The following is a 144,179-nucleotide window of genomic DNA, read 5'->3' on the forward strand; positions in this document are numbered from 1 at the left end:
ACGTCACTGACATCCTGGCAGGATTTCTGGAAGCCAAGACATCTCCTTACATAATAGGCAAGTTAAGTTTTAAAAGAACAAGGGAGGGACGTGAAACATCAGTTACCAAAATGTGGTCCTCAGACCACACCAGCCATCACTGGCTCCCTAGGTTAAGTTAGGCAAGCACAGTTAAGTTTGAGGAGCCCCACCCAGTCTGTTTCCTCCTTTTAGTGATGATCTGTCCACTGATAGGCAAACAGATAGACGGACTCTCAAATTCTCTCAACTAGTAAGTATTACTTAAAATCTGAAAAGTACTCCCATGGAACACTGCTCACTGGCTGCCTCTGACTCACCATTTTGAAATGCATCTCATCCCACCCCAAAAATGTGGATGGCACCCAGGGCTTAGTATGTGCTAGGCAAGCATGTCACCCGGCCACCCCGGCACCTCACCCCCTGTTCCAAAGGCAGCATTTCAAGACACTGGATTGTGTTTCAACACCTCTCTCTCTCTCTCTCTTTCTCTCTCTCTCTCTCTCTCTCTCTCACACACACCCCCCCACCACCACCAGTTGCCAGAGGCTGTCATGGGAAACTGGATACAGCTAGCGTTTGCTGAATAGATCCTTAGTGAGCTTGCTTAAGATACGTAAACATCCACACTATTTGAACATCTTTTGTACATCAAAGGATTTTCAAGTACTTTCGTCTGGCTACAGCTTACAATTGCAAACGTGGAGCAGCAGCAAAGGCACAGACCAGTAAACTCTGAGGGAAGCATTAGTCATTTGGGAAATGAGAGGCCAAGGCAAAGGCAGAACACATGAGTCACTGGTGGCTTCTGGTCTGGTTCCAGTGGAACCATCAACCGAATTTTGCATATAGGCATATCTATTTTTCTGGGAATATAATATATAGCTTTTCTAAGATTTTCAAAAGGGCCAGATCTCCCAGAGGGTTCTGAGGTTATTAGTAACTGGTCTGGCAACATATACCCATGGGTATGGTAGTGGCAAAAAATGTTACAGTGGTAACTGCTGCTTTCTGACTGGACTTTAGACCTTCTCACAGGAGACAATTCCATGAAAGGTACTGTAAATCTGGCCAAGAACCCATGGCTGGGAGGTCTAGGCCCTAGGGGTGAACTGACTGTTGTTTTGCTAAGAGGACATAGTGATCAACCTGCTCTCTAAACACGTATCCTTATACGTGTTTAGATGTGATTAGTGAAGCAGCTTGCAGCCCTTCCCAAAGAAGCTTCTTTGCATGGGGGTCAGTGCTAGCACAGAAAACTCCCAACTGGTCAAAGCAGACGATAACGCCAGGTGGGACATCTGTATCACACCTTCTCCCAAGGCTCAGGGGACATCAGAGAAGAGGAGGAAAGATTCTAAGAGCCATAAGTTAGGGAGGATGGGGACATGACAGGACCAATGCGCTCACACTCACACTAGCTGGGGCTGCCTGCACGGGATCAAGCCATTCAACATTCCAGCAGGGGCTCGCAAGCCACGCCCCTAGCTGAGTGGTTAATGACAGATGGTGGCTGCTAGAGAGGGAGCGGCAGTCTTCCTTATGGGTGTGGATTCTGACAGGTAGACCCTGCTCATGTGTACGTGGACAGCATGAACCAGAACCAATGGGTTGTTTTTAAAAAAGGAAAAAGATGGGGTGGGATGCACCCAGGAGTAGCTGGGAGGGGGGGGAGAATGGTGGGATAAATATGAAAAGATGCTATATGCGTATATGAAGTCCTCAATGAATAAAAATATATTACAAGTTATTAAAGAATAGATTCTTGGGAACTCCCCCTTCCCCCTAGCTCTATGCTTCACAAGAAAGCCAGTGCCTACTTTGTTGTGAGTTCTCACCTGGATGCCTCCGTTGAATCTTTCGGTTTTTCAAACAGACAATTAAATGCTCCTTCTATCACCCACTCCCCTCCCTAATAAAACAAGCCCGGATTGTACAGCATTCGTTGTTTTTGTAGAGAAGACTGTTGCCGAGGACAGCATGAGTTAACTTGTTTTAATGTGGTCTGCTATAAAAATGAAGGTTTCTGCACGGCACAGGTGGCCTTACAAATGTTAATGATAGTTAATGCTGGCGCTATACCTTGTCCGTCATTAGGTTCTGCTGACCAACAGCAGCTTTTCTGAGGCGGATTAATACCCAAATTGTGAATCATGGAACTTTTTTTTTTACTTAGCACACACAGTCACAATCTATTGCAAACTTAAATACTAATCGATAATACCTAGCTGAATTATTGGATCCATTTCAGGGTTGTGCTTATTACTCAGAAGATAGGCAACTAGCAAAAATACACATTTCTTTTACATATCCCCACCCCCCGTATTACACTGTAAAAGAAATATTGTTCAGTGCACCTCCTAAGAAATAAACTTCCTTATAGCATTTCTCTCTTTATATATATGTATATATATCTATCTATCTATATCTATCTCCAAACAGAGGAAGAGCACAATGCAACTTTTAAGATTACCATTTAAAGCAAGAGCGGTAAGAACACTCTGGCACCGGAGTCTCTCCTGATTAGAAGGTTCCGCCTTTGAGCACCACTGTTCCATCTTGGCTCCGCAACAGGAATAAATTCAATGCAGGATGGCTTTGGACAATTTGGTCGACGCCCTACAGCATCCGCCACACTTTCATGTCACGCATTTAGTCATCCAAACTACAAGCTGTAGAGTCAACAGTGTGCTCTGCTGTTGACTTGCCCATCGAGATTTTTACTACCTGCCTCTTGGCCACTGACTCAATAGGTTAATAAATATGTAATTAAAAAGTTACTAACAACTAAGTTATTGGGAAGACTTATTTTTTTTCTTTCTTCCAGCTCTATGGTTCTTAAGAAAACCAATGTCTAATTCTTTGTGAGTTATTTAACCTGGATGGGTCCACTGATTCCTTTGGTTTTTCAAAAACATGATCAAGTGTTTACTACATCATCCATTCCCTGTGCCGATAAAATGGTAACACAGGCCAGAAACAGGCCTGGCTAGAACAATGCATGAGGACACCAAGGCCACCCTCTCTCTCTGGATACAAAATTGAGTAACCACAGCTGGTCTGTCTGGAGTCCTGCTTGCCAAGAGAGAGACTCTTCTGTGGACCTGGTCAGATGTAGCTGACACAGTGGAGAAGCCTGGAAACATCTGTCTCTACAAACTCACTATGAGGGAAACAGCAGAATTCCTAGGATGGACGAGGTTGCAGCTCGGTTGCTCCCAAGCTGAAGTCAGCTGCAACCACGTTTGTCTAATCAGTAGTGTTTAAAAACATTTTGAATCAGTTCCTGGCATTTAAAAAGTGGAAATATTTTGAATGAGATTTTTCTTGTGGGAATCTGAGTTCCATGAAAATCCGGCCTGGATTTTTTTTTTTTTCATGGCAGCAGCTGGGTCTCAAAGGGGGTGGCCCTAGTACTCGGGCTGGGACATTATGGTTTGCTACGGCTTCTCTACTCCAGACTAGTGGGCAGTGCTTGAGGGAGCGAGCTGCCTTACTCCTATGGTGTGCTGAGTTCTGTGGCACTAGGACTGGTTAGTGGCGCCTTTCTACGGTGCTGATGAGTTGGGCTTCCCTTGGGGTTGGCTCACTTCCTTGTGAAATAGCCCTCTGTTGACTGAGGGCTCTGAGCCATATCGAGTTGCTTGGGTAGGGAATCTTAACATGCGACTCTACTTGTCCTTTATGCTGTACTGCAAACGCCAAAGATACAATCACACGAATGTTTATGTGCTTAAGTGTGTGAGTGTTGAACATGTAAAAGGGGCATGTATCCATACAGACACAGGCAAACCTCCACTTGGGCAGAAGTTAATTTGGTTCCACAGATACAAGTGCTGGCAGCATGGAGAATAAATGTAACAATTTGGTAAAAATCTGTATAATTCTGTCTTACGATGTCACAGCGAGTGACTTTTAAGTTATTGCTTTTTGACTGCGGAATAAAGAGTTCGTTCTGTCATTTCCCATTCAAGGAAAAGCAACCAGAATCAGAGGTTCCCACGGCCGATGCTTGAAGCCGGTTCTGAATGGAGATGCCATTTCACTCTGTTCAAGAACTGAGGCAGCAAGTTGAGAATGACTGAATTTGTCAAAAGTACAAAAGAAAATCAGCACCCCAACTGCTAAGTGCTCGGAAGGGCTTCTTAAGGGCTTTCTAGAGCCCAGCCTGACCAGAGTTCATGCCCCCCTTAGAAGGATTGCAACTCTACTTATGCAAACCTCAGTTCCGAACATGGAGCTGGCATTAAACACAGTCAAGGAGGATTCGAAGCAGTGCTGGTGTCTGACATTCAGAGTCACAGAGGATCTCATTTTCTGCAATAAATGTCTTTCGTGGATTCTGCTGCAGAATCACGTTTACGTGGCAGTCTGATTTCAGGCACTTTTAAAAACATGTTCATCTGGAATGAAAATCTGCACGCACCACTTCTGCATACTTTGAAATGAGTGCTGAGTAATTCTAGCTCCCAAACTGACAGCAGACCCCTGCCTGGCTCTCAGCTTGCTCCATCAAACACGCTGGTGACTGCTGGGTTTGAGGTGTATGTCTGAGGTCCCCTTCTAGCTTAGTACAAAGAGGTGAGTCATACAAATCCAAAGTACTCAGTTTCTACTTTAAAAAAAAAAATACAAAAAGGTAACTACACTCAAGGTATTATACAGATGGCTGTAGCTACTATCGAAATAAATAACATGTCTGGCTCCAAGGTTTCACTCTGAGCTCTTGGACGAGATCTGATGGAACGTCAAGTGTGGAGACGCACTCCTGGGCACTAGCTGCTGGAAGGCAAAAGTATCTCAGCATCCTTGCCGTTGGCCACCACGGCACTGGGAGAGCAGCTGCTGGCAAGGTCTTCCGTGGTGGTCACGGAGGATGCCTGGGGATGAGTCTTGGCCCCTGGAGCGGCAGCAGATTGGGAAGGGGTGAGGCCTGGTTTCTTGGGTGGGATTGGGGGCGGGTTTCCTCTCTCGGCTCTGGGGATGGTTGGGGACTTGATTCCCGGAGACAGGGGGCTCAGAGGGCTGGACACTTTCCCTGGAGTAGGTGAATGGCTGGTGTCACCTCTTGGGTTGGCAGTGTTGGCCAGATTTCGATAGTCTGTCCCGAAGGGGGAGCTGTTGGGAGAGACCGGCTTGATTGGCCCTTGGTTAGTGAATCTGGAGAGCACCTGTGTGACTGTGTTTCGGGCCAGCTGCTTGGCAGCAGAGTTGTCTAGCAGGGTAGGGGACAGGTCCCTGGACGGAGGGCTCTGGAGACCACTGGCTTGCTGATCTTGATCAGCTTGGGACTGAAATTTGTGCCGAGCTGCGTGGAACCGCTGGTTGATCCCTACTTGGTAGGAAGACTGGTAGCCAGGGCTGCTGACTGAAGACCCCAAGAGGCGCTTGGTTAGAACCGGGGAAGAGCAGGGAGATGACGTCAGAGAGGAAGAGGCCGTGCTGCTGGGAGACAGTGAGCTGCCACTGGAAGGGAGGTGACTGGGCATTGGGACTGGAGCATCAGGCCCTACAGGACACCCACCGTTCTCCATTGGTTTCTCCTGGGCTGATACCACAGATTTCTCTCGTGGAGGCCCTTGGCTTTCTGTGCTGCTGCCTGATGTCAACTCCCTGGTAGTATGTATTTCTGGGTCACAGTGGCCATTAGCTTTTGCATACGAGTAAGCAGGGGTGGTGGGACCCGGAAGTCCAGGGTCTGTCAGCTTGGCTAGGATGCTCCCGTGGCTTCTTTCTGTCTGAACACCTTCCGTTTGGCAAAGCACAGACACCTGCAAAGGAGGCTCGGTGGCTGTGCCTCTGGACGTGGTCACTGGCTGCTTGCACTGCTCGCTGGTGGCCCTGTGCCGCTGTGCCGCCTCGAGGTCTTTCACACGCTTCTTCAAGCTTTCCATCTCCTCCTTTAGGGCTCTCGTCCGGTTCTCTTCTCGGTTGAGTTTGGCTCTCAGCTGCTCCCTCTCAATGTCGAACTCAGACAACTGCTTCTCCACCTGGGCCTCCGTCTGCAGGCCTCGCTTCCGCTCAGCTGCCAGCTCCTCCTCCAGCTTACTGGCCCGGCTCTTCTCTTTCTCCAGTTTCAGGCTCAGCTCCCCCGCCTTCTGCCCTTCCTCAGCGGCCTTGCTGGTGGCCTTCTTGCACTCGAGCACCAGCATGGACGAGAGCTGCTTGTGCCGGGAGCGCTCCTCTTCCAACTGACTGCACAGCTTCTTTTGTTCTTTCTCGAACTTTTTCACTTGTGACTTTTCAAATTCCAACTAGGGAAAGAAAGAAAGAAAGAAAGACAGACAGACACCACCACACATCTTGATTAGTGCAGGAAAACAAATGGATGTACTGAAAATGACAATCCTACAGAGTGCCCTCGCTGCCTGCTCTCTGGTGCGTGGCTTTAGCACGTATGCCGTGGTGCTGAGGTTAACTAGTGGTTTGGAAGTATGAGAACATCCCACAAACTATGGTTTCATCTTTTCTTGATGATTTGGGAGGCATCTGAGTTCCTAACTGCCTCAGGGTGAACAGTGGGAATGTGACGCACCACTGTGTTTTAGGTATGTGGAAAGGACGTAGAATCAGCCAAAACAAATGACAGAACACCACATATGCTAGATCTGGGCATGGATGCTGTTGAAAATCAAACTTAAAAGTTCCTTAGTCATTTTCTCTCATCTTAAAAAAAATAAACGAACATAAACAGTTGCACTTAAATCCTACTTTTGTTGTTGTTTGCACTAGACAAGATCTTACTCTGAGACTTGCTTTGAACTTGAACTCCTTCTGACTGCTAGGATGACAGGCATGTGCCACCCTCCTAACAGTTGAATGTCTGAATGTCTAGCCTTACCACACAGACTCTGAATGAGAGGGAGCAGGATGAGTGAACCCTTCGAATCAGGAAATTTCCAAAAGGAGATACATTAATAGATAAGGAAACCAACTCAGTGAGCCATGATAATATTAATAAATAAATAAATAAATAAATAAATAAATAAATAAAGAGTGTGAGTTCAAGGCTACCCCTATCTATATAAGCGAGAATGAAAACACATTTTATACTACAGGAATAAAGGGTTGTTTTATGTCCTGTGATCTTTGCTTCAGGCATACTGGATTGTGACTAGCCATGCTATTACTGTAGGTCAGGCAACAATGAAACAGTTGAAAATCAGAGCCCTCTAAACTACATGCTATGAGTGATCTATGCTTGCTTTATTTTAAAGCTATATGTTCTTGGGGGGGGGCATGTGTACGCCAGTGTGCGTGTTACTGTAGACAGGGCATCAGAGTCTCCTGAGTTTGAGTTATAGACAGGTGTGAGCCACTTGATGTTGATGTGAGGAACCAAATGTGGGCCCCGGACCATCTCTAATCTATGTTTAAAAAAGGAAGACTTTTTGGAAAAAGATGTGATAAACATGGAGCATTCTATCTTATTTTTAAAGACATATAATGTAATTCTGCACACTAAAAATGACCCTAAGAAACCCAGGGCAAACGTCATCACGGCCCTTCTCCCCAGGTACCTGCTGCGTCAGCCGTTCCCTCTCCTTCTCCAGCATGTAGGTGACGTCATCTCCTTCAGCGGTGTCCTGCGCATGCCTCTGCCTTTCTTCTTCGAGGTCAAGGATTACCTGCAAAGGATTTAAAAACATTTACTTCCAAATATCAAGTAATCACACTTAGACCACTCAACACTTGAGGGTTCCAGATTAAACACACAAATGGAAGCCCAGCCAGGGCTGTCAAGGAGCATGCCGTCTGGCAGGTGAAAGACATGCAGGCTATGCGCTAGAAACAAGATATTTACTTTGCTGAAGTGTGCGCAGAAGAATGCAAACAGAGACAAGGGAGAAACTAATTAGCCGTGGGGGTTGAGAACGGCTGAGAACTAGCAATCTGGGAAGTCACATGCAGTCTGCGCTGGGCGTGAGCGTGGGGTGCGGGACTGGTATCCCACAGGATGAGGTGTCCTTCTCTATGCTGGCACTGGAGTCACCAAATGGAAGCTTGAAATTAAACATCAAAATCAAAGGGGACATCCTGTGCCCTGCTTAGCCAATACAAAGTGTTGTACATCTACTTCGTCCTATGTAGAAAAGGCTCAATTATTGTGATCCTAACTGGTGATTTTTCACAAGACTCTTTCTTAGTGACATGCCTGTTTATCCTATTCCGTTTATCCTGGTGCTAAGGAGCCAACCCAGTTTGGGAAAGTATTATTTGGTGGCTTCTATTTCAGAGGTTCTGACCCCGACCTCCAGGGCATGGCACTGTCAGCTACCTTGATGGCCATTTCTCCTGATTTTGTCTCATAAAAATGTCTTTAAAAATTTTTTTCTTTTACTTTTTACCTTTACATATACATTTATATTATTACACATAAATACAATAAACTACTTACAACAAGAAGAACCACGAAACAATCAGGAATTATATAAATGTTACATTCATAGTGTTTTGGCTATTTGTATTTGGCAGCCTTGAAGAAAACATCTTTCCTATCTTGGTGAATCTACAACTTTGAGTGTAAATCAGTATCTATCATATCTCATCCCTATCAACCTAAAAACATCTATCTAGACCTAAAAGCATCTTAACCCCTAAACTAAGCTTAATTGTAAAACTAAACTATCTGGTCTTCAGCCCCATCAGAGACTTGAGAAGGAATAAAATTAATTATCTGAATAAACAGGAAGTGCAAGTTAGCAGCTTCTAAAATGAAAAAATGACAGAGACAGTTTGCTGCCTGAACAGTCACCCAAAACTCTCTATAACACTGGAGCATCATCTTCAGCCTTCTGGCCCAGTATATCTGACAGACATATTTGTGAGGCAGGAACTATTGAGGACTTGTTTTCCCTGTCTTGGCAGTTTGTCAACTCTGCCTGCATACAAGGTTGCCCACTTTTAGGCAGAATTCTGTCTGTAGCAGAAACGAGGACATTTTACTCAGTAGCTGGTGTGCCACATTTGAAGCCATCTCCGTAATATAGAAGAACATCTTTTTCTATGACACGGAACCCCACTTTAAAATTTACAATGAAAAAACTAAGCATGGTGACACACGCCTATAATCTCAGTATTCAGAAGGCAGAGGCAGGAGGATCTCTCTGACTGTTAGGTCAGCGTGGTCTACACAGTGAGTTCTAAGCCAGGCAGAACTACACAGGGAGATCTAGCCTCAAAACAAACAAACCAACCAACCATTCCAAGAAAATGAAAATGTAGAAGTGTACTTCCTTTGAGCTTAAAAGATCTAGTTTTAGATTAAATGTGGCGGCTGTGTTTTACCTATCCTCCCCTTTGAGAGCCCCTTACAATTACAGAAAGGAGCGGAAAAACTATAACGTCTCAGAGACAAGAGACGTTAGTACGGGAGAAAGGTTTTTGCTTCTGTCTCTCTCTCTCTCTCAATCAATCTCTCTCTCTCAATCTCTCTCTCTCTCTCTCTCTCTCTCTCTCTCTCTCTCTCTCGTGAGAGTGTGTGTGCACCACATAAATGTGGCTGCCCACGGAGGCCAGAGGCATGGGACTCTGTGGAGCTGCAGTTACTGGTGGCTGTGAGCTGCCCGAGGTGGGTGTGTTAGCCACTGAGCTCGGGCTCTTTGGAAGGAGCAACTAGCCACTTTGCTGCTCAGGTGTCTCTCCATGCCCCAGAAGTTTAAGAACATTGGCAAGTGGGAGAAGAGCCTGAGGCGAGGCAGCGCTTCCAGTAGACGACCATCTCACCGCCAGGCCCCCGAGGCGGAGCTGGAACCTCGAGGCAGCAGGGGCTTCGGGAGTGTGGCTCAGAGCCGGAAGTTTCAGATTAGATAAAGACTTTCCTTAAGCTGGGTATGGGGAGCGGGTATCTGTAATCCCAGTGCTTGGGAGGTAGAGTGAAAAGGGCATCTTCAGCTACATAGCGAGTTCAAGCCTCGTGGGGGTCACACGAATGCATGTTTCAAAACAACGAAGATGAAGCTATCTGTGGGTGCTGGGGGGCATGGGCAAGGGGAGACGGGACTGAGCCATGGCCATAAGTGATGGGTTCGTGTGCTGTGCGGGCTCTCATCCTTCTGAGAGGTGAAGGGTTACAGTTAACAGGCACACCACACTCCACTTATACACCTCTAAGGACTAACTGACAACTGGCAAACTTAGTGCTCTGCTTGGGAACACACCCAAGAGCAGATGGGTACTTTGTAGGGCACGGTTGTGCACATCTTCCCAGGTAGCCTAGGTCATCATATTTGGTTATAAAGTGAAAGTCTATGGTCAGCCTGAACTACATGAGACCCTGTCCCAGGAAACCAGCCAACTAGATGAAACAGGAGAATTACTTGGTTTCAAAAATTTACTACTACTTAAAATATTTTACATTGAAACAAGAGTATATTAAGAAATTCTCAGTTATTTTTAACTTTCTCCTCTCTCCAGTCACTTAGACCTGCAAACTATACTACACCTTCTATCACACACTGTGCACGACACCTTCCTCATCACTTCCTGTGTGAAGCGGGAAGATGGCCTGTCCACCCACCAACAGAGGAGCGGGGAAGATTTTCTTAGTTCACGTGAAGGCCCTGACTTAGGTCACATTTCAATACACTGCCACTAATGTTCTAGAAGACACATTCTGGGCTAGACTCTTTCAGGTCTTAAGCAATTTTTGGAACTTGACTGAAAGTAGAAAATTTACACTTTTCATGAAAATGCAAACACTTCTGATATTCTCCATATTTCAGGGGCCTTGTGGGACATCTGTGACCTACCCATGGTTAAGGACTCATCCTCTAGACTCGATGAAGAGAAATAAAGACTGACAGGCAAGAAGACTCAGCTGGGGCAACTTAGCAGAGAGCGCCCGTGGAGGTAACCCTGAGAATAAACTAATGTCTACTAAGTTAGCTGACCTCACTTTTCTGATGAAAATGTCTCCTACTCATCCTTGTTGATGCCTATCTCATAGGTCCAAATCTAAACTGATAGTTTTCTTAAAATGCTGAAAGCTGGGAACGAATGCGCATATGCTGGAATTCTGAAACAGGAGACTGCAGGAGTACAGGCTTGCCCTTCCTACCCGGGAGCTATCAGACAGAGCCAGAGTGCCTGCCCTGAGCCCCAATCCGGCATAGAAAATCGTAAAAACAAGCCAACCCAGGAGATGCTTATGGCCTCACAAGCATGTAAGGAAACGCAACACCAGAATGAATGGAGCCATCTCTATGCTGCCTGGCTATAGTAGGCAGGCTTCTACCCTCTCTCCCTCTTCCCTAAATACCTGTTAATCTTTTTATTTATCACTTAAATAAGCCGAACAGAACGCTCTGTTCAGCTCCAAGCTTGGCTAAACACTGGCTTGTTGCCAAAGTTTGGGAGACTGAGATCTGAGAAAAATGCACCAAGTGTTCTGAGCGGCACACCAGGAAGGAATGCCGCCTTCAGTCATGGCCACCTTAGTCTCTAAACTGAACCTGTGCATACCCTGGAACCCCTTCGTACTCTCCTGACTCCTGTGTAACTCACGGGCCTTTCTGATACCCATGAGCTCCCTGGAGCCCTCTGATTGCCATGATCACTGGCGGCTGGCAGGACAGGAGGAGGCGTGATTTCCGGCGTTTCCCCCCCCCCCCCCCCCCCCGACTGCCCGAGCCTACCTTGCGGTGGCGGCTCTCAGCAGCGGCCAGCTGGGACAGCATGCGCTCCTGCATGTTCTTGCATTGCTTCATCACCACCTTGAGGATGGAGAGGGGGTTCGTGCACACCGGCTGCTGCTCGCTGTCATTCTTCTCCTTCAGGGTTTCACAGTCTCTCTGAAGGGCCATTAGAGGGTCGCTGATGTTGTATTTCCCATAGCGTTCTTCAATGAAAGTATCTCTGTGTTGCGCCTGAGAAGAAGAAGAAGAAGAAGGAGAAGGAGAAGAAGAAGAAGAAGAAGAAGAAGAAGAAGAAGAAGAAGAAGAAGAAGAAGAAGAAGAAGAAAAGCAAAAAGCAAAATGGAACATTAAAATGAGGAGCTGCTGACACAGCAGTTACATACCAAAGGTGGGAGCATTGCCATAAACCTGACTACAAATCAAGCACAGCCACACAAAGACGGGCAACATCAGGAAGAGCAACAGTGTGATAACGGAAACAAGCAAAGGATTACAGGGAGCGGACCAGCGTTAAGACACTGTCCAAAGCAGGAATGGCCATATTAACTTAGTTATTTTTTCCTCCTCCTCCTCTTTCCTCTTCCTCCTCTTCTTCCTCCCGCCCCCCCCCCCCCCCCGACAGGATCTCTCTGTGTAGTTCTGGCTGTCCTGGACTGATTTTGTAGACCAGGCTGACCTTGAACTCACAGTGATCCACCTGCCTCTGCCTCTCTGAGTGCTGGGATTACAGGCATGCATCACCACGCCCGGCAACTTGAGTACTTTTATAGGCCCAAAAAGTAGTGCTAATCGTCTTCAATTTGCAGATGAGAAAACTATTAAAAAGGGGCTAGTTACTCAGCCAGCCAACCGTCAGAACTGGGACTGAAACCTAGGTAGCCCGGCTCCCAGGTCCTGGTCTCGAAGCAGCAGGCGCACTGCCTCCGAATGTCTGCCTGTGCTACCCTCAGCTGTGTCATAGGTCTCTTCTGTTCTGGCATTTGCGTTTCTGAAGTGTTAAGACACGATGACTTTATCAGTTTATATACTTAGAGACAAACAAGGAGCCAGCAGGTATGCAAAAGATGCGAGTGTGGACAAGGGAGAGCCCAGGACTCCTTGTGATGCTGTGCAGAGAGAATGTGATTCCACTATTGATGGTCAAGACGGGGGAGGCACACACAACCAGCCTCAGACTAAAGTCCCTTCCTACCTGCTGCCAGATTCTAACCTCCCCCCCCCCCCCCGCCCGCCCTGTTTTCAAGACAGGGCTTCTTTATGTAGCCCCCTGGCTGTCCTGAAACTTACTCTATAGACCAGGTTGTCCTTGAATTCACAGAGATCTGTCTGCCTCAGCGTCCTGAGGGCTGGGATTAAAGGCGTGCGCCACCAAGCCCAGCTTTACCCCTTTTTCTTTTCTAATTTATTTATTCTTATTTTACACGTATTGGGGTTTTGCCTTGCATGTATGTCTGTGTGGGAGTGCTGATCCCCTGAAACTGTAGTTAAAGACAGTTGTGAGCTTTCATGGGGGTGCTGGGAATTGAACTCTGGTCCTCTGACTGAGTCATCCCTTCAGCCTTCTACCCTTTTTTTTTTTCAGTCTCCAATCAGCCTCTACCTTCCTTAGTCTTTTCCACTCCCCTTGACAACCAGACATCTAAGGATCAACAAATGTTTGCAAAGATACTTCAAAGCTTCCTTCTTGTCTTTAAGAGACCTTTAGGAATTACATGGTTTGTACAACAAGTACTACACGTAGGCAAACAGAGTGGCATTAGCAGTTTCTACACAGGCTGGGCATGGTGGCACATGCTTTTAGCCCCAGTACTCAGGAGGCCAAGGCAGGTCTCTATGAGCTTGAGGCCAGGCTGAGCAACATTCTGAGACCTTGTCTCAAAACAACTAACAAACAAAGCAACAACCACCAAGCTATTGAGAAAACCCTGACACTGGAGATGGTGGCACAAGGCCACAATCCCTGCACCTGAGATGCTGACACGGGAAGATTCTTAACTTGAGGTCAGTGAGACCCTGTCTCAAAACAGACAAGCTTTCTATTTCACTTCTGGTTTGAATATAGTCATCCTGTCAACATGTGATTGGAGTAGTTTGATATTTACACACTAGAAACCCATTGGTTTAAACTGCAAATATTCTTTCTTTTTTAAAAATCCCTGTGTGCAATGGTGTATGCAGGTCCTTGGTGGCACAGGAGGCTGGGCTTGAATTTTGGCTGGATTTACAGGCATGAGCCATCACACCTGGCCTAAAAGTAAAGTCCTCTCTACTTTCTTTCCTTTTCTTTATTCTTTCTCTTTCCTGGAGCCTCCTACAGCTCCTGGTCTCGTCACACTTCTTATAAAACCATGTCTGGATCCTTGGTGTGGTAAATGGGCACTGCTGTCACTGAGACTGGTTTTGTAGCACAAAAGAAACAGTTGGCTCGAGCCTTCTTTAATTTTAATGTCTTTTCTTTTCAAAATGCCATGGAAACGGTGGGGGAGCAGCAGCTGGGACTTGACTCTGGCCATGGTGACCCTGCTCAGCTCTGTCAAGTTTGAGTTCATAGTTAACGAATCCTAAAAGTGCAACTTTAAAAAACGCGCATGAGCTGGGTGGTGGCGCACGCCTTTAATCCCAGCACTCAGGAGGCAGATCTCTGAGTTTGAGGCCAGCCTGGTCTACAAAGGGAGGCCAAGACAGCCAGGGATGTTATACAGAGAAACTCTGTCTTTAAAAAGAAAAAAACAAAAACAAAAACAACCAAAACCCCCAAACAAACAAACAAACAAACAAAACTGTGCATGGTGGAGCTGGAGAGATGGCTCTGCCAGAGGACCTTGGTTCAATTCTCAGTACCCACATGACAGCTTACAACTGTCTGTAACTCCAGATCCAGGGGACCTGACTAAACACCAATGCACATAAAATAAAAATAAATACATTAAAAATAAATAAATTAAAATGAGCCCAGTGATCAGCCTGTGCGTTCAGTAAGCATCAGAGTCATAAGAAGTAGGAGCTTCTCTGCTGAGCCTCAGCTTGAGAACAGCTGTTCGGCCAGCCGTCTGCTTGCTCTGAGCACTTCATAGCCACCTGCACAGTCATTACAATCCGCACCAACAGCCGGCTTCACCGGCAAAGCAGCAGGAGCTGTGGACGGACTTCTCAAAGGCTGGAGCCATAAGCTATCCTACCGCAGGGCCAGACACAGAAAAGGTCAGCTCGACGGCTGTGTTAAGATGCTAACCACGTGGAAAATGGGAGAAGTACAGTTTTCAACTAATTTATTGGCTACACATTTAGCTATAAATAGCAGTAACAAGCAACACTAAATGCTAAATCTTAATAAAAGTAACTTTTATGGGAGTATGTGATGAATAACAAGCAGCCCCCGACACCAGCAGCTTAAATAACACCCATTTCATCTTACCAGGAGTCTAGGGGGAGGGGCTAACTGGGTAGCTCTAGATCAGGATCTCATGAGGGTCTAAGCCACGGCTTAACAGGCAGCTTCCCACAGTGTACAGCATGCAGGTGCTCAAGATTGACATCTGAGGTGTGCAGCCCAACCTTGGAACATTCCAGACAGGCCCGCATGGGGTATGAATACCATACGCTCCCTGGGGAGCCTTCAGAGGCTGGCCACAGACAAGGGATGAGATAGGCTGCCACTAACATTACATTTCAGGCTAAAATTTGAAGGCCAAAACTGTCACTGGCCAGTTGTAATATGTATGTATGTATATATGTATGTATGTATGTATGTATATATATTTGTTATTATTATTTATTTTTTTTTAAGGTTTTTCAAGACAGGGTTTCTCTGTGTAGCCTTGGCTGTCCAAGACTAACTTTGTAGACCAGGCTGGCCTCGAACTCACAGCAATCCACCTGCCTCTGCCTCCCAAGTGCTGGGATTAAAGGCGTGAACCACCACCGCCCGGCCAGTTGTAATATTTTAATGATTTTTGCAGGAAAAAAATGTATATGAGGGGCCAGGTGTGATCTTGGGTTTGAGCTTTACAGAAATTTAGTAATAAAGATGAAAATCCATCAATTTCCGATTTCGGCATTTTTGCTTTAGTGACAGTATAAACTTTAGCTGAACAGAAGTTCCTATAGTGTCAGAAAACATGCTGGCCTTTAATTTCAGAGAAAAGGAAAATAATTGGTTTGCTGACAGACTTGATGACAGAGGTGTTATCAACAGACAGAACACACTAGCCACCACTCATTTATTTTAACCTCACAGGCCTCAGGGAACACATCACCCGGGGAAAGCTTAAAATAACATCACAGAATAGCCCTGCAGCCTGCCGTCCTTAAGTCTCCAGAGTCCCAGCTGTGTTATCACTGACTTCAAAGAGAAGGAGCCAGACACTCCGACCAAGCAGTAGAGTGGAAAGCTTCAAGCTAGCCTGGGCCACAAAGGAAGACTTTGTTTTGAATAGTCATCCCCGACCTCAAAGAAATAAAAGTAGTTTTCTTTTCTACCTTCCTAGTATAACGTGTACAATGACACAGGAGTGTGGAGATAAATACGAGTCTCGGGCAGGGCGGCAGCCACTATATTCTTTAGGTAAGATGTGGTTCCAAATCTAAAGCTAAAGAATTAGCGTGGGGACGGGCAGTGGTGGCACACGCCTTTAATCCCAGCGCTTGGGAGGCAGAGGCAGGCGGATCACTGTGAGTTCGAGGCCAACCTGGTCTACAAAGTGAGTCCAGGACAGCCAAGGCTACACAGAGAAACCTTGTCTCAAAAAACCATAAAAGAATTAGCGTGGGATAGCTCAGCTGGCAGAGTGCTTGCCTAGCTAGCAGGAAGCCGCAGGCTCCACCCAGCACAGCATAGAACTGGGTGTGGTAGTGCAGGCCTGCAGTGCCAGTACTGGGCAGGTGAAGGTTGTGGATCATAAATTCAAGGTCATTTCCAGCTAAATGTAAGTTTGTAGTTAGCCTGGGCTACGAGAGTCTGTCTCAAAACAAAGCAAAACCAACTAACAACTTGGCAGGCAAGATGACTTAATTGGTAAAGGTACTTGGTGCCAAGCTTAATGATCTCAATTTGATGCTTGGAATCTATATGGCAGGAGAGTTGACTCCTGTAAGCTGTCCTCTGACCTCAATGAGAGTGCTGTGTGTCAAGTGCCCCCTCGCCCAATAGAAGATGTATTTCAAGGGCTTTTGAAGTAGGATGAACTTCAAACATTCCCTCAGAGTAATCCTTAGGCACAGATAGTCATAAAAGCAATTATTTACATAAGGATAGACTATTATTTAGTATTATTTGATATAAGCGTTCTAAATTCTATTCAGGACTGAGAGTGGATTTAATCCAAGTAGCTGTAAGTGTGGCTGGAAGGAGTGGGCGTCAACACCCAAATTCCAAAGTCTGTGAAAGATTTTGATAAAAGCCGAAGGAAACGGGGGTCTGTCTGTCCTGTTGTGGGGTCCTTCCCTCCAGGAACAAGACTGCTGTGAGGTGTGAGTGCTCTCTGGCCTGGATCTACATGTTCAGCTTTTTGATGTAGGGAAGAAAATGTGTATGGGAATTCAACAGAAGAGAAAGGGCAGATAAAGGGCAAATAGTTCTGAACATAAATTAAGGACTTCAAGGTACACCAAAAAAAAAACCAGAACAACTTTACCCTTCCCAGAAGTTTTAGATTCACAACAAAACTGAGCAAGTGAGAGATTTCACATCCACTCCCGCTGGCACATGTGCAGGGCTCTCTCTTCTGACCACACCCTCTCATTAGAATGGGTCAGGGAACCCAGGACCTCCTAGGCAAGCAGCTAGGTTCTTCATCTTTCTGCCAGGTGATCACACATCTCTTAAGACACAATGAAAGTCAATCACTGCTTAAGAGCACATACTAAAAACAGACACTGAAGCTGGGTGGTGGTGGCGCAAGCATTTAAGTCCAGAACTTGACAGGCAGAAGCTGGAGGCTATCTGTGAGTTCAAGGCCAGCCTGGTATACAGAACAAGTTCCAGGACGGGCAAGGCTACCATGCAGAGAAACTCTCATAAAACCAAAACCAAAACCAAACAACCAAAATAAAACCAAACACTGACCACAGACCAAAAGAGGAAGCTCAAACAGCCAAGAAGCGCCTGTTAGGGCTCAGCTCAGGGCTGGAGAGATGGCTTGGTGTGTTAAAAGTGCAAGAAAGATGACCCGGGCTCAAGTCCCCAACACCCATGCAATGGGAGTGTGACTGGGTGAAGATGGGGGGGTCTCTGGAGCTTGCTGACTGCCAGCTAACCCTAGGTTCAGGGAGCGACCCTGTCCTGGGGAATAAGGTGGGGTACACAGGCTCTCTCTGTCTCTGCAGGTGTGCAGAGGCCACACAAACATACCTCATCACCATATCCCAGAATGTTCTTAATCTCAACACTACGTTATTCCACGCCCCTTTCCGGCCAGAAGTCTCCCTCTTCCCAGGGACAATCCCTGTTCTGGACTCTGGTTTTCACCAGTCTGTTCCAGTGTCACCTACACAGCTACACGGACTACATTCTCTCCTGCCTGGCCCTATCGGGTCAGGGTAATGAAGCTCACGCTCATCGGTGCCATGTCTGGGATCTGTCCTCTCTATTGCGGCACTGCATGCTACCGTGTGAGTGGTCTGCATTTATTCGCTCTCTTGATTGATGTTTGAATCTACCTAGTTGGGTTCTTCTATGAATAAAGCTGTATGGACAATCTTTTGAGTAAGAGCTGTTTGCACATGGAGTGCTTTGCTTCTTTTGTAACTACAGATAGTTATTTGTCTAATTATGAGGATTTTCCACATCAATTTCCAGAGTGGGTCCACAGCATCATCCCCTCATCAGCACCACGGAAGTGTTTAGGTCTCCTTCTTCCCAGCATCCGCTATGGGTCAGGCCATGTTTCAGCAGCAGCTACAATCTCACTGTCCTGACCAGTAGCCATAGGACTTAGCACTCCTGTCCCCTTTGTTATGTGTACATAAGAGCTTGTGCACATGCGCACATGTGAGCGCTCCTCATATGCCACACAGAGCATGTATGGAGGTCAGAGGATAAACTGTGGGAATCATGTGGGTCCCGAGGATTGAACTGAGGTCATCAGGACTGATGACAAGCTCCTCTAGTCACTGAGCCACTTTGCTAGGTCCCCAAAGTAATTTTTAACAGTGGCAGCAGAAACAACAGGGGTGCCAACATCTAAATGCTTATTACCTGAACACAGCGAGCTGAGTTTTCGTATTGTCAACTAAATCCTAACAATCTCTCTCTTTTCTGTTTGCTTGAGACAGGTCTGGCTATGTGGCTCAGGCTGGGCTAGAGCTGAGATCCTCCTGCCCTGGCCTCCCGAGTGCTGGGACTACAGGTGAGTACCACCAACCTCGCCCAGAACGTTCCTCTTCAGTTAGCCATCTCTACTGTCTCCATCTCTTTTAAAAGAAGAACCTAAATAGTCGCGTGCAGCTTTCCCAAAGTCACAAAGCTATTTCATAATGAGAAGAGGAAGGTGTGCTGGCTGATGCTCTCAGAACTCAGTAGGATGAGCTGCCCATGAGGCCCTCACTGGTGGCAGCTGGGAGTCTGAGTAGCACAGAGCTGGGTTCTTCTCAGCTCCTCCTCTCTAAAAACCAGAAGGGAAAGAAAGCACTGCAGAGCACAGTCCTCCTGTGTTAGACAAGAAGTGTGTGTGTCCCCTATGTCACAATGCAAAATTGACTTTGTATTATGTCTCAAAGTGACACCGGAACAGACTCTAAGGAGTCTGATTCCTGACTCTGCTTTTCAACAATTTAAGGTAAAATAAATGTTAATATAAAAAAGCTATCAGCAATTCTATTTTATTTTAAATTAACAAATGTTACAAAAGTCTACAAACTAGAAGGGATTTGGTGGTAGATCAAATATACAATATACAAAAGAAACACAAAAAATAGAAAACCAAGGCTGGGCGTGGTAGCACACACCTTTAATCCCAGCACTTGGGAGGGCAGAGGCAGGCAGCTTGTTGTGAGTTCAAGGCCATCCTGGTCTACAAATCAAGTCCAGGACAGCCAAAGCTACACAGTGAAACCTTGTCTCGAAAAACAAACAAACAAACAAAAAAGAAAACCAAACTACTGGGAAGTCTGGGGACAGCTCCCAGTACATAAGCTTTGCAACCATTTGTTGAGCACTTGATGTTTGCTGGGTGGTACATATACTGTGATGTGGGCGGGCATATACTGTGATGTGGGCGGCGACAGAGGAAGACAGAGTTGGCCACGTGAGACACAGTTCTCAGTTTTCAAGGAGATGACAATCTGTCACATTTTAAGGACAGACTCAACATCAACAGGGGACCCGCAGCCTCTGCTTGTTTAATGTTTTCTAAAAATCAACACTCGTGTTTAGAGGAACGCCAAGTCCGGTTTATTTGACTGGAATTTTCTAAGACACAGACTTTAAACTCATAAGGGGCAGGAAGGAAAAGGCCAACCCTGGAAGTGGGTGGTTCTGGCAGACAAATGGTACAATCAGTGACTTCATGACTTGCAGGAAATACGGTAAGCTGGTGTGATGCTGGGCAGGCGCACGACCCTCAAGTCCTGGAGTGCCGCCCAGTAGGGCTAACCCACAGATGCTGAGGGACGCCGTAAGCTAGTCCTATGAACCTGAAAACCTCCCCACTAGACATGTACTGAGGCTCTTTACTCGCTGTGCACTGAAAAGGCACAGGGCTCAGTGAGTACAGGTACTCGCAGCCAAGACACTGACAACCTCAGTTTGATCCCTGAGGCCGACAAAGTAGAAGAAAAGAACTGATTCCCAAAAGTTGTCCTTTGTCCTCCAACCTCTTCACACCCGTACTGGCCAGGCTGTGTGAGCACAGGCAGGTGTGGTGGCACACACCTTTAATGCCATCACTGAGAGCCAGAGGCAGGTAGGTGGTTTTCAATGAGTTCCAGGCTAGCCAACCCTACATAGTGAGACCCTGCCTCCTCAGAACAGATAGAGAGATAGATAGATAGATAGATAGATAGATAGATAGATAGAGTATTAAATTATAGCCAAGAGCCAATTCACAGCTGCACAGCTTCAATTTTCCCTTCTCAGTCCTTGACGAGCTCCTTTTAGGTATTTAACTCTGAAGCTAGGGTTTTAAAAAAGAATTAATTTTTATTGTGAGTAAGTGTCTTTGTATGTACACATGAGTGTGTGGCCCAGGAGGCATATGAGCTCTTGGAACTGGAGTTACAGGCAGTTGTGAGCAGCCTGATGTGGGCACTGGGAACTTCCTTTGGAAGAGCGGTGTGTGTGTGTGTGTGTGTGTGTGTGTGTGTGTGTGTGTGTGTGTGTGTGTGTGTATACACGTGCACACATGTGTGCGCACACGCACTCTTTACAGCTGACCTATCTCTCCAGCCTAAAGTTAATTTGTACTAACCTTTTGTTTTAGATTTATGTGTGTGTGCATACATAAATTTAAAAAATTAATTTAGTAAAAAAAAATTAGTGTTAGTCTGAAAAATAGAGAATAGGAAGAAGATGAACATTTTCTATAAAGTCACAAAAACCAAAAGCCAAACCCAAACCTAAAATCTTGAAAACCAGACCTCCAGTTGGGTGTGGCGGCGCTTGCCTTTGATCCCAGCCCTGGAAGGCAGAGGCAGAAGAATCTCTGTGAGCTTGTGCTACAAAATGAGTTCCTGGACAGACAGCTACAAAGTGAGAGCCTGTCTCAACTGCCCCACCCCAAAGTTCCCAATAAAAACAAAACCCACAGGAGAAACAGGAGAAGTAAATGCATTCTAAATTGGGAGTATCTGATATTCAGACAGATGCTCATGAAAGCCCTCAGCTGGGCAGTCTGGGAAATGTAGTTTCTGTAGATACCTAGACGCTAAGGACAAGCAACACTGCGCTGTTTCATACTGGACAGCCTGAGTAACCGCACTGGGAGGGCCTTGCCTAGCATTTGTGAGGTCCTGGGTTTGATCTCACCATGGGGTGAGGGGAGGAAGAGGGAAAGGAAGAGGAAGAGAAAGAGGAAGAGGAAGAACTGTAGATTTTCATTTTTCTTCTGATACAAGCTCTCACTGTTACCCAGTTGGGGACTGAAGATGATGCCATCTCACATTGACAAGTCAGGATACCATGACAAAATGTTCACTGAAAATTGAAATGAGCCGGGCGGTGGTAGTGCATGCCTTTAATCCCAGCACTCGGGAGGCAGAGGCAGGCGGATCACTGTGAGTTCAAGGCCAGCCTGGTCTACAAAGTGAGTCTAGGACAGCCAAGGCTACACAGAGAGACCCTGTCTCGAAAAACCAAAAAAAAAAAAAAAAAAAGAAAATTGAAATGAGGTCCAGGCTGGGGAGAAGGCTCAGACACTAAGGGCGCTCGATGATCTTGCAGAAAACCCAGGTTCAAGTCCCAGCATCTACATAACAGCTCACAACTGTTTGCAACTCCAGTTTCAGAGGATCTGACATCTTCTGGCCTCCATGGCAATGCACGAATGTGGTGCATAAAACACCCATACACATAAAGTAAAATAACTTTTTATTTAAAAAACAAAAATATGAAAATGTGTTTCATTCCATGAATACAATCAGTAAACAGTGGCGCACACCAGTCATCTGGTGTCCTTTACACAAATATGAACTCAAACACAAAGCCATGGCTTCCTGTCTGAAGAACAAGCTGTTCCCAGAGATGTAAATAATGTGCTTGGATGGGAATTATCAACAGTGGAAGTTATGAAACTACTTCATTAGAGTTATGCCTCTCTTCTAAAAAGCATTAATAAGTGGCATCCATTTTTGAGAACTGAAAATGCTCGAGTAAGACTTAAAAGGTCAGGCTGGAGAGATGGCTCAGAGGTTAAGAGCACTGGCTGCTCTTCTAGAGGACCCTGGTTCAACTCCCAGCAACCACACGGCAGCTCACAACTGTCTGTAACTCCTGTTCCAGGGGATCTGACTCATTCACACATGGAGACAAAACACCAGTGTACATAAAATAAAAATAAATTAATAATTAAAAAAAAAAACCACTTAAAAGGTCTGAACTCGTTTGTGTGACAAATGCCTGTGAGCACTTCAGAGGTTCTGGATGCTGCCTGGGCTTGCAGAGTTAGAGGAGATTTAGTACCAGCTCCCCACGGACCCGACACTTAATGGAGGAGGGGCTGGGTGCCACACACAAAATAGAAAGGCCCTTGTAATGGGCAATGCTTATTAGAATTAACAGATTTTCACGTTAATACCCAGTGAGGACAGCCAGAAAGAAAAATCACATTAAGTATATTCAGGTCCCGGCACACACACCAGGCAATTTACTGGGAGCTCCAGTTCGGAGATAAACAGATACAAAAAACAAACAAAAGCATGTAATGATGTAAAGTAGACACCCCACCCTCCACCCCCCAAACACAAGCAACCAACAAAACCACTCTAAAGTCTAAAGGGCAAGAGACAACACTATTACAGTATAGTAATGAAATGCTAGGACAGATTCTGAGCATACTCCTTGGGAATCACAGAAAACATACTCCAAACCTCCACAGAAGGCATTCTGTTTAAGAGGCATGTGAAAAAGAGAGAGAGAGAAAAAAAATGTGGGCCTGAGGAGGATTAAGACAAAAGTGTCACCGACACCAAGAAAAGAGAAATTTAAAAAGTAAAACGAGGGGCTGGAGAGATGGCTCATTAGTTAAAAGCACTGGCTGCTCTTCCAAAGGACCCAGGTTCAGTTCCCAGCACCCACATGGTGGCTCACAACTGTACTTCAGTTCTAGGGGAATCCAATGCTCTCTTCTGGCCTACACTGGCACTGAGAATGCATACAAGCAAGTGGTATACAGACATATATGCAGGCAAAACACCCATACACATTAAAAAAAAAAAAAAGGAAGATGACCTACAGCCTTGGCACTTGGGAATCTGAGGTAGGAGATCTGTCTGCCTGATGCCTGTCAGCTACGCAGCAACACTTGATCTCAAGACCCAGCACCCACCACCCCCACAAAAAAAAAAAAAAAAAAAAAAAGAACCATCCCCGCTCAAAAAACAAGGTACTTAGGTAATGTAACTAGACGAGGTCATCAGGGGCTGGAGGTTCAGAGGTAACGGTGCCTTACGCACTGCCACGGTTCTGGTTCTGGGTCCGGTCTCCAGTACGCGGTGGGGTGCAGGCACTATAAGTTACATGTGCTTTCAGCAGGTGGAACTTAAGTGATAGAGGTAGAAAGTAAATGAGAGATGCAAGAAATGGGAGGCAGTACACAAGGACACCGAAATACCAAGCATGCCGGGTATGAAGGACGGCACGGGGCTTCAAATAAACAGAGTTGCAAAGAGCCTTGTTTTCTAAAAACAACAAGGAGATTGGTTCAAGTGGGCCTGGGGCAGGAAGCAGTGTGCAGGAAGAAACTGGAGCACCAGGAGAAGGGACAACTGATGAGTAAGCGAGGAAGAAATGGAAGAGAAGGGCTGGGGAAGATGCTCAGCTGCATGGCGCAGAAGCCCTTAACTCAAGCCCAGCTCCCTATGAACCGGGTGTGGCAGTGCACACCTGTATATCCCGGCACGCAAACATTTTAACTGTTGAGATAAGCCAAAGTCCTTCTTGACTACAACCCAATCTATATTCTCCGAAAGTCTGAGTCCTCCCGGGTTTATCTTTCCTCTCCTGGGCCACTCGAAGCAGTTACAGACACAGCTAGTCTGCAAGCAATCTTTCAAGTCACTGTCTTAGAGATAGCCAGGCTGAGGCGGGGACTGCTGGAGGAGCTTGCAGTCAGCCTGGGGCTACATTCAAGGCCATCTCAGCATGCACAGTGAAAACCCTACACGCAGGACTAGTCCACAGTGAGGTGCCCCGGGTTGTACAGCTTTACTGTACTGATAGGCGGCTCACAGTTTCACGGTGCCGCGTTGACATATGGTGCGATGAACATCCTGGGGTGTACAAGAAAGAACAGGTTTGCAGAAGAGCCATTTCCTTCCTTTCTTTTAGAAATGTTAATGTTTCTATTCATGTGTACATGTGTGTGTCTGCACGAGTATATGCCACTCCTATATGGATGCCTGAGGTATCCAGAGGAGGGTGCTGGATCTCTGGAGCTGGAGTTACAAGTGGTTGTGAGCTACCTACTGTGGGTGCTGGGAACTGACCTCAGGTCCACCAGGAGAACAGCAGGTACTGTGAACCACTGAGCCATCTCTCTAGCCCCTAGGAGAAGTGTTTAGCTTTTCCTTTTAAGAAAATGTATTTATTTATTATTATTACTGTAAGAGAGAGAGAGAGAGAGAGAGAGAGAGAGAGAGAGCGAGCGAGCACGCGCAACCATCCCACACTGTATGTGTGGAGGTCAACAGGACTTTGTTGAGTTGGTTTACTCCTCCTGTCCTGACATGGGGTCTGAGAACTAACTCAGGTCAGCAGACCTGTGTCACTGGGCAGCAAGCGCCGTTAACTATTGAGAGACATCAGCCTCAGTGGCCCAGCTTTTTTCCACTTAATAAAACTCCCAATGCATTCTGTAAGTTTCTCCTTTCCACACAGACTGTCAGCAGGCCCTCAAGATGGCTTCCTCCTGACCTAATTCTTTCTACAACTGGCAGAATCAATATACTACATGACAGACCACAGGCTTTACTTTAAACTAAAACTTTCATAGTTTCCCTTGCTTCCCTCTATAGGAGCAGCTAGAAATAACCTCTGATTAAGCCTAAATCACGAGGCCAACACAGGCGAGGAGACACAATGACAGGAAGTTAAAATAACAGGAATAAGCTACTTCCTTTTTTTTTTTTTTTTAATCTGTCTTAGTTTCAGGCTGAATAGCTGCAATAAAAGTGCTGAGCACCCAGTCCGCTCCCCAACTGGCTGTTCTAGAAGGAAGTGTCACTAGACAGGCAGAGCCCCTCCCTTCCTCCAAGGCACACACACCCCCAGATTCCAGAGTCCACGGGGAGATGGCAGGCAGATGAGGTGCTCACTGGCACCTGTAATTACCCGTCACACAATGCACCCCAGAAATGACATGTCACAGAAAGCTGTCTAGCGAACAGCCGACACCACATAAGTACTTTTAGGAGCTGATATAAATGAGGTTCAGCGTCTTCAGGAATGAAATGCAGACATTTTGTTACTTAAAACCGCAAGTTTCTTGTTTATGAACCATCACCTATATGCACAGCCTTTCCTTTTCTTGTGGTTCTTTTCTGCAGGGCATCATCCCATTGGTAGGCACTTCCCTCCCCTGGTGGGTGGTGTTAGGGGCGCCTGCCATCTTCAGGAAACAAGCCGAGGGGGAGAACAGAGAGGTTTTGGGAGGTTTCTCCAGTTACACCTCAGTATTTTTCTGTTATGGTTTTGTTTCCACATACGGCACTGTGGACAGTGTTCCCTTTGGCACACAGAGACCACTGCCTGACTAGTTTGGAGGTACTCCACTCTGTGATTACATCACACCTTTCCTGACTGGACCCCACCACGCGATGCTAGGCGTTCTCTAGCACTCCGGTTGCCATGAATCCCGCTGCTTAGGAGCAGCCTTTCTTGCAACTTTACTCAGGAGGTTGAGGTGGGGAGGAGGGTAGTTTAGACCAATTTGTGCTGCAGAGTGAGACTATCTCAAAAAACTAAGGAAGGAAGTACATACTGATTACATCTAAACGCCCAATGTTATCAGTCAATAAGAAAGGAAATGAAGATTGAAATGAGAAGCCATGTGGTCGTCTTTAATCCCAGCACCCTGGAGGCAGACGCAGGCAGATCTCTGAGTCCACGGCTAGCCAGCCTAGTTTACAGAGTGAGTTGTGAGTTCCAGGACAGCCAGGGCTACACAGTGAGGCCCTGCCTCAAAATAAAATAAGTAAATAAAGTAAAATAAAAAGAGAAAACTATGAAAAGGAGAAGCCTGGACTGCTGTGGGGCTGGCAGCTGTAGGCACCTGGAGCTGAGGCAGGAGCGCCCTGATTTCTAGGCTAGCCTCGGTTACAGGTTCTCATACAACAGTGAAAGGAAGTGAACTATGGCACACCTGTTTGAGTGGCTAAAATTAAAAAAGGGGGTTGTACCAAATGGGGTTAACTAGGACTCAACACATGGTGGGGAAAATAAACCATCTTATCATACTGGAAAACTCCTTTTTGACAATTTCTTAAAAATTAAACATGATACTCGGCATGGTGGCTAATGTAATCCCAGCACTTACAACATTTCCGCCCCCCCCACCTTGCCCCGCTCAAAAGTAAATATAAACTTATTATTTAGTACAATGATTCCATTTAACCAAAAGAACCAAAACATTATGTCCAGACAAAGCCTCATGCAGTTCACAGTGGCTTTAGCACAGGGCTAGAAATAGTGTGGGTTCTAACATGAATGGATAAAGCAAACATGACGTACGTGTATGACAGTGGAACACCAGTCATAAAAGACATCGACTACCCATACATATAAAGTAATAAACAATTCCGTGAGTTTGAGGCCAGTCTGGTCTACAAAGCGAGTCTAGGACAGCCAAGGCTACACAGAGAGACCCTGTCTCAAAAAACAAAACAAAACAATAAACAACCATATGCATAGTAACAGGCTGCCCATTAACGTCTTATCTTTATACCTATGGATTAGGGCATCTCTCAGCCCCGTCAGAGAAACTGCATTTTGTAGCAGATGGCAGTTAATACAGAGACCTACTTTAGTCAACATGCAGAGACTAAGACGCTATGGACATGCTCAGCTAAATGGGATGTCTATAGCACATTCCTTTGCCCCAGGGCTCAGAAAGCATCGAAAAAGAGGGGTTGGAAAGTCTTTAAGAGCCAGAAGTAGTGGGTGTACAGAGATGTACACTGATGTGTGCAGAGAAACAGCAGTTGCTGGACAGGACAGGGCGCCTGTTACAAACACGAAGCCACAGTGTCAGGGGGTGCATGCTTAAGGCCCCCACATGACTAAGCCTGCCCAAACCCAGGTGTGGATGGGTGCGGGGCTCATGAGGCCCAGCCCTAACTGAGAAGCTATTGGCAGCTGATGGCTGGCAGGGGGTAAGGGCGATGGCTGGGTTTTCCAGGGATGTGACCTGGGCTCCAGTAGATGGTCCTGTGGCCATGCACACACAGTTTGCACTACGTGGACTTAGTGGGTTTTAAAACAAAGCACACCAACTGAGAGAAAAAAGTGGTAGGGGCAGATAGGAGGGGGGCGGAGTTGGGAGGGGAGAGAAACAGGTGGATTTGACTGAAACCTTATTTGCATATATATGCATATATAAAACTCTCAAACAATTAAAAAAAACATGTAGAGCTGAAGATGTCTACCCTCCCACAGCTAAGAGAATAATGTTCAGTATGACTCTGTAAAGCCACACTGTAACATGTCTGGGGACAGAAAGCCGACCAAGACTCAGGAGCAGGGCTGGGAAGGTTAGGCAGGGTGGATTCAAAGGGCACAAAGACCTTAGAGGTGACGGACACCTGTCCTTGTGACTGGAGATGGCGTCATGGGGTACATACATCAAACAGTGCAGAGCACACTTGTGACCCAGCATTCTGCAGAGACAGATGGATCTGGAACTCAAGGCCAGCTTGGGCTGAACGGCAAGACTGTCTCAGAAATGAAAACTATGGAAGGCTTGGGGGGGAGGTGGCTAAAACACTGTTCCAAGTCACAAAGTCAACCTTAACGTTTGTCAGCTGTTTCAAAAGGGTAGGATGGAGTAACTCAGAGCAAGCGCTAGGTAACAACAGAAAAGCAGAAGCTCTCACCTTCCAGGCAAGGGACAGCATTCCACCAGCACTGTTTGCTTTAGGAACACGGTTTTGTCCTAAACCAGTGGACGTTGTAGCTTAGATTGTGATGACAGTAGCACTGTGTCTAGCCGCTCTCTCTAATTTCATCCAGACAAGAGCTGAAACATTTCTATGTGGAAACAGCTAAGGGTGGCTCGGCATCAGAGGAAGACTGTGGGTAAATACAGGACACACCCAGCATGGAAGAGTAAAAGCGACACGCTCTGAAGTTGCTGGTTCTGAATTTTTTTTTAGATGGCTACTGAGTCCAGTCCCTTGTCCTCCTCTGCAGCACGCTCAGCTCACTTTCTAGATCTACATGGAGTTAGTGACCTGGGGCTTTCCTGCGGGATCGGGTTGCTCCACCCGGCTTCTGAGCAATGTGATTTCCCCTTTGCTGTTGAGGGGATGCCTGTAGTGCTCCACTCAGGAAAATACTACTTTATGGGACTTCCACGAAGATTGTTTTTCCCTGACACATGCCTCTAAAGTAGAAAACCAGGTTTATATAAGGTTCAATTAGGGCCAAATACAGTATAAAAATGGTCTCTTTAACAGCTGAAGTTTACATACAGGAAGACTGGATATAACATCATAGAAACATCAAGGTCTTACTGCAGAAATGCTTTGGGCTGCAACAGAGAAGGGCGAGGTGACTTTTCCGTGGCTGGGAGAGCCACACTACCTGGGGACGACAGGAGGCATAGTGAAGTCTGGCATGTGGTAACAATTCGGGAGAATGAATAAAGCCCTTTTACAATCCCAGCTCCATAATTGGATCCACTTTACAAACTGTACGGCGTTTATAATCTTTCCCTAAAGAAACAAAACCTGCTCATGTGACCTGATATTCACCAAGGAGCAACAGGTAGACAAATGGTTTTGCTCAGAGAGCAAACGTAAGTAGAAAAAGACTTTCTTTTCCCCTTTGAAAGCAAACAGAAAAGTCCATTCAAAGTCGTTTAAGACCAAGGCCAAGCTGGACCACAAATTTACTCCCAGCATCTGGGAGGTGGAGGCGGAGGCAGAAAGATCTCTTTGAGGCCTGAGGTCCAGGAAAGACAGTGAGACCCTGTGTCAAAAAGCAGAGGTGGGAGGGAGGAGCCTAGAGGCTCAGTGGTTAACTGGGCACACTGCCCTTACAGAGGACCCACGTTTGGTTCCCAGCATCTACTTCAGACACCTCACAATGACCTGTAACCCCAGCTGGAAGGGATCCAGTGCCTCTGGCCTCCCAGGGAACCTCTGCTCATTTGTATGTGCTTATACACACAAGCACCTAACTAAAAATAAAACAGATCTTAAAAAAACAACAAAGACTAAAGCCTTTCAACTCACTGAGTATGAATTAGGAACTAATAATAAAAAGAAAATCATTAGTCCAAATATTCCAACAGGTATTTGCTGCTAAGCTAATGCGCTTAAGACAAAAACATCTTGGAATTGTTACAAAACTGAAACAAACAAACAAGCAAACAGACAGACAGACAAACACCACCTCACAAATTAAATGAGATTTATTTTTAACGTAAAGAATCTGGCTTGGTGGTTAAGAGCGTGGTGACTCACAGCTGGCTGTAACTCGAGTTTCAGGGAACCTGGTTCTTTCTTCTGGCTTCCCAGGCACCGAGTATGCGCACAGCGCACATACATACATGAAGGTGAAACTCTCATACACACAAAATAAACCCAAAAGAGCAATAACAAGAATCCAGGCGAGGCCTGAGACAACTCTAACCCCAGCTGTGAACAGCTATCCGGGCAGATGTTTAAAGATGCGCACCTCTGACGGAACTATACTGGACGGGGCTGAGCTCATCACCTACTGACCACACACGGGCCCAGTCTACTAGCACTGCTTCTCTGGTCCCTTTCACCTTCTCAGACTATCCCTATAATCAACAGAACTAGACGCATGCAGAAAAACCATCCGGAAACACGTACAACAAGCAGCCAAGGCAGCCTGTGGCGGAGCACAGAGCACAGCATTTTCTCACTCCAAACACTTGCCTTCAAGTACTGTGGCAGCCCCAAGGCAACGCATCACAACGGCTGTCGCTCTATTTGTTCAACAAATATTTGGTGCTAGGGACGTGGCTTAGTGATGGAACATGTATTCAGCGTGGCCACGGCCCTGAGTTAATCTTCAACAACAAAAATTACTACAACAAATATTTACCAAGTATCTGCCTAAGATCGTGCCAGGCTTAGGGGAGAGGGAACAGTGAAGCGACTTCTCGGGCTGGGGAAACTGTCAAAACAAACCTCAGAGCCTGCTCTGACTCTTCCCATGACAGGTGTCTCCTCCCCCACTAGCTCTGGGGGGATGAGGGCAAATGATAACGGGGTGGGGTGGGGTGGGTGAGGGGCTGGGATGATGACGACACCAAGCAGCACCAGGAACAAGGAGGGTTAAGAATGGGCTCAAACCGTCTTCAGTACTTTTCCTGTTCTCAGCATTATCAGATAATGACAAGAAATGGCAAGGTGGGGCTGGAGAGACGGCTCAGAGTTTAGGAGCAGTCTGCTCTTCCAAAGGTCCTGAGTTCAATTCCCAGCAACCACATGGTGGCTCACAACCATCTACGATGAGATCTGCTGCTTTTTTCTGGTGTGTGGGCAGAATACTGCGTAAATAATAAATTTAAAGGGGGGGGGGGGGGAAGGCAAGGTGTCCTGAGGCAAATTAGCTAGCGAAGTTGATCGTCAGCAGTAAGAGAAATAAACTAGCATCACCCTAAACTGAACAGCTGGACAGACAAAGGGCTTAGATGTTTTGTTTTACTTAAGTGTCCTTTGTAGGGATTCCTGTCTCAGCAGGATCAGAGTTCACCTTTTCTGGATCTTGTTCTTTGACTTTTCAGAGAATCACCTGTCTAGATTCAACAGATACTTTGCAAAGAGCTCAAACCTGAAAGGAGCTGCATCTGCTTGGACCTTTTAAAGGCTCTGCAGTGTCTCCTAAGCCACTGTCCCCAGAGCACACCTCTCCCATCCCATTATTTTAACAGATAACAAATTAATTCGCAAAAGAATTTTGTTGCTGTTTTTGAGACAAGGTTTCTCTGTGTAGCCTTGGCTGTCCTGGAACTCAGTCTTAGATCAGGCTGGCCTGGAACTCAGAGATCTGCTTGCCTCTGCCTCTCCACTGCTGGGATTAAAGGTGTGTGCCACCACCGCCTGGCTGAACAACTGAATTTTTAATTGTATGGGTGGTATAGATGGTTTTATGGAAACCTTGATGTCCTGGACATTAGACCCTGAACTGGCATATGAATATATATTTAAATACATATATACACATACTACACACACACACACACACACACACACACACACACACACACACACACACACACACTTCTTACAAAGTAGATCTCAGCAAATTCTCAAAAAAGTCAGCATTTAAAAGCATAGCCAAGGCCAGGCACAGTGGCACACGCCTTTAATCCCAGCACTAAGGAGGTAGAGGCAGGTGGATCACTGTGAATTCGAGGCCAGCCTGGTGTATAAGGCAAGTCCAGGATAGCCAAGGCTACAAAGAAAAACCCTGTCTCAAAAAAAAAAACAAAACAAAACAAAAAAAAAAAACACAAAAAAACCCCACAAGGTTCAAGGCTCAGAAACTAGCAGAGACTAAGGGTGCTATTCTGAGGGCAGAGAAGTTTCATCATTTCTTTTCCTCTTGGTTTGTTTCTTGTGACAGGGTCTATGTAACCTTGGCTGACTTGTAAGTTGTTTTGTAGACCAAGACGGCCTCAAACCCAGTGAGAGCCACCTGCCTCTGCCTCCCAGGTCCTGGAATTAAAGGCCTGCACCACCACATTAGGCCTAAAATTCTTGACACACAGGTGGGTGCCTAGAGTAACTGTCAGTATGTCCCACCGCCGCCTCAATAACTACACCAATACTCTCTGAAAGCAAATAGAGAAATGACTCGCAGCATAGGAGAGCCAGTCAGTCCGTCCGTCATTCCGTCATTCCGCCAGTCCGTCCGTCAGTCCGTCATTCCGTCAGTCCGTCAGTCAGTCAACGTCTCTACATACCTTTAGAGCTTCTATAACAAGGTCTCTTGCTTCAAGTTCTCCTTCAAGAATACTGAACAGTGTAAGGAGTTCAGGCTTGCTGAGTTTTTCCAGATTCATCCTGAAAGTCTTAAACAAAGGAACAATCAGTCTCCAGAAGAGGAACTTGATCAGAGTGAAGGAAAAAGAAAAGACACAGAAACAAAACATACAGAATGATACCCTAAGAGCTGCAATTCAAGACACCACCAAAGCTTTCTGATGTTAATCATAAATTGAGCAGGAAGAGAAAAATAAAAATCCACTGTAAATTATTGATTCCATCACCAAGATCAATTATTCATCACCTCTTCCAGGCTGGTTTGCAACCTGGCTCTCAGAAAGGATCAGGAATGAATTTTGTCTGCTAGAAACTGAAGCAGAATTGTGTTCCACTGGGCACCATTTCACTAAAGAATTTACTGGACCCCACAAAGATCTCCCAGTTTTAGATAACCAAACTTGAAAACTATATACAAAACCTTCTGGCATCTCTCTTCATTTGGTTCAAGTAAAGTTGAAGCAAAGGTAATGCTTATTGAGAGAGCAGGAGTAGCTGAGAGTGTAGGAGTAGCTGAGAGCAAAGGAGAAACTTTAAATTGTTTGACAGAAAGTAGGGATCACAATGTCTACCTGTTCCTCAGTAATACAGACTTAAACATGAGCATATGTAAATATGCATCTATCTTCATATTTTAAAATGTTTTGTTTTGGTTTGGCTTTTCGAGACAGAGTTTCTCTATGTTATCTTGGCTGTCCTGAACTTGCTTTGTGGATCAGTCTGGTCTTGAACTCATAGCGATATGCCTGCCTCTGCCTCCTGAGAGCTGAGAATAAAAGCATGTGCCACCACGCCTGGCAAATTTTTTGTGGGGAGGGATTTCCCCTTCTTTTTTTATTATTAATTCTTTTTACAAATACATCTATATTATTACACCACATAAAACAAACTACATACAGCAAAAGAACCACAGACCATTCAGGAATTATATTCATAGTGTTTTGGCTGTGGGATTTGGCAACCTTGAAGAAAACACTTTCCTATCTCCATGAGTCTAAAATTCTGAATGTAAATCACTATCTATCATATCTCACTTCTATCAACTTAAAACATCTATCCAGACCTAAAGACATCTCACTCCCAAAACAACAAGGCTCACTGGTGACACTCAACTATTAGGTCTTCAACACCATCAGAGACTTAAGGAGTAAAATTAATTGCCTGATTAACAGGAAGTGCAGGTTAGCAGCTTCCTAATTTAATAATAAGAGAGGGGAAAAAATGACAGTTTGCTGCTCTGAAACGTTGGCGCATCTGTATGCAGTCTGTGCATGAGCGCAGGGCCCATGGAGGCCAGCAGAGGGCACTGCATTCCTCGGGAGCTGGAGTTACAAAAGGATGCCAACCTTCTGATGTGAGTGCTTAGAACTGAATTCGGGTCCCCTGCAAAAGCATCAGGTGCTCTTAACCACAGATCCATCTCTCCAGCCCCTTCATTTCCTTCCTTCCTTCTTTCCTTCTCCCTTTCTTTTTTGAGACAGGGTCTCCTATGTGGTACAGGTTGGCCTAAAACTCACTATGTAGTTCAGGCTGACCCTGAGGTCTCAACTCTGCTGTCCCAGCCTCCAGAGTGCCAGGGTTAGAGGCGTGAGTTAGTATGCCCAATTAAATATGCTCTTAAGTGATCTGTGAAACTACACTGTTTAAATGATTGTAAGGATCCTCAGCCTTTACTTCCCAACTGTCCAGGATACAGTCAGGCCATCCTTGTACATAGCGATGGCTTTCAATTCAATTATATAATGACCACAGTCACCTGCTCAAACATTCTCCTTTCTCCCCTACACACCAGTCCCTTCCTCTCCCAATCTAGCTTCTACTTCCAGGTTGTGTGTGTGTGTGTGTGTGTGTGTGTGTGTGTGTATGTGTGAGAGAGGGGGAGAGATATCTTAAAGAAGAAATTTGCAGCTTTTATTTGAGCTATTTTCCCTTGAAATGATGATCTCTAGTTGCCTTCATTTCTCAGCAAATGGAGTAACTTTATTCTGCTCTATGACCAGATAAAACGCCACAGTACAGACACACATCTTCTTTAGGCCTCCAGCTGTCAGAAGAAACATCTCGCCTCATTATTATTTGGCTATTATGATCAGCGCTACCATAAACACGGTTGTGCGGTATCTCAGAGTTCTCCGGGTGCTTCCCCAGGAGTGGTGCAGCAGGGTCCTAGTCTCAGTTGTCTGAGGAACCACAATACCAATTTCCACGGTGACTGGACCACCTGCAGAGGATAACTCAGTGCCTCACCACACCTCAGCATTCCCTTCTCTTTCAGGCTAGCTGTCTCAGCTTTGTCTTTTTTCCTCCCTGCCCACTCTCTCCCGTCGGCGTCTCCATACACAGTTATGGCTGGCCTTGAACTTGCACAATCTTCCTGCGTCTGCTTCCCAAGTCCTGGAACTGCAGGCATGTGCAGTAAGACAGAATCTGAATGTGTTTAATTGCCAGCTAAGGATAGCAACCTTTTTTCCCCGTGTTTCTTGGTCATTTACATTTCTTCTTCTGGAAAGTATCTGTTTCATTAGTTCATTTATTGATGAGGTTGTTTTGGGTTTTGTCATCTTTATTTTACATGCATTTTGTGTGTGTGTTGTGTGTTCACACATGTGCCATGGCATATGTGGAGGTCAGAGGCTAACCCGTGAGGGTTGCCTCTCATTCCACCATGCGGGCTCTGGAGATCCAGCGCAGGCTGCCAGGCTGGGAAGGAGGCTCCTTTTTACCCCCCGAGTTATCCTGCCAGGCCATGTTTTTGTACTGAAACATTACTCTTCTGTCATGTGTAGCTGCTGAAGTTTTCCTCCCACTCTATAGCTGTCTCTTTCCTCAACTGCTTCCTTGTTGTGCAAACTCTCTAATTTCACGCCACCCCATTTGTCAGTTGCTCGTTTTATTTCCTGAGCTGAGTCCTTCTCAGAAATGCCTGTACCTAGTTTCAGGTCTTAGATCCACCACATTCAACTGACTTTCTGCTTTGTTTTTTGAGACACAGTTTGTCTGTGTAGCCTTGGCTGTCCTGGACTCACTTTGTAGACCAGGCTGGCCTCGAACTCACAGAGATCTACCTGCCTCCGCCTCCCTGAGTGCTGGGATTATAGGCGTGCACCACCACTTCACCTGATTCTTGTACAGGGCTATCCAGTTTGCCTTGCACCATTTGTTGAGGAGGATGTCTTTTTTCCAATGTCTGTCTTTGCATTTAGTGGCCAGAGCTGTGCGGGTTTATATCTAGGCCCTCTGTTCTGTTCCTTGAGCCACACATCTTTGAGCTAGTAGCATGCTATTTTCCTTACTGTGGCTCTGTGGTGTGACTTGAGACCTACAGGATAGGTATACAGTGTAGGTATAGCATAATTGGAGGTACTGTGGCACCTCCAGCATTACGCTTTTCTCTCAGGGTTGCTTTGGTTGTCCTTGGTCTTCTGTGATTCCTGTAGTTTTAGGGTCGCACGGGGATTGCAATGACTCTGGATTGCTTTTGATAAGTTGTTTGTGGTATCAATGCTGCTGACCCATGAGCATAGAGCATCTTTCCATCTTCCAGAGACTTCTTCAATTATTCTTCAGTGCTCTAAGGTTTTCACTGTAGAAATCTTTTCCTTCCTGGTTAGGTTTATTCCCAGGCATTTCAGTTTTTCCTTCTTTTTGGACGCTACTGTGAACAGGGCTGCTTCGCTGAGGCCCTCCTCGTGGGGTTTGTTACTGGCACACGGGCAAGGCGCTGAGTTTCCTATGTTGATTTTGTATTCTAGTACTCAGCTCAGTGTGTAGGTTCTCAGAGGTGTTTTAGCCAGTTTGTTTGACAGGCTCATGTTCCTACAAGGACCTGTTAAACAGTGTGGCACTAACTCAACCTACTTTCCCAGAACACATGCAGGCAGACCGACAACGGGTGGCTGGCCAGTGAACACAGCACAGGACCGAGGGAGTTCCATTACTACCTTCCTTCTACTTTTTATTCCCAAACTCCAACTGTCACGGAGTTTTTCTTCAGCACGAAGGCAACATGATGAGTCACTATACTCAGCAGCAATTCCTCACTCTTTGGTGTAAATCTGAGGGGCACGCAGAGAGGCCACCGACTCCTCCAGGGCTGTTGTGCTGAAGTGAAGGAGAACTCAGCTGCACGGGGCACAGGCTTTGATGTGTCATCAGAGCGCGTTCTAGCATGTAACCTGAAAATCTTTTACCACATAGTAAAATGTCCTTAACGTAACCTCAGCTCCAACTGCTAACTTCCCAGGTAGTGAGTTCCAGCCTTTAGTGCGGCTCACGGTAGTATTAAATATCACCTGTCATGAGTTACTGTGAAAACAAATAACAAGGGAAGCTACCAGAATTAGAAACCCCCAACAAATGTAATACAGCTGCTGGTCAGTCACTCCTGCCTCAAAGCCATAGAGGGCACAAGTAACACAGCCTTAGCAGCCACTGCCAGCGCTGAGTCTCCCTATCTGACTGACTGGGAGACTTCCTCTTCTGGAGGCATTTACAGGAAGACGAGCTTTAGAAATCTTAGACAACCAGTGCTGTTTCAAGGACTAGCTTCCTTCCTTCTGTTTTTGAGATAGGGTCTTACTCTGTAGTCCAGACTAGCCTAGCCTAGCCCTCAACTCTGCCTCTCCCGGCTGAGATTTTAAGCATAAGCCACCACAACTGGCTCAACAACTTTAGAAACAATTTTACTTATCTTTTTAACAGTTTTACTTTATTTATGAGCCACTCTAGATGGATGATAGAAACCAAACTCAGGTTCCCTGAAAGAGCAATAAATACACTTTCTTCTTCTTGTTTTATTTATTTATTTACACACACACACACACACACACACACACACACACACACACAGTGTATATATATTTGCGGGGGGGGGGTTCAAGACAGGGTTTCTCTGTATAAGCCCTGGCTGTCCTGGGACTAGCTCTGTAGACCAGGCAGGCTAGCCTTGAACTCACAGATATCCACCTGCCTCTGCCTTTCGAGTGTGAGATTAAATACGTGCACCACCACTGCCTGGCTTCTTTTCCTTTTTTGAGACAGGGTCTCTCTACGTAGTTCTGGCTAACCTTAACTAAACTCACAGAGCTGCACTTGTCTCCGCCTCCTGCGTTGGTGTTAAAGGCGTGTGCCATCATACCAGGCTATGCAGCAAACAGATACCAACAGAGCAGAGTAAGTCACCTGGCCACACTGAACCAAGGCAAAATGGCAGAAACAATGCTAAAAACGACTGCTCATATTACTCTCTTTTCTTCAATATTTTTAGTCTTTAAACATTTTTGTTTAGAGGTCTAAAACTATGACTAAAAGCAGCAGTGCCATTGCAGTAAAACACAGAGGATTACTGAGAAGTGCAGGACGCCAGTCCTGGCTTGGACAGGAGCAACTAGATAGCCCTAGGAACACATACTTAGGCATCTCTTGTCCTTTGTTTCTTAATAGGTAAACAAAATAAATTAGGTGCTCTCCAAAGCCCTTAGCTCCACTCTAGATTAGCTAAGTACTGGAGGTGAGGCCCAGTGCTGGGCCTGGGTTTACCACTGCTATCCAACTGTACCTAAACCCAAGTCTCTAACCTGCTGTGAAAAATATACATCTCCATGAAAGAAGAAATTTGTTATCATCTTCGGAGTCTCTTAAATTATAAAGAGGCTAGCCTACTCATTCTTTATCAATGACACAAAGAAAAATATACATCTTCATGAAACAAGAAAGTTGTTATCATCTTCAGAGTCGATTAAATTATAAAGAGGCTAAAGCCAGGCGGTGGTGGCACACGCCTTTAATCCCAGCACTTGGGAGGCAGAGGCAGGCGGATCACTGTGAGTTTGAGGCCAGCCTGGTCTATAAAGTGAGTCCAGGATAGTCAAGGCTACACAGAGAAATCCTGTCTCGAAAAACAAACAAACAAACAAACAAAAAAAATTGTAAAGAGGTAGCCTACTCAAGGAAAAAAAAGTTCACTCTTCATCAGTGACACAAAGAACAGTACTCTCGGGGATAGAGAGACAACTCACTGAGCAGAGTACAGTATGCAAATATAAGGACTGGAGTTCAGATCCCCAGTACCCATATTTAAAAAACGGGGCATGGCAGCGTGCACCTGTAATGCCAGTCAGTACCGGAGAGGGCAGAGGCCAGCGGATGGATCCCTACAGGCCACTGATGAGCCAATCTCACCAACCAGTGGACACTACGTACAGTGAGACACCAAGGTGAAGAGCAAATAAAGACATCCTCTGGCCTCTCTATACACGCGCACAAGGGCATGTATCACTGCACATATGCACACACATACACACTCACACACACACGCACACGCACACACACACACACACATCTTACTGTGTCTATAAATCACTTCTACAAATTCTAATATCTAGAACATTCCATCAATAATAACAACTGTATCAGCATGGTGTGATGCCTTGTGTTTGATTGTTAACTATGGGTGCTCCCTGAGGTCTGCTTGCGTCTTTTACGAGTAGATACTCATGTACCCCCAAAATACCGTTTATAACCTTGCCTAAGAAGTTATTGATGATTGGTTGATTAAAAGGCTATAGGGCAGGACAGAAATAGGGGGCAAAGCAAAGGCTCAAGGACTCTGGAGAGAGGAGGATGATGGGACAGAGACAGGCAGTGGTGAAGGAAGGGAGAGAGAGGTTTCAGAGGAAAAACAAGGGGCAGAATTGCCGTGGAATGGGAAAGCACCACGCGGGCCAGGAGGAGGGACTCTGAACTTCTGCCTGGAAGAAGGCGGCCCCGATGAGCAGCGTCCGCGAGGGCTCTGGGATTATGGGTGGGAAGTAGCGCAGACAGGCGTGGTGAGAGCAGATGGCCTCGGGTGGGGGCTGGAGATCATGGGAGGTGGTTTGGGGGTTGATATCTGCCTGGCCCCAGGTAAAAGAAGGCTTATTCTAAAATACAACAGGTGCCTGCGTCTTTTATGATTATGATAGCAGGTTAGGTAATACCACTATAATAATAATAATAATAATAATAATAATAATAATAATAATAATAATAATAATAATAACAACAATAATAATAATAATAGGCTAATTTGATAATAAACATTATTAGCCATGTTTTATTTTCTGCAACAAACAACTCACTTGGCTTATTATTTATAATGCAATACAAACAGTGTACACAAGTGGGGAAAAGCCACAGTTGTGTAACTCAAGACCAATCTATCCTAGTGACCGTTCTTCATAAATATTAAATCTTAGTAATTCTTTGCTATTCTATACATATGAATCTACTCTCAGTCCATATTACAAGACTTCTTACGATAAACCCTTGTCTGAATCACAGAGACATTCAAACTGCATTACGATCTAGCAAGGCAGTGGTGTTCCTGTGGGTAGGGTGGAGGTGACACTGACCTGACAATTGGTGGCTGCACTTTCGTCCTCGGGTACAAAGTCTTAGAGGTTTCTGTCCGTTAAAAGTGTAGGAAGTTGACAGATACTTAAAATGTCGTCAGCATGGTGAGAAAGTGTCCAACACTGCAAAACAAGAAGAAATCCATTGTCCATGTGACACACTGTGAGTAACATGGTGAGTCCCCTTAGTGTCAACTAGGACACAGCTGGGAAGGTTCTGAGAGCAGCGAGTTGCTAATGACAAGAGAGAAGCCACCAGCTCCCTAGGCAGAAGCCAAGTAATAAATATATGAAACAGCAGGCTCTGACTCCCCTTTTAGGGAGGGTGGGAGCTACTGAAAAAATTTTTTTCTTTTCCTTTTAAGATAAGGGCTCGCTACAGAGCCATGGGTGGCCTCAAACTCAAAGGGTGATCCTCCTGTCTCAGTCTCCAAGATACCGATATCTCTTCTGACGGCCACTGCCATTTCAAGGAGTAACTCTCAAGGGCAGTAGGCATGGTCTTTCCCTAAAAGGCCAAAAGCCTGTCTACATGAGACAATGTGACCCACATGCGGTGCCACATGCACCTCTGAACATAATCCCAACCGGAAGTCCCACCTGCCAGATCTGTGGAAGGAAATGTCTCCCCCCCCTTCCTCATGACCACAAAGAAACACACCAATCTGTGCCCATTCCCACTGTCTACAGGGATGACCACACAGCGTCAACGTCTATCACATCACAGCTACACATTAAGTGCTGACTAGGAACAAATGCTTTTGCTTATATTTTTCCAATAGTATTAAGCTATAGCTTAAAAAGAAAAGACACACATACACTCACAACATTAAAGAAATGAAACTGACAAGAGAAAAAAAGGGGAGCACCGGGAAACAAAAGGGAGGGTAGCAGGGTTTGGGGGGGGGTTATGGGAGTCATGCTCAAAACGCAAAATATACATGTATGAAAATTTGAAAGAATGGAAAAAAAAAACTAAAGGAAAAAAAGGGAGGGCTTTAGCTTTATTTTAATTTGTTTACTGAGTCAACAGTTAAGCTCTGAACCTCTCAATTTAGGAGAAGGGGTAGGATGGGTCCATCCCACAGTCAGGAGAGGACAACAGCATGCAGGCAGACCTGCAAATAGGTTATTCCAGCCATTTCTGCCAGCATACGGGCAAAATTATGCAGCCTGAGGTTCTCCGAAAAGGGCTGTTCTTCAGCCACACTGGTTTTGGACATGCCGCTCTACACCAGGCTGCGGACTCCTGTTTTCTGAGTGAGCTGTTACTTGTCACTGACACCATCCATTAAGTGACTCTGAAAGACGGGATCATGCTAACCAGACACCCAGCTTACTCTTTCCAGTAGAACCCTCCAAGACCCAGTTTGGTCCAGAGCTATACCTAGAAACTTCTGTCTCCTGAGTGCTGAGATTAAAGGTGTGCACCGCCACCACTTGACCAGAGTTTTCTTAATAAAGATACATATAAACATATACGATAAAAATGTTACACGTATTTCAATGTTCTGAAAAAACAGGGCCACTTAAAGGCTAAGCATTACAGTTATGTGATTTTAAACCAGTCTGCTCAGCATATCAGTTAGTGGGTCACAGGCTCCCCAACTTCCCCAGCTGACTGAAGGGGCTGTGAGTCCCCACTAAACACCCCCAATCCGTTTTGTTTGTCTTTTGAGGCAGTCTCACTATGTAGACGTGGATGGCCTGGAACTCACTATGTAGAGCAAATTCATCCTGAACTCAAACAAATCCACCTGTCTCTGCCTCTGCCTCCCGGGTGCATACAGCCCTCTTTTTTTCTTTTTGAGATAGGGTTTGCTATGTAGCCCAGGCTGGCCTTGAACTTATCCTTTTGTCTCAACCTCTCAAGGACTGAGATGACAGGTGTAATCTACCATGCCATGCCTAATTGTGACAACAATCAGAGGCGTTCTGGGTATCAGGCAAGGATGGGCATGCACTTGTAGCCCCTCCCCCACCCCACCCCCTTGTGCACACACCCACACAGCGCCTCTGTAACTGCCTGAGAAATATGTTACTGTGACTTGCTCACTTTGTTCTCAACTCTGTCTCCAAATAACACCCAAGCTCAGCTCACTCTGGCCCTCACTCACTGTGCTTCTTGATAGGGCCTGTGCCCCATGCCCTGTGCCCGGTGACTGATTCTGTAGGACAACAGGCGCAGAGACAAGGTGGCAGAAAAAGAAACAGTTTCTCTAGCCATGTAAGTAATAGGGCAGGGCAGGGAGGGGTGGGGCGGGGCGGGGCCCAGGTGGCCCAGGTAAAATGTTTGTGTCTAGTATCTGGGTGTGAGTATCTGGGTGCAAGTGAAGGTTTACTTTCCAAGTAGTCAGTAATAAGGTATGTGGAGAAAAATCAACATTGTAGATGAGTCTTAGTTCCTGACAGGGTAACCTCAAAAACAAACAAAACAAAATCCCATTTAAGAAACCAACTTGTTTCCGGGCCAGCCAGGGCGGTTACACAGAGAAAGCCTGTCTCGAACCCTCCCCCTCCTCCCCCACCCACCCAATATTCAGTTATTTTACTATGAGATCATCTTACACACTCAGATATCAAACTTAACTCATGCTTAGGCTAAAATTGGCTCATAGGCTGTTCAGTGAGGTCACAGAATCAGTTATGAGATATAGATTAGATTAGACCAGAAATATACATTGAATTTGTTCCAATCCTAAAACCTCACACAAATTCTATATAAAACCAAAATACGGGTTAATAACTTAAAAGTCAAAGAGATAATACACAAAACAGGTATTCTGAGCACCAAACAGTGCATTATCCTAAGAACCCAGTCACGCCCGGGTGTGGAGGTGCACGCCTGTGACCCCAGCACTTGGGAGGTGAGAAGCAGATGGGGGATAAAAAGTTCAAGGCCAGACAGGACAGAAATGCCCCGTGGGCTCAAGGCCTGCTTGGGTTATATGAGACCTTTTTTCAAAAACAAAAACCAAACCAAACCAGACCAAACCAAATGGAAGAAAACCAGTATACGTGAGACATTAAGAAATGAACAGGAGACACTGTTTAAAGCTATTAAACCTAAATATGGAGGCAAATGCACTGTTACAAAATGAATCCAGAGGCCCCTTAGGAGGTGGAAAATACTAGACTATCTCAAAAGATGAAAAACTCTCCAACCCCTGTCGAGCCTGGGTCAGAGGGGCTAAGTGCCCATCTCAGTAAGACAGGGACAGAGCTAGAAAGGGCCCCACCCTCTGATTTAGGATCAGGCCAGAGAGGAAGACTATGCCAGCCACTTTCTGCTTTAAAGGGGCTTTAGCTAAGTGTGTGGATGCACATCAGGGATCCCGACAATCGGGAGACTGAGGCAGCGGGAGCTCAGGAGAGGCCAGCTGCTCAACACAGGGGAACCTCTTATTAATACTACTATTCCTTAAAAGAATCCTAAAGTTAGCCTGGCGCAGTGGCGCTCACCTGTGATCCCAGCTGAGGCAGGTGGATCGCTGTGAGCTCAAGGCCAGCCTGGTCTACAATGCAACTCCAGGACAGCCAAGGCTGCACAGAGAAAAACCATGTCTCAAAAATAAATAAATAAATAAATAAATAAATAAAAATGTAATAAAATCAATCCCAAAGTCAAAGTACAAAACCCAATTTTGTTTTATGGAATTTTATTATATTAAGCAATATAAACTTAACAATACTACAAAACTTTAAATCAAACTGTTCTTAGCTGAAGATATTACAAGACTATTTATAATGCTATAATATATGTTAATGGGCTGAGCCCTCACCTCAAATTCATGTCGACTCTTGAATTCCTAGCATTTCAGTACGTGACTAACTCTGAAGACATATGGAGCGTGCCATGGAACACACACAGACACACACACATAGACACACACACACATAGAGACAGAGACACACACCTTCTTTTATGGCAGTGTTGGTGACTGACCCAGGGCCCTGAACTTGTTAGGCAAGTGCTCTCTCTACCACTGAGCTAACTCCCAACCTCAGAGACTAGAGAGAGGCAATTACCTTAAAATGAGATCACACACAATGCGCGTAGACTTCTTCAGTTGTAAATGAGATGCCTATCAAACCTCTCCCTGTCAAGACTCAGGGATCAATGTGAAAGAGGAGTGGGAAGGCCCGAGGTGGTGACGGACTCCGAGGACAGAGAATCCTCCAGAGGCAACGACCGTAACAGCACCTTCTAGACCTGACAGGACAAGGTCCCAGCAAGGAGAAGGAAAGTGGACCCAAGGCCCCATCCCCGACCTTTGTACCAATTTGCAACTGCTCCTTGATGGGTAAAGAAAATCACTTTTCTTTAACAAAGTGTCACGGCAGGGCCCATGGCCAGGAGTAGTGACCAGTACAAAATGGACTCCACAGTGTTTGTGTGTGCATGCGCTTTTTTTTTCTTTATTGGGTTTATTTTTGTTTTAATTTTAAGGGTTTTTGTTGCTGCTGTTCTTTTGAGAGAATAGAGAATGAACACGAAGCTGCCTGCTAGGGAGGTGGGGAAGGGAGAAGATAAGATCAAAATACATTGGATAAATAAATCTTAATTAAAAAGTTGCTCAATATAATCATCAATCCAGTAAGACTGGAATCAGAATGCAGATCAGTCAGGGGAAAGTGCAAGGTGAGAAACCACGCTGATCAAAACAATGGTCTAACCTTTTGGCTCACAATATGGGAGAAAATCCATTCTTTGGTGGCAAAATAAAACAATATACTACGCGCTTACTTTTGTTTGTTTGTTTCCTATGTCCTGGTTGGCTTGGAACTTACTATATAGAGTAGGTTGACTTCACACTTGCAACAACTTTCCTGCCTCTGCCTTCCAAGTGCTGGGGTTACAGGGATAAGCCACTAGCCCCTGATCACTTTCTACTCTTTCTTTTTGAGGGGGGGGGTTATTTATTTACTTATGTATTCTATGTACACAGGTGCTTTGTCTGCATAAATGTCTGCGAGCTGGGAATTGAACTTGGGTCCTCTGGAAGAGCACCAGTGCTCTTAACTGCTGAGCCATCTCTCCAGCTCTCACTTTCTACTCTTTAAGTACATGGCAACATCTAGATCTGAGTCTTCCCCCTACCATGTGAGGACGAACCATAACGCATCCTTTCTCGGATAGCTTTACTTTTTTTCCTAGCCATGCAATAAACAGCACTGCAATAAAAAGAATGGTTTGCAAAAATGTTTTAGAGATTGTACATTTCAGGATCCTTTGAATTATCTTGAAAGACAATATGAATCATGCGCTTGGAGAGAAGCTGCTGTGATCCTGAGGGATCTAACACTGAAGGCCTCCCAGGGACCAGCTCTGCAGTTACACCACAACTCTTCAGAGTCAGCATTAAGACACTGGAGTACTCAATTTAAGGCAGACCTCAAGGCTTATGCTTACTATGAGCAATGAAAAGATTAATCACCACCACTTCAGCAGTCTACAGCATAACTTTCTAAGAATTCAAACAAGCAGTAGTGGAAAAAAGATAAGCATTTATTGAGCTAAACATAGAATATGTGCCAGACACTTCCAAGCACCTGACATATGTCACACCCCTCAACAACAGATCACTACAATCTCAGTTAAAAATGGCAAAGCTGAGGCACGGTGGCAACTTGCTCAAAGTCCTGTAGTGAGTATATGAAAGAAACCGAATTCAACCCAGTAAATTTGACTCCAGAGGATCCCTTAGAAACCACTGTTCATGGGTGATGTCATTTTATCCGCCTTAGGTGATGGAACCACCTCAGAAATAATTCAGTTCAGCCCCCCTCATTTTACAAATGAGTACTGAGCATATGAGCACAGTTAACGGGAACCAGGTCTAGCACTCACATACATACACACACACACACACACACACACACACACACACACACACACACACACGGAAATACACAGACACACATGCATGCGTGCGTGCCATGGCTTCTGTGTGGAGTTCAGAAGATGACTTGCCAAAGCTGGTTCTCTGCTTTCATCATGTGAGTCTCAGGACTGAACACAGGCATGACGCTTGGCAGCAAGTCCTTAATCATTGCACCATTTTGCTGGCTCCACTTACTCACTCCTAAAATCTAGTCTAACTTGCTGTTTCGGACACCGGGACCAAGCTTTGGTTTGGTTTGGTTCTTAAGGTCTTCTGTGTATCATCTGTCTCTCTCACAGGTTGTAACATTTACTGACGAACAGTGGAAGCTGCCTTATGCCTACAAACCAGTATCTCTCCCTCTACATAAGGAGACCAAGACAAAGCTATTAAAAAAACAGGTCTGTTAACCAGCATGGTGGTGCATATCTGTAATTCCAGCACTCAGGAGGCAGAGGCAGATGGATTGCCACAAGTTCAAGCCAGGACTACATAATAAGACCCAGTTTCAAAAACATAACAAAGAGGAAACCAGGTCTGTCTACCTGGATCTATCCGTATATACCCTCTCACCAGTCTCACCGACGAAGACCACACAGAACTGCAGAGTTCTAGCTTCCACAATTGCTGTGAATGAAATTGCTTGTTTATTTATTTATTTCAGACAGGGTTTCTCTGTGTATCTTTGGCTTCCTGGACTCCCTTTGTAGACCAGGCTGGATTGGAATTCAGAGAGAACCCCCTGCCTCTGCTCCACAGTGCTGGGATTACAGGCTTGTGCCACCATGCCCAGCTGAAAATTAATAATAGTTTTAACAAAAACATTTCTCGTTAAGATTTTAAAAAAATACATACATCTGTAAACATCACATTATCGGAAGTTTTGAGTTAGTTTAGTACTTGCTAGCTAGTTTAAATGAAATTATAACAAGATCTCATCCTAACATGTCTATCTGACCTATCAAGGTCCCCAAAACTCAGCTTTTTTTTTTTTTTGAGACAGGGTTTCTCTGTGTAGCCTTGGCCAACCTGGACTCGCTCTGTAGATCAGGCTGGTCTCGAACTCACAGCAATCTGCCTGCCTCTGCCTCCCGAGTGCTGGATTAAAGGCATGCGCCACCACGCCTGGCTACTCAGCTTTTTTGAAACAAAGCCAGAGCAAGGGAACAATGGTCTTGCAGGTTGATTTCATTTTTAAGTAAAATGCTTCATGGGTCACAATTCTTGAGGCCCCGGAATGTTTAAACCCTTCCCCTGCTACAGTGAATAAAGCCACTGGTTCCACATGGATTAAGCAGAGACGCGCAGAGAACGCGATCCCAGTCTGGAGCAGTAACCACAACAGTCGAGAGGTGTGTCCTCAACTCTGCTCACAACCTCTCCCGGAACTGTACAAATCTTCACACGAGCCTCTGAGGCCGTGGCTCTCAACCTTCCTAACGCTTCAACATTTTACTACAGTTCCTCGTGTTGTGGCGGTCCCCAACCATAAAGTAACTTCTGTTGCTGCTTCACAGCTGTAATTGTGCTGGTTATGATTTGTAACGTAAAATAGCTGTTGTTTTTTGAAGGTCTTAAGTGACCCCTGTGAAAGTGTCGTTTGACTCCCCACCCCCCACCCCCCACCCCCGCAAGAGCTGAGACTCACAGGTTGAGAAACATTTCTCTTAACCTAAGAATAGTTTTAAAAAGTTGTTGCCAGCTGAATATTCCTAACAAACAGCAATGTTTTCTGCTCTGGGTTCCTTGGGGGGAAATGATCTCCTGGGAGACAGGGTGTCGTAAGTACGTGGACTTTGTAGCCTGACATCTGGGTCCTCAAGCTGCCTCCGGTCCATCTAACACCTGAGCTATGAAGTGGGACGACACAGATTCTAGCAGGCGGCTGTGTGCACTCAGTGAGCTGGAGACTGCTCTAGCTCTGCTTCCGTGAAGAGCATCCATTAGAGTCCACCTATAAGGACAGGACATTTGTTTGTTTGTTTATGTTTTTTCCAATGGAGCGCCACTGTCTTATCATTCACATATCTAATTTACAATGCAAAATAAACTAATTCCTTCTTTACCCCAACCCGGCAGGTTGACCTGATCCAAGGATGAGATGGCGTCTCTAGTTCCCAAAAGTCCGTTTATGGATATGCTCAACACACACCCAAGCCAATGGTGGCTGCGGACTGCCTGCGGACGGAAAAGGACGCTCCTCTGCCTGGACCAGCCCTCTGTGCCTTCTGCAAGGTAAGTGAGAAGCATGTCTTACTTCTAGTGGAAATTTTTTTTTTTACAGTTTTTAATCAAGTTACAACCTTTAACTTGTAGCAGGGTTGCTGACACTAACACAGCTATTTTTGACACTAGACATGAACCCAGCTCTGAACTCCAGAACAGTTACTCCATTCTGTTCTACCAACTCATCCACTTACACGTCTGCTTAGTGTTTCACAAGCTTGCGAACTCTGTGGACCGCTATTGTGTCTGGTAGGACTCGGAGGGGAAGAAGTAGGAGGGATTGGCTCACAGTAACTTGGAGACCGGACTCCATTTAGGAAGGTTAACAGGGGAAATAACCCCAACTCAGCGGAGGTTTGGAGACTCAGTGACGAGTGACAGTGTGGGCAACAGGAACAGGGATGTCAGAACAGGAACTGGCTTTGGTGGGGGGAATGATGACTGTGAGATGAGACAGGCTGTGTAGGAACCAAGCCGACCCAAGAGGAAGCTGTGGGAGGCAGCAGGCGAGCGCGCCGAGGGCCCAGGGCTTAGGAGATGGAATTTTCAGAAGTAATTTATTTTGGTGTCTTCAACCAAGAGGCAAGGTGTAAGGCTGATCAACAGGGCCAGATTTATATCCTCAAATACTAAGGCAGCTAAAAACAGACTGTAGCCCAGCCTGGCAGCCAAGACCCACGATCCCAGCTACCTGAGAGTCTGAGGCAGGAGGAGCTCCATCTCAAGGCCTGTCTGGACAACAGCGTGAGTTCAAGCTCGGGCAATTATTTAGTGAGACCCAGTCTCAGTATCTGAAAAAGGAAGAGAGGAAAAAAGAGGCGGGGACAGAGCTGAGGGGCAGATTGTTCACTGAGCATGTGCAAGGCCCTGGAGGGTAGGGGGAGATTGGCTGTGCTTTCACTCCTGCAGCACCCCTACCCCCACCCCCACCCTGCACTAACACAAAGAAATCTAAGGCAGCACAGCCTCCGTACTCTTCCCTACAACTTCCCTGTGTTTTTTCTATATTCCTTCCTTAGGACCTGTACTCCCTATTGGTTCCCCCCCCCCTTTTCTGGTGTGTGTGTGTGTGTGTGTGTGTGTGTGTGTGTGTGTGTGTGTGTGTTTTGGATGTGTGCTCATGTGTGCGCATGTGGAGGCCAAAGGTCAGCAACAGGTATCTCCCAAATGGCTCTCCACCTTATTTTCCGAGAGAGACAGTCCGTCACTGAATCTGGAACTTCCTGATTGGCTCCCGCTGGCTGGTCTGGGGGGGCGGGGCTCCCCAGTGTTGAGCCCAGAGGCTTGCAGCTGCACTGGCTGTTCCTGAGGGTGATGCAGATCTGAACTCCTGTCTTCAGGCCTGTGCAAGCAATCAAGCACTGAGCCAACTCCCAGCCCCTTAAGCCTCCTTGAAGCGAGTTATCCTCCTCCTCCCCCATCTCCAGGCTCCACAAGAGGTCCCGTGCATTTAAACGCTCGCTAGGCTCAGAGGCAGGAGTCTTATTTTTATTTCTCTATTTTTCTTTTTGTCTGTAAACTCTTTTTTTTTTTTAAGATTTATTTATTTATTGCATATATATATAGTGTTCTGCCTGCAGGTATATCTTCACACCAGAAGAGGGCACCAGATTTCACTATAGATGGTTGTGAGCCACCATGTGGTTGCTGGGAATTGAACTCAGGACCTTTGGAAGAGCAGATAGTGCTCTTAACCTCTGAGCTCTCCAGCCCCTGTCTGTAAACTCTTGCATCTTGTGCTCACTAATTTTCCTTTCTAGTTTCTATTACTTTACTAACAATTATGGGTTATATTCTTTGTGCCTCTAACAGTCAAATTCCTGGAACATTCAGGTGGGAAGCTCTGGCTTAGCATTTGCCACACAGTTTGGATACACTCTGTGAGGAGGGGCCGTACTGCTGCGTTCTTTGCAGTCCTGTCTTCAATTCTCAAGCCCTCGCCTTTGCCATCCTCCATATCCATCCTCAACTCACCTAGCCCTATTTCCTTCCCATCCACTCTTGGTTGTTCTTGGAACTACTCCTCACTTTTGGATTAACAGGGGAGGTAGTCTAAAAACCTGTTTCAAATGAAAACATTTTTTTTCCGAGACAAGGTTTCTCTGTGTACCCTTGGCTGTCCTGGAACTCGATTTGTAGACTAGGCTGTCCTCGAACTCACAAAGATCCACCTATGGCTGCCCCAGTGCTGAAATCAAAGGCGTGTGCTACCACTGCCTGGCTGTTCAAATCAAAATTATCATAGATTTTTAGTTGTTTGTTTGTTTTTTGGCTTTTCGAGACAAAGTTTTTCTGGGTAACAAAGCCCCGTCCTGGACTCACGTGGTACTTGGTAGGCCAGGCTGGCCTTGAACTCATAGAGATCCGCCTGCCTCTGCCTCTTGAGTGCTGGAATTAAAGGTGTGTGCCACCATCGCCCATCGAGAAGCTCTTAAAACTTATAGAAGATACCACCCATACAGTAAACACAGCACCCACAAAACCACTCGTAAAAGATGCAGGAAGGTAGCATTTAAAAGCAGAGCTTGGAGCAAAACACCTAGTAACTTGACTCTCTTGTCCTGCTGCCCACATGCACACCGTGCACAGGGGTGAGGGAAGAATCTGCATGACATAATGACACACCAATGGCTCAGAGGTGTTGCATTATGACCTGTGCATGTCTGTCTTCCTCAATTGGGGAACCTCGGTTACTTGAAATTTATTTTATTTGACTGTGTTGTCTGGGTGTTTTGCCAGCATGTACTAATGTGTGCCCGGAGCCAGTGGAGGTCAGAGGAAGGTGCCGGGTCCTCTGGGACTTGGAGTGAGATGGTTGTGAGCCTCCATGTGGGAGCTGGGACTGAAGTGGTCCTTTGGAAGAATAGTAAGTGCTTTTAACCAATGAGCATCCCTCCAGCCCAAACCATCGCTACTGACAGGCAAATTTAAAACAAATCCAACCAATAGATACTACTTCACGCTTTCATTTGGACGAGGGCAAAGGAGAGCCTCTTGCCTCAGCCTCCAGAGAGCAGAAAGAGGCATGCGTGTTAACTTCCTTAACTCACATACCAAGTGCTAGTGACAAAGACGACAATAATATTATCTCTCAATGACTGTGTCCTATGACAGACTTTGCTTAACAGACCTATACAAACATGCACACAGTAGGTTTACACAATCTTTTAAAACAGAAATGTCATACTCTGGTTTCTCTTCAGATCGTATAAATCTTTCGTCTTTTAAAACAGAATCTTTTGCCTTTTAAAACAAAAATGTCCCAAGAAGAGACTTGATACCCTATGAGCATATACAGGGGGAAGAGGTCCCCCTCAGTCACAGTCATAGGGGAAGGGAGTAAGGGGAAAATGGGAGGGAAGGAGGAATGGGAGGATACAAGGTAGGGGATAAGAACTGAGATGTAATATGAATAAATTAATAAAATATATTTTAAAGAAGCAACAGAAATGTCCTCTGTTTCTAGCTCACAACTAAGGGGCTTTGAACTAGGCATAATCTTTCTTCACCTCAAGCCACTAAACATCAGTCCAACGGTAACAGCTCAAAAAAGCCAAGAATAGCAAACTAACCCGTAGCACCACCAACACGATTCCGACACAAATCTGTAACAGACTAGGGATACGGGGCTCACTGCGAGTCTGAATGCTTACTGTAAGGGACCCCCAATGGCCTGTGCCCTGTTAATACAGTTAATGGTAAATTAAAGCACAAAAATTGGGGGGTTGGAGATATAGCTCAAATGGAAGGTTTGAGGTTCAAGCCAGAGCACAGGGTTAAGAGAAAAGTGCACACGTGCACGAGCTGTACAGACACACACACACACACACACACACACACACACACTCACACACACATACACCAATGAAAAATCCACTAATACAAAACAAAACACATGAAACCTTAAAAGAGAACAAATGTCTTAGTGTGGGTTTCTAATGATAGAAGAAAACACCACAACTAACAGCAACTTGGGGAGGAGAGGGTTTAATTCATCTTACACTTCTCAGGTCACACGCCATCCCTGAGGGAAAGCAGGGCAGGAACCCAGACTGAGGAAGTGAAGCAGGGGCCATAGAGGAATTGCAATGCTGCTTACTGGCTTGCTCAGCCCCAAGCCTTGAAGGGGTGGGGGTGGGGGTGGGGGCGGCACCACCCACACTGAGCTGGGTTCTCTCACACCAATCATCAATCAAGACAATGCTCTACAGGCTTGCCCACAGGCCAATCTGGTTGGGCATTTTCTCAACTGAGGTTCCCTCTTCACAGATGACTGTAGCTTGTGTGAAGAGACATAAAACTAGCCAGCACACCAGTGCCAAACCAAATACTGAGAACTCACTCCATCCCCATTTCGGTCAGAGCCCTGTGTGTCTGTGTGTGTGTCTATGTGTATAATATGTTATATATTATACATATATATTTAAAATTACTACAACTGGCTGGGAGAGGTGGCACATGCCTGTAATAACAGCACTCGGAGAAGTGGAAGCAGGCAGATCTCTGAGTTCAAAGCCAGCCTGGTCTACAAATCAATCCAGGACAACTACACAGAGAAACCCTGTCTCAAAAAATCCAAAAAATAAAAAATAAAAATAGATAAATAACTAACTACAACTGATCATGTCCATAAGTCTGGCTCAAAACTCAAGACAGAATTTACACACACACACACACACACACACACACTAACCAGAGATATTTTCTCATAAGAAAGTCAACATGTTGGTTATTTTAAATAATGCAACTTCCTATCATGTCAGGTAAGGAAAAAATCAAATTACATAAAGACAAGAAGACAGATGGTTTAAACTAACAAGATGTGACATTCTATCAGTTTATTTGTCTAATTTGATCCTTAAGTGAGAGCTTTAAACTAAATTCAGTGCTCACATTACGTACCATGGAAGCTACAAAGACTTTATGACCTCAAAGAATAAAGCAACGAAATGCACTAAACATGCACACACCAACGGTCTGCACACTAAACATGCGCACACCAACTGTCTGCACACTAAGCATGCACATACCAACTGTCTGCACGCTAAGCATGCGCACACCAACTGTCTGCACGCTAAGTATGCGCACACCAACTGTCTGCACACTAAGCATGCACACACCAAGTGTCTGCACACTAAGCATGCACACACCAAGTGTCTGCACACTAAGCATGCACACACCGACTGTCTGCACACTAAGCATGCACACACCGACTGTCTGCACACTAAGCATGCACACACCAAGTGTCTGCACACAACGCTTATCTTCAACTAACATGACCAAAAACGACTTTGAAAAGGCTAAAGGAAAGAGCTGCGCCAGAGCTGAACATCACAGCACAGGCTGTAATCCCAACAGGAAGGCGGTGGGAGCCACCCTGGGCTACGCAGGTTTCAGAAACAAAGTGAGACACGGTGGCCCACTCTCAATTAAAGAACAAAAAACCAAACCCTCACGATCAAAGGTGTATCAAAGAGGTCTATAGTTTGTTGTGATAAAACACCAATGGGCATTATTTTCTCTTTCCTATTCATCAAGGTCCTGGCGATCACTGCTCCTTTGGTTTCCTGAGGTCTCCTACCTTAGCTTATTTTCTGTTCTCCACTCATGTAATAAGATACATGTTTTGGGGATTTCCTGTTCTGCTTCTACTCCCCTCACCCCCACCGCTATTTCTGGGATAATGTATCTGTCCCTCCTATGGCAATAAACTTTGTGTTTGTTGGAGAAACCCTGCATGCACTTTCTTCTTAGTGCTTCCTTTCACTAGGTTTCTGGAAACGATCACGGAGCAGAGCCTGGAGTGGCTCTGAAACCTTGGAACCTGACTATTCAAAAATAATCACCTTCAGGAAGTCTGCTCAGGAAGGTCAGAGACAACAGCCACTACAATCACCCTCTGTGACTGCAACCCTGCATCTTACTTACAGCTAGCAGCTATACACAGCCAGTAAAAGGAACTCGAGATTAAAATGGTAAGGTGCTAAAAATATGGGAGAAGTTACTAGGTGGTACTGCTTGCTAGCCACACATGCTTAGTGGAGAGTCGGTGACATTGACATCAGGACAAAGTCTTTTGTACTTCACAACTGCTGAAATGCTGAAGACATGAGCAAATCTTTATAAGGACTCTATGGAGGACACCTCGGCAGTTTAACATTGAGAACAGAATTTACCAGACCTTTATTTACCCGTCTCTCTGAAAGTGAAAACTACCTTTTATTTTAATGCTTTAAAATTCGGTTGATGCCGCTGCTGTGGCAGACAATCGCATTGCATGTGTATTTGTTTCCTTTGAGGGTAAAACCCCACTATAAAAGAGGGGCGAGACGGTACTCAAAGGCCACAGGACCAGATTAATCATAAACCTGGCCAACTGAACCTGAATTTTGTTAGAATACTTCCTGTCTTTTGTTTCAACCTGCCTTACACCTTCAAGGTTAACTGCAGTCAGTCTCCCTGAGCAACGGACCAGCCCACTCCAAACCGGGAGATGGGAATTCCTAGCGCAAAGACATTTATTGACTCCTCGACACCGGTTTCATTTGAAAATATGTTCTTATTCACTGCCTGTCAAACAATACACACTGCATTCCTACCCACACAAGGCCAACTCCGCTGGTAGCGAACACACCCACCCTGCTACGAAATATGCGCATGCTTCTCTATCAAGTTCTTAGGGAAGAAAACCTTGTGGAAAGCAAAACCGAAAGGCAACTCACACCTCAAAAGCCCCCAAAAGCTGGCTTCTGCCACAAGAAACAGAAAAGATGAGGAAGGTACAAAGGGAGACGGCAAGACGATGTATGATTTCTCCTGACAAGATTCTAAAATTGTTGCGAAGCCGGGGAGCTCTCAACACTCTGCTAGAGAACACAGGATCCGAGGGGCTGTAGGAGCAATCAGAGGCTGGGGGATGGGAAGGGCGAAAGAGGGGGTGAGGCCGCTTTGGCTGTTGGATGTGTCTGTCTGGGTCCCGTCTTTTTTTTTTTTTTTTTTTTTTTTTTTTTTTTTTTTTTTTTTTGCTTCGCCCACCCCTCCGAAGGAAAACGCTGTTTTTAAATCTTACACAGTACCCTAGTTCTGGTCCCAGCCTTGCGAGCAGGGACAGGTGTGGGGAGGGATGCCCGGATTCGCGGGGGGTCCAATAGAGGAGTGGGGGCTGCAGCCTAGAAGACGGCATCCATCAGCCCTTCTCCGAGGCTGGGGCCGGGCACAAGGCGACGTGGAGGGAGCCGGGTCAGAAGGGGGACGCCGGCTGAGGGGCGGAGGCTAGCGAGAGACAATGAACAGCCGCGAGGACCCCCGAGGATGCCCGCGACGCCTCCTCCGGGGATTCCCGGGATCCGGAGGCGGCGGCCCCGCCCCCTAGGGGACCAGCCCTACCGGGACACGGACTGCTGCTGCTGGAAGCCACCCAAGCTCCAGTCCAGGAGTCTCTCTCGGGGACTCGGCCCCCCTGGCACCACCGAGCCCCGAGCCCGCGCTCCGTACCTGGCCTCGGCGATCCGGGATCCTTCCCCGCCGCCGCCTCCGCCGCCCGCTCCCCATCCCCAGCCTCCCTGGACTCGCCCCCTTATCGGCCGGCGGCAGTGACGGGCAGACATCACGGCCAATAACAGTCTTGCCCTCTCGGTCCTGCCTCCAATCCGCGCCGGCGGAAGGCGTGGCTTCTCCAAAATCATCCCGGCTCCTCCCGGGGCCCCAAGATCCCTTTTGTTTGGGAGAGCCAGGCTGGGATTGAACTGGCGTCACTTCCGGGAGGAAGTACCTTCCTCCGGTAGGCTGGATCTTGTCTTAATTCTTGACCCGGCCTGGGTTCTGCAACTTTCTACCTATCTCCTGGGAGCCTGCGAGGCAGGACCCTGGGATCACCTTGTGGTGGCCTAGTTGGGATTTTATCCAAAATGTGAATAAAAGAAGTGAGTTTTAGCGTCTGTTATAGAATTAATTATTAAAAAACTAGTAACTTGAGCGCGAGGATGAAGCACCCGCAGACCATCCACATCACACTAGGTGCACACGAGGATCTAGCTATGGAGCCCCTGGAGTGGAGCAAGCCGGATTGCAGCCGGTGGTGGAGGGCATGAAGCCTGCCGCCAACCTGCCTTTCATTGCAAACTTATGTGTCGTTTCCCCACGCCGTGCTTGCCATGCTCATGTGGGGGACGCTGTTTTGTATGTTTGGGCCCTGTCATACCGTGGGCAATGGCGTTTGTAACGAAGCCAAAACAAAGAACAGTTGGATGAGAGGAAATGGCTGCCCTTGCGAACACTCGGATGTAGATCCTAGTGATAGAAACAAGACCAGACAACCCGGAGGGAAGAGAGTGCACTCTCCCTGAGATCAAAGCTTTTGTTTTCCTTTTGCGTAGCCTGCACTTCAGCTCACCAGTGACTGAGCTGGATTAACAACCACGTTGTTCTAAAGGACATGTAACAAGTGCACATAAGAAGCCAAGTATTTCAATGCACAAGTAATGTATTCGGTGTATTCCTCTGAATACATTATTCCTAATCCTCACAATTACTAGCAAGAGACCATTAGGGAGTTAGGACTCCCTAGGCGGGTGGGTTGCAACCCCTTGACAAATCTTTTATCTCCGCTTTCATTACAGTTCATAACAGTAACAAAATTACAGTTATGAAAAACAACTTTATGGCTGGGGTCACCATGGCATGAGGAACTGTATTGGAGGGCTGAAGATTTGCGAGGGTTGAGAACCACTGCCCTAGGCAAACACAGTCCTTAAGGCAGATGCAGCGTACAGTCTGGTAGAGAGAGAAGGCAGCCTGAGTCATCACGGGTTAGAGGAAGTAAAACAGTCTTTCTTGTCAGCCCTGTGCTCTGCTCATCCATATAATGTTTGTGTGGCTGCTGTGTGAGAAGTCTGGCTTACCTTATAAGGCGGACATCACTGTGACCAGTGAGATGGCAGTCAAAGAAACCAAGAGAACCAGAGGAAGGTTATAGAGTTAGGAAATGGCTAAGAAAAATGACAAGAATAAGTTAGCTCCAAAGCTGTGCCATCTTCTGCTGGGCACCCACCAGGTCTCACCAGGTGGGCATGCCCAGAGGGAAGGGTAGTGATTAGGATCACACCAGATTAAGGCCAACAACTCCGACCCTTCCCGTAGCCATTTGCGGGCTTGGGAAGGTCAGGGAGACAGCGTGTGGAGATGCTCCTATGGTACAGCCCAGGTGCGTTCGGAACAATAGTGTTAGGGAAGAACTTAACAAAGATGCCGTGCTCTGTGTTCAGAAAGCCAGCCTGGTTGGACAGGGTGGTGCACACCTGTAAGCCCATTGTCTGGGAGGTGGAGGCAGAGGAGAATCAGGAGTTCAAGACCCTTCTTGGTGCAGCAGTGAATTGTAGACACCCCCCCCCCCCCCCGTGGGCTACAGGACACCTCTTAGAATACAACACAGTGCCCGAAGTGGTTTAAAAACACCGTATTAGGTACAGGAATAGTACCACAAGCTTGAAAAGAATCCATTTCCTCCTTCCGTTTGCTTTGCCTGTGGGAATGCAGAGAGGAAGTGTCTCACTGCCTGACAATGAGGCAGATGTGGGACAACAGGCTACTTTTCTGCTGGATTCTGACTCACTCTTCAGAGTTGCTCCGGTGAATCAGCTCTCCCAGCCCTCCCTCTCCTTCCCTTCGTAGCTGTGAATCCACCACCACCCAATTCTACTCCAAAGCTGACCTAATGGAAACAGTACCATGTGACCCACATCCTTACAGCCATGAGCCAGTCAGTCCTCTGGCTCTCCGGGTTCCTTTAAGCCCATTCCTGGGCAAGTGTAGAAGGGTTCAGCAAGGATGAGATCATCCTTGCTGTGTGAGATTCGGAGTCCTGAGAAGGTTTAGATAGCTTTCAATTTATCACCCCTGAGGTGGTGAGCGGGCAGGACTCTGAGCTCTTGATGCCCTTCAGCCTTCTACAGTGGCAGTGTGTTCTGGAATCTTGTGATTCAATGTATAAAACTTGTATGTAAGTTTAGGGTCCTCGTACACAGAGGGTAAGATGATAGGCTTGTGATATCTTGAATAGGTAGAACACAATACATCATGTTTTGGTGTATTGTTTTATCAACCTGTCCCATTAATATTTACTAAATGGTTCCTGTGTGCTAGGCAATAACTCTACGTCATTTAAGCACTAAAAGATTGCAGCCTGGGTCAAGATTGTTTCCAAAATGGCAAACTTTGTAGGTAGATGTTCTTTCTAAGTGTTTGCTGCTGGTTTGAAAGGCGACCTTAGAGTAAAAGAGGTTAGACTGGAAATGGAAAAAAAAAACAAAAGCAGAACAAATCCGGGTCTGATCGAGGCTCGGTCGCAAGCTGTTGTAACAGATCACAGAGGAGTGGGTGGCTTACAACAACAGGACATGCCCTCTCTCTGTCTGGAGGTCAGAGGTCGGCAAGCAAGCTGCTGATGGGCTGTGCTCTTCTTGGGGCTGGGAAGACAACCCAGTCCAGGACTGTCTCCTATTTTGTGGCCCCCAGGCACTTCTTGGCCACAGTTGCATCATCCCAGTGTCTGCTCCCATCACCACCTGGCTGCCTTCTCTTTTATCTCAGTGGTTTTACATGTCCTCTTTATGAAAATAAAGACACTAGACATATAGGATTCAGACACTACTGTGACTTTTTTTTTTTTTTGAGACAGAGTCTCTCTCTATAGACTATGCTGTCCTGGAAATCACAAATAGCTGGATTTATAAGTATGTGTCACTGTGCTTGGCTTATCTTCATCTTAACTCATGACATTTACAAAGTCCCTATCCAAACTAGTCCACATTCTGAGATTCTGGGTAGACAGTAATTTTTGGAGGACCAGCTCAGTACAAATCTAGTTGACAATCTCCCCACCTAATTCTAACTCCAATTTGATAAATGGTATGAAATAGACAGATCCCTAAATATCATTGCAGGCTGTGATTGTAAAACTAGTATATGCATACATAGATATAATGTATATATGACATATATATTGCTGGGTGTTATTGTAAAACTGTTATATGTATTATATGTGTATATGTATTGCATCAATTAATTATTAAATTGTGTGACAGACACAGGAGAGTTACTTTACATGAAGCAGCTGTGTCACTACCCTTGGAAGAATACTAATATTCCCATTTTTCAGATTTGGAAATTGAGCACAAAGAGATCCATACTTAAGGAACTGGGTCAAGTCTTTTTCTAAAGCGGCTAACTTTGTAGGCCAAAGTTCTAAGTGCTCGGCTCGGGAGGAGGTGATAGAGTAAAGGAGGTTAGACTGGATAAATACAGGGTGCAGCCTCGTAATTACTACGCTGGATCACCCCGCCACCACGCTCAACGGGTTAGGAAACGAGAGAGCCCAGCAGTATCGTTTTGTTTTATGGGGCCAGCAGGATGGCTCAGTGGGTGAAGGCACCTGCTGCCACGCCCAGGTGACCCGAGTTCTGTTCTTCAAACCCACATGGTGGAAGGCGCTACCACAGAGTGTCCTTTCATTTCTCCACCCAAGTCATGGCAATGCACGCACACACACAAACACACGAACAAGCGTAAGAAAGAGTTTTGATTTATGGGCCTTAACTCACAATGCCAGTTGCAGGATTCCAGTCTCCTCCCCACCCCCCACCCCCCCCACCCCCACCCCCGTTTCTGGCCTCCCAGGACAGTAGTGCACAGACGTACATAAAGGTAAAATATTCATACACATAAAGAAGTAAAATTTTAAAAAATTTAAAAATGATTTATGGAGCCAGTCACGGTGGCGCACACCTATCTCTGTGACTTCTAGGCCAGCCTGGTCTACAATGCATGTCCAGGACAGCCAAGGCTACCCCAGAGAAACCCTCTCTCTGGGAGGGAAAAATGGAGCTGAGTAGTTTTCTTGGAGTTATGTGTGTAGTTTGAACTAATTTTAAAACGGGGGTGGGGTGGGGGTGGGTTTAGAACCCCAGCACCACATAGAAACAAAACCACATAGACCAACAAGCAAGGAGCAAATAGTGCGTGGTGATGAGGCACAGTAGCCAAAGCGTGGGCGGTTACCCGCATCTCAGTTTCCTCACTTTGAAAACGAGGTGACTGCCTCTGCCCCAAACTCCAAGCTGTGAATATCAGTAAGATGTCGTACGTTAAAGTAGCCCATCAGTTCTACATGGGGTTTTGCAAACAACCTGGAGACCTTTCTGAAGATCTTTCTCCTTGTGGCTGAGTTCCCGTTCTCCAGCTAAACACCGGGGACTCTGTGATGTTCTCGCGTTGTCCTTTAGCTGTGACCTGGAGGGCACGTAGGGCGATGCTGGGTGAGCTAGATGGAGAAGCTGTGGTGCACTGCAAAGAGTGTTGTGTCCTACACGCTCTCAAAGACCTGACACCAGAGGCTCCCTAGTCCGGTGCCAGGCCGAAGCCGAAGAGAGGGTGTTTCATGACTGCTCCGTGCGTTTCCTTCGCACCTTTTGTCCTCACCAAGGCAACTCTTAATCCTTCTTGCTTGGACCCGAGAGGTCGGGAACCAGGCGAGGTCTTATATTTTTGGGTGCGGCCCTCACCGCTTTTCCGAGCTTATTGCTCCCCCTAGTGTTCACAGATGAGTCCTGCAACTGTCCGCTTTTCCCCCGCGGTCTCTGTGGATAGCTTTTCCTTTTATGGGTATAGGGGATTCTCAAGCCTAGCAGGCAGTTCAAAAAGCCAACTACCGGAACAGATTGTTTTTTAGCTGAACGTGGGACCAGTGTGGAGCCACAAAACCCTTATCTTATATTTCAGTGGAGGTAGGAAAGAAAACTTCAGAGGAGGAAGGGAAGAAACCTAATGTCGTGTGCCTACTGTCTGTAAGACACAGGGCCAGACACTTGGCACATGCACCTTGTAATCTTCACATGTATAATTCTCATAGCCACCTGACAGGCCGTTATTACTAATTCTAGCTTTTCAAGAGGAGAAGAAGCAAGTTCAGAGAGGCGGCCTGGCTCAAGGTCACGTGACAACGATGCCAACCCTGGCTACCAGTTAACTGTCTACTTCACACCAGGTACTGTGTGTTGGTTATTGTCACAGCAAAGCTTTAAAGCCCGTTTTGCTGATAAGGTAACAGATTCCAATACTTTAAAAAAAAAAAAAGGAATAGCGGCCGGGTGGTGATGGCACACGCCTTTAATCCCAGCACTCGGGAGGCAGGGGCAGGTGGATCCCTGTGAGTTCGAGGCCAGGCTGGTCTACAAAGTGAATCCAGGACAGCCAACGCTACACAGAGAAACCCTGTCTCAAAAAAAAAAAAAAAAAAAAAAAAGGAATAGCTAAGCACTAAGCAGTTTGCCTCGAGTCACAGAAGCTCGGTCTTCTAGTCTTTTACCTTGGCCTCGCAGGCTGGTGGGTGACAGAAGTGAGTCTCTAGGCTAGGCCAATGCGACTTGGGAAGATTTTGCATTACTTTCTAAGGTCCTTTATAAGGGCCAGATACTTAGGATTATGTGTTTCTGTAGACGTCCAGACCTGAGGTAGGATGGCAATGAAAAAGTTGGGCAGAAGTCTACAGGACCCTGAGAATTCTCTGATGTCAGGAGGCTCCACCAGAGTACTCTGATTCCTGGCTCCCTTGAGTCATTCCGTGTGAAGCCCGTGTGTCCCCTGCGGTTGATGTACTAGGGTACAGAACTCAAAGCTCACAGGCCTGAAAGAAATGTTAGATGGGAAATTCCTGGAAATAGATAAATCACAGGGTTCACAAACCATCCAGTGACCATCTCAAGAATCCGAATTATTTTTAACTCTTCCTCTCACTGTCCAAACACTCATTAGTCACAGATCTCTTGAATACTGAATGGTATCTCTGAGTGAGTCACACATTTCACTTTTCACTGTCACCGTTGAGATTGTTAAACAACTATCACCATCACACATGCTGAGCAATGAGCTAGGAAACTGCAATTTCTCTGTTCCGTCTTTTTATTTTTTTAATTTTTGGACAGGTTCTCACTCAAGCCTTGGCTGACCTAGAACCAGGCTGGCCTCAGACTCACAGAGATGACTGCCTCTACCTTCCTAGTACTAAGATGAAAGGTGGGCACCCCACCCCACCCATTTATTATTTCTAAATGTAATTTTTGTCAGATAGGTGGGAGAAGGTATTAGTTGGCTATAATTTGGTTTTGTTTCTTGAGAAGGAGTCTCTCTACAGGGCCCCTGGCTGAAGCAGAACTCCCTATGTAGATCAGGGTGTTCTTGAACTAAACAGACGTCTGCCTCCCTCTGCCTCTTGAGTGCTGGGATTAAAGGCATGTATCACATCTGGTGGCTATACTTTTTAAAATCAATTCTCCTTAGTTATGTGTGTGTGCATGCACATGCATGTGTGGATGTGTGTGTGTGTAGGACAAAGGATAACCTCGAGTAATATCTTCTGGCACGGTTATCTGCCTCCTTTGAGACTGGGTGTCTTGATGACATAGGCTAGACTGGCTGGGTAGTGGGTCCCAGGGAATCCCTCAGCACAGGGATTACAAGCCACAATGCTTGAACACAGATCTTCACACTTGCAAGGCAGGGGCTTTACCAATGATGGTGCCTTCCCAGCCCTCTCTTGCCTTTCTACCTCTGCTTTTCTTCTTCTTCTTCTTCTTCTTCTTCTTCTTCTTCTTCTTCTTCTTCTTCTTCTTCTTCTTCTTCTTCTTCTTTCTCCTCCTCCTCCTCCTCCTCCTCTTCTTCTTCTTCTTCTTCTTCTCATGGCTAGGCTAAATCCTTTTCTGTCCCTGTTCGGCTATGACCTTACCAAGGTCTTAAAGATGGTTCACAGGCTGGTTTTCCCTTTATTTCCTCTTTATTCACCTCTTCTCCACACACTGCCTGACATTAAGCAGAAAATAATTTCCATGCTAGGGCCAGAGACAAAGCTTTGGTTGGCCAGGGCTGCTCCACAGTTCTGACTTGATGAAAGCCTATTAGGCATTTCCCCTGGTCTGTTGTTTCAGCCGGAGCACCACACAGTTGCCTGAATGGGTCCTTGTTGCCCACAAAAGGGGAGGCATAGTTATAGGGAAAGTAACGGCCGCTTACAGGCCGTTGGCTGTACTGTCATTTCTAGGCGATTTCCTGGTAAGTGCCCTTTGGAGCAAATACATCCTGGAAGCATCTATGTCTGCTTCACTGCTGCTGTTGGGCCCTTTGGGGGGGCTCATCTGTCCTGAGCAAAGTGACCAGGATTTCTGTTTCTTTGAAAAGAGTTTGCATATTACATGATCCCTTTTCTTTTGGCCTCTGTGCACTTGATTTTTTCCTCTCTTTAAATCTTAAAGCTATTCTTTGATGCCTGTTCCCATGACAGCAATAACCATCCCCCACCTCCCACCCCTCATCCCCACCCCCACCCCCTAGCCCCCACCCCTCACCCCCCACCCCCATCTCTCACCCCCCCCCCTTCCCCACCCCCGCCCTCCATTTGGGACCTGGAATACCCAGGACTTTGAGCTAGACTTGGGTAACTCGCTGACCCCAAGAAGTCTTGTTTCCTTGCAGTCACACGTTCCAAATAAAATAACTCAAACTACTATCTTGTACCGTAATCGGGACTCATGCTTCCCAAGTAAAATAACTGAAATCACTATCTTACGTCACGATCAGAGCTCCTCCAGACGCAAGGGACAGAGAGCTCCAGACAAACTGGCCGAAAGGGAAAGAGGTTTGTATTGGCTCCTGCTATGGAAAAGCCTGGAATCTGATTTCAGATGTGGCTTGCTCTAGCTTCTCAAAAATTCACCAAGGTCGAGTTTCTCCTCGTGTATCTCACAACTCCTTGTGCTGGTTCTGTTCTCAGTCACACTTTCCTCCTCCACAGATGACAGGCAGGCGCTGCCAACCCCCTTTTAGGACCTGCCACATTCAACAGGATTGCCTATCCTTTCCCAGACTGAGAAAGACCTCACCATGCCTTTGGTGGGCTTATCCTACGCGCTCATTTTTTTCCTTTTTTTTTTTTTTTAAAGATTTTATTTTTTATTTTTATATTTTATTTAATTTTAATTTATGTCTGTTGGTGTGGGAGTGTCAGATCTTGGAGTTACAGACAGTTGTGAGCTGCCATGTAGGTGCTGGGAATTGAACCCGGGTCCTTTGGAAGAGCAGGCAGCGCTCTTAACCACTGAGCCATCTCTCCAGCCCTCATTCTTTTCCTTTTGTTTGTTTCAGCTAGAGTTTCACTCCTGTAGCCCAGGCTGGCACGGAGCTTGTTATGTAGCCCAGGCATATCTTTAACTCACAATCTCCCACTTCCGCTTCCTAAGTGCTGGGGTTACAGGCATGTCTTGTGCCCAGCATCTATCCATTCACGCTTCTACTGCTGTGGCCAGTGGGTGGGCAACTTTCATGGTTTGGTGTACGCCATGGGCTCCACCAGGAGCTGTACCTCCAAGGTGGCAAAAAGCTACAACCTCAAGTGACAGTAGATAGCTGTCCATAATCCTAGCCATCTGTCTATCAGCTCTGTTTCTAGATATCTACCTATTGCCTGCCTACCATCTACCTATCTTTCATCTCTGTATATTTGTCACTAGAAAAATCAAGAATGAATGTTTCTGAAAAGCAGATTGTGTCTGCCACACATCCGAGTCGTGTCAGTTTGAGGTACAGTCTGCTACCCAGGTGTCACCTGACCCCTCGCCTTGGCCTGGGGGTTTTCCTGCTGTTGATTACTGTCATGATGTTTAGCCTTGCTGTCCTTGTCCTTTGTTTCCCAGAGGCCCATTAATAAGACTTGTGTATAGCTGACTTTTATGGGGGATTTGGGGGCCCGAAATGGGATGGAAAGGGGAGACACCGTTTGTTGGGTCTCCTACCCCAGCTCCCCCCACATCTCCTGTGAGAAGCTGTCATTAAAGGACCTGATTATCTAAAAAAATGTTTTAAAGTCTAGAGGCTCTGCAAGCCGAGAGTGTGTATGTTTCTTTTCTCCTACCAGGCAAAAACAACTAAAGGGTGGAAGAGTTTATTTTGGCTCATACTTTGAGGGTGCGCTGCAACGAAGTTGGGAAGCTCTGTTGGCAGAAGCATGGCAGGATGGAAACAGGGAGGATGCTGGTATATGGCAGTGTGCCAGTCTGAACGGAAGCGGCTCCTTAGGCCCCCCAGGCAGGGAGTGGCACTGTTAGTAGGCGTGGCCTTGTTGGGGGTAGGCGTGGCCTTGTTGAAAGGAAGTGTGCTACTGGGGGTGGGCTTTGAGGTCTCAGTAGTGTCACTGTCACTTCCTGCTGCCTGGGCATCCAGATGTAGAACCCTCAGCTCCCTCTCCAGCACCATGTCTGCCTGGATGCAGCCATACTTCCTGCCATGATGATGATGAACTAAACTTCTGAACTGCAAGCCAGCTCCAATTAAATGTTTTTTTTTTTTTATAAGAGTTGCTGTGGTCACAGTGTCTCTTCACAGCAATAGGAACTCTCACTAAGACAAGCCATCTTACACGAGGAGGGTCTTGGTCACTGTGTTTTCAGATGCTGATTTCAGTGCCCTGAGTTCTGGTTACTGCCCTGCCACAGGTATTGTTATGAATGTTGCACCATCTCCTGTATCCATGTGATGTAAGGGATGCTCTCCAATTACCCATGATTGTCACCTCTCTCCAGTAGAGTCTGTGTGATGAAAATAACACAGGTCTGAGACTAAGACCCCCCCCCTTTTAGGCTAAGACCCCCAAAAAGGAGAGAGTCTCCTGGACTGGGGTTGATGATCCCACCAACAGAAACTGCAGTTTCAAAACTCTCTTTGCTGGGAGCGGTTTCCTATTCTCTCTAACTCTAACTGAGTTTCACTCCCAAGGTGGGACTCCTCGAGCATAGCAATGGTTGCTATGAGACCCTGGCCCGGGACTCCAGCCAGGGACTGTCCGTGGCTGAAGTAGTGCTGCTTCACTTCCACTTAGTAAAAGAAACATGATTAGAAATTAAACATTAGTTAATAAGTTATAGTATGGCCTACAAAGAAATGGAGTATTTCAAAAGATTCCAGGCAGCAGGAACAAGAATAATAGAATAGGAAAAAAACGTCCTGACACACAGGTGTTGGACACAAGTTTCGCTAGGAAAAAAAGTTTCGTTAGGAAAAAAAAGTTGGCCCTGGACCAAGAGAGCACATACATATTGATACTAAGCCAATAACTTAGAAATGATGACGTCTTTTCGCTATGTACTCTGTACCTTGTATTGTTTCAATTTAAAGTCGTAATTCAAATTATGACAAAGCTATCTGTACCTGTACAATGTGAGCTTGATTGCTCATTGACTTCCACAAATCTACTCTGTGAAAAAATGCTGTAGAAAACAAAAAAAAACCCCTGCTTTCAAAAAACGTACATAATGCTAGACTGCTTGGCCAAAAAATACACTCAGATGAAAACTCAAACTTAAGTCGCCTCTGTTTGTCACAACGCCTTATCTCCTTTCACCGATGCTCCGAGAACTCTGATCCCAAAGACCCATCCCCAACTGAACTAGTGGTCCATGACACATGATTGGCTAATAAAGATGTTGAAGCCTGTGACTGGGCAGAAGAGAGGTAGGCAGAGTTTAGGTTCCTGGGCGTGGGGTCAAGAGACCATGAAGACAAGAGGGGGCTAGCTGAAGATGTAGCAGGAGGAGAGGAGGAGAAGAGGCAGAGCCCTGTGGGTTAGTGTGAACAAACAGCATGTGGCCGGGAGGAGCCTGCTCTGAGAGAAACAGCCTAGATGACAGATGTGTCCAAGTATATGGAATGTTGGATGGGAAGTAGCCCAGCTATGAATTATTAGAGAAATTGGCATGGGATGTGGGGCTGGGAGGTAAAAGATAGCCTAGGGGGCTAATTTCTACCCAGCCCCAGAGTTAAAGGCATATTAAAAATCTAACAGGTGTCTGTGTCTTTATTGATATGGTGGCAGGTTAAGTAATAATCGCTGTAATAATGATATGTAATTAATAGTAAACCTTAGTAACTGAAGTTTTTCAACAACACCATCTTTCTTCTTTCCCCCTTTATTTAGTTAGTCCAGAGTCCTAGCCTATGGGATGGCCGCATCTGCCTTCAGGATGATGACTCCTTCCTCATTTTAACACCTTTGAAAAGCAGTTTAAAAGCATCACACCTAGAGATAGGTCTCCTAGGTGATTTCAAATCCAGTCAAGTTGACAATGAAGATTGACTATGACAATTCTACCCCAAACACATCACTTTTTTTGTTTTGTTTTGTTTTTTTGAGACAAGGGCTCTCTATGTTAGCCTTGGCTGTTCTGGACTCACTGTGTAGACCAGGCTGGCCTCGAACTCACAGTGATCCTCCTGCCTCTGCCTCCCAAGTGCTGGGATTAAAGGCATGCACCACCACACGTGGCCTCCAAACACATCACTTTTACCCATACCATTCCACCCTAATCCTCAGAGGGTCATAATCATCTTAATGCAAATGGATTTAGTACAATTATAGAGGTCTCCCAAAATCTTTTTTATTTTTGGTTTTCTCGAGACAGGGTTTCTCTGTGTAGCCTTAGCCATCATGGACTCACTTTGTAGACCAGGCTGGCCTCGAACTCACAGCGATCTGCCTGCCTCTGCCTCCCGAGTGCTGGGATTAAAGGCGTGCGCCACCACGCCCAGCTTGTCTCCTAAAATCTTAACAGTTACAACAGTGTTCAGAAAGCCTCCAATTCAGTCTCCTCTGGGGCTGAAGGCAGTCTTCCTACTGTAAGCTCCCGTTAAATAAAACCCAGACCAAACAAATTATATATTTCCAGCATATGATAGCACAGTTTTAAATATTATCATCTCAAAAGGAAAGAGTAGAGACACAGTACAGGAATTATTAAACCAAGACAAGACCAAAACCAGGCAGGACAAACTTCAAATCTTACAGCTTCATGTTTGGCAGCTGGGTCTCCTGATGGAATCGTTTGGGCTTCATTGGCCTTGACTTTCCTTCCCTTCCAGCTCTACCGACTGTAGGACACGAAACTTTTCTCTTAGGTCCGTTCTACTCCATGTCTGAAGCTTTCCTTGTCGCCGCATGGTCCTGCAATCTACAATATCCTGGGGTCTCCATTGCAACTTAGACTTCAGTGTCCAAGTGCCATGCAATGGTCTGTCATCCCTGCTGGGAACCTCATCAGCAACTTTCTGAGACCTTGGTTTTAAGCTTTCGCAATGCCCTAATTATTACATTTTGCGTGCCTGCAAAAACCGCATGGACAATGCTGCTAAGTTCTGCTGCCAGCTCATGACAAAGTCTGGCCCTTTCTGTGGTGCCACTGTTTTTTGTGCCTTGGAGCCTAACCCTGAGAGAACACTTTCTGAGGTGGTTGGTTTTGGAGCAGGGGGGAGGGGAGGGGGGGCCTCTTCCTTGGCATTTTCAGTTGCGGCTCTCTCCTTTGGGATGCATTTGTATTTTCACAAGGGTTGAGGCTTTCTTTTCACACTAGTCTGGTGAACAGGCGATTTCTCTCAACTTTCCCCACAAAAGCCCTGTCTGCAACTTTTTAACTTGCTCATGTGTTTTTCCTCACCAAACTGTTACATTTTCCTTTAAAAAGTTTTATTTATTTTTACGTGTATGGGTGTTTTTGCCTACATGTACGTCTGTGCACACTTTGTGTGTCTGGTGCCATTGGAGGCCAGGAGAGGGTCCCAGAGCCCCAAGACTGGAGTTACAGACAGTTGTGAGCTGCCACGTGGGTGCTGGGAATGGAACCCAGGTCCTTTAGAGGAGCTGCCAGTTCTCGTAACCACTGAGCCATCGTCTCTCCAGCCAGCCCACAATCTGTACACTTTTCATTTATTCCTGCTCCCTCTTATCGTATATCTCACTTAAGAGTTGTAAAGCAATAACCACGCCCCTGCCTGGATGCTTTGCTGTCTGGAAGTTTCCTCCGTCAAACAACTTAGCCCGTTATCTTCCAGTTGAGCAGCCTCACCCAAGTTGTCAGCACGTGGTCTGAAAGCAGCCAGACCCCCTCCCGCCACAGTATATAGCACAGGTGGTCTTTAGCCCAGCTCCTTCTGAAACTTCGGAAGTGCAGTCTTTGCTGTCTGCTTTTCTGTGGGCGTTCTGGTCTCCCAAATCCCTGCCAGAATAGTTCACTAAACCCAGGGCTTTTCTCGACCACAGCACCAAACTCTTCCACATTCCTTTCACGAACCGTCTCTAAAGGCCTATGGACCACACAGCCAGATTCATTACAGCAACAACCCCACTCCATGGTATTAGGTTTTGTTTTGTTTATTTTTGGTTTTTCAAGACAAGGTTTCTCTGAGCAGCCTTGGCTGTCCTGGACTCATTTTGTAGACCAGCCTGGCCTCGAACTCATAGTGATCCACCTGCCTCTGTCTCCGAGGTACTAGTTTTTTATATTGGTTCCTATTTCTCACTGCTGGGACAAAATACCTGACAAAAATAATATAAGAAAGGAAGGATATTTAAGAAAAATTTTATATTTTATGTGTGAGTTTTGCATGTATGTATGTATGTATGTATGTATGATGTGCACCATGGGAACACTTGGTACCAGTAGAGGTCAGAAGAGGGCATCGGAGCCCCTGGAATTGGAATTGTTGGCAGCTGGGAACCTAGCCCAGGTCCTCTGGAAGAGCAGCCAATGCTATTAACCACCGAGCCATCTCTCCAGCTCTCTTCCTCCTTTTCCCGTTTTCATTCAGCATGGGTCCCCAGCCCACAGTATGGCACTGCTCACATGTAGGGTGTGCATTCCCTTCTTAGTTAAGCCCCCAAGAAATACTCTCACAGATACGCCCAGAAGTGATTCTAACCCCAGATGAGTTGACTGTGAAGACTAACCATCAGACCTACCATAGTGCAAGAACACTGAAGCCAGACTGCCTCAGGGCAAGTCCCGGTTCAGACACTGACTGTCTGGGTAGCCTTGGGAAAACCACTACAGATGGCACCATCCCTTGGTTTTGTTATTTTTAGAAATATATCTTAGATCATGGGGTTTCTCTGGGGGATTAAGTAGGTTTGTGCTTATTCTCTTGGAATAAAGAAAATGTTGTATGAATAAAATAACTTATTCTATGGTTTGACCAAATGAATGCTTCTGAGAGTTGAAGGATGCTATTAACAATATGGCAGGAGAACAGGTGTAAGTCAGGGCTGCCCTTGGAAAAGAGGGACATTTGGTCACACACATATAAAGAGTCATTAGGTAAATAAGTGCCTTCATCTGTGTTGGTTTTCATCCCTATATTTCTTGAGTGATTAACAGTAAACTCTTCCATCTGTAAAAGCCAGTGTATTTATCAGTAGGGATAACAGAGGAAGAAAGGAAGAATGGGGCAGGAAGGACCAATGCATCGGACCAGAGCATCATGATAGGACTGGAAGTGAAGATGCTTGCTTAGGCTCTGGGCAGGAGGAAGTGGGAAGCTCTCCCACACCCACAGAAGCCGAGCAGTCTGTGTGTCTGACAATGGAGGGCATATGGCACCTCGTTGCAAGGTTGCATTTCTAGAGGTTCAGGCCTCCCTGAGGCCTCATCGGGAGAGAATTCCTGAGGGATTCTGTGCTGATCCTGTTTGACACGCATTTGCCGTCTGCCTCCCGGCTTTGCTGCTTTCTCTCAAATTGTTCAGAACCATGTGGTTCCATTTGCTCCCCCAACAGGGAGTGGTTTTTCATTACTTTCAAATAGTTGTTTTTACGAACTGGGATAAACACCTGGTGGGCAGAAGTTTTATCACATGGTCATTCCAATTTGAATTCCATTATTTCTCCTGCTTACCTGGAGAGGGGAAAAAAAAATATACCTTCTAAACACAGTTTTCCTTTTTCTGGCTTCCCAGAGAGATGCACCATCAGCTAACAGCACTGCTGTAGCTGGACACATCTGCCTGAAATACCAATTGCCAGCAGGTATGGTGGTAGCCATGCTGCCAGAGGGAAAGGGGTGGGGGAAGAAAGCCTCTTAATGTGCCATTCAGAGATGTGTGTCAACTTCATTCTCACTCTTTCTCCTGGAAGCCACTAGAAGTAGGGGGAGAAACAAGGGAACAAGATGAAAAAAATTTTTTTCAGTCAGAGGATTGAACCTAGAGCCTTGAGTATGCTAAACAGGTACGCTAACATCTAGTCATTGCGGGCTGGAGAGCTGGCTCAGAGGTGAAGGACACTGGCTGCTCCTCCAAAGGTCCTGAGTTCAATTCCCAGCAACCACATGGTGGCTCACAACCATCTGTAATGTGATCTGATGCCTTCTGACCTTCAGGTGTACATGCAGGCAGAGCACTGTATATATAATAATAAACAAATCTTAAAAAAAAAATCTAGTCATTGCTCGGTTTAATAGCACTATGTGCCATGCAGTGGATTTGCCTCCATTACACTTTTAAAAATGTATTACTGAGACTGGAGAGATGGTTCAGTGGTTAAACACAGTAGCTGCTCTTCCAGAGGAGCCAGGCTTTGTTCCCAGTACCCACATGGAAGCTCACAACTGTCCACAACTCCAGCTCTAGAGGACCTGATGCCCTCTTCTTGCCTCTGTGGACTCCAGGCTTGCATGTGGCAAGTATATAAACATACAGGCACATAAAACCAAAACAACCCTCTGTGGTTTCAGTTAACATGTTCAGTTGTTTCTGTTATTTTGCTGCACATATGGAATGTAGTTTTATATCTGTTTTAATATCTTTGTCTACAAAGTCTACCCCTTATATCCAATTTTGTCCAGTTTTCATGGTTCTTTTTTTCTATTATGGACTGATTGTGTGTTTTCCTGTTTATTTGTGTGCGCTATAATTCTTGTGTCTTAGTTACTGTTGTGTGGCTGTGAAGAGGCACCATACCCAGGGCAGCTTATAAAAGAAAGCATTTAACTGGGGGCTTGCTTATAGTTTCCTAGGGTTAGTCCATTATCTTCATGGCGGGGAGCCGGGTGGCACACAGGCAGGCCTGGCTCTGCAGCAGCAGCTGAGAGCTTACGTCCTGATCTTCAGGCAGGAGGCAGAAAAAAGAGACAGTGGGCCTGGTGTGGGCTTTTGAAACTCACCCCAGTGACACACCTCCTCCAACAATTCCATGCCTCCAATCCTTCCAAAACAGTCTACTGACTGGAAAGCAGACATTCAAATATATGAGCCCATGAGGGAGCGCTATCCTGCTTAAAACCCAGAGCCTTGAGTCTTGGTTGAAATCCCAGATACTACATATATATATATTTTCCTTGCTGTGTTGGATATTTTTGTATTTCTATAAATGCTCTTGGGCTTTTGATATGTGATATAATTAGGCTTCTGGAAACGGTTCTATCTTTTGAATTTGCTTTGTTTAGGTATAACTAGAGTAAATTTTTGGTCTCTGGCTATTATTGTTCTACTGCCAAGGTAATGCCCAGTTAAGGAAAAGTGATGATTTATGGATTATGAGGTTTTGCCACTAAGGTCAGTAGGTCAGTAGGTCAGTAGGTCAGTAGGTCAGTAGGTGAACTGTGGGGACTTCTTCCTCTAGTCCTTATAAATATAATTTAATTCTAGCTTTGAGTGCTTTTGAGACAAAGCAAAAGACTCTCCTTTAGGTATTGTTGAAAATGTCATGATAGATCATTTTTTTAAAAAAAAAGATTTATTTATTTGTTATGTATACAGTATTCTGTCTGCATGTGTGCTTGCAGGCCAGAAGAGAGGACAAAATCACATTATAGATGGTTGTGAGCCGCCATGTGGTTGCTGGGAATTGAACTGACAGCCTCTGGAAGGGCAGCCAGTGCTCCTAACCCCTGAGCCATCTCTCCAGCCCCTCATAATAGATCTTTATTGTAAGCCCTCTAATTTTGTTTCAATTAAAATATTGTATTACTTCCCCCTTCCCTTTTCTCCCTTTAACTCTTCCCATGGTTCCCTCTGACTCTTCCTTAATCCCTCCTAACTTTACAGTCTCTCTTTCTTTGTTATTGCTACATGCACACACACAAATTATCTATCTAGATCGACATATTGAGTTGCATCCATTTGTTATCGCCCATGCTATACAATCTCAGGGGTTAGCCACTTGGTGTTGGATAACCGATTAAGGAGCTCCTATCCGGGGAAGCTTATTTCCTGTGCAGTATTGCTTAGTTTCCTGTGGTTCTTCCTCTAGGTATGGGGGCTTGTGAGATTGCCCCCTTCCATGTCTATTGATAGTGTCTTTGTTTAGACTGTCATATTGTTAAAGGTGCCCCTATCATTTCTAGGAGACACAATTTTATAGCAGATTTCCCGGTGCCCTGGCTCCTATAAGTCTTTCCATCCTCATCCCCTCCTCTTATTCAGTTTCCTTGAACCTCAGGTGTGGATGGTGTATTGTAGCTGTAGCTTTTGGGGTTTGGCACCCCATGATCAGTTGTTCTCTGCATTTGGACCAGTTTCAGTGTTTTTGGTAATTGTTGCCTTTGTTTCTTAACAATTAAACTTTATTATGCAACCCAAATAGCTTTCACAAAAGGGAAAAAAAAGGTTAAAGGGAAACAAGAGTGAACCTTCCAGAATCCGTTCTACAGGATGGGTCTCTAGGTGTCTCTGGCCTGCGTGCTGATCCTCTTCCCGATTCATGTGATCCACGTGTGTGCGCTCAAGCCCAGTCTGAACCTGCTGCTCCTCTCTGTCCTCTCTGCCTCTCTCCTCTCATCTCCCGCTCCCATCGAGGGTCGATTAGAAACACAACAGTCCAGGTGGAGTCCCTCGGTCCCCTTCCTGAATTCCAGGCCCAGGATGGCTCCACTCAGTCTATCTCAAGGTTAATCTCAGGGAGTATCCGTGGTGTGTCCAAGGGCAAAGCCCGCCAAGACCGCTTTCCCCTGTGACAAAGCTTACACTCCTTCCCACAGGTAATGGCTTCCACATGTTGGAAAGAGAAGCTTCTTTGAGGGGTGACAGCTACACTTACTAGACAAAGCTGATTTTTGGGTAGATGGTCTGGAGGTAGGTAGCCCTGCGGGTATAGAGATGGTGGTGGGAGAATAAACGCTTGAAAAATTTTAAAGATTAGATCTCTATATTTAATGTGAAAGGATTATTGTGTGTATGTACCAGGTACGCGCTTAGTGTTCACTGAAGTCCTCTGATCCCTGGAACTGGAGTTAGGAATGCTTGTGCAAGAGCAGCAGGTGCCCTTAGTGACTGAGCAGTCTCTCCAGCTCCTCCCCTCCCTACTGTAACTACTTTGTAATGCTTATTTACTTATTTTCTTCACATGGGAAACACTGTTGGAGGCCAGTTGTTTTGACCCTGTGCTTGGCGGCTGGCAAATTCTTCCCTTATGCCTGGCTGCTATGAGTGAGGAAGTAGCAACCAGCTGGCTGTTTTGAAGATGCCACTCTAGCCGCAAAGGATCACGGAAGTGGTGGTGACTCCAGCTTAGGGAGCCTTCCTCCAGGCAGGGCCCCTGCAGGCAATTTTGCACCAACTTCAGTAGACCGTATTCCAAACAAGACAATCCCGGGTGGAAACTAGGTGGCAGCTCTTCTCAGCTTAGGACACTGGGAACACTTCCCCAGTGCCTAGGCAAAGGCGAAATGTAAGGCTTCTGATTGGTTCACAATCAAAGGCTCATGACTAATCCACACTTAAGGCTTGTGATTGGTGGAGATAGAAACAGGGCCCGTGAGTGATAAAAGTATAGCCTGTGCATAACCATGCCATACTCGCCCTATACAGTGTCTACACGGTCCAGCTTAGTGTAGGAGGCTTCTCTCCTGGGCACTAATCACCTTCTCACACCAGTGACACCTCCAGCAGACCCCCTTCACTCCCCTACCCTCGCAATATTAGGTCTTAGAAAAGGCTTTTCCCCCCCCTGAATGGTCTTTTGACTACTTATGGGTAAAACAGGCTTGTGCATGAAGATTAGACAAAACCCTGAACTTCCCCAGCTACAGCAATGGAGGCCCCTGAAGAACTGGGAGTCCCCAGAGGGCAAATGGGCTTGATAACAAAAGCTCACAACTATCAAACCAAGAGAAAGCTAAGAGTCCCAGAGTGCTGGTGAGGGCTAAATGTTGAGATGCCCGAAGCCCTAAAGCTGCAGCAGAGTCTGAAAACCGTGACTATGAAGGACTTGGAGGCCATGAGAAGGTAAGAGATGATGGAGAAGCGGAGACTTCAAGATGAGAGGCTGTCGAGGGCTGAAGGAAGGAGTCGAGGCTATGGAGGTTGCAAGCCCCAGAAGCCAGAAGAGTTTGAGAGAGCTGCTGAGGGCTAAAGGGCTGGGAGTCCCCTATACCTAAAGCCCAGGGCTCTACAGATGGCTCTCAAGTGTTGGTACTCTAAGCGGTAAGCCTGTGCCTTGAGCACCTGAAGCAATAACCCTGCAGCTTAGAAAGCATGGAGCCGTAAACCTCTCATCCTCGAGGCTTAGACCTTTAAGCCTTTGGATTTGGAAGCTTAGCTGTGAGACTCTGGAGCTCAGGCCCTTCAACGGCTAGGGAGCTGCTCCTTGGCTAATTTTGATAGCTATCTGGATGTGGTGAAGGAACGCCAAGCCAGCTTCTTCACACGAATGTGATTTAGCAGTGATGGGGACCTTCCCCGGATTCTTGGCTATCTCTTTATTTCCATCTCTGAATTCTGACAAGCCCTGTATGATATCTCGAGAGATTGGGTGATTCACCGGTCTTAGATAAACACCTGGGAAAATTGCTCCTGTCACAGCCTGAGGAAGCTGCAGTGCCCGCCACTGCTGCCTGTCTCTCAGAACCCACACGTGAGCTGCGTGCTGCTAAGTCTGACAACCTGCTTCATGTATTTCTGTCTGGGGTTTTAGATGTCTCAGGTGGGAATATACATATAGTCCCTGTTACTCTATTTTGGTCAGGATTAGAGGCCCTGGTGCTATTTTAAATGGTATTTAAATTTTTTAAATTCTAATTATTCATTTATAGTAAACAAACAAGCAAACAAAAAATCCTGAAAACCAAGTGATTTTGGCATTTGAGCTTGTATTGTGAAATCTTGGTGGTAGATTCATTAGAAGCTTCTGGAAGCATAGTCATGCTGTGAATGCAGAAAGCTCAGTTTCTGCAGTCTCTGTGAGTCTCTGCCTCTTTCATTGCTTCTGTCCTAGGAACTCTACACAGCGCTGAGAAAGGGCTTTCCTACCTTGTTAGAATAGAGAGTATTCACACCCTAACTACTGTGTGGGATGTGACCACTTGGCTTTCTGTAGGTGCATCTTGGGTCAAGAAATTCCTCTCTATCTTGTTTGTGGAGAGCCTTACCGGGAACAGTCGTCAAATTTCTACCGAATACATTTTCTGCATCTGTTGAGATAATCATATGATTTGTCTCCTTTATTCTCTTGATGTAGCAAACCATGGTGATTATTTGACTAAATATTGTGCTCTTGAGGAACCCTACTTAATCATAATAAATTCTTTCAAAAATTTCTTTTTAGATATTGATTCTTCTAGCTACTAATGCCTTATTAGGGATATTGTATCACTATTCCTGGGAGGTACTGATCCAGTTTTACTTTCTTGTTATATGTCCGTTAGGTTCTAACAGCAGTGTAAGACAACTAACTAACTAACTAACTAACTAACTAACTAACTAACTATGTCTCCCTTTGCTGTGAGAGGTAAAATTCATCAATGAAGCTGTTGACTTAAGGATTTTCTTGTGGAGAATTTTTGTTTTGAGGGCCTAGGGATTGAACCAAGGACTTTGTATCTTAAGTGTGTGCTTACCCCAGCCTTCTATAAAAGTTTTTTTTTTAAATTATGAGTTCAAAGCCAGCCTTGTCTACAAAGAGAGTTCCAGGACAGCCAGGGCTACCAAGAGAAACCCTGTCTTGAAAATCCTCCCCCCAAATTTAAATATAGTTGGTGAGTAAAGAGCTCCTTATATTTTCTATTTCTACTGTGTCAGCTTTGGTAATTTGTCTTTCAAGGAATCTATATACGAAGCATCCTTTAAAGATCTATTGGTTCTTCCTTTCATTCTTGAGAGACAAAGAGACACCCTCTTGGTGGTGTTGTTCTTATATCTGTCAGGGGCAGAGCAGAAAGCAGCCTTTTGTTCATCCTAGCTTGATGCCTACCTTGGTGGCCAAATCTCTCTTATGCCCAGGACACATAAAAATCAAATCAAGTCCAGGCAGCACTGTGTGGGAGGAGGAAGACAGACAGCAGCCTGCTGACCGCCATGCCACCCATAGACCTGCCACTTTCCCTCTAGCGCATGGCACAGGTAGGTCATGGACACCTACTAGCTGCCCCTCCATGAAGCACTGATGGGGGATGTCACCCAGGGGCTCGTCAGCCTTGTGGCCAACCTGCATCAGGGATGGGATCGTAGGGAGCATTACAGTGTTCGAGAATATGGTTGTCAAATAGGAGAGACAGAGAAGGGGAGCTGGCCCTGGTGACAGGTGAGCTGGTGTGGGAGAGCTGACCCTTCCATTTGTCTGCTGTGGGGTGGCACAGGTGCAGAAGTGATCACTCCCCCTTCTACCATCCCTCACCACCTCCAGCAGTCAGGAAAGCTGCCCACAGGGTCAGGGAGCTAGCCCTGCCCCCTCACAAGCTGTAGCACTGGGCAGGACAGTAGAGCTGGTCCTGGTGGAGGGGGCACAGGTGAGCCACCCCCAAGAGCAAGAGTGTGGGAAAGCCGGGCATGGTGGCGCACGCCTTTAATCCTAGCACTTGGGAGGCAGAGGCAGGCAGATCGCTGTGAGTTCCAGGCCAGCCTGGTCTACAAAGCGAGTCCAGGACAGCCAAGGCTACACAGAGAGACCCTGTCTCAAAAAAAATAGTGTGGGAGAGCTGGCCCTGACAAAACTCTGCTGTGAGGTGGCCTGGGCCCCCCTCGCCTCTTGCCATCTGATGTAGTTGGGAGAACTGACCCCCAAGTCATGAGAGGGGGTGAGCTGGCTGTGTTCCTCTTGGGCTGCGTGTCTGGGCAGCATATTAGAGTGGACCCTGGTGCAGGCAAGCGGGCCCAAGAGTGAGAGAACAGGAGAATAAGCCCAGCCCCTCACAGGTTGCAGCACTTGGGAGAGTAGGCCATTCCCCTTGACTGGGGAGGACAGTGGAGCTGGCTGTGGAGGCATGGGGGTGTGTGTGAGCTAGGCAAGGCATGAGAGCTGACCCTGCCTCTTGCAGATGGCAGCATTGGGTGGCCTAGCCAGAGCAGTGCTGGAGAGCTCGCCAGTGGGCTAAGCAATGCAGTTACCACCAAGGCCCAGATCCTGGGCTCTGAATTGGTCCGTCCCAAAATCTATATCATCTACGAATGGGTGGGATGCGTGATAGGGCCAGGTCTGCTGTTCCAAAGCTGTAGAATCTCCGTGACACAGGCCAACAGCAGGAGAACCAGGAGGAGCACAGATGAGGATTCAATATTGATGGTGGCACAAAAACCAGAGATCTCAGACCAGACCATTGACTGACTCACTGCAAGGAACATTTGCACGTGAAGATGTGTGGACAGGGGGTTTCTGTGGGACACTCTGTGACATACCACAGCTTCCATGATGAGATGTTTTCTATGGTTTTTTCTTTGTTTTTGTTTGTGTGTGTTGTATTTTTTTGGGGGGGGGGAGGGGAGGTTGCAATGGTGCAGGATGGATATGAGGGGAGATGAATGGGGCTGGGGTACATGATGTGAAACTCACAAAGAATCAATACAAAGTTAAAAAAAATAACTTATCTAGTGTGGGTCTCAGGTTTTTTTTTCCCCTGCCTTGCTGAATGACGTAAGCAGTGGACACCGGCTCTGGCTTGATGGTGGGTGGATGGGGCTCTGGTAGCTCTGGACGTGGGTTTGTTTGGATCTGATCTGTGTGACTCATTCTGGACTCTGGACTCAGGCCCCGTAGAGAAACAGCTACCTGACCACGTGCTTTCTGCTGCCGAAGGCTGGCGTGCAAGGAGGCGAACACAACTTTGCAACTGTCTTATAGCCTCTTTGTGGGACTAATCACATTGTCACTTCAATTCCTATGTCACCTGCTAGCTGATACAAGTCCCATACGGAGGTCACATGTCAGTAAGGACAGTGTCCATGATAAAACATATCAGAAGGAGGAGAATTTTGAGCAAACAATAGTTTATCATGAGGAGTGCCACAGGATCCAAAGAAAGGCTCTAGTTATTCTCAGTGCAAAAATCCTTCAACAGTATCAAATGAAAAAAGAGCTGGGGAGTTGGCTCAGAGATTAAGAACACTGCCTGCCTTTCCCAGGATTGATTCCTAGAGCCCTCATGGTGGCTCACTACCATCTGGAACCCCAGCTCCAGGGGAATCTGATGCTCCTTTCTGGCCTCTCTGGGTACCAGGCACACATGTGGCACACAATATGCATACAGGCAAAACACCCATATACATATGTAAAGTTAAAAATTAAATATTCAAAGTTAAAATATGCTATGTAGCAGCCGCATGGCAGGTTATAGACACACAAAGTCCTGCCTGCTGCCACGCCACATAGGTGGGGTATAGACACCTAGAGGCCCAGTTTCCACCTTGCCATGCAGCAGCTGCAGAGGAGGTCACCCAGAGGCCCACCGGCTGTGTGGCTTGCCTGAAGCGGGAACCACTACAGTGTGCAAGTATGTGGATGACAGATGGGAGAAGAAGAGATACTGAACAGTTTGAGCATCGTGAAGAGAGACAGAGGGGGCTGGAGAGATGGCTCAGAGGTTTAGAGCACTGACTGCTCTTCCAGAGGTCCTGAGTTCAATTCCCAGCAACCACATGGTGGCTCACAACCATCTATAATAAGATCAGATGCCCTCTTCTGGCCTGCAGGGGTACATGCAGGCAGAGCCCTGTATGCATAATAATGAAGAGAGACAGAATTGGAGACACAAGACGGGATAGCCTGTTGTGGTTAGCTAGCTCTGCCACCTGAGGCCATGGTGAAGTCCCAGTCTGAGCTGCTGCTGAGAGCCATGTCCAGCTATGCAGCAGCTCCAGATGGAGTAGATGTCCATGGCTCATAGTACTGCTAGAGACCATAGGGACGTCCCTGGTCTGGTAGCTGCCTGGGCCCACGTAGATGTCCAAGGGCTGTGCAAAACTGGCCCTGTCCCTCACTGGCTGTGGCACTTTGGAGAGCTGGCCCCACCTCTTATTGGCTGCAGCACTGTTCTTTGCCTGGGTAGCACAGCAGAGCTGGGCCTAGAGGTTGGGGTGCAGGTGAACCGCTCCAAGGGTATGAGCATGGGAGAGCTGGCCCTGCCCTGCCATCCCTCTGCCATGAGGTGGCTTGGGTGAGGCCATGAGGGCCTTCTGCCCTTTCACTCCTTAACACCTGAGGCAGTCAGGAGAGCTGGGCCCCGGGGTCATGAGATCAGGAGAGTTGGCCCAGCTCCTTGCTGGGTACAGCACGTGGGAGAGTGGGCCCCGTGCCTTGACTGGGAAGCACACTGGAACTGGGCCCAAGGGCATGAGAGTGGGAGAGTGGACTCTACCCCCTGCCAGTGGCAGCATTGGGCAGGCTAGCCAGGGCAGTGCTGGAGGGCTTTCCCTGGTGGTGCAGCTGCGGGAGAGCCAGACCAGCTCAGTTACCACCCAGGCCCAGATCCAGGGCTTTGAGTTGGCCCACTCCAAAATCTACACCATCTGTGAGCGTATGAAAAGGCTGGTCCTGCTGATCCAAAGCTACGGGATCTATATGACACAGGGCAACAGCAAGATACCCAGGAGGAGGCCCAGTGAGGAGCTATGATTGATGGTGTAGCAGAGGCCAGAGGCCTCAAACCAGACCAATGACTCATAGCAATGAACATTTGCAAGTAAGGCTGTGTGGACAGAGGGGTATCCTGTGGGACACACTGTGACACACTGCAGCTTCCATGACAGATGTTTTGTGTGCTTTTTTTTTTTTTTGGTCTCTTTTTTATTTTGTTTTGGGAGGAAGGTTGCAGGAGTGGAAGGCGGATGAGAGGGAGATGAGTGAGACTGGGGTGCATGATGGGAAACTCACAAATAATCAGTAAAAGTTATCTGCAGCCCACCTATGTGGTTCGGCAGCAGGCAGGCCTGGTGGCTACAGCTGCACGAGAGCATTAAAAGGGATAGCAAGGAAAAGAGAAAACGACGCTGGCGTTTTCTAGCAGCTTGGCTTAAAGTGAGAAGGGGCTAGGGAAGACTCAGATATTGAAGTTCCGCCCAAGCATATGGATCTGAGTTCAGATCCCTGGAATCCACATAAAAAGTCCAGCATAGTGGCACATGGCCTTGGGTGTGTGTTTAGCTGGTGGGTGGGGGTGGGGAGTGGAGGCAGCTGATTGCTAAAGCTTATTGTCCTGTCAGCCTGGCTGAATCTGTGAACTTCAGCTCCCATGAGAGAACTTCTCTCTCTCTCTCTCTCTCTCTCTCTCTCTCTCTCTCTCTCTCTCTCTCTCTCTCTCACACACACACACACACACACACACACACACACAGGAGGTGAGTAACAAAGAAGGACATCCAGCACTGACCACTGGCCTCCACGTGCACACAAGTAACGAGGCTGGATCCTGGCATCGTTTCTTCCTTGTGTCTGGCTCGACAAAGCTTCCTTGCTTTGTCAGTGGAGGGCACTGAAGGAACACAGGCTGGAAAAGCTTTTCTGTGTTCTCTTGGCTGATTCCTGTAGCTGACACAGCAGGTCCTGGCTAGCAACACATGGTGACCAGTAGCATCTGGCCCCTCCCTGAAGGCTGTTTCTTCCATGCCCAGAACATCGATTGCTGATGCACAATCCTTAGAGGCTTTTTTTTCCCCAGTAGCAAGCTTAGCATGGTAACATTTCTTCAAGGACTGAAGTTGAGGCAGAAGAATTTTGAGTTCAAGGCTCACTTGGTCCACATGGTGAGGCCTTGAACATGCTAGGCAAGCATTCTATCACTGATTTACATCTCTGGCATGGAAGAGGAGGATTTTGGCCAAAGCTGAAAGGCTGACTCTGAATAGAGGGTCGTATTCTGAGTGTAGAGACCGAGGCAAGGACAAGAACAAAGCTCTTGCCTTCATCATAATCATAATCATAATCATCATCATCATCATCATCATCATCATCATCGTTCCTATTATTGTTATTTTATGTGTACTAGTGTTTTGCTTACAGGATGTCTGGGAATTGTGTGTGTCCTGGAACTGGGGCTACGCACGGTTGTGAGCTGCTCTGAGGGTCCTCTGCAGCACCAAGTGCTCTTAACTGCTGAGCTGGCTCTCCAGTCACCCTTGGCTTTCACTTTTCTCAAGCAAGGAAAAGGCCAGACAGCCTGGTGAGAGGCAGGAGAATTGAGTGGAGTTGTAATGGCCTTTCTAGAAACTTACAAGTGACCACTTTGTGCAAGAATATAGGTTCTTTCTACCAGGATTCTAAAGTCCGGGCTTCAGTGCAGGGCTTGCAGGGGTTAGAACTGACTCTGGGGTCAAGGTTTTCTAGGGCTGGTGAAGGGAAGAAAAAGGGGGAACAAGAGAACTGAGGAGGAGAACAGAAGATCATTCAAGAAACTGGTTAGATGTTTGTTTGAGACTGGGTCTCACTATGTAGTCCAGGCTGGCCTTGAACTCAACAGAAACCTGCTTGACTCTGCCTCCCAAGCACTGTGGTTAAGGCATGTGCTGTCATACCTGGCTTTTAGATTGGGGCTTGAAGACAAACCTGGGGAGTGGGAAGAGAGGATAAACTAGGAGATGGGAAAAGGATTAAAGTGCCGGAACCCTGGGAGGTCAGGGATGGGAGAGCAGGAGGAGGAAGAGGAGTTGTCCTCTAAGTTGAGATGTTAATGCTTAACATTTGAGAGGAGTGAGCCATTAATGGCCTTTAGAGGAGGGGGTGTGGGAGTGGAAGAGGGGGTGACACTGAGAGAAGACTGGGTGTCGGGTGGGTGGGCTTCGGCACTTTGTCTCTGGATGATGGTGACAGTTAATACTCAGTGATCAATGGGGAGGTTGTCAGCTGACATGGGCCGGGGTCAGTTGTAAGACCAGAAGAGGCAAATCAACGTGCCCTTAAGCACACAGAGGGCTTTGGGTGATGTCTAAGAGAGAGACTGTGTCGATCTGGTAGAGGTGGGAGGTGAGCTGGGAGGGTGCCGACCCTGGGCGTTCCCTGGCTGGCAGGAAAACAGAACTCACGTGGGAGAAAGAATAGCCCTGTGAGCTGGGCAGTGGTGGCGCACGCCTTTAATCCCAGCACTCGGGAGGCAGAGGCAGGCGGATCGCTGTAAGTTCGAGGCCAGCCTGGTCTACAAAGTTAGTCTAGGACAGCCAAGGCTACACAGAGAAACCTTGTCTCAAAAAACAAACAAACAAACAAAAGAATAGCCCAGTGAAGAGGGCTTTGAGGACACCAGTGTCCTTGGGCGGTGAAGTCAGGACTCAACAATGGGAAGGAAAGGAAGGAAAGAAAGTTCTCAGAGGGTGCTGTGGCTAAAAACGCTTCTTCTTCTTCTGCTGCTAGAATGACGTTGCCAAGGGCGTAGAAGGACATAATAGGAAGACAAGTGGATGTGAAGATGGATGAGAAAAAGCCAATAGATGACTCTGTAAAGGTCTGACAGTATAGAGGCTTAGCTTTTGTCTGTGGTGGTCCATATCTGCCTGTACTGGGAGCTGTGTCAACATAACCAGGAAGGATGGACAAAATCAGATGTCTTTCCTTTAGGTGCCTAATTTGGTTTTCTGGGCCTTCCCTTCTCTACCTATTTCCTGGGGGGATGCCTCTGCTTAAAATCAGATACAGGATTAAATCCCCTTAGCTATGAAGCTCACAGCAGTTCCCTGTCCAACGTCTCAATGCCCTCCATCTGGCTGAGTGGGTAGTTTGTTTTTCTATCCCATTTCACCCAGGCAGGGCAGGGCAGGGCAGGGCAGGGCAGGGCAGGGCAGGGCAGGGCAGGGCAGGGCAAGCCAGGGCTGTGTCCTCCTGGTTACAAGCTGGGAGAGGACCTAAGGTTCCGAGTGTGCAGCAGTCACAAAACAGCATAGAGGGAGACTCAAGAAGCCTGTGCTGTGGCTCCCGAAGCAGCCCCCTTCATGCTTGCTTGACTCTTGGGGGGAAGAGCAGTCAGAGTAGGCTGTGAGTGGCCCAGCTGTGCAAAGCAGCATCCAGCAGGTGGGAGTGTGGAGTTGTGGAAAGCTGGCAATCTTGAGCAGACCGGGTTGCTGGGACACTGTGCTGTAAAGTAGAGCTGAGTGTAGGAGAGCAAATCTAGCCACTTCTTATCGCTCTTCAACTGTTCTTACAGAGTCCTGATGGCTCAGGGCAGGAGAGGAAGCAACAGGGTAACATGGCCTCTGCTTCTGTCTCCCCTGTCCTCAAGTTTGGAGTCCTAAGGTCCTGGTGATAAAGGCCGTTTCCTAGTGGAGGCTGTACAATGTGGTCTCTGAACCCAGGTACAATAATGTTCTCACAGACAGACCATTGACTGTGAGCTGTGAGAGAGTCCACTCTGGCACCTTCTCAGACAGCAGTCCTGAAGAAGCATTTGTGAAAACTCTGATAGAGTGAAGACTCTAAAAATAGATAGATTTATTATTAATGATCAGTGGTAGTTAAGAGCAAAATGTGTCCCCTGGTCTACTCCAGAGGAGTGAAGAGGTAATTTAGGGAAGGGAGCAAGGGGGTCTCTGTCTGCAGAATGGGCTCTTTGTATTATATATTTTCACTTCTGTGATGTCACGTGTGTGTGTGTGTTTGTGTGTGTGAGAGAGAGACAGAGAGACAGACATACATACATACATACACACACACACACACACACACACACACACACAGAGAGAGAGAGAGAGAGAGAGAGAGAGAGAGAGAGAGAGAGAGAGAGAGAGAGAGAGAGAACATTTTATAGAGATTTTTTAAAGCGCACTGAGAAAATTGAGAGGCTATAAAAACTAGTAATGGTGAGCTGGCAAGATGGCTCAGCAGGTAAAGGCATTTGCTGTGCAAACAATCTGAGTTTAATCCCCAGAGCCCACATAAAGTTGGAAGGAGAGAGGAGAAGTGACTTCCCACGCAGACAAATAATAAATAATATAAACAATAATAGCAAATTGCCATTAGTAAGTACTTACTGTGTTCCAGGTACAGCTTGTACTTATTTAATCGTCTCACTATCCTAGTGGAATCTGAATAGTTTTCTACTTTAACCTGAAATGGATCCCAGGATTTCAGGAATAAGTCATAGCAGGATGATATATGTATAATAAGTAGCGACATCAGGATTCGAACCCAGGACTGCCTGACTGTGATGGTGCACGTCTTCCCCCTTCTAATGTGTAGCCTCACACTTTACTACAGCTCTAAAATCCTTTCCAAGACTCTTCTTAAGCTGGTAGTAAAAACTGCTTGACTTTTGGTGTAGTGGTGGCTACCTGTAAACTGAGCTCTCAGTAGGCAGAGACAAGAGAATTGTGAGTTCAAGTAAAGCTTGGGCTGCAAGTAAGTGCAAGGTGAGCCTGAGCTGCATAGTAAAATCCTGTTTAATTTTTTAAAAGAAAGATTTATTTCTATTATGTATACAGTGCTCTACCTACATGTATGCCTGCACACCAGAAGAGGGCACCAGATCCCATTACAGATGGTTGTGAGCACCATGTGGTTGCTAGGAACTGAACTCAGGACCTCTGGGAGTGCAGGCGGTGTTCTTAATCACTGAGCCATCTCTCCAGCCCCAAAATACTGTTTAAAAAACAAAACTAAAAGAATAATAACTGCCTGAGGAACTTGTTAAAAATGTGTATTCCAAGGAAAGCCTCATCAATGATTCAGGCATGTTCAACTGTCAGCCCTTGGGTCGTGTAAGTTCCAAGAATGTGGCCAGGTATGGTGGCACACTGGAAGACAGAGGTAGGTGGATCTCTGTGAGTTCAAGGCCATCCTGATCTACCTAGCAAGTTTTAGGTCAGCCAGGTCTATATAGTGAGACCTCATCTCAAAAAAATAAATTGGTACACAGGAAAGTGCACTGAGTTCAAATGGATGCAGGAGAGAGATGGCTCAGCAGTTAAGAGGACTTATTGCTCTCGCAGAGGACCTGGGTTCGATTCCTAGCACCCACATGTGGCCTTACAGCAGTCTGGAACTCCAGTTGCAGGGGATCTCACCCTATCTTCTGAACTCTGAGGGCACACCAGGCATGTACACAGCAGAACGCAGAAAAGAATGTGGCCCAACACAATTTTTTGGCAGTGGTGTCACATTTCAATATCAAAAGGCTATAAACATCTCTGACAACAAGGCTTTCTTTCTTTCTTTCTTCTTTCTTCTTATTCTGTGTCCCTTTTTGTTATACTCAGGGTTAGGTCAGGTTGTTTAACAATGTCACATAATGGCTATTTAGCCTTCTTGGAAACTGACACACTATACCTTGCCGAAATACTGACAAACACAATTCATTGGGCTGCGTCAGGGACTCTTGATTTTTTTTAGCAGCAAATTCCAGTCAGCTGCTGCTCTTTGCTCCAGTGGTTTGCTGTCACGTTCCTCGTTCTGCTGTGGGCCCAAGAGCCATCTTTGGGCACAATTCACTACTGGAGAAGCCTCCCTTTGGGAAGACTTCGTCTTGGAAGGGAACCTGGGGATTTGATTCACTTCATTTGTCGATAATGGATAAGCACTGGCTAAACCTGCTGTGCCACACACTGGGCTAGTTGCTGGGATGGAGTAGAGCCCTCACAGAAAAGTCTTCTTTGATCAGACAGTCTCTGAACAGAGAATTGATGTATTTCTGGGGGAAAGCATAGCAGGCAGAGGGGGGACAGTAAGTGCAAAGACTCCAAGCAAGCGGGCTTTGGGAATGTTTGAGATGCAGTAAGGCCAGTTCTGACATAAAAGTTGGAGTAGTGCATCCAAGAAGACACCAAGTAACTTATGAACTGGGAGAGGGTGGGCAGGACCCACTGGGCTACTGGGAGAATCCTGCGGTTTGCTCCAAGCAAGAGGAGAAGCCAGCAGAGGAGGGGATCTGTGCAGGGAAGTGACATGACCGAACTGAGATTTTAGCAGGGCCATTCTGAGTGCTAGGTTGAGGATCTCTTCCTGGTGGCCAGGGCGCTACCTGAATCTCAAGGAGGCTGTCTGCATCTCTCTTCAACAGTTCTGACAGATTCTAGCCCTTGTCTTGGTACCGTGGTGGCAAGATGCCGTAGAGAGGTAAAGATGTGGCTCCTCCGTGCAGCCTCTCTGCTCAGGAGCCTTGCGCGGTGATCTACAGCATCTGCAGACCAGCTGCTGCGTGGTAGGTGTGGTCATGGTGGGAAGGAGGGCCACGTTAGTGGTGCCCAGATACCAGGCTTGCTAAGGTGAAATGCCCCGCCCCCTGCCCTGCCTCCTCCCCTCCCCCCCAACAATAAAGCAGTTCAGACTTTAGGAACAAATCAGCAGGGTTCTAATTTACTGACTCATTCATCCCTCCAGCTCTTTGTAAGGCCACACCAAGTGTCAAACACTTCATGTGCCACTGGAGAACTAGAAACCGCCTCTAAGACTTTAAACCCTGCCCCGGAGGGACCGCTCAAGCTAATTACTGGAATTTATCAATCAATTTTGATGCGTCGGACATTGATTGAGGTGCTTTTTTAATGTATTGCCATATTTAATCTTGAAAATGAACTCCGTCCGTCAGGTGCTATTTTGCCTTAAGGATGAGGGAATTGCGGTGCACGGAGATAAAAAAAAAAAATCACACGTTCAAGTTCGCCCCGCTGCTAAGCGAACTGAGATCTGACCCCAGGTAGTCTAGTCCTGGGTCCGAATGGCTGCGTCTGAGCAGGGAGAGGAGCTAGCTGCGCGCACAGGATCATAATGCAACCCAAACAATATTCACCGAGCTGCTGGATGCTTTCGACACTACCGGGACGGGGGCAAAGTCCAAAGCCTATTCAAAATTTCAATCCTGTTAATAAGGCTGCACTGTAAGTCTTCTCCCTATAATATGCTATAGAGCACAGCTAAGGTTTTAAACTGATGCGCCCAGGGTCTTAATAAGAGATTAATGTAATTTATAAGGCAGCTTTCTGGCTGACGACCATCCCTTTCTTGGACTGTCACTTGCCCATCTTCCCATCACCTGCTCATAGCTCTTTTACGGCCAGCTCCTTTTTCCTAAAGGCAAACAACAAGACTGTTTTACATGGAGCAGGGGCCAGCTGAGCTGCTCTCCACGACCTCTTCACCCCTTCAAAATGACTGCCATTTTGGGGACTCACAGTGACCTTTCTGCTCAGTCTCTCAGGTGCTGCGGTCACAGGCTCTTGTGTATGAGCGTGTAGGCATGGGCTTTGTGTGCATGTTGGTGTGCGTGCAGGCAAAGTGTGTAAATGTGTGTGGAGGCAAAAGATCAACCTCCAGTGGCCTTCTTCAGGACTTGTTACCTTGTTTGTTTGTTTGTTTGTTTTTAAGAAGAATCTCTCACTGACCGGAAGCTGGCCAAGTAGGCGAGGCTGGTAGCCAGTGGGCCCTAGGGGTCTGCCTGTCTCTGCCTCCTTCAAACTCAAGTCCTTATCCTTGCTCGACAAGAGCTTTATAGGCTGAGCTGAGCTCCCTATGTGGTTTTGTTTTCCAAGACAGGGTTTCTCTGTGTAACAAGAGCCCTGGCTATCTGTAGACCAGGCTGGCCTCGAACCCAGAGAGAGCCACCTGCCTCTGCCTCCTCAGTGCTGGGATTAAAGGCGTGGGCCGCCACTCTCGGCTGAGCTCCCTACTCATAACTTTCGAAGAAACTGCCCAACTGTTTTCATACTGTTTGTACTATGGAAATTCCAGCTGCTCTAACTTCCATCAGAAAGGTTTTTGTTGCCTTTAAAAGTTGCAACATTCTGTTGGTGTGTGGTAGTTCCTGATGGTGGTTCAATTTGTCTTTCTAATGACTAATTGTATCTGTCACTTCTCGGGAGCTTATTTGCATCTATTTTCTTTGTTAAGGCATGTGTTCAAATCTATTTTACTTTAGAAATTATATGTTTGTTTTCTTTTTTCTCTTTTTTATTAAACCTTTTTTAATTTTTTACATAGACATTTATATGATTATACATATATACAATATGTTTACTTTCTTATTGCTGAGTTTTTGGTTTGATATAGCTTCTATAGATAAGCCTTTATCAGGTACTTGCTCAGCAGAGTTTCTCCCAGTGTGTGATGTATCTGCCCATTCTCTCTAGTGGTATCTTTTGTTTGTTTTGTTTTGTTTTTCAAAACAGGGCTTCTCTGTGTAGCTCTGGCTATCCTGGAACGCACTCTGTAGACCAGGCTGGCTGCAGACTCACAGAGCTCCACCTGCCTCTGCCTCCTGATTGCTGGGACTAAAGGTCTGCACCACCACTGTGTGGCTCTAGTATCTTTTAAAGAGCAAATATTTTTATTTTTGGTGAAGCCCAATTTATTAACTTCCCCTTTTATAGATTGTGTTTTGATGAGCCATCTGAGACATTTTTACCAGAAAAAAATTCTTTTTATATATTTTTCGAAGGGTTTTTTGTTTGCTTGTTTTTAGTTTTAGATTTTTACATTTAGATCTGTAGTTTATTTTAATCTTTACCATTCACATAATATATATAGCATGAGGACCAGGATTAAAATTCATTTTACTTTTTCATGTGACCATCCAATTATTTAAGCACCATTTATCGAAAATTCTATCTTTTCTTCTTCTTTGTCAAAATCCAGTAAAACACACACACACACACACACACTTAACATACATATATATGTTTAGTATATATTGGTTATTAATTTCCTTGATTTTTAAAAACAAGAGACACATGAGCATCTTTTGAGCCCAACAAACCATACCCACTACTCATTATGAAGTCTTACTTTTTTTTTTTATTTGCTGCCCCGCCCTGCCCTGCCCTCTGAAGTCTTACTCTTAACTTTACAACTTCAGGCCTTTCTTGGGGTTTGTGACTAAGTTCACTCACCACTTGGGCTGCGCATCAACTTAGAATCAGAATGAAATTTTCCCAGAAGGCCGGAAGCCTTTGTTTCATGGGTCGCCCATTGGTGAACTGCCTTCTTATGACATGAAGGACACTCACTGGAGCTTCTGTTTCTGGTTGAGTGATTTACTCTAACTGTCCTACCTGGCTTTTCATTGGGTCTCACTAGTTTCCTTTTTTGATCTCCTAAGCCAAAGCCTTAATGACTTAGTCAATCTACTCCTTGTCCTGCGATATGAGCCTACCTGAAATATGACCCCCTTAGACCAAGGATGGGCCTTTTGTCAAAGACCATCAACTTGGTGGGAGAGAATCAGCCAAAGGTCACGTCTTAAGACACCAAATTTGAAGTGGTTTGGTCTCCTTAGAGAAATATAAAATATTTAACTTATTGGCTTAAAATTTTCTATTACCATATAATTCACATACCATAAAATTTACCCTTTAAAAGTGCACATTTCAGTGATTTTTAGTGTATTCAGAAAGCTGTGAACCCATCACCATTATGTAATTTTAGAACATTTTCATCACCCTAAAAAGAAACCCCAGACCCATCAAGCAGTCACTCTCCATTCTTTCTTTCTCTCTAGTCCCTGGCAACCACGTGAACCCACCATCTGTATCTAAGGACTGGCCACTCTGGATGTTTAATGTAGATGGAATCAAACAGTATGTGGCCTTTTTTTGGTCTGATTTCTTCACTTTACTTTTGAGTTTCACTGTGCTGTACAATGTATAAAATCTCCATCTCTGTTTATGGCTGAATAATACTTGATTGGTATCAATATACTGTACTTCTTTTACCTTTTTATCTGTTTACCAATTGCTGGACATTTGGGTTTTTTTTTCCATTAAAAAAAAAATAAATGGTGTGTCTTTGGAATTTGTGTATGATGTGGAGGAATTTTAATTCAGAACATGCATGCTCTGGCAAGAGATCACATCCAGAGACTTTCTAGATCTGTTTGATCCAGCTGGAGTACAAACACACCTTTAATCCAGGAAATAGAGGCAAGCAGATCTGAGTTTAAGGCCAGCCTGGCATAGAGCAAGTTTCAGGTAAAAACAAGTTTGGCACACGCCTTTAATCCCAGCACTCGGGAGGCAGAGGCAGGCAGATTGCTGTGAGTTTGAGGTCAGCCTGGTCTACAAAGCAAATCCAGGACAGCCAAGGCTATACACAGAGAGACCCTGTCTCAAAAAAAAAAAAAAAAAAAAAAAAAAAAGAAAGAAAGAAAGAAAGAAAGAAAGAAACTAAACCCAATAATTTTAGGAGCAGACCAGCCAGCGCTTTGATACCATGTAAGGGCAGAATCACCATATCTGCCATGTAGACAGATTCCAGCAACACGTGACTTCAGGCACTCTCTATGCCTCATTTTCCCTATCTGTGAGACGGAGAAAACCTCTCCCTACAGGTAGTGGGGAGGATAAGACAGGGCACGGTGTTGGATGCAGTGACTCACGCCTGGACAGGGCACGGTGTTGGATGCAGTGACTCACGCCTGTAAGCCCAGCACTGGGATGATAAAGCAGGAGACTCAGGAGTGGGAGGTCAGGCTGGGCTACAGAGAGATCCTGTCTCAAGATCCGAATAAACTAAAGGACAGCCCAGGCCGAGTGCACTCTCTGTTACAGTGCGGACACTAATCAGTGTTCCTCCCCTTCGCTAGGTGGAAATAAACCAAGCGAACAGCGCATCGTGTTCTCTAAACCAGCTCCCATCTTACTCTTTTAAGGCCCCGTTTCCTCTCTAGCACCAGCGGCAGCTCTCTGGTCTTCTCGATGTGTGTCCCAGGACCTACGATGTCCCCTGTCTTGTTCCCTTCCTGATTTCAGCTTGGAGACTCAGGACCTCCTTGGCTTTTGACCCTTCCAGAAGGGCCCACCAGCTCCTGTTCCCATTAGGTGAGGTCAGTGTTTCTTAGACTATACCAGAGAGAGGGTAACCAAACTGCATCTTTTACAGCTATCTGTAAGCGCATCCCACCAAGGATCCTTGTAAGGAGAGACCGTTGTGTCCCTCTTGTAAGTGCCTCCTTCAAAGCCCGGGACAGAGTCTCCTGCCTCATGTACCCTGGGACGCAGGATGATGCCTGGATGGCTAAGGCTGGGAAGTGTTCCTCGTGAATCATTATTCCTCAGCAGGGTGCTGGCCACGGTGGGGACATGGGTCTCCAGGGCCTTGTTACGTCTCACATATATGCTATTGGGTTTGACTTACTGGGTAGACTTGACTCACTGGGGGGGGGGGCATGAGCACAAAACAGTTTTGTTATTCTGGTATCTGCTGCTTACGCTGGGTCTGTCTGGTGCCAGGTCACTCTCATGCTGAGGAGCAGCTCCCTTAACCATCTGTGTGTTTCCAGACGTCTCAGCCACTTTCACCTACTACAGTGGTCTTATTGTGCTAATTAAGATGCAGTCTTTTATATTAAAAAATTGCATTGCAAGCTTGACTTAAGCATTTTCTCCTTCCCTTTCAACACATGCCAGAGTTGGTCTACAGCTGTTTGGGGCGGTGGTTGAGAAATGAGGTTTGGCTTTGGAGGTACCCCAAACCCTCCTTTTTGAGGGTGCCTCTGGACAGAGGGGAATACTGGGGAATGACAGGCCTCTTTATATGACTTACAGGAAGGGACAAGTGTCATTTATCCCTTCCTGGCCTAGGGTGGCTCTGAGAGAGATTTCACGGAGCTCTCTTCCCAAACCAGAGCACCCCCTTCCTCTCCTCACCCACTAACTGTACCCGACTTTAGCCTCATCAGTAACACAGGCTCCCTGTCACCCCGTCTCTGCTATGTGTATCCAACTCTTAATTTAGAAGCTTCCAGGCAAATCTGGGCTCTGGCCACCCTTCTGCCTTCTGCACATCACTGCATGGAGCCATGGGGTCTCCTGGGCGCTCTGCAGCAATGCTGTGAGGGGCACACAGGCAGGAGGGAAAGGGCGCCCTGTCTTCTGCCCAGGCATACTGCAGCAGTCTTGTCTGTTGCGTCATGATGGAAATCAGTAGCCTTCCTGATTTCAGATCCTCCAGGCCTCAGATGGGTACCAGCTTCAATGTGACTAGGGAGAAGGCTCAATGGGTAAAAATGCTTACCTCACAAGTGTGAGGACCCATGTTCGAATCTCCAGAACCCCCCCCCCCCCAGAATCTGTGTAAAGAGAGACAGAGTAGTGTGCGTCTGTGGTCTCAGACCTCCTATCTCCAGATGGGAGGTGAAGGAAGGAGATCCTTGGGAACTTGTGGGCCAGGTAGTCTGACTTTTACAGGAGCCAAAAAAGAGGGTCCATCTCAGGCAAGGTAGAAGCCAAAGATGGACCTGATGTTGCCCTCTGACCTCCGCATGTGCACTGTGGCCAGGGTGTACCTACACTCACACACAAACATGTGTGAACCTGTGCACACATGATTCTGTTTTAGATGTTCTTGCTTAGTATGTGCAAGACTCTGGGTTCACTCTCTGGCAACATAAAATTAAAAAAAAAAAGGGGGGGGTATTAAAGCAATGTCTGTAGCCAAGTGTCTTAGTCAGGGCTTCTATTGCTGCTACAAAAACACCATGACCAAAAAGCAAGTTGGAGATCATAGTCTGGAGGAAGTCAGGACAGCAACTCAAGGAGGGTTGGAAGCGGGAGGCAGGGGCTGATGCAGAGGCTATGGAGGGGTGCTGCTTACTGGCTTGTTCAGCTTGCCCGGGGCCACCAGCCCAGGGATGGCCCTCCCTCACTGATCACTAAATGAGGAAACGCCTTACTGCTGGATCTCATGGAGGCATTTTCTCCACTGGGGCTCCTTCTTCTCTGATGACTCTAGCTTGTGTCAAGTTGACACATCAAGTGTGGCTCCAGACCCCAGGCCAGGAGCATCGTGTGCTCTGCTCTCTTTCCCCACAGCGGTGGGGAGTGGAGCAGAACGCACACTGGGCCCTATCTCAAACCTCCTGGCCTCTGAGGGAGCTCTGCCTTCACCTTGGATAGAAATAATCCCCGCCAGCTTTCCCACAGGGGAGAGAGGTCCTCACTTCCTCACCTCTCCACACATACACCATTAAGTCTCCTGTTTGAGGAGCTGGGTTGGATGCTGGTTCATTTTGGGGTGTGGTGTGCTTGTGTTCGCTCAGCCCCGTGTGGCGGTGGTTGGTTCCATCTGCTGGTGACTCCTGGTAACTATGGCGTTGACTGGCTATTGGCTTTAACTCCTGCACTATGGGCGAGACTTGGGAGGCAAATCCAGTAGCTGGCAGAGCACCCCGTTTCTTCTGCCCATCATGGTGAGCATCATTATTATGAAACAGGGTCTCACTCTCTAACTGAGGCTGCTCTGGGACTCACTAGGTAATCCAGGCTTGAACTCATGGCAGTCTTCTTGCCTCAGCACTGGAAAGTATAACCATATCTATATCTATATCTATATCTATATCTATAGATCTGAGACAGGATTTCTCTGTGTAGCCCTGAAGACCTTCACTTTGTAGACCAGGCTGGCCTCGAACTCACAGAGATCTGTCTGCCTCTGCTTCCCTGAGTGCTGGGATTAACGGTGTGTGCTACCACTGCCTGGCAGTTTTTGTTTGTTTGTTTGTTTGTTTTTTTGGTTACCATGCATAGTTTTGTGTTTTTCTTTTAAGATGGTTTAGCTTGGTCTTTCCTCTCTTCTGTTGCATCCTATACCTCTGGAGTTTTCCGTTGTTGTGCGCCTCGGGCTCTCATTTGGCAGCAAGTTCATACCTATGCAGTCTCTTCGCCCATATCTTGGATAGTTTCTATGCGTTGTGAGGACAGCCAGTGTGTATTACGCCCAAGCGCTTGCTATGTGCCATCACATGTCTGAAGCACATCCTACACCTCCATGCCTCTCACACCACAACCCAGTGAGCTAGGTACCACCAGAAACATTGAAGACAGAAACACTGAGCACTGGGCCTAAACTTTATAGTTAGAAAGCGGCACAAAGAAGTGATTAACTCCTGGGCTTACTCTACCCACAGCCAGGACTGTGTGCTGGTTGTTGTTGTTTTCCATTTGATACAAGCTTCAGTCATCTGGGAAGAGGGAACTTCAACTGAAAAAAAAAAGCTTCCATATGATTGGCTGGCAAAGCCCACGGGACATTTTTAAAAAATAATTTATTTATTTACTTTATGTATATGAGTGCTCTGTCTGCATGTACACTTGCATGCCACAAGAGGGCATTAGAGGGTATAGATGGCTATGAGCCACCGGGCTGGGAACGGAGCTGAGGACCTCTGGAGGAACAGACAGTGCTCTTAACTGCTGAGCCATCTCTCCAGCCTGTGGGGGCATTTTCTTCATTAACGGTTTATTTGAGAGGGCCAGGCTGATGTGGGTGGTCCTGGGTAGTTTTAAGAAAACAGTCTCATATTTGACCACTTCCCCTTGGTGGGGAGGCCTGGTGGCACTCAGAGAAAGGATAGACAGGCTACCAAGATGAGACTTAATGGCCTATGATCATATAGTGGGGGAGGAGGACCCCCTCGGTCAGTGACATAGGGGGAGGGGAATAGGGTGAAAGCAGAAGGGAGGGAGGAATGGGTGAATACAAGGGATGGGATAACAATTGAGATGTGATCTGAATAAGTTAATTAAATAAAAAAAGAAATTATATCTATATAAAAGAAAATAGTCTGAGCAAACTAAGGAAAATAGGCCCGTAAGAGGCGTTCCTCCAAGGCCTCTGCTTCAGAGCCCACCTCCAGCTTCTGACCTTGAGCTCTGACTTCCCTCAGTGTTGTACCGTGACCCGGGTTGTAAGATGAAATAACCCTTTTCCTCCCCAAGCTGATTTCAGTCAGGGTTTTTACTACAGCCACGGAAGGCAAACCAGGACAGGCTGCCTGTTTGGTTTTATGCTGCCCCCTTCTGCCCTCTGCCTCTCCCTCCTTTCCTTCGCAGAGCCCTGTTGAACCAGAGTGAGGTACACAACACAATGTTCTTTTGCTAGAAATAATAGAGTCTTCCCAGCTAGGGCTTATGCAAGAGTTGATTGAGGCCTTGGAGGACTACATGGACTATGCCATTAGGTTGTCTTCAGCACAGACCTTGAAGCCAGAAGGCTGAAGCCCCCTCACCAATCCCCTTTGGAATGCGTTAGATTGGCTTTTTCCAGGGCGACTTAGAATCCTAACTACGTACATATTCCAGGGGAGTCCACCTGAATGCGTCTCACCTGAAAGAGAGTCTATTGTTTGCACAGTCCTTTCACGTCCATCGTCTCCTGGACGTATTTGCAATGATTCTCATTCTCGTTTCTGTGTAGAGGAGTCCGAGGGGAGGAGGAGAGCAGCTGAGGTGGTGGCGCGGCTTAGCCTTGGTAGAAGTGGGGCTGGAGACTGCCTGCCTCACCCTCTCACCCTGCAGGTGCACCGCCGTGACCTTTATGGAGACTGCCAGGTGCCCACCTCCCCCGACTCCCGCTCTGCTTGCTTCCCCAGGGGGCATCTGCTTGCATGTCCATACTCTTGGTGTTGTCACTTCCTGCAGCTTCCTTCAGCGCTGGCCTGTCCACTGCTCCCAAAGGCTGGAGACAGCCTTCAGGGTAGGGGGACCAGACCCGGAAACCTTCTAAGTGTGACTTCTCCAAGCCCTTGGGAAAGGGCTGCTCATTATCTTTATCAGCCCTAGTCACGGTGGATGTTATTCATTGTCAGATAAATGTTTTTTTTTCTCAAATAAAACAGAAAACAAACAAATAAATGCAGTGACAGAGCTGTTTAAAAAAAAATTCCTGCTGGCTCGCTCGCTTGAAGAAAAGCCTGTGCAACTAATTAACCCGGGCAGGCCTCTGTAGTGCTTGGAAACAAGCTTGGAATTAATACTGCCCTTCTCAGCTGCTGGAACCAGCCTCTAAATCTTTATTGGGAAGCAGGAAGAGCAAGACACGCAGAGTTCGAGAGACAGCAAAAGGCCGAGACGGAAGAAGATAGGAAGACTGGGGTAGATGAATACAGTCTTCCACCTGCCTCCATTCCCACACATACTGGCTTCTCTAGAGTCTGGATTCTAGACAGACGACAGACAGACAGACAGACAGACAGACACACAGACAGACACACAGACACACAGACACACAGACAAATGCTCTTTCTATAAGCGAGCCTTTGTCTAGCTCAGAGAATGTTCTAATTCCTGTACCACTGAAGTCAGCACATCAGAGTCTCCAGGACAGGAAGGACCACAGAAGGGGTCATCTAACTCAGTGGTTTTCAAATTATTTTGAACAGCAAAAGCTTTTTCTTGAAATGAAATTGCACGCAGAAACATCGTGTCTAAAACAGATAAAAGCTCAGCTCTGCCGGTTGGAGTTTATTGCTCCTCGGGGGCCCCTCTGTCTCCCCCTCCACAGGGTTGTCAGGCCAGGAAGGGCACAGCTGGGAAACTAACACTGCCTAGCTGCCCATCTTTCCGCACCAGCCCTGGATTCAGGCTTAGCCTAGACTCACCTAGAGGCGGTGTGAGGACAGACTATGTCACTTGGCTCCACAGATGGGTTTCAGTAGAGAAAAGGCATTCGTTTACTTTTGAGCCTCTTGAGTTTTTGAACTCTGACAGTCTTACTCCCAGGGACCTTTGTTTGGCAGCACTTGGGAGCTGGCTTGCTGGCTTCCAGGGTGGACTTCATTAGTTGACCGCTCAATCTAGACTTCAAGAGCAGCGGTTCTCAACCTGTGGGTCATGACCCTTTTGGTGGTCGAACAATCCTTTTGCAGGGGTCACCCAAGACGGTTGGAAAACAAAGATGTTTACGTTACAGTTTATAGCAGTTATGAAGTAGCAATGAGAATAATTTTATGCTTGGGGGTCCCTACAGCATGAAGAACTGTGTTAAAAGGTTGATGCATTAGATAGATTGAGAACCTCTGCTTGAGTGTTTTGGAGGTTCAGGATAAGGGACCCAGAGTATGGAGAGGACCTCCTTTCTCTCAGAGTCTGGACACCAGCTGGAGGTAGGGGCTTCCTTAGATATACCTCGTGAGGACAACAGGAAAGATGGGGATGTTGAACTGCATGCCTTTGGTTTCTCACGTGGATGAAGGGAAGGCTGTGTGTCCCTGGCCTGGGAACTGTCCACTGGGTGGCGCTGTGGAGATTGTGTGGTCACCTCTGGGGAGGCGGTCGGTCTCTTGCTTCTGGAGTTGCTGACCTTGGTTGGTCCCAAGAGCAGAGGCTTGAAGCTGGTGGAAGGGCTTTTCTGTGGAGCCAGCATGGATAAGGCAAGGTGGAGAGAGCGATATCAGACCCCAGCTGGAGTCCGTGTGGATAGCGGAGGGTAGAGGGAAGGACCCTCAAGCCTTGGGTTTAGAGCCGTCTTGCTCCCGTTAACCCTGAATGTCCTTGGCTCAGGTCTAGACAACAAGGGGGCGCAGCAAGGAGGAGAAAACACAAATCAAGAAGTAACACTTTTTTTTTTGAAGGAGAAATTATAAATTGCAATTTAATCACATAATCACTTTGACACTCTCAAGCAAGCTAATTTCTTCCCTTGCCTCATTTCATCCACTCGGTGAGATGAATCTTAATGAATAATGTCCTATGAATATTTAATTTTTGATCAATTTGAATTTTCTCTGGCATACCTGCTGGAGATATAAATCAGTTCCTCTTCTATTCGGCAGAGAGAATTTGGACAGCAGCCTGTGTGGATCTCTGCCCAGGGCTACAGAAATGACCAGTGGCAGCTCTGAGGTTCTGATGAGCTACCGCCTCACACTAGGACCTGGACCTCCCTAGGTAACGGTCTGTAAGCTGCGTTGTCTAATCCCACTCTGCCAGCAGATGCCTGAGGCCAGTGGCTGCCTAGGCAGAGAAGATGCGCTAGCAACGCCTTTCCACAGGTGCCCCCTCTGGTGCCACCCTTTTCCACTAAAGACTTAAAGAAGACACCTTCTGGCCCTAAGGTTCTCCTTCCCGGCCCCTGGGACTAATGTTCTCACAAGGCAAGTATATAGAAGATGCTAGAAAGAGAAGTGCCGCTCTCAGCTTCTTTCATGAGATACTACTTGGTAGTTATGTAGTGTGTGACAATTTGCCAAGTGACTTCTCATATGTAATTTCTTAGCATGACTTAAAGTGTACCTGCATTTGACGTCTCTTTCCTTAGAAAATGGCACTGGAAAGAATCCTTTCTTATTCTTACCAAAAAATAAGTACTGGAGGTCACAGTCTGGGAGACTTGCTAAGTTCAAAACCAGGAAAATGGATCCAAACTGAGCTGTTCAAGGAAAAAAAAAAAAAAGGAAAATTGGGCATTTGGGATTGAGTTCTGAAACAGGAGGAGGAGATGTAATTAACAGGCAAGATGCTGGTAGTCTCCATAAAAAATTGATGGCAACGAGGTCATCTCTGAGAAAACATCTTAGGCGTTCCAAGGGGAGAGTTTGAGTGTATTTTGGATGAATATTCATATTGTGTATATTTTGCTTTTCTCCCACAAGAACAAAGAGGTTTTAGTGTTCCAGAGAGGTCAAAAGGCACATCAAAAATGAAGCTATTGTTTATTTTAAATCTCCAAGCCAGCTCTTTGTTTTGGGGTTCACTTGGGCAAAAGCCTTGAAAGTAAGGCTTTACGTAGAGAGAGATTTTAAAAATTCATTAATATCCTCATGGTGGGAGAAGAAAGTTTCTATAAAGAACAGAATAGAGGTGCTGGAGATGTCACTGGCGGGGCCCCTTCCTGGCGTGCACAAAGCTCCAGATTCACTCCCCAGTACCTCATAAGCCGGAAGGGAAGGCAGAAGGACCAGAGTCAATGTCCCCTCCTACTCTTTTCCCATTCCTTACAAAGTGTCAAATGACTGGATCACAGGACTCTGCAGACACATCCAAGTAGCTATGAAGGAACTCAGGGACGTGGGATTGACGCCTCCAGATGTGTAGTCTCCCTAACGAGACAGATGCAGGAGCTACAGGAAGGGAAGTGGGAGGCTAGATGACGCTCCCGCAGTTCTTCATGGCCTACGAAGTTGGTGCCGTTGGACTCAGACATCCTGCTGAGGTACCCTTCCCCAGAGGCTGGGTTGAAACACAGAGATCACAGGTCAGGAGACTTTGTACCTAGAGCCAAAGGGGCCGGAACTGCAGCCTTTAGCTGTGGATGCTGGTGTGTTATCCTGAAAAGTCACCATCACCAGTAAGAAAGTCTAGAAACCAGACCAGGTGAATAATCTAGACAGAGGCGATAGCTTAACTCTTCCCTGCTATTGTCTCCAGGTCAAGGAAGCTCCTCATATACCAGTTACCAGTAAGGAAGAGCCAGCGTGATGGTTAGGTGTCCAGGAAGGGGATTTGGAAATCTAAACAGTTACTGCAGATAGACAGGGCCATCAAGAAGATGTGTATACTTGTGTGAGTAACTTCAAGGTTTCAAGTTCATGTCTTTATTTATTTATTTATTTTTTGTGGTTGGTTTTATTTTTTTTTTAAATAACAACTCACTCTGTAGATCAGGCTGGCCTCGAACTCATGGAGGTCCACCTGCCTCTGCCTCCCAAGTACTGGGATTAAAGGGATGCGCCACCACTGACCGGCTCACGTTCATGTCTTAAGCCAGGTGTGGTGGCTCCTGCCTGCGATTTCAGCACTCATGAGGTTGAGACAGCAGGAGTGTTTCATGTTTGACACTAGCCTGGGCTATATAATGAGTCATGGGCTACCTGGGAAGAAAGAGACTTTCTCTCAAAGGTAACATACAAACAGGCAATTTTTCTTTTAAGTCATGTCTCTGAGCACTGAACGTGAGCTGAAGATATGCTACAATGTTTCTGTGGTACAATATGAGGCTATCAAGGATAAAGAAGAAGAAGAAGAAAAAAAAGGAAAGCGAGGCAGGTAAGGAGAGAAGAGAGCCACTGACACACATGAGAATACTCACTGGGCCATCCAGCCACAGGGTACTTCTTCTGGATGGGCCATGAGAAGACATCACACTTTAATCTCTCCTCAATTTCTCTTTTTTTTTCTTGTCTTCTAATGATCAATATTTGCCCAGGGTGACTTAACTTGACTGAACCATGTACTCACACAGTCTCTTTTAGGAAAACCAACTATATTGGAAGGCCTCAGGCCTCTGTCAGGGCCCCTGTGGCAGCTCACAAGTGCTTTCATACTCTATTTTCTGGGATGTGGAGCCCAGTGCCCCTACACCTGAGTAGATTGGTCTTTGGGACTTCCAACAGTAAAGCGATAGTGATGCTGTGTGAGTTCAGAAGTTAGGTCCCAGAAGACACCGTGCTCATCCTCTTCTGTGCTCTTACAACACCTGCTCTGGGAGAAACCAGCTCCTATGTTGTGAGGGGACTGAAGCAGCCAACGAGCAGGTCTATATGGTGAGGATCAAAGTTCCTGGGAACTGCTCTGGTGCCAGCCATTGTGGAGGGGGCTGTCTGGCCCATCAGCTCTCAGGTGACGTGATGCCTGCTAACATCTGGACAAGTGTCTCCAGAGAAACCCCTGGGCCAGAGCACCTAGATATGTTGGCCCCAGACTCTTCACTTTCATGTTATGTAGAAAACTAGAAGAGCCAACGACAAAGAGAGGATCCTAAAGATCCCAAAAGAGAGCGAAGATTGCCCACACAGCAATTGAGAATTCTATCAACAGCTCCCTTTTCAACAGAAGGGAGCCAAGAAGATTATGGGATGGCAGCTTTGTGCCACGATGTGAAAAGGACTGTCATACCAAACTCTGACGCCCTTAAAAGTATGTGCCAAGTGTGACTGTGAAATGAAGATAATGAGAATGTTTTAAAATATTAAACAACTGGCTACTGAGACCTCTTACTAAAGGGATATATTAAGATGCACACCAGGAAGGAAGAAAAGATTCCCAGAAGATTTAAAGTACAAAAATAAACAACGAAGATAGCAAATGGCAGATGTTTAAATACCGGTTGTCTAAAATGATAGTAGATGAATTTGTTGTTAAATTAAAAATTGTAATTTTAAAAGCTTTTTTGGGGTGTGTGTGAGATATAAAACGCGACTATTTTCAATTGAGTTTCCTTCTTTTGAATGACTCTAGCTTGTGTCAAGTTGACACAACGCTAACCAGCACACTGCAGATTGAACCTTTGGTTCTCACAAGCTAAGCCAACATTCTACCATTGAGACATAACTATCCTGATAGAGGATTTCTATAACTGTTCCCAGGCTGGCCTTGAACTTGCAAGCTTCTTGCTTAAGCTTTCTGAGTAGCTGGGATTATAGGCCATGTCTGACTTGTAAAGAGAGGTTGGGTACTAGGGTGATTTTTTTTTTTTTTTGATTGTGGTCATTCTTTGAGGTGTAGGCATCCATTGTATTTATGTTTTATGTGTTTGGTATGATAAAAATGGAAGTTAATGTGATTTATGGTGACCCTTGTTGTAGTGTGTGTCTCTTCATGTACAAAGTAAATTCCTGGAAAGACCTGGAAAGAAACCCTGAGTGTGTGTTTGTTCACACCTGGCAAAAGGGTGTGCCAACTTACAATTCTCCAAACAGCATGGAAAAGGGCCTACGCCTCACCCCTTTCCATGGACTTTTCAGAAAAATGTATTTTTGTTAAGTACAGCAATGTGGTGAAGATATTGGAATGGAATGAATGTTCATGAATTACGTGGTATAATAAATCCTACTTTATAAAAAAAAATCTGGGAGTCAATGAATTTGAGTGATTTCCCAGGCTCATATTAAGACGATGGCTCAGTGGGTAACATGCTTACTACTCCAGCATGAGGTCATGAGCTTGGATTCTTCACTCTCTCCTACACCTAATGATCCAACCCAGTGCCAGGTGTGGTAGCATGTGTGTGTAAGCCTCACACTTGAGAGATGGAAGCAGGAAGCTTGTGAATTCAAGGTCGTCCTGAGGTACATAATGAGACTCTGTATTAAAACCAAACTAAACATAAAGGACTCACCAAATGTAGTTTAATAAGTTATTATTGTTATTGTTGTTGTTGTTGTTGATAGTGGTGGTGGTGGTGGTGGTGGTGTGTGTGTGTGTGTGTGTGTGTGTGTGTGTGTGTGTGTGTGTGTACGCATGCGTGCACACATGTGTGGAGGCCAGAGGACAACTTGGTGGAGTTGTTTTTTTTTCCTCCTACCTTTATTCAGGCCCTTGGTTGCTAGGTGTGTGTGGCGAGCGCCATTACCTGCTGAGGCATGTTATTGACCATAAATTCAATGTCGACCTCTTGACAAACAAACAACCCAGTCGGAACTCTACCGTTATTTTACTATACCCACCATTGGCTCCACAGAGCCTTCATTGGGAAGGGTCCTCACAGACAAAACCATTCCAAGGTCAGCCAAGTCGGGAAGGAAGGAAGGAAGGGCAGAGGTGCTGGAGCGGAGAGGGTCAGCATATATCTGAGGGGCATTGTCTTCCTTGGCCGTTACGGTGGCGACCAAATGAAGCCCTATTTAATCAGTCTGGCGCGTAAAAAGTACTCGCTGAGTATCTGCTGGTTTTTGAATAAACCCTGGTTGATATTTTTGTCACCAAATATGGAGAGAGAAACATCCCTTATGGCCCTGCCAGGCCTCTTTACTGCACGAAGTGAGTCGGAGCCGGGGTAGAGCAGGGACACACTGACCTTCCAAGGTCCCTTCCTGCTGGAAAGACAAGGACTTCTCAGCAGGCAGTGCTGTTGAGAGCAAGCCGGGCTCAGGCTCCCTCTGAGGTGCGCTGGCTTTCTCTTCTCCAAGTGATTAGAGCAGAGACTGGCAGGCAGCGGTGGCGATGGAAGTTTAATGTTCTGGAAACCCCCTAGCCTCTTTCCTTCCTTTCCAAGGTTTTCCCTGGCGAGCCAGGAAAAGGTCTTGCCGCTTAACCAGGCAGTCAGGGATGGGGCCTGGGAGGGTTGCCACCAGAGACAGGAGTTTATCACTGTCCTACCAAGCCCAGGCAGGGTGGCATTTGGTAGGGAGAAGTGGCAGTAAGTTAGGAGAGGGTTCTGGGACTCTGCCATGATCCTGAGAATTGACCAGCTCCATAGCCTCCAGGTAGAGTGAGTGAATTCAAGTGGCCCTGCGACTCTGAGATGGTGCCTAGCACCTGCTGGTGGGTCATGTGCCCTTGAGCCTATCAGAGAGAGACTTGCTGGGCTGAGAACTGACAGGCTTCGTTAATTCTCTATCTCAGTTCCTATAGGCTCAACAATGTCTGGGAGCTTCTCTATCCCTCACCTTTCTTCCCTGGATACGAGGCAATCATCACTACCTGCATACCACCCTGAAGACCTGAATTATGTGGTGTTAATGTACAACTGGTGGCACCATTAAGGTGGAAGATGAAACGGGAAAGACTGTGTATGTGGAGGTAGGTGTCCTGGGTTCAAGCCTGGTTTTTTTGACAACTTAAAGAAAAAGGCTTATTTATTTTTCTTATTTATGAGTATATGTGTGTCTGTGCAGGTGCCCAAAGAGGACAGAGACGTCATTGAATCCTGTGGAGCTTGAGAGAGAGGCCTTTGTAAGCTGCCTGATATAGATGCAGAGATCCAAACCTGGGTCTTCTGCAAGAGCAGCAAGAGCTCTTAACTGTTGGGTCACTTTCCCAGCCTTCCTCCACCCCCCATCTCCTTTTTTGATACAGGGTCTTATGTAGCCCAGGCTGGCCTTTGTAGCCAAGGATGACCTTGAACTTCTGGTCTTCCCGAATCCAACTTCCAAGTGCTGGGGTCCTAGGTGCGAGGCACTGTGCTTGTTATGAGGTTCTGGGAATGGAAGCCAGGGCCTCTTGTATGTTAGGTAAGGACTCAGCCAACAGAGCTGCACCTCCAGTCTCCATGCCTCTACCGCTTTGTAGCTGTGGATATGTGGACAATTAAGTTAGTTTTTCTGAAATTATTTCCTTACACCTAAGGGTGTGGGGGAGGGAGAAAACAATGGTAACAGCTTCATGCTGATTAAACTAGTGAACACTCATGAAATACAGCCATCCCTGAGCATGCTGTGCACTACACAAACTGTTCAAATAAGCGGGGAACCAAAATTTCCCAATTTCCCTTCTTCTTTCTTCCTTCCCTTTCCCCTTCTGTGTTCTTTGCTGATTTGAGACTTCACTTCTCGACTTGTACTTGTTCTTGGGGGCCACTTTTCCTATTGGGGGGTCCCAACTCCTAACCTACCATGCCCTTCTCTTAGGGATTGGAGTTTGCTTGCAGAAGCCACGCCTATAGGTTAATCTGGTTTAGGTGGGTGTTTCTGGAACTGAGCTGACATCTTTCTGACTCTGGTCGCTGGTCACTGCTGGTGACATGTACTGCCTCAACCACACACCCCGAGGGTCCAGTGCTGACCATGTAGCTCTGGGCTTCCCTGGTATCCTTCTGTTGTTTCCTAGACGCAGTTCTGCCAAGCTCCCAGGAAGATGCTAAGTAAGGTTAAACCCAGCAGAGGCACAGTGATCAGTCTTCAAAGTGAGGACTTCAGACTTCATCTTGGGTGGACCAAGTAGGCCAAAGACCCAGTGTCTAGTCCAACATTTATTTCATCCAGAGAGTTCTTTTGCCAAGCATAATTTTTAATCTCCTGTATAACCACCTCTTTTGGGAACACTTATGTTTTGTTTTTGAAAAAAAAAACTCATAGTGCTGTGTGTGTTGTGCATTCATGCGTGTGTGTGTGTGTGTGTGTGTGTGTGTGTGTGTGTGTGTGTGCGTGCATGTGGGTGTGTGTTGGGAAGAAGAGGGGTGCAAATGCCGTGGTGTTTCTGTGGAGGCCAAGGGACAACTTTGTGGAATTCATTCTCTTATTCCACCTTTATGTGAGTTCCAGGAACTGAACTCATGTCAAGCAAGCGTCATACCCATTGGGCCATTTCACCAGCCCTGGTATGCTTGCTTTTGCAGACTGCAATTATCTTACTGTTAAGAAGCCCTGGTGAGCAGCAGCAGTTTGCCGGGTGCTTACTGCATGCTGGGGGAAGAGGGGGGCTGTACCTACGCTAAATCTAATTTTTAGAGCAACTCTACATGTTTCTTACAACATTTAAACTTTGATGAAACGCACAGAGTGTAAAATGTTCTGTCTTAATCATTTTCCTTGGGTACCGAGTGTCGAACCCATATGCTCCACACGTCCCAAGCCACAGGGCAACCATTTTCCAGTGCGCAATTCAGTTATAGTAAGTACAGCTAGACCGTTGGGAACCATCTACCCAACTCTAGAACTCTTTTCACATTATAAAACACTAACCCGGCTTCTCTCAGTTTACACACCATATTCAAGGTTTACCCTTGGGCATGCACATCAGCCTTTCCTTCCTTTTTAAGGCCGGATTTTGCTTCTTTGTGTGTATTTACCACAATGTGCTTACATACAGTTGCCCACTGGTAGATACTTAAGTTGTGTCTATAGCAGCACTGTTATGAATATAAATATCCCCATCACCAAGACCTTGCTTTCAACAGTACAATCGGCTTTATGACCATTTGGCAGATACAGATCATGAGGCCCAGAGAAGATAGGTGATTTGCTGACAGATGCAGTTAGTAAGTCCAAAGTCAAGCCATCTGCCCTAAATGCATTTGAAGAAAGAGGCCATGCTACTTTTAAGGTTTTTTTTTCTTTTGGCTAAATATTCTCAACTATTTGTTGAATTATCTTCTGTTCTCAGGCATCTCAATACCCTAGCCTCCCTTTCCAGGGTGCACTTATTGTTTAAAGTCTCTCAGATGCGCTGTGTTCTCCATCACAGCCCGGTGCTTGGGGTTATGAATCTGCCTTGGCAGTATAGTCTCATGGTTTAAGAGCATAAGTTTGCCGATATGGAAGTTGGGGGGCCTGTAATTCCAGCACCAGGAGCCTGAGTCATGATGAGAATTGGCGGCCAGCCTGAGCCACCCAGTGAGATGTCATTTCTAACGAACCAGAAACACAAACCAGAATATCCCACCCACCCAACTAACTACGTGATGGAAAGCCCTAGGAAGCAAAAGGCAGGCCTGTAAGTTAGGCCAAATTAGGTTCAAATGCTGGCTCTGCTCAAGCTGGTAGCCATGTGATTGCAGCAGATTGCATATTCTAAAGATGGCCACCACAGTATGTCCCACCCAGGATGCTCTCCTTGCAGTGTGATAGTGTTCCTTTTACCATTTGGTGGAGTCTATATTCTTCCCCCTGAAGCCTGGGCAGACCTTAGAGCGTGACTTCTGAGGGTAAGCAGTAAGAAGGCCTGCACTTCAGTGCGTTTCCTCTGGATGCTGACTTGGCTCACTGTTGCCGCTCTCACACAATGCCTGCTTTATATACAGAGAGGCTTCCTTGACTTAGGATTTTCATGTGGCTGGAAAGTCTGATACCATGGTCTTGTCATCTGACTGTGTCACCTGGTGGAGAAGCAGGAAAGAGCCTGCCATTAAAAGGCAGAAGAAGTGAGTGTGTAGAGTGGTCTTCCTTTATAACCCACACTCGTAAGAACTTACTTGGTCCTTCGTGAGATACATTAACCCCTTTTGAAGATCATGATATCATGGCCCTATCACCCTCCACTAGACCCTACCTTTTAAAGAGCCATTACTTAAAAACCAAAAACCAAAAAACCAAAACTATTACAATGGGGGGATTAAATCTCACCATGCAATTGACTTCATGAGAACTATAGCTCTTGTATAATTTTAGAAATCAGCCATCATGCTGTGAGGAAGCCCGAAAGGACTCAAGTGGGAAACCACCACAGTGAAGCTATGTACGGGTGTTTTGTTGGATAGTATGGTGGAAGTCCTAGTTCATACACAGCATCAACCTCTAGCTCTGTAAGAAACACTTTGAAAACAGGGCACAGTGGAGGCATGCCTATAATCCCTGCACTGGTGGACCTGAGGGAAGAGGATTGAATGCTCAGGACCAGTCGGAGAAAGAATATAGACATTGTGAATTCTAGGCTAGCCTGGGATACTTAGTAAGACCCTGTCTTAAACAACCAACCAACCAAACAACAAAAAACCAGTCATCAAGGCAACTGTATGCATTGTGAGGAAACCCCTGAGATGCTTGACTTCAGCCGTATAAATGATCCTTAAAGGTAAGAATGATTTGCTGGAACCTGGCCGACCCATGAATGAAAATAATTGTCTTTAGTTTCTAAGTTTACAAGAAATTCAACACGCAGCAGAAGGTGACTGGGTGGCTATTTTAGACTTTATTAGAGCTCTTTGAGTTTCAGTTTCCTTATCTGTGAAATGAGACCCATGAAATCTACCTCCCATGGGCATCAAAAGACACTGCAAAGGGCCAGGGGTGTGGCTTCGTTTCTAGAGCGCTTGCTGAGAAGGCACAAAATCCAAGGCTCAGTCTACTCTATCTCATAAATCAAACCTGGAGCACATGCCTGTCACCCCAGCATTTAGGAAGTAGAGGCAGGATGGTTACAAGTTCAAGGTCACCTTCTGCTACATAGTGAGTTTGAAACCAGCCTAGAACACATGAAACCACATCTGAAACAAACAAACAAACAAACAAAAACCCCAAAACAAAACATATACATAAGGCACTCAACCTGTGCTTGTCACAACATGATCTTGAAATCAGTAAGTGTGATTAATGGTGTCATACTCGAGGTCATAATGGGACCTATGTTGAGACTTTAGAATGAGATTAAAGACAGATGAACGGGAGGCTGAGCTTGCACGGGGGGCCGGGGGGGGGCGCCCATCTCTGGGAATAAGAGGAGGGCCAGTGCAGGAGTTCAAAATGTCCAATGGGTCATGACAAGCTTCAGCCAGCGTCCAGCTTGAAAACAGTGAGCCTGATGTGGGGAACCCTTCACCTCTTAGCCTGAGCTATGGTATGCGTGAATCACGTGTGTTAAGACTGCTGCTGGGAAGGTAAAGTTTTGGGTGGACTAGAGTTGATGGCTAGGAAGGTATAGGCAGGGCACAGAGACCTTTGGCTGTACGATGAAACACTGTTGGGGAACAGGCCGCTGAGCTAACCCACAGCAAACGCTGAAGGGGAGAGGAGTTCGTAAACATCTCCCAGGAGTGCCATGGGGAGCCAGGGAGAACGCAGACTCTCTCACCCGGCGGTTTTCTGAGGCTTGGTGTCCCCGCATCGTGGGGGGAAATGGCTTTTAAAGGACAAGCCTGGTGAAGAAGTGCCTAAATAATTCAGGAAGCTGTTAACTCTTGAATCTTAAAAAGCAAAACTAACAGCCCATCCAAGTGACTCATGCGTGCAATCTTAGCACTGAGGCAGGAGGACTGTGCACATTAGAGTCTAGCTGGGGCTATCTAGAGAGTTCTAGGCCAGTCTAGGAGACCATGTGAAGTCCTGTCTCAAAAAATCCAAAACAGGGATTGAGAGATGGGCTGAGCAGTTGAGTGCACTTGCTGCTCCTCCATGGAACTGGAAGAGTTCAGTTCTTAGTACCTTCACATCAGGGTGTTCACAATTCCATCTACCTCCGGCTCCAAGGGATCCAACACACTCTCCCAGCCTCTGTGGACACCCACACACATATGGTACACACATGCGCACAAATAAAAATAATTCTTAAAAAAGTTCAAGCTCCAAACAACAACAAACTCCCAAGCAGAACTAACCACCTTTCCCCCGCAAAATACTTACAACAAATTGCATAATGTCTTCATATGCTCATAGTGGAAAAATAATATGGCAAAATCAGAGAAAAAAAAGAGCAAAATAAAACTTCTCATATCTTTTAGGCCATATGTATAATCTCTGTGAACTTTTGAGTATACATATATAGACAATACAGCATCTACAAGATATAATGCTTGGTAACCCACTTTTTATCCCTTGGTGATACACCCTGGACATCTCTCCATGTTATGAAACATGTGCCTGTAGTTCCAGACTTTTCAGACTGGGGGCTGCTTAACAGCACACCAGAGTCATATGAAGCAGCAGGGTTGCTCATCACACTTGGAGCATCAATTTTACGCAGTGCTAAATTGCTTAAAATACTATCATTATGGTAAAGACAAAGCTAGATATAATACAGAGTACAAAATATTCATGCATTTAAAAAATCCGAGGCATTTGGTACCATCCACTAAAAGCTGTTTATTAAATGAAAGTTTTTGTGGGTGGGTTGGTGGTCTCCTCCTTCCACTAGGAGTTTAGTCTAGTTAGAGGGTGTCCTCTTCAGTCCCTATGGCCCCTGCTGCCAGAAGTCTCAGCTACAGTCCCCATCATGTCCTCCCAGAGGTCTATTCTGACTTAGGCCTTCAGCTTGTCACAGAGATGCCCCCCTCGGCAGTTTCTCTTTCCTCCCCAGGTCTTTTGTCCTCCTGTTTCCTCTCTCTTCCTTATTTCTCTCTACTTACTCTCACTGACCTTGTTCCCTCTCTTCAGCCACTACCTCTGTCTATTCTGTTTCCCCTTCTGAGTGAGATTTAAGCATCCTCCCTTGGGTCCTCCTTGTTATTTAGCTTCTCTGGGTCTGTGAATTGTAGTGTGGTTAGCCTGTGCTAAATGGCTAAAATCCACTTATAAGTGAGTACATACCATGTGTGTCTTTCTGGGTCTGGGTTAGCTCACCCAGGATCTTTTCTAGTTCCATCCATTTGCCTGTAAATTTCACGATTTCCTTGTTTTTAATGGCCGAGTAGTATTTCATTGTGTAAACGCACCACAGTTTCTTTATCCATTCTTTGGTTGAGGGACATTTAGGTTGTTTCCAGGTTCTGGCTATTACAAATAAAGCTGCTGTTAATATAGTTGAGGAAATGTCCTTGTTGCATGGTGGAGCATCTTTTGGGTGTATGCCCAGGAGTGGTATAGCTGGGTCTTGAGGTAGAGCTATTCCTAGCTTTCTGAAAAAGTGCCAGATTGATTTCCAAAGTGGTTGTACAAGTTTGCACTCCCATGGATAATGGAGGCATGTTCCCCCTTTTCCACATATTTACCAACATGTGCTGTCACTTGAGATTTTGACCTTAGCCATTCTGACAGGTGTAAGATGGAATTTCAGAGTCGTTTTGATTTGCATTTCCCTGATGACGAAAGACGCTGAACATTTCTTTAAATGCTTCTTCAGTCATTCAAGATTCCTCTGTTGAGAATTCTCTGTTTAGCTCTGTGCCCCATTTTTAAATTGGGTTATTTTGTTTGTTGTTTAATTTTTTGAGTTCTTTATATATTTTGGAAATTAGCCCTTTGTCAGGTGTAGGATTGGTGAAGATCTTTTCTCAGTCTGTAGACTGCCAGTTTGTTCTATTGACAATGTCCCAGGGATAAAAATAGAACAGATGAGCAGAGACTGAGGGAATTGTCCAACCAATGCCTGGCCCAATCCAAGACCCACCCCATGTAAGACAGCCAACCCTGACACTATTAATGATACTCAGCTATGCCTGCAGATGGAAGTGTATTAGACTTGTCCTTTGAGTGCCGTACCCCCACCCCAACTCCCCACAGTGGTTTGAAACAAATGCTGAGACTCATAGCTAAACATTGGGCGAAGCATAGGGAGTCTAGCGGAAAAGTGGAGAGAAGGATAAAAGGACTTGGAGATGACAAGAACTCCACAACAAGACCAATAGAGCCAACTAACCAGGGCCCTTTGGAGTCTGAAGCACCAACCAAGGACCACGCATGGACTGGACCCTCTACTTAGATGTAGCTGAGGGCTAGCTCAGGCTTCATGTAGGTTCACTAGGGGAGTGAGGGCTGTCTCTGACATGGACTTTGTTGCTTGCTTTTTGATCATTTACCTCTGAGGTGACTGTCACAGGGGAAGAGGATGAACTCGGTCCTGATGCGACTTGGTGAGTTGGGGTGGGTGGGTAGGGAGGCTCCCCTTTTCCGAGGAGTAGGGGTGGGGGGTGGGGGATGGAAAGTGGGACTGGGAGGAAAGGAGAGAGGGTGCTATGACCAGGATGTAAAGTGAATAAATAAATAAATTAACAAAAAGATGTTTATTACAAAGTATTTATTGTGCATAGTAACAGCCTTCATTATGAGATTTTATTATTTTTAATATTTATTTATTTTATGTATATGAGTGCTGTCTTCATGCACAGGAGAAAAGGGAATCATATTCCACTAAAGGTGCGTCATGAGCCACCATGTGGGTGCTGGGACTTGAACTCAGGATCTCTGGAAGAGCAGCCAGTGCTCTTGACCGCTGAGCCATCTCTCCAGCTCTCATTACATGATTTTTCATACACAAACAGTATGCATTTATATTATACCCACCCCACTTCCCTGTCTTGTCCTCCCTCCACTTCAGATAATTCCCCTTTTCTTCTTCTTTAAAAAAAATTAGTTTATTTATTCACTCTATATCCTGGTTGCATCCGTCTCCTACCTCTCCTCCAAATCCCACTCTCCCTCCCTCTTTCCCCCTCCCCTAGTCTTCAGGAAAGGGGAGTCCCTCCAGCCCACCCGCCCCAGCTCATCACATCTCATCAGGACTGAGCATGTCTTTTCCCCCTGTGGCCTGGCGAGGCAGCCCCACTGGGGGAGGTGACCAAAAAGCAAGCGGCAGAGCCCCTTTCTCTTCTTAACTAACCCCCTTCCTACATTCATGTCTTTATTTTCCTCTCTGTGACCCAATGAGTTTCATCAGGGTTTAATTACAGGATCATGAGCCCCTTGACGGTGGCTATACCACTGAGGAAAATGTCTCCTTTTTCATTGCCCACTAACTGCATATAAATCTTTGGGGGATATGAGCCTTCCCTTTGGTAATATTCTTTTTAATGGCAGGGAGCTATTAGCTTCTGGGATTCAGTTGAGTGGGCTGATGGGAGCTGGGGGAGAGAGACATGACAATTTAGGAGCAATACAGTGCTCACAGGTATTCCTTGAGGCACAGAGTCCTTTGTCCCGCAGACAATGAGATGCGAAACCATTGGGGCATCCTGGAGTCAAGGCTTGCCCTTTGAGCCCTGTGTTGGGTGTGGCACGAGGGCAAAAGGAACTGTGGTTGTGACATGACAGTGTCCGCAGCGCTCATTCAGTGAACCTAGAAGAAGTGTGCAAAGAGGGAAATCAGTCTGTCCCCGCCCTGCTGTTAGCAAACGCTACCACAGGCAGTTTACTTCATGCGCTCTGCCCAGTTTTATCATCTATAAACTGGTGATAAAAGTAGCATCTCATTGGGTTTCTGAGGTCACTGAGTAAGTAAAGTACGGTACTTAAAGTAGCACTTGGGACACAGTAAGTGCTCGCAGTATGGGAATTATCATTACGCAATCTACCATTGCACAAGCGTCTCGTTCCACTCTCGTTTCAGACTGAGCTTGTGGCTAATTGAAACTCCTGAGTCTTTTTCATTGGAATTGCTATCAAGCTCATATTTAGTCTCCACACTGTTATTGTTTTTTAATTGCACGGCTTATTAATGTCCTTTGTCTTAATTCTGATCTATTAGTCGGGTACATGGTAGTTATCCAACAATTAAATCCTCTTCTCTGGAGTCAGTTGGGTTGCAGGTTCTAATGTCAAGTATAATTTCACCATCTCCGTTTTACAGATGACGAGTTTCTTTGCGCCAGACATTGGGTCGAGCGTTGTTTCCACAGAGTATCTCTCAGTGAATCCTCTGAGCACTCTGAAGTGGTAGGACTGACTTCCATGTGTTCCAGTGGGAACAGCAGTTCAGAGAGGCTCAGCAACTCATCTAGACCTCTTGCTTTCCCCCTCTGCCTTGAGGTCTTTGCGTTTTCTGTCTCTCCTCTCTAATGGCTGTGATCAGTGGAAATATAGGACATCCAACTCAAATGGAACTTCAGATAAATAATAAACAAAAGCCCAGCCAGCTATGGAGGTGACTCAGGGTCTCTCCCACACTACACTAGCCTTACACTGAAATGGTATGGCTCTGTCCAGGCTCCTGAAATCTGTGCTGCCCAGGACAAAACCAAGGGCAGAGAAAAGTCACAGGAGAACATCCTGTAAAAGGACTGTGTCTCTCACACCCCACAATCCCAAATCAATACCCAGCGTACTGGGTCAGCTGCTGCTGCTGCTGGACATTGCAGTCTTCAGCTCTGAAGCCACAGAGCCAACGTCCTTCGCTCCCATCCCCGAGACAAAGGCCCCTTCCCTGTCTCCTTGGCTGCAGTCCGGACGCTTGTAGGGTTCACATAGGCTGAATCGTTTTCAGAAAGCCCTCCTTTTCAAGCAGAGTGTGAAGAGCTTTATAAAGCATCCTGGGAGCCATCAGCATCTGCCTGTATTTACTCTTGTTGTTGATTCAAGTAGACAGCTGGAGCTCTAGGAGCCCAGACTGTAGGCATAGGACTGCCAACAGTCTGACTGTGGGAGAAGAGTCAATAGCAGCAGCTGAACCAAGAGAAACCCAGGCCTTTCTTTCCCACCTCACAGACCCTGACTCAGCAGAAGAAGGAAGGTCAAAGGAAGGAAGGGGAGAGGGTGTCTTTTATTTTCTTTCTCCCCCTCCCCTATGGTCCCTTCTGCTTTCACTATCGCTTGCCCTCTCCCTCTCTTTCTCCCCCTCCCTTCCCCTCCCCATCTCTTTCTCCTTCTATCCTGTTCTGGAAGGAGGGAAGCATCTGAATGCGCAGTGGCACGAAGACAGCTGCCCGTGGGCTCTAGCACTGTGCCCAGGGCTCTGTGGATAGCAGTGGCATTAACCAGGCTTCTCCACGTAGAGTGAGAAAACAGTGCTGGGCACCCTGACTGACCTTTTGAATTTTCACGAAAAGAGAAGAGGAAAGTTGGGAGGCTTTCTCGCGGTCCCCGTCCATGTTATGATGTCCTCACTTGCCTTGGTGGCCACAAAATTCCCTGACTCCATCTTTATGCTACACAGTGACAGGCAGGGTATACAATAGGCTTGATTGTCAACTTCTCCAGATGGGGCTCTTCAGGAGCAGACACTATTAGGGGAGAGACCCTGTGCTCTGCTGATCTTCAAGCACTGGTCAGAGTTCTGAAAAGCCTTCCATCCTTCAGGGTCTCAGGTGCTCAGCCTCCTCACCTACCACGTGCCCCACTGCGCCCTCCTTCTGTCTTTTGAACATGTCTCACATGCTTGCACCTTGAGTCTTCATATTTTCTGGCCCTTCTCTTCTATGCTTGCTGAGTTTAGTGAATGAAAATACAGGGTTTCCAGTTAGAAACAGAACTCCAGACGAACAATACTTCTTAGAGTAAACATGCCCCATGCAATTCTCATTTACCCGAATTGCACCCCCAACTTGTCCCAAAAGCTACGTGCTCTTGGCCAGCTGCTTGTCATTCACATACGCACCCCTTCTCTTCCTCCAGGTCTCTGGTGACCTCACAACAGCACGTGCTTTTCTGTCCCATTTGCAGTACCAGCTCCGTCAAACAACTACCCCACTCTTTGTCACTTTATCTACTTCTGGTCTTCTACCATGACTTGATTTGATGTCATTTCTGATTCCATTGACTTATTCGTTTATTGACTTTATGTCTCCCCTGACACATAGAAGTGAGGCCAGCGAATCCAGGAATAGCTTAGCAACATGGGACTCCATGCGACTTGAGCAATAAACACATCCTTTGAAATATTGCACCCAAATTGGGAGATAGATTGCCAATCTGGTCTGGAGGGATTTTAGATGCATGCAAAGTAAGGCAAATTGTGACTTTTGGATGAACTAGGGGACATATACTATTTACCATTTAACGCTTATTAATTGGGTGTACATATGATTAGAATCAGATGCATTGTGGGGAAAGTCATATCTAACAGAAACATTTACATAATACAAGTCTGTCAATCAAAACAGAGAACCACCCAAGCTATATCTCTATCAGCAGCTCCTCCTTCTCTTGGACCAATAAAAGGAAACGCAAACAGGAAAGTAGCCAAGTGTAACCCATCACTATACTTTGAGAGATTATTTCCAAAGTTTGGCTTACATTTTTTTTTTTTATTTGTTTGTTTTTAGAGACCTGAGTGGCCTTGGCTGTCCTGAGCTTGCATTGTAGACCAGGCTGGTCTTGAACTCACAGTGATCCTCCTGCCTCTGCCTCCCTGAGTATTGGGATTAAAGCCGTGTGCTATCATATTATTACAATCTTGGCTGCATCTATTCAATGTACTGTACAGAGTCCCCAGTGAGTGTTTCGCCGAACTCTCTGCTGAGGAAGAACTTTCCCCCTTACAAACCAAGCAGAACTGCATTAAATAACCGAGGAGAGCCAGCTGCGTTTCCTATTTGCCCAGCTAATGTGCATGTCTTTCCTAACTCCTTAAGGCCATCAGACTTACTATGCATGGAGTTTATGTGCATGCGTGTGTGGTGTGTGTGTGTGTGTGTGTGTGAGAGAGAGAGAGAGAGAGAGAGAGAGAGAGAGAGAGAGAGAGAGAGAGAAGGAAGGAGGGAGGGAGGGAGGGAGAGGGAGGAGAGAGAGGAAGAGGAAAAGGAAGAGGAAGAGGGAGAGGGAGAGATCAAACTTGTAAAGCAGTATCCTTAACAAATGCAAGCAAGCAAACAAACAAAAAGCAGAGCAGTTAGCAGGAGGCCCATCAGCTGCAGTGGTCTTTGGTACCAATTCCTTCTATTGCCTTATCATCTGTGGGGAAGATGCTGCAGCACAACAACAGGCACCTCCAGAACATCCCTGTGCTGAACTCCCAGGGTCTCTCTGATAATGCTTTTCTTTTTTCTTTTTTTCTTTTTCGAGACAGGGTTTGTCTGTGTAGCTTCGGCTGTCCTGGAGTCACTTTGTAGACCAGGCTGCCCTCGAACTAACAGAGATCCTGCCTCTGCCTCCCAAGTGCTGGGATTACAGGCATGCGCCACCACGCCCGGCTTGACGCTTTTCATAGCAGGTGGGAAACATCTGGCTCAACACTTTATACTACTTGGTTGTTATTATTGTTGTTGTTGTTGTTGACATCTATTCTCAGATGGCTCCTTGGTGTTGAATGACTCTTGGAATGTCTATAGATTGGGGCTTAGCTGCACACATTTTTTGTTTGTTTGTTTGTTTTCCCCTTTTTCGAGACAGGGTTTCTCTGTGCAGCCTTGGCTATCCTGGAGTTGCTTTGTAGACCAGGCTGGCCTTGAACTGGCAGTGATCCACCTGCCTCTGTTTCCCAAGTACTGGGATTAAAGGCATGTGCCACCATGCCTGGCTAGCTGCACACTCTTAATTCAGTTTTACTTAAGAACCATTGGGAAGTTTACCAATTTCCTCATGCATAGTCTTTCTACCACTAAAATGGACCTTGAGATTGATTTTATTGCTATCACTACAGTTTGGCATGGAGAAAATTCTTTCCTTTGGAGTGTATTGCTTTGCTTTGTTTGTTTTTTGGAGACTTTACTCTAAAGTTAAGAAAACGAACTTAAGAGCAGAGTTCTAAGACATTCTAAGTCTGTAAGACATTGATTTCCTGATGGGCACAGCTTGCAGTCTTGCAGTCTCCCAATTCACAGATGGGTCAGTTTATACATTTTTAATGGGTTTCAGTGAAGTTCTTCATCAGTAAGAAGGAGACAGTGTTGACCTTGGTCTCACAATCTCTCTCTCTCTCTCTCTCTCTCTCTCTCTCTCTCTCTCTCTCTCTCTCTCTCTCTCTCTCTCCCTCAAAGGGTTGTGCATATGAGTCATTGATTGATCAGGGAGACCCTAGATGCATGATGCACATAGGCTACTGCCACTGTGCTTGGTTGCCGACCATCCTTAGAAAACAAAACCCTGTTGCTGAAGACATACATACTTCGGTTGTAGAACATAGAAAAATTAAACTGGAACTGATCTGAAAGCTCTCCCCGTTGATTAGTTTTCATAATGTCATAAAATGCTATGTAGGCCAATGTGTGTGTGTGTGTGTGTGTGTGTTTAGTGGTGTTACCCAGCAGTAAATCCTGTGTGCTTTAATGACCTGCCAGGCAACATGTGCACATTGCTACAATATCGGTATGAGGGTTATGGGGATAACCAAGTACTTTCTGATTGGATCAGAGGCCTGCTCCATGGAAATGAACTCATTCTTGCTATTGTAAACCTGACCAAAAGCCCATGGCTCTGGAGGTCACTGGCCTTAACTATGGAACCTATAACTGCTCTTTTGAAAAATGGACATGTCAAACTACCTTCTAAATATTTATGTTTATACCCATAGGTTAGTGCTGCTCTCAACATCTGCAGTGGGCAGAAGTTAAGGCAGACACCCATAACTGGTGAAAGTGCTGAGAATAGGTGATTAATGTATGCTCAGCTCTATATGAGACGTCTATATCAACAAGCCACAAGGCTTAAAGAATGCTGCGGAAAAAGGAGCAGAGAGATTCTAAGAGGCAGAGGGCAGGGAGAACTATGTAAAACAGAGCAATCCAGGTTTACTATTGATGATCAGGGAAAGGGGGAGTGGATCTTCTCCAGAGCCAGGGGAGAGTCCTCATCCCTTAGGTTGGGGTGCTGCACTGGGGTCCTCCTGGACCATACTCTTAGAGTCATCTCTCTCTACTCTATGGTCTTTGGTGTATAGGACCCGGGATAAGTTCTGATCCTACTGCTGCCCGCTGACTAAACTTCCCCATCATTAGCTTCCGTCAGCTGCACAGTGAAGAACGGCAGCAATCATTTGACCCTCTAGGTTTTCGTATTGTGCAAGTGATGGCTAGCACTACCCACAGCCATGGTCTTCCAGCCGTTCAGCCTTGCAGCACAATGCCCTGGAAATCCTTCCAATCCATGGCATCTTTAGGATCTTCCATCTTCCCAGGGCTCCATAAGAGTCAGGGGGGTGGGGTAGGTAGGAGCTTCTGGGTTACTCCCTGTCTCCTGTCAAGGTTGTTGACACTTGCTTTTCATGTCTGGGTCTGGACAAAAGCTCCTTTCTGTCTCACCATGGCTCCTTCACCTCTTTTGCCCAGCTAGTTTCGACTTACAGCCCAGAGCAAGCGTGACCTACCTGCTCTTTGTACCTTTCTCTGACTAGCTGAGAAAAATGTTTCCTGCTCGCATGTGTTCTTAAAGCTCTCTGCAGAGGGAGGCTTGCTGATGTCTAATCAAGGCAAGTAACAGCAGTTTTTGTTTCTGTCATTACACTGTGCACTCTTGGAAATAGAGGACCATGTTTTCTGCCCTGGGCCAGAAATGCAGTAGCCTGGAGCATCTTTATTTCCACAGCTGAGCCCTAGGGGAGGGGCTTGGTCCCACTTCTGTGGGGGCAGAAGATAGAGTCAAAGGGTAGGTAATGGGGGTATATAGTCACGGTTCTCTCCTGCTTTCGAGTTACTTGGAGGCTGGGAGGAAAAGAGACGGCACAGGTAGGACCACACTGTGCTTAAGATCCCATAAGCTGCTCAGCAGCTTGTACCTATGGGAGGAACAAGTTCTTCATGAGATAAGGAATGGAAGGAGATGCATGTTCCAGTCCACTTACTGACTGGTATAGGGGGCGGATCAGCTCTTCCCAGCTCTAATTTCCTGCTCTGGGGGAAAGTATTTGTCTCATGGCATTATAGCAAAGCAGTGCAGAATTACTGACCACATTCCAGTTCCTTCCCTTCTCAGCAGCAGCCTCCCTTGGAGTTGGGGGTCCCTTTGACTAAGTCTGTCAATAAATGTGGGTGGGGCTAATATTCCCAGTTCCTGGTAGTCTGATACATAGAAACCTTTCCTGTGGTCCTCCATGCTATCTCCTTCCCTACCTGAGCACGGGAAGATGAAGGCTCTGGCTCTAGTGATGACACCAGCACAGGAAAGGATCCTAAGTCCCCTGTCTCTGTGACAGATTTTCCTTCCTGCCAGACTCATCTCCATCCACACTGAACAAGAAATGCTTTCATTCTGTTAAGCGGCTGAATTTTTGGGGTCATTCTTTGTAGCATTTAGCCTACTTTTGACAGAGTTTAAACAGATAAAAAATTTCTTTAGAGACTTCAAAGAGCTACGCTAGTGTTACTGGTTATTATTGTAGCTTTTATTCTAGAAAACCTTTGGAGAGCACAGCTGGGGACTTTTTTTTCCCAGGCTTTATATAGTCCTCAAATCTTTTCTAGGATGGAGAGGACCAAGGGAGACACTTGGACCATATCATATGCAATGGTCTGACTAAACTGTGTAAGTGAAGGGATGCAGGGGTTAAGACAGATCCCACTGCCCCTTCCAGAAAGAGGAATTCTGATTGGCTGTTTCCTCAGGCACAGAAGAGCAGGCCTGTCTCAGAACAGACACTGGGTGGCAGTATACAGCGCAGTGAGGACACATCTGTATCCTCTGCTTATGGGCTGAGCAAAGGGTCAAAGAAAAGTGGAATGAAATGGAACCAATTGTCAACAGGTACCAGGTCCTGGGTGTCTTGGTTGATGGTGTAAACCACTCAGAACCCTGTTCCCTTCACACATGGTTGCTTTTCCTGTTTATCCTAGTTGATGTGTATGTGCGTGCGTGTGTGTGTGTGTGTGTGTGTGTGTGTGTGTGTGTGTGTGCGCGCGCGCGTGTATGTGTGTGTGTGTATACACGCACATGCATGGGCATGTACACTCATTTGTTTATGTACATGTGTCTGTAAAATAGAGGTCAGTGTCATGGGCCCTCCTCCATTGCTCTCCACTTTATTTTTTGAGACAGTGTCTCTCACTGTTGTGGAGAGTTTGGCTGCCAGCAGACTCTGGGGGATTTTCCAGTCTCTGTTTCCCTAATGTTGGGATTAGAGGAGGCATTGCCATACCTTGCTTTTTATACAAGTGCTGGGAATCTGAATGCTGGTCCTCGTGCTTTTGCAGCAAATGCTTCACTGACAGAGCTACCTCCTTCCCAGGCCCCTATTCTGCTCTTAACCAGGGTCTTCCAAGCTGACTCAGAAAAGGATTGACAAAAGACATAGGAAACACTGAGGATACTGATGTCCTAGGATGTGGGCAGACAGTGGAGGATAGCATAGGTGGATCAGTCTCTTGGGCTATTTCTCCAAGGATGCTGTGTTTACAGGATGATACTACCGACTCACAGAAAAAAGAGGGAAGGAAAGGGTCCTGGCTTACCATATTGGTCACCAGTTCTGGTCCAGATATTTTATCTGCATGAACTCTTTTAATCTTCATAACTCTGAGACAGGTATGATTCTTGCTCTTACAGATCAAGAAGCCAAGACCCAGGGGGCTAGAGGAACTTGTCAAGATCCCACAGCTTGTGTGTACTAGAGCCACAACTCAAACTTAGTTTCTCTGACTTAGAGGCACTATGCATTGCAGCCTTGCCACCAGATTTGAGGCGTACTCCCTTTGCCAGAGCTGAGAAAAGGAACCCCCTGGCTCAGGGGAATTCCCTATTGCTCTGGCTCCTCCACCAGCAGGCCTCTCTATGGAGAGGCATTTGAGCCTCCTGAATTTGGCAAATGCTGTTTGCCTTTTGCCAGCTGTCATTCCATTAGTGTTGTGTCTAACCCAAAAGCCTTCAGCAGCAGCAGCTAGCACCACTTCTCTGTGCCCGATTGGGAGGAGAAAATCCCCTTGAGTTTGGAAAGGAGCAACTCTGTTCTCCTGTGCAGAGGAATCTTCAGTGCAACAGGGGAGGCCGCCAGAAAAGGGAGATGGGGAAGAGGCAGGGTAAGTGTGGGGAGAAAATGTGCAATTGAAATGCGTACTTATGAGGGCAACACTACAAGAGCTTTGCAAATGGCATCGGGAGGCCATTAGGCTCTGGGCTGAAGCACAGCCCAGCGCAGCCAGCAATGGGAACTCTTCTCTCTGCCCTTTGACTGTTGGCATCTGCACCTGAAGTGCTCAGAGGCTCAAGATGCTTATCAGGAGGTTCCAGGGCTCTTGTCTCTTGCACTCCCCCTGGTCTCCTGGGGATCATGGCCATTGGTCCTTGAAGACAAAGGGAGGGGCTGAGTGGGGGACAGTGGGGACTCAGAGGGCCTTGAGCATGAAGGAAAAGAACTCCTCTGGGATCAGCTTTGGGGAGGCAGATCAACTTTATTCTAGGGGTGAGGAGAATATATAGAGCTTTGGGGCAGGGTGGAGAAATCCATGGTGGCCGAAGGTCATTGGCTGAGGGGTTGGGTATTGAGATGCCTCATTTACATAGGGAGGAACACCAGGTGCTCGTTGAACAGGTTCTACTGGGAGAAAGGGAGCTGGACCTGTAGTTTCCCTAAGGTCTGCATGATATTCTTCAGGTAGAGGGGTGTGAGGATTCAGGATGCCCGGATCAGCCAGAGAAGAGAGAGCCCCGATAACAAAGGGAGTCAGCCATTTTGCACCCATCTCTGGGTTTCCTGGTAATGTCAGACTTCTTCCTTAGTGGCAGGGTTTCCTGACAGTCCACATTCTATCCCTTTTATGCACTCTTCCGAGTCAGTCAGCTAGCCCCAGTTACTCGTGCCTTCCTGTGAACACTCACAGCTCTCTAAACCTGCATCTCCCAAACTAAGACCCCAGCTAGAGCCCTTTTCACTTTGTAGGTTCCTGAGTTTGGACCAGTCAGCAAAGGAAAGGGAAATAGTAAAAGGGAGAGGAAGAAAAAGGAGGAAGTGGGGAGGAAGTAACAGCTGAGAAGTTAAAGTCTAGAAAGAAAGGAAAGGGGGAGGAAGGAGACATTTCCCTTTTCCCTGGAGTTTTTACCTGGAGTTAGTGTTTTCATGGTGGGAGGAGGTGGCCAACACCTCTGGGTGTCCAGGTGTCCTCCAGCACCTGGGAATCTGGGAGGTGGGAAGGTAATGGCTTTTTGGTATAGAGATAGTTCCCAGTTTATCCTGGGAACTGACAACAGTTTCAGCTATTCACAGTTGAGCTGCAGGGCTGGTGGTGTGACTTGGTGGATAGAACGCTGACCCATAAAACTGAACCTAAGTGGCACATGGAAGCGGAGGTGGAGACGGGGGGACCAGAAGTTCAAGATCATCACTATTGAGGCTAGTTAAGGCGATAAGAGACCCTGCTGTCTCAAAAAAAACAAAACAAAACTATTGAGTAACAGTTCATACAAAACGTTGTCCCACTCTGTGTCTTCCCGGGGTCACGTGAGGCCCACCTTCAGCAAGTGTCTGCTTGGGGAAACGCGAGAGAAGTCACCTCCCAGCTTCATCATGCCTGTCATGGGAGGCTGCACTGAATGCCACCACATGGGCTTCTGGCAGCCCTTGTGGGGACATCCAGCCAGCTCCCCCAAGAGTCACCTGGCATGACAACGCTGTGGGCCTTTTGTCAGCTGTGGTTCCATTAGTGCTTGTGTCTGACCCAAAAGCCTTTAGCGGTAGCTAGCACCACTGATTGGGAGGAGAAAATGCATTGAAAAGCACATTGCTTTTCCAGTCACAGGTCTTTGGCTCTGGGAGGCTCCAGGCTGGGTAGGAGGACAGCTGGAGTGGTTGCCAGGGAGCTTTCCCACACTCAGCCCCAGCTAGCTTTCCCAGAGCTCCTCTGCAGGCCAAGCTGCAGGGACACAGTGAGGACTCAGGCCAGTGGCCTGTGGAGAGGATGCACTTTGCATATTTTTCCTAGACTTGGAGCGAGCAGCACTAGGCCTGGAGGAAGATGCGCCGCCCGCATTTGGCATTAAAGAGAGGAAGAGCTTCAGGCGGTCCCATCAAGCCTCCTGACGCGACAATTTCGCTGTCGTGGAAAATCAAGATTCTGCATGGTGTTTTAAAGCTAATCTGTCAGGACCACTTGTTTATTTGACTTTCCAAATAAATTTTCTTCTAACAGAAGGAATGCCTTTAGTCATGCTCCTAATTTTAAGAGGCTCGCCCAAGTCCCCTTTTCACTGGCTAAATTATAGCAAGGCCAATGAGGTCGTGGGCAGTGGATTAATTATAGTGAGGAGGGTGAGACAAATCCAACCTCCTTTGATAAACACAGCTTAGCTACTTTAAGTGAACAATTTTTTTTTTTTTACGGCAAACGTTTTCACACGTTGTCTCTGACAGCAAACTTCAATGGTCTCCTGGTTACGAGCTGGCAGCTCTTAGAACTCTTAAACTGTTCAATATTATAAGAAAGTTCTTTGAATTTTTCCATCTATTGACTTAGATGGAAACTCAACTGTATGATGACAAGATGTGGAAGAAGTATGGATTTAACCAAAATTTTGCTTCTGATATGTAAATTTTTTTAACCTTTTTCATCTGTCAATCCAAGTCCCAGGCTAACCTAAGAATTCGCATCCTCAAAGTGCTTATGTCAATATTTTCTTTACTTGATGTTTTTTTCATTAGGTGCCATTTATTAAAGGTTGAACAAAAGAATCTGGGATATACATATATAAATAGTTTATATGGACTACATACATATGTGTGGAAAGCTAGTGAATGTAGCAGTATTTGCTGAGAAAGTTACTCTATAAAACAAGGAGGGTAGACTTGTCTTTTTTTAAAAAATATTTTTTCAAGATTTAGATCACATTATCGATGGTTGTGAGCCACCATGTGGTTGCTGGGAATTGAACTTAGGACCTTTGGATGAGCAGTCAGTGCTCTTAACCTCTGAGCCATCTCTCCAGCCCCAAGGAGGGCAGACTTGTATTAGAAGAAGTGAAGGTAGTGGGGCATCTGGCTCTAAGTTTGGTCCTTTTGTTGTGTAGCAGTTTCCTCTGAAAAAGACTTTTGGGTATTCTAAAGAGAGGTGAGATGGTCTATCCTGAGGATGCTAATTCAGGTTCAGGGGATTCTGAAGGTAGGCTTCTTAAGACTCAAGAAGAAAACAGCTTGGAAGCCCCAGGAAGTCCCTGAAATTGACCAGGTAGGTACTCAAGGCAGTGTCTCTCATAAGTTTATGCACACAATAAGGATTGCTGAAAAGATAGGATATCCAAACTGTCCAAAAGAGGCCCAGACTAGCAGTCCTGACAGGAAGAGGTTTACATTAGCTGAGCTGCCTAGAAGAGATATTCTCTGACCAGTCAAGCTGCCTCAAGTTATGCAGTGTGCTCCAGGGTTCCAGTTTTCATGAGCCATCCCACATCCTGGGGTGGACTTTTGGTGATGCCTGTCTCTGAGTCATTTCTGCTCTTGTGAGATACACCCTTGTCCATATTCCTGTAACTCCTGCAAACTCATTGGTTCATCAAATTGGATGTTGGTGGTCTCCGTATTTTATTCTGTCATCAGTTTCCCAGCTGGGGTGAGTAGATGTTTGTTCACATCTCTTCAGGAATAGTGTCCCACAACACATCTGTGCTCTCTGAGAGCACAGCGAGGGTCCTTCTTGTAAGGAAACAAACCCTAAGGAGGCCATCAAAGCCAACATTCTGGAATTAGAAAGAGGAAAAGGGGGAACTCTTTTGTATAGTTTTAGACCAATATGTGGTTTTTGTCTGACTTGTGTCCATAACATTACACTCAGTGAACACAGCACCCACTCTAGAGTCTGGTGTACAGTTTGTGACTAATGAATGTTGAGTGCATAGATGCCGTGAAAGAGTAACCCCGCTGGTGAAGAAAGAGCTCACTGTCTCCCAAGCTGTCTTCAGGATTTGGCCCAGAGAAGGTTCTAGAGTCTACAATTTTTTTATGGACCCTCCTTTTGGAACTATGACTAACATAGTAAATAGCTAGGACTCCTGGCAGCTGGTGCCCTTTTTGCCTCTTTGGACTTAGTGTCAAGGTGGTAGTGGAATAATTAGGAGCTGGCTGCTCGCAGATCATCCTTCCTGGTCATTCCTGGGATAGACTAGCATCCATCTGGGTAACAGGCTGAATCTACTCTGGGTATGCTGGGTTGCTTAATTCTTAGACCAATGACTCAAAGTCCTGGGGATAACATGAACTCTACTGATGTCTCCAGGAAAGAAAGAATCACTCTATTCCTCCAGTCTAAGATTTGGTCCTTTTTTTCTTTAGAGGACTGCAGTAGTTATCTGCAGTTATCAACCTGATTGGATTAAGAAAAGTTTAGGGGCTTAATGAAGCGCCTTTGTGTTTTCTTGGGAGGGTGTCTCCTTGACTAATCGCTCAAGGAACTCACATGCAATGGCATGTTGGGGAGGAAGTGAGAACAGCCTTGGCCGGACAGCTAGTTGGAAGTTGGGAGTGCATCTTGCCCTGATGACTTCCTGTATGCCACTTTCCCGTGATTTCTGGTTGCCAAGAAGTAAAGGGCTGTAACTGACATGTGTTCCTGTTGTCATGATGTCTTGCCCATGTGACTGTGGCCCAAGTCCTCTGAAACCATGAGCTGAAGTAATTTTTCCCCTCCCTTATTTCTGTTAGGTATTTGGTCCCAGTAGTGAAAGCCTAACACACAGAGGGACTATATAGCAATGCTTTAAGATTTATGCTTCATGAAACAAAATACAACTGTTCTGCTAAATGAGCATAGCAATAAGATGACTCCTAAGGACATTCGGCTATCCCCATAGCTCTGTGACTGACTCAGCCATCACCAGAGGAGCTTTCTCCTCTGTAGATGGGAACTCTTACAGAGAATCACAAGTGGACAGTGGTCATAGAGTGAGAGACCTTGGGATACTCAGTCCCACATGGGATGTCTTCATCAAGTCCTTCCACTCAAGGCTCAGGGCACTAAGGGGAAGAGGAGGAGGGAAGATTGTAAACGCCAGAGGGGATGGAGAACAGCAGGGAAGCAGTGAGTGCCTTCCAAACACAACAGGACTGACTCACGCATGATCTCAGAGACTGTGGTAGCATGCACAGGGGCCTGCACAGGTCCAAGCAAGGCGAGGTCCTGTACTGAAAGGGGAACTGGACGCAAGCTCCCAACTCTAACCCAGAAACTATCCAATTGATTGCTGCTCACCAAGGAAAACCAACTGTTTCCCCAAGTGGAGTCTTACTGGGCATACAAACCATACCTAGGGGAGGCCCTGTGTCCATCAGTAGATGGCCAACATAAAATGAACTCAATAGTACTTTTGGAGATGTTTTGCCTCGTAATTTTTATTTTTGGATTTGGGGCATTTTTTCCCTTACTTGTAGTTTGCTTTGCTTTATAATTTTCTTTGAAGGGATCTGGGAGAGATCTGAGATGAGAGAGGAGAAAGCATAATCAAAGTATACTGTGAGGAAAGCTTATTTTCAATAAAAAAGATTTGTGGCTCATGCAATTTCTGTTATAATCTTTTAATTTGCTATCATAGTGTAAACACAGACATAGATGATGGATGTATAAATGAATGTGGTTCCAAAAAAGCCTTAGTGATGCATGCATGTTTATTTGTTTATGTATGTGTGTACGTGTGTGTTGGGGGGATGTGCATGCATGTTCTTTTTCGAGAGGTCAGTGTTGAGTGTCTTTCTCTGTCATCTTTCATCTTACTGTTTTAGACAAGGTCTCTCATTGAACCTGGAACTCAGTTAGCGGAATCAGCATGACAAGCCAGTCATGGAGTCCCAGGCGTTGTCCTGTTGATGCTTCCCAAGCACAACTGTGTGCCACCGAGCCTGGCTTTTTGTGCAGGTCCCTATGCTTGTGAGGCAAACACATTATTGACTGTGCCTTTGCCTCAGCCCTTAATAAAGCTGCACTTACAAAAATAGGTGTTGGGCCAAGTTTGGAAGGTGAAGCTCGTAAGGCAGAGATTTCTTTTTTCCTTCTTTCTTTTTGTTTGTTTGTTTGTTTTGTTTTGTTTTCTGTTTTGAGGCAGAATTTCTCTGTGTAGCCTTGGCTGTCCTGTAACTTTCTCTGTAGACCAGGCTGGCCTTGAACTGCTTCTGCCTCCCAAGTTCTGGGATTAAACGCATGTACAACTGCTCAGATCTTTCCTCTTTCTTCCTTCTCTCTCTCTCTCTCTCTCTCTCTCTCTCTCTCTCTCTCTCTCTCTCTCTCTCTCTCTCTCTCGTCTTGAGAAGCAGTATATAATAGTAGTTCAGGGAAATATTTAAACTTAAAGACTTTGTGTGTGGAGCTGAGTATGGTGATGCACACCTGAAATACCAGCACTCAGGGAGGCAGAGGCAGGTGGACCTCTGTGAGTTCGAGGCCAGCCTGGACTACAAAGTGAGTGCAAGACAGCTAAGACTACATAGAGAAACCCTGTCTTAAAAAAAACAAAACAACAAAAAAGTGTGTCTATGCGCATGTCTCTCTGTGTGTATGTGTGGGTGTTTTTCTGTGTGTGTGCAGTGTACGCGGTGCATGTGGAGGCAAGAGATGCTGAGTGTCTTCTATCACTCACCACCTTAAAGCTTGATTTTGAGACAGAGTCTCTTACTGGACCTAAAGCTTGCTGCTTGAGCTAGACTGGCTGGCCAGAGAGCTCTTGGGATCCTCCTAGCTCTGCACCCCTCCTCTAGTTCTGGGGTTATAGCTGTGCACCTCAGGACCTTGTGTGTGTGTGTGTGTGTGTGTGTGTGTGTGTGTGTGTGTGTGTGTGTGTGTGTGTGTGTGTGTGCTGGGGATCTGAATGTAGGTCCTTGCACTGTGCTTGCACAGTGAGCCACCTCTCTAGCTTGGTTTAGGAAAAATTTAAGTTTATTCTTTGCCTTTGAGAGTTTAATCATTTTTTTGGTCTATAAATAAATGGGCGGTTGACATATTAACAGGAAAACATGACAGGTTTGTTAGTGTGTGAAAATACAAGAGCTATATACAAAGCACAGGACTCAAACGAAGGCTAGACAGTTGAAGTTTACACAGTGGTAGACAAAGGGGTGGGGCACAGGCTTTATTGGGAGAAGGAATGGGACTCAAACTGTGTAAGGTTGAGGCGAGAAGGACCCCAGCAAGCACTATGTGCTGCCCTGTTGTCGCTGTCCATGGCCATCCTCACCTGGACAGACGTCTCACTCTGGTCCTTTCTTCCGGCGAAAAAGATCCTTTGCAGGCAGAAAGGAAGATGTCTGATAAAACAGCCCCTCTGCATTCCCTGGCTGCTTCCTACACAAATGCCGACTTCCTGTGTCAGGGATGCCGACTTTCTGTGTGGATGCAAAATTCTTTTACGGGGAGGCAGACTTTCAGAGCCATTCCTGTGGTCTGCAGAGGTCTACGATTCCTCTGAGCGACCAACTGAAACTATGCCAAAGAAATACATTTGGAGAGCGATGCAATTCACTCTTCCACATGGTTAAGCGTGTGAACTTGACCTGTAGGTCTAAGTCCTGTGAACCTTTTGCTTAGTTAACACGATAACGGCAGTGTCCACCTAATAGATTGCGAATTCAGAGTGATGCAGTTCTTGGAGCACCTTGGCTGTCTCTGGCTATACATAAGAAGCACATAGTTAACGTGGCTGTTACTAATCTGATCACCTGTATTTAGTCCAGTGAAGAAGTTTGGTGAATCTGTCATGTTCCTGAGGTCCAAAAGGCAGCACGTTTTGTGAGATGCCTTCTGGGTGAGGACGCTGCACTGTCTCAAAGTTCCATGGCTGATTTCTAGATTTCCAAGCCTTTTTTTCTGAGGCCTTCAAAAGTTCTTTTTTTTTTTAAAAAAAAAACACTTTAAGTTATATATAGGCCTTTCACTCTTTGTAGGGCATTTTTTTTTTACAGTAAGTTTACTGTCTGTGGTTTTCTCACCCTGAAAACTACCATCCTTAAGAGAAATGAGTAGGAAAAAATTTCTTCAATTTCTAGTCCTCCCTGCCCACTTGTCTCTACCCATTTTAGTAGCCTCAGCACCAGCGTTTCCCAAGATCTAACACAGCAGTTTTGACAGGTCAGGTGGATAAAGCCTGGGAAAAGGTGGAAAGAACAGGAGAACAGAGAGGCTGATGGCCCATGGGTGGGGATAATACACCCTACACTGAAGACTCATGAGCCATCTCTTCTGCCTCCCTGATTGCCTAGACTGGGAGATGCAGCACATACAGACTTCCTGTCTGAAAAGACATCAAGGGTGTGTTTCACACCCTATTTAGCTCCCTGGGCTCTCCAGCGTCACACCTGAGTAACTGTTGATGAGCCTGTCCTGCCATTATCAGTTACTGGCTGCTGCCCCACACTCCCCTCCCCCCTCTTCGCTGCCAGCACAGCCAGAGGGTGATCTCTGCCTCTCCTCTACTGAATTGGTATTTCCTAGGCCTGGGAAGACAGTTAGTTGACAGACAAGAGTGTGGAGAGCACAGAAGAAAGCCTCGAGCTGGGATTTGCTGGGCGGTAGACTCTTCTTCTATGGGAAGGGACAGTAAGCCTGCAGAGCTGTGGGAAAGGCTTGGGAGAGTTCAGGACAGAAACGGGTACAAATAGTTTATATGAGGACTAGGTTTGACTGGCAATATTTGTCTCTTTATAGAGTGGCTCCCTTTATTTCAGCTCAGATGAAGGAGCTGGCCCAGCAAATACTATGGCCTTACATCCAGTCCCAGGCCATCTTCTCTAGGGCTCTGTGGGAAGCTCTGTGTTGGTAAAGCCTGGGTCCTCTTTCATGTATGGGAGCTGGTCTATTTTCCCTATCCTCTCAAAAGCATCAGAGGTGAGGTTGGGATTTGTGCAATGCCAGAGAGTTTGGCCTGATGTAGCTGTGGTTTTATCAGAGGTGAGGTTGGGATTTGTGAAATGCTACGGAGTTTGGTCTGAAGTGGCTGTAGTTTTTATAAACCACCTTATTTTGCTTGGCCACAGTCTTTCCACCTTTCTGGTAATTGGCCAGGTCCATGAGCTGGCAAGGCTACTAGCCAAATAACCCCTGGATGGGTTTCTGTTATGACCCAAGTTCGTCTGATCCCTGCTTAGAAGCTCATACTCGAGAGCCCAGGGCTGGTGGGAAGGAAATGAGATTTCCTGAAGGACCAGCACCCCAAGAAAATGAGTGGAGCTACTGTCACTCTTTTGCAAAGCCCATTTTAGGAAACTAGGTACAAAAAGCTTTCTATAGGAAGAAAAGGGGTGGAGCTGGCAGTGTGTGGGACTAGGTGCTATGTGGGGTTTTTAGCATCCAGGGCCCGTGTTGTCGTTTTAATTTTACCTCTGGACAAAACATTTTATTTTTATTTAAAAAACAATTTGCAGTCTTGGGACTTGAGTCCAGGGCCTTTGATATAGAAGGCAAATGCTATCTGCTTCAACTATGCCTTTAGCATCAGTTACTGCAATTCTTGCTTTAAAAAATTAGATTTGTTTTCATTTTATGTATGGGAATGTTTCGGCTGTCGATATGCATGTGCACAAATGTTGCGAGGTAAGCCCCCCAGAGATTACCACATGGACACTCTTGAAGCTGAAAAGAAAGTCCATTATTGCCAGCTGCATGGGGGAGCATGCCCACATCATGCACCTCTGAGCCTTAAAGTCCTCTGTCTCTGATTGTCACACTCCAGTTAGTAGCAAGAAACAGAACACAGAAGCCAAAAAGCAGGGTTAGTACATTTAGCGACTATGGGCTAGGTCTTTGATGGGTTAGCTCTTTGTTCCCATTTTGGCAGGTGTTGGGGCCTATGCGCTAGGTCTGAAGGTTAGAATGGTGCCTCTAGCCAGGTGTAGTGGCGCCACGCCTTTAATCCCAGCACTCAAGAGGCAGAGGCAGGTAGATCGATGTGCGTTCAAGGCCAGCCTGGTCTACAAAGTGAGTCCAGAATAGCCAAGGCAACACAGAGAGACCCTGTCTCGAAAAAACAGAACAAAAAACAAATAAACAACAACACAAAACCAAAACAAACAAACAAACAAACAAACAAAAGAGGTGCCTCTAACCTAGCATCAGCTGTGCTAAGGTCTGGGTGGGGCCTATTACACCACATGCGTGCCACATGCGTGCCACATGCGTGCCTTGTGCCTGTGGAAGGCAGGAGAAGGTGTCGTATCCTCTGGAACTAGAGTAACAGATGGCAGTGAGCTGCCACCTGGGGCCTGGGAATCAAACCCAGATCCTCTGTAAGAGCAACAGGCCTTCACCACTGAGCCCCCCCCCTCCCGTCCTGTTACTTTCATTCCTTTGGCGGGCATGTTGCTTTTCTGCAAGTCCAATCTGACATCCGTTTCCGTGTCTTGTGTCGGCTGACGCCCAGAGCTAGAATGGGGATGGGCGGGTTGCTACATATTCTGGTATTTTCTGGGAGCACAGGATATTTTATTTTTCTTTCCCTCCCAACTAAAGAAAGATTATATTTAGCAACGTCTTGATCATTTAGCTGTCATTTTCCTTAAGAATTTATAATGTCAGGCAAAAGGAGGATAAGTCAAAAGTCGTCTTGAGACGGGATATCCACTCTTGTACCTGTTGGCAGAGTCCTCTTAAGTTTTACAGTGTTGGTGACTCGTTTGTTTTATCCAGTCCCCAAACGTCTTTGTGGACCACCAAGACCTAATGTAGCATGCCGGCCAGATGGAGGCTTTGGGGGCAGAGGGGTGGTGCGGGAAGACCTGTGAGGGTGGGGACATTGCTACAGTGGGAAGATGGATGTCACAAGATGTGGTGAGGGCAGACTGCGCATTCTGCTTGGTTTAGGGGTCACATGAGGTGGTGCCATCAGGGCTAGATGACATTCCTAAGCCTTTTCAGTTTTTTTTTTCTTCTTCTACAAATCTCAAAAGATCAAGGGACTGGCCAGGAAATGGCTTAGGGGGCTTTGAGGACATGGACTGTGAATTTGAAGCAATTTGGGACATTTTCATGAAAGGAAAATGGCTTATACTTTAATCTTTGGTCCTCTGCCAGGCTGTCTTTCAGCAGCTCAACTGTTTTATTTATTTATTTCTCCCCCCCTCCCCACTGTCTCTAGCTGGACCTCTTACTATGGCCACCAAATGTGATCTCAGGAATGGGCCTTTGGAAGTTTGCATGTACGCTGAGGTGGTATGTGAAAGCATGTATTACATGTGTAAGTCAAATTTATGCTTTGATCAGATTCTCAGTGCCTGTTGGCCTCAAAGGTGTGAGCGTTTGTCTGTTGGACCTGAAGTTTTCTCTGGGGGCATTTGGCCGGTACGGGTGGTGGTGTTAAGGTTTCTCTGTGGGGGTTGGGCTGGTGTGGGTGGTGGGGTTCCTGTCTAAGAGTAGTTTTGTCTCTGGGGATGGGTGGGCCTGAGGACAGGAGCTGGGAGACTTTCAGAATAGAGTATTTTAGAGCCTTTCCTTACACGGTCATTATTTCCCCCTTTGTATCTTTGTTACTACTGGGGCTCAGAGAACACTGCCCTGAAAATATGGCATTTCTTACAATACTGAGCAATCTGATCTAAAGAAAATTAAAATGCTTTAAAAACTTCTTATTCCTCTGGGCCCAAGACAGGGAGAGACAGGGAGGTTCTCTTATCTCTATCCAGAGCAGACACCTTCCATCCCATTTCCAGTGTCTGTCCTTGCAAAAAAGGCCAGGGAACTTAACCATCCCAGGATAGACTTGCGTCCCCTCCCAAAATAATGTTGGTCCCTAGGCTCACTCAAACTCTAGAGACCATCTCAGGAACAATTAACTTCCCCCAAAAATCATTTTCAAGCTCTCAAAATTGTCTGCCCTCCCCCATTTCCTGCTTTCCCTACAGAAAAAGGAGTATATGCGTTTTTAAATAAAGAGAAGAGGTAATCACATTTCTGTGATTTTCCCCTCCTGTGGTTTTCCCCTTTTGTACATTATTAACCTTGAGTGATATTTTTCTTTTTAGTCTTTGTCAGTTTATTTCAGTGAATCTTGAGAGGATTGAGGGATGAACTTCTTCCATATACTAATAAGAAAAAAAAGAGGAGCAAGGGGCATCACCTCTGCACCCACCCTACCTCGCGGTGGATGAGTGGTGGGGGCCAACTCTCCTGCACTCTCATCCTCAGGCTGGCTTATCTATATCCCTGCCACCAGGGTCAGATCTGCAATGCTGTCCAAGTCGGGTACAGGGCCCTCTTTCCTGAGTGCTGCAGCTGGTGAGGGGCAAGGCTAGCTCTCCCGTGCTCATTACCCTGGGGGTAGCTTTCCCAACTGCTGCAAGTGTTGAGGGGTGGAAGAGGAGGAGGAGGAGTCACCTCTGCACCTGTGCCACCCCGCAGTGGACGAGTGGCAGAGTCAGCTCTCTCATATAAATACTGATGCCCTCGGTGCGGGCACACCCACACCCCTGCCACCGGGGCCAGGCCCACTGTCCTGTCTCTGCTCTTCCAAGTGCTGTTGTGACCACAACAATCTTTATAAAGGAAAACATTTCATTGGGGCTGGCTTACACTTTCAGAGGTTTAGTCCGTTATCGTCATGGCAGGAAGCGTGGCAGTATACAGGCATGCATGGTGCCAGAGGAACGGACTGTTCTACATCTTGATCCACAGGCAGCAGAAGGAGACCGTGTGCCACACTGGGCATAGCTTGAGCATAGAAGACCTCAAAGCCTGCCCCCACAGTGGCACACTTCCTACAACGAGGCCACACCTACTCCAACAAGGCCACACCTCCTAATAGTGCTACTTCTTAGGGGCCAAGCTTTCAAACACACGAATCTATGAGGGCTATATCTCGTCCAGCCTCCCCAAATCGGCAACACAGTAAAAACACGGTGGTCATCAGTGGTTGGGGGACTATGCAGAGATTAACTGCGCTCTGTGGTGCTCTAACATTGCACATGTACCATGATACAGTTGCCCAAACTCACAAGTTTCATCACAAGAGCAAGCCCCAGTATCCGCTGTGAAATCTGGGTGATAATGACCTGACAGGGTAGAATTGCTGTTTGAAGGAAATGTTTGCATTTTAGTGGACAGTGCTGATGGGGAGGTAGGCTGCGCTTATATGTAGGCAGGGAAGGACATAGCACATTGTGTGTTTTTTTTCTCTAAACCCTGAAACTGCTCTAAAAAGTCTGCTTATCAACAATAACTGGCCAAGACGCAAGCATAACATAGCAAAACAAAAGGACACTAACCACGGCACCTAATCTTCATTGTCAACTCCATGGGACCAGGGTCTCGGGGCATGTCTGTGTGAGGGATTATCTAGATTAGGCTAGTTGAGGTGGTGAGACCCTCGGACAAACTGAGCACAAGTGTTCACTGCTCACTGCTTCCTGACTGGGTGCAGTGGGAGCAGCTGCCTCCTGCTGCCCAGCCTTCTCCTCCATGTAATAGACTGTATCCCCTGGAACTGTGAGCCACAGCAAACCTGTCATTTCTTAAGCTGCTTTTGTCAGGTGTTTAGTTGCAAGGAGACAAGTTTCTAATACAGTGGTTCTCAACTTTCCTAAAGCTGCAACCCTTTAATATGATTCCTCACATTGTGGCAACCCTGGCAACCATAAAATTGCTTTCGTTACTACTTCATGACTGTAACTTTGTTATTGTTATGGATTGTAATCTAAATAAATGATATTCAGGGTATACAGGATGTCTGACATGTGACCCCTGCTAAAGGGTCATTTGATCTCCCTCCCCCCAAAACAGTGACCCACAGATTGAGAGAACCACTGCCCTAGCCTGTCAAGGTGACGGGTTTTCGTTTTTCTTTAGGAATAAGGTAGGTAGGGGTGGGAAACAGTTCTATGCTGTTTCACTCTTTCAGGGCCAGTGAAGGTCTGCTGACCATTACTGCAATGGAAAAAAGGAAGGAAGGAAAGAAGGAAGGAAGGAAGGAAGGAAGGAAGGAAGGAAGACAAAGCTGTGCTCAGTGCTCAGGACATAACAGTTCATCTAGAGGGGTTTAAAGAACAGTAACAACTCTTCAAATGACATCAGAGCTGCTGCTTCTTCTTCTTCTTCTTCTTCTTCTTCTTCTTCTTCTTCTTCTTCCTTCTTCTTTTCCTCCTCTTCCTCCTCCTCTTTCTCCTTCCTACCTTCCTTCCTTTTGTTTTCCTTTTTAGTTTTTCAAGATAGGGTCTCTCTGTGTAGGTCTAGCTGTCCTGAAACTCAATCTGTAGTCCAGGCTGGCCTTGGACTAAGAGATCCACCTGCCTCTGCTTTCCAAGTGGTGGGGTTAAAGGTGTGTGCCACCATGGCTCAGTTAGCATCATCTTTCTTTTTTTTTTTTATTTATAATTTTTTAATTTAGTTTTTTTTAAATCTATGTACATTGATGTGAAAGTGTCATATCTTGGAGTTACAGATAGTTGTGAGCTGCCATGTGGGTGCTGGGAATTGAACCGGGGTCCTTTGGAAGAGCAGGCAGTGCTCTTAACCACTGAGCCATCTCTCCAGCCCACATCATCTTTCTTATGCCAGGTGTTCTGGCTGGTGTCTGTGGGCTGGACTCACTGAACGCTGACCACAGAAAAGCTTCTGGCGAAAACGTTTAAACTTCTCACAGGTCCCAGGGGGATATGGATGATCCTGGTCTAGAATCCACAGCTCTTAATTTAGGGTTCTAAAAACTGACACAGCACTGCATATAGGAAGTACTTGCATTTCTATTCTACAAACAGGCAAACAGAGGCATTGATGAAGTTCACAAGATAGTGGCTGATACAGGGGGGGATCGAGTCACTATGAAGAACTGAATCTCTTCCTGAGCTGGCAGCTCTTCAAGGTCAACAGAAGTCTGGGCAAATGGCTGACCTCTTTTGGGACACCTCCAGTCCTCTGCCAGGCTGGAGATGAAGCCAGACACATGTGGCGCCCCTGCCTACATTGTCGGGGCTCACCCTCTCTCAGTGAAGACTGGGCGACGCTCCTGAGATTCTTGAGTGGCTTGGCACTGTCTTCCGGTAGGTTCCTCTCATCCAGGCAGCAGCTGTGAAGCTAACGAATTACACTAAACCTCGGAAGCTTCCTTGGAAGCCTGTTCCAGGGCGTGCTGTGATGGCTCCCCGAGAACGCCACAGGCAGGTGGTTTGCAAAGGATCTCTTGCGCTACTTGGCGCAGCACAGCAGCTGCTCCGAGGCAGCGTGGGCCCTGAGCGGCCCACCAGGGGAGGCTATTAAGAGCCGCAACACTGTGAAAAGCGCAGCAGAATCTCGCCATTAAATCTGGTGGTGGGCTGCTTAAAAATGGGACCTGGTTGAGGAATCCCAGCTCTACTTCACATAGGTCTCCTATCTGCCCCTCGTAGTTCCTTCCCATAGGGCCTTTGGCTTGAGAGGCTCTGGGTTTCAGGTTGGCGTTGTTAAAGACGTAGGTGCACAACATAGCCCAGGCAGGGGAGCATGTCTGAGGCATGTCTCTGTTGCCTTGTGTATACTCTGGTAAGAAGCTGGTGAGGATGCCGATGACAAGGACAGTGTGGCCAGGAGGTTCCTGCTCTGGGCACTGTCTGCTTACTGTCTCCTTCTCTGCCGTTACTATCTCCAAAGGGAAAGGAATTCTTGGATCCAAGAAGATACACGCCCTTAAAGTCTGGGCCAATGGCTGACATCCCGTGGGATAACCCCTTAAGGTCTCTGCTTCCTCTCTGGACTCAGTGGGACCAGTCACCCCATGCTCCTGCCATCGCGCCTTCATTGCCAAGGCAGGCTGTACCCTCAAATCATGAGCCCAGACGAACCCTTCCTTCCTCCAGTTGCTTTTCTCATAGCAACAATCAAAGAAAACATAGCAGGGCCACGCCCCCTTTCCCGTACACACTTTGCGTAAGAGATCGTCTTTGGCTCAGGACTCTCAGGACCAAGTTCTCAGCACAGAGAAGATTTATCTGCCCCAGAGAGACAGAGGGTGGGGATAAAGGACAAAGGCAGGAGATAGAAGAAGAAGAAGGGGAAAGAAACAAGGAAGAGGGGAGAAAAGCGGCCAGGGAGGTGAGGGAAGGGGTATTTGTCCTGCAGGTTCTGAGTATACAAACTGAAGGGACGGTATCCTACTCAAGCACGGCTCTGCAGGCTTCGCCTTTCTCCCCTATTCCCTCTGCTTTGCTCAAAGCCATTAGACTACATTCCTAAAGCAGCGAGCCCCCAAGGCCTAGTCCTTTATTCGGTTAATTTTTTCCTCCTCCTGAGTCTCTCTTCCAAGGTCCATCTAGAGAGAAGACAGATGAGACATATAGGCAAATAGCAGTTTATGAAGGGAATAAGGCAAAAACTACATGTTAGGATGAGGGGCTTAATTTTTTGTTTTGATTTTGTTTGTTTTTTTCAAGACAGAGCTTCTCTGTGTAGCCTTGGCTGTCCTGGAATTAACTTTGTAGGCTAGGCTGGCCTTGAACTCATAGATCCGTCTGCCTGCCAAGGACTGGGACTAAAGGCGCGTGCCACCACTGCCAGGCAAGGTGTTTAATTTTAATTGGGCATGTTAAGTAGGTGAGCCAATGGGGGTTTTTGATTGCTGGGACTGCAATACTTTGATAGCTGGACCTTGGTAGTCAGCCTCAGGAGGAGGAAGTGGCCACATAAAGGGATGGGCCTTGGGGGTCTAGCTTTAGGAATACAATCTAATGTTGATTTTTTGTTTTGTTTTGTTTTGTTTTTGTTTTTAGCCAGGCAGAGGGAATGGGGAAGAAGGCCTGCCAGAGCCCTTTGCTTGAGTGGGCTAGTGTCCCTTGCCTGTGCATACTCAGAACTTGCAGTTCCTTGTTAAGTGGCCCTAAGCCTGCTTCTCATGGCCTTATAAGCCCCTTTCCAGCAGTCTTTTAAAGACTGACTCTGTGAATGGGGTGGGACAGAGCTTGGGCATGTAGGTTGGATGTCTGCCTGGTGTGTGTGTGTGTGTGTGTGTGTGTGTGTGTGTGTGTATGTGTGTCTGTGTGTGTGTGTATGTGTGTGTGTGTGTGTGTCTGTGTGTCTGTGTGTCTGTGTGTGTGTGTATGTGTGTGATCTCTCTAGGGTGAGAGGGTTCAATGTGGGGATAGGCTGCTGGCTAGAAATCATCTCTCCCCCCCCCCCCCACGGCTCCCCCATTCCGGTGCAGAACTCCAAGGGGCCCGCAAATTCTAAATTTAAACTTTCCAGGCTTGTAAAAGTGTGTTTGTCGAGGTATGAGGACGGAGTATATTTGTTTTAACAGTCTGTTGGGTTAATTTATAACTTTTAGCTCTTATGATCAAGGCCCTGGAAGTTGGGAGTAGACCTGGTACAGATGGTGGGGAGACAGGCTCTGAGACCTCCCTGAAGCAGGCTGGACCTGGGCCATGGTTTCAGGCGAGCAGCAAAGTGCCCATCAGCAGGGGGGAGTGTCAGGACTCTCTATGCCCTGTGGAAGAGGTTCACTTTTCTTCTGGGATGGCTTTCTCTGGGTTGAGAATGATGAAGAAAAGGATGCTGATAATGGAGACAAGGATGCTGACGAGCTGGCCAGAGCCTTATGATGTGCCTGTTGGAAAACAGTGATCTTGCGACAATGGGCTAAACTTACGTTCCATGACCTTTGACTCCTCTCTTGACGATGCTATCTTGTGATATGTGTTGTTCTCTCCCCTCTCACAGTGCTGCTATGGAGACCCTCAGATCTTTTCACTCTGGGAGCCTCTCTTCCACTCAAATGCAGACATATCACAAGGTTGTGCAGAAACTTTCAGGAGGAAATAGGCCACTGGGAAGAAGTCTGGGCTTTGGGGTCCCCTGACACGATAGCTTGACAGGGAGACAGTGTTCAGAGCAGTACTGGTGGGCGGTTTATTTGGGAGGGGAAGTGGAAAAAGAATTGCCTCTGTGATTCCCAAGCAGCTTTCTTACTGTCCTGCAGTGGGAGGGGACATAAAAAAATACTCTTTCATATTTATTAGAAATAAAAAAATTATCTGAAGGCCTTCCTGGATCTCTATCTCCGTCATGTCTCTGATATTCACCTATGCATGCACACACTCACACACCCACGCACCCACACACCCACGCACCCATGCACCCACGCACCCACACACCCACGCACCCATGCACCCACGCACCCACACACCCATGCACCCACGCACCCACACACCCATGCACCCACACACCCATGCACCCACACACCCATGCACCCACACACCCATGCATGCACACACCCACACACCCACGCACCCATGCACCCACGCACCCACACACCCATGCACCCATGCACCAACGCACCCTTTCACCCACACATCCAAGTGCGCATGCACCCATACACCATACGTGCCCACAAATCCATGCATTCATGCACCCCATGCGCTGTGCACATATGCACCCATGCACCCCCATGCACCTACACATTTAGGTTTGCTTGTTTCCCCCCAGTACTAATAAAAAAAAAAGAAGCATATTAACTGAGGGAAGATTATGTTCAGGCTGTGTGCCATGCTATCATGTCACTTAATTCACATAAAAACCCCAATGTATATTATTGGCAATCTGTTAGTGGGGAAACTGAGACCTGGCAGTGAATCAACTGGCCTGTGGTCAAGTTGGATCCTAAGTCTGTGTTTTGTAGCATTTCCACCAAGGGAAGGCTATTCCTAGAGTTTCTTGAAATTGGGAAAGCGACACCCTGCTGGGACTGTTTGCGCATCTCTCCCCAGCAGCAGCAGCAGCAGCAGCAGCAGCAGCAGCAGCAGCAGCAGCAAGCGTTCCCAGGGGTCCTGGTTCCACGTTTCTGCTCCAAAGGGAGAGCTGGGCACCAGGCCTGATCCTCCTGCACTGCCTGCAGATTCTGCCCATCTGGTACCCAGAATGCCTGGCCATCAGTGTGCTGTCTGCTGTGCCCACAGTCACACACACAGCACAGACTGGTTTGGATAAAGTGACAGAGGCCGTAAAACAGCTGGTTGACACTGCCGGCTGGTTTTAAAACCAAACACCCTGTAAAGCGGTTGAGTGAAAAACTGAAAACATCCTTGTTTCAGATGAGGATATTTTTACCTTCAGTGAGCACATCTATGTCTTCTTTTTCCTTCCCTGTCTGTGCCCATTTATTTCCCCTCTCCCCCTCCATCCTTTTCCCTTTCTCTTTTTTTCACCCCTCCCTCCTTTTCTTCTTTTCTTATCAAAAAAAAAAAAAGTCCCTCTTGTTCTACCAATGTCTTTTTTCATCTAAAGGTTCTTTTAAATAATTTATTTTATTGTGTGTATATGTGCTTGCCTGCCTGTATGTTGTGTACCATGGGTGCAGTGCCTATGGAGGCCCTAGGAAGCCGCTGGATCCCTTGGAACACAATATGCTTATTTTGTTTATTTGTACGTATTTGCATGTTGGTATGTGCATATGAGGGGGGCCTTTACTCTCTGAGCCCTCATGTTGGCTTTCTCTAAAAGTGTCATCTCTTGAAAGATCCCACGTAAGCATTCTGTTCTGTCCCATGTCCCCCATTTCCCGTGTCCTTGAATGTTAACTCATCTCTCTAGTTTGGGGCACACAACCCCACAAATGATAGTGTTATAAATTCTAATGTATAGGGTTTTATTTTCCATATCCCAAGGTACTGCTCTCAATTAAGCCAAGGTAGAGATGGGAAATTTTCAAACAAAGTAACTCTTTCTCTGCCAATTTGCCATTTAATTTAGATGAATAAAAGTATGCCTAAAAGGACAGGGCCTCTGGAAGCACCTGCCTGTCTCCTCTGGGCACCTCTGTGGCCTCTGGCTACAGGAACTAGGAACGTCAGATTTGGTTTTAGATTTTGTGCTTGTGGTCTAGCTGGGCACCCTGGTCCCACCGTGGCTCACTAGCGCAGCTCTGTTTATCCAGCAGAGCTCCACAAGGAGGAGCTTCAGATTTGAAGGTTATACGTGCGTAAGAACAGTTTTCAGAGGGCTCGTTAACCTATTACATTTTAAGCCAGTCTAACATACAGTGTGGTCGTTAAGCCTGATGGCCATTCTTGGTCCTTGGAATGTTGGGCCCTTCCTCTAGACTCTGGTTTCTCACTCCCAAGCAGGCTGTCTCTCTCCACTGGAGGTGCTGGTAGGTTCTCTGGAGAGTTTTCTCTCTTTGCTTCAAGGCCTAGGTGACATCCCCACTAGTAACAAGTCCCTAGCTCCTGGTTCCAGATCCAATCTGTCTCCCCTTGAACACTTTCCAGCTGTTTCCCCAACAGCTGCGGTCCAGGTTGTTCTTTGTGGTTTGTTGTCCATCACCGCTTGCCTCCTAAACGAGGACTGTTTCCTGTTTCTTTTTACTTTCAGTCGCCTTATTACCATGGACTCCCCATTGCTCATCTTCGGCTTGGCTCTGCTAGAGCTACCTGCCCAGCTCCACACACCTGAGCTGATGCCGGAGTGTCCTGGGGACCCATGACTGCTTCTGTGTTGGAAGACGAGGTTAGATCTATAGCCAAAGGCAGCTGAAGGCACAGACAGACCAGAGCCAGAGCAGGGTTAAAAAAAAAAAAACCAACTTTGAGCTTTGATCTCTCATCCTTAAAAGGCAGAGAAAAGGTGATGGATTTAGTAAGTGGAGTCCAGGAGAGGCAAGAAAGGTTGGCTAAAGGCGTTTACAGGAATTTTCCCAACCTCCCTCATAACACAAGTTCCTACAATCTGAGGGTGGAGAGAGGCTCATTTTTCTCTCTTGGCACGGAGTAAGATGTTCATTTCTGTCGTGGAAGTGTGCAATCTGGGGTACTCGCATGGGGAAGACTGCCTTAGTTAGTTTTCTATTGCTGTGCTAAAACACTCTGACCAAGGTAACTTATAATTTGGAACTCACGGTTCCAGAGGGTTAGAGGCTATGGCTACCATGGCGGGGGACAGAGCGGCAGGCAGGTCGATGTGTCCCGGAGCAGTAGCTGAGAGATCACATCGTGATCCACAAGAGTGAGGCAAAGAGAGATAATTCGGGACGTTTTGTACTTTTGAAACCTCAAATCCCGCCTCTCCCCCCAGTGACACACTTTGCAATTATGCCACACCTTCTGGTCCTTCCCAGAGAATTCCACCAGCTGGGGACCAAGCATTCAAACATATGAGCCTATGGGGGGGGCATTCGCTTTCAGACCACCACAGTAGGGGGGCCAGTCACAACCCCTAAGAAGTTGAGGCTCTTTGGTGTTTTTCCCCCTAGCATTCTGCAGTCTAAGCAAACAGAAACATTCAATTCCCACTGGACAACTCCTTTTCCTTTCCTTTACTGACTCAATTCCTTCCCTCCTCCTCCCTTCCTGTTTGCCTAAGCTCTAGCCATACCAAAGCCTTCCCAAAGCACCTTTCAGGCCTGAGAGTGCAGACTGTCCATGTTGGGATACAGACCTGGAGAAGAGGCCTACGCTGGACAGGGAATTTTAGTGTTTCTGATATCTACAGTACCATCTGGGGGGGTGGGGTGGGGCACCAAACCCTGATGGATTCTTCCCACGTAAGAAGGGTTCCAAGTAGGTAAAGGAGGGTCTCTAAACTGTGGTACCAACATCCTGGTTACCCAGGCCCAAAGCTAGTACTGAGCATATATGTTACAGAGGATGTAGACTCGATTTCTACTGGGTTTCGCTGACTTCTTGTTCCTGGAGATGTTTTGCAAGTAGATGCTGAGGAAAGAACTACAAGCACCAGTGGGATAGAAGACCTGGTGCTTTCCCTTTAGTTTTACTACCTTTCTGATTCCAGCCAAGAATGTGTTGTGACTCCAAACCCCACTCCACAACGATGTCTTAGGTCTATTCTGGTTTCTGCATTGACTCACAATGAATAAAAATTAAGTTGGTACTAAATTTTATGGACTCTCTCTCTCTTTTTTTTTAATTCCACCTCTTTGAGCTTTAACTAGATAGTGCCAGTGGGAACTCAAGGTGATTTTAATTAGCAACCTATTACAGCAAGGAGGAGCCTGGATCGGATCTTTGCTCAGGATCCTTCATCGCCGCCTTCTTTTACCCTGTCCCCCTACCCTCAGGTAATCATCTGTGCCCACCCCTCAGGACTTGTTCAAGACTTATTTGCATCACAAAGTTTCCCCTGGTACTCAACCCTAGCTTTAGCAGTCTGAGCTCTGCCATGTTTGCAGCCGCACAGCAGCCTCACCTCCGTGTTTGCACTGATTGCCTTGTGAGAGTAATTACCTTTCAGGTCTGTGCTTCTGCAGCCTCTTAGGTTCTCCAGGTAAGTACTTGAGGGTCAGGACAACATCTTCAGGTTCCCCACCCCCTCATATTAACCTGGTTTCTTTCCTTAGATGCTCATAAGTTCCCAAGTGTGAACAAAGATGGAAGTTAGGGGAAAGCACTGATTAGACAGTATAAGAAAGCAAGGTGCTTCATATACTAAAGTTTCAGTGGTCCTCAGGCTCACATGAACTTAATTGCCTGGGATTCCCAGAGACTCTGATATAGAACGTGATTTGAGAACAACTTTCCAGAACCACAGCTTGCGAAGTCAACTATGCAGATAACAAATCTCACACGACTTTTTAAAAGACCAGGTTCTAGCCTAGGCAGGCCGTAAAGGTTCCAAACCTGGGACAAATGGCTGAGGTGCCTGTTTAACATATCTGAGCTGATGCTGGCAGCCAGGTTCTCAGTCCCTGAACTTGCAATCCCTTCTCCATTCCCCCTCCCTCTCCTCACCAGGCACAGCTCAGTCTGGTCATATCTACTCTGTAACCTTCCAGATGTGTCTGCCTCTGGCTATGCTCTCCCTCATGTCTACAATAAACCTTCTCCTCCACCACACCTTGGAGCAGTCAGATTTTCTTTTTCTTTCTTTCTTTCTTTCTTTCTTTTTCTTTTTTCACTCAAAGATGACCTTGAATTTCTGA

The 144,179-nt window shown here is 46.5% G+C and overlaps 1 protein-coding gene across 3 annotated transcripts; it reads right to left on the bottom strand.

The window, feature by feature from the left end:
* Positions 1–1,999: 1,999 nt before the first annotated feature.
* Positions 2,000–55,662, bottom strand: CTTNBP2NL (CTTNBP2 N-terminal like). 3 transcript variants are annotated; one of them, XM_084755378.1, is made up of 6 exons: positions 55,540–55,662; positions 39,935–40,057; positions 32,465–32,564; positions 11,655–11,885; positions 7,539–7,646; positions 2,000–6,272 (listed from the first exon to the last, which is right to left on the bottom strand). In XM_084755378.1, exons 3-6 carry the CDS (start codon positions 32,561–32,563, stop codon positions 4,794–4,796), a joined length of 1,917 nt encoding a protein of 638 aa, XP_084611504.1. In that variant the 5' UTR covers position 32,564; positions 39,935–40,057; positions 55,540–55,662; the 3' UTR covers positions 2,000–4,793. The 3 variants fall into 3 exon arrangements, with proteins under 3 accessions (XP_084611504.1, XP_084611502.1, XP_084611503.1); XM_084755376.1 differs by having other exon boundaries at positions 32,465–32,572; XM_084755377.1 differs by lacking the exon at positions 55,540–55,662 and adding an exon at positions 55,432–55,535 and having other exon boundaries at positions 32,465–32,572.
* Positions 55,663–144,179: the final 88,517 nt, after the last annotated feature.

The sequence above is a fragment of the Acomys minous genome (assembly GCF_964271855.1).
Source record: "Acomys minous genome assembly, chromosome: 14".
Classification (NCBI taxonomy): domain Eukaryota; kingdom Metazoa; phylum Chordata; class Mammalia; order Rodentia; family Muridae; genus Acomys; species Acomys minous.

What these genes read in the sequence shown, in the direction of transcription:
- CTTNBP2NL (XM_084755378.1), bottom strand. Translation starts at nt 32,563, where the DNA reads ATGAATCTGGAAAAACTCAGCAAGCCTGAACTCCTTACACTGTTCAGT. An exon ending in TTGTTATAGAAGCTCTAAAG is followed by an intron (nt 11,886 to 32,464) that starts GTATGTAGAGAC and finishes TCTTCTTCTCAG; the next exon opens with GCGCAACACAGAGATACTTT. An exon ending in GGGAACGGCTGACGCAGCAG is followed by an intron (nt 6,273 to 7,538) that starts GTACCTGGGGAG and finishes TTCTTTCCCTAG; the next exon opens with TTGGAATTTGAAAAGTCACA.